Source organism: Syngnathoides biaculeatus, chromosome 18 (assembly GCF_019802595.1).
Source record: "Syngnathoides biaculeatus isolate LvHL_M chromosome 18, ASM1980259v1, whole genome shotgun sequence".
NCBI classification, from domain to species: domain Eukaryota; kingdom Metazoa; phylum Chordata; class Actinopteri; order Syngnathiformes; family Syngnathidae; genus Syngnathoides; species Syngnathoides biaculeatus.
In genome coordinates this window covers 4,113,725-4,233,725 of record NC_084657.1, presented here as the reverse complement: position 1 = coordinate 4,233,725, position 120,001 = coordinate 4,113,725, and the positions used below count along the sequence as shown (strand labels likewise).

General features: G+C 40.4%; 5 protein-coding genes and 1 pseudogene across 13 annotated transcripts; 1 reads left to right on the top strand and 5 right to left on the bottom strand.

Moving 5' to 3' along the window:
- Window positions 1-437: 437 nt before the first annotated feature.
- Window positions 438-23,783, bottom strand: LOC133491505 (carbohydrate-responsive element-binding protein). 4 transcript variants are annotated; one of them, XM_061802735.1, is made up of 17 exons: window positions 22,701-23,783; window positions 20,725-20,831; window positions 18,344-18,426; window positions 18,176-18,265; window positions 18,056-18,097; window positions 11,436-11,610; window positions 10,429-10,509; window positions 9,544-9,692; window positions 8,880-9,456; window positions 8,711-8,784; window positions 7,919-8,165; window positions 6,478-6,581; window positions 6,231-6,353; window positions 5,999-6,126; window positions 1,902-2,025; window positions 1,259-1,388; window positions 615-1,145 (listed from the first exon to the last, which is right to left on the bottom strand). In XM_061802735.1, exons 1-17 carry the CDS (start codon window positions 23,042-23,044, stop codon window positions 982-984), a joined length of 2,742 nt encoding a protein of 913 aa, XP_061658719.1. In that variant the 5' UTR covers window positions 23,045-23,783; the 3' UTR covers window positions 615-981. The 4 variants fall into 4 exon arrangements, with proteins under 4 accessions (XP_061658721.1, XP_061658720.1, XP_061658719.1 ...); XM_061802738.1 differs by lacking the exon at window positions 22,701-23,783 and adding an exon at window positions 21,128-21,293 and having other exon boundaries at window positions 644-1,145; XM_061802736.1 differs by lacking the exon at window positions 1,259-1,388 and having other exon boundaries at window positions 440-1,145; window positions 1,997-2,025.
- Window positions 23,784-23,921: 138 nt separating this feature from the next.
- On the bottom strand, window positions 23,922-27,592 carry c1qbp (complement component 1, q subcomponent binding protein). Its single transcript, XM_061802820.1, has 6 exons — window positions 27,140-27,592; window positions 25,066-25,216; window positions 24,902-24,989; window positions 24,711-24,806; window positions 24,488-24,610; window positions 23,922-24,267 (listed from the first exon to the last, which is right to left on the bottom strand). The coding sequence occupies exons 1-6, from the start codon at window positions 27,387-27,389 to the stop codon at window positions 24,118-24,120; spliced, it is 858 nt and encodes a 285-aa protein (XP_061658804.1). The 5' UTR covers window positions 27,390-27,592; the 3' UTR covers window positions 23,922-24,117.
- Window positions 27,593-28,122: 530 nt separating this feature from the next.
- On the bottom strand, window positions 28,123-36,826 carry dhx33 (DEAH (Asp-Glu-Ala-His) box polypeptide 33). Its single transcript, XM_061802747.1, has 12 exons — window positions 36,454-36,826; window positions 35,496-35,656; window positions 35,192-35,419; window positions 33,918-34,088; window positions 33,447-33,632; window positions 33,200-33,311; window positions 32,470-32,629; window positions 32,270-32,358; window positions 32,071-32,198; window positions 30,926-31,129; window positions 30,753-30,839; window positions 28,123-29,925 (listed from the first exon to the last, which is right to left on the bottom strand). The coding sequence occupies exons 1-12, from the start codon at window positions 36,662-36,664 to the stop codon at window positions 29,617-29,619; spliced, it is 2,046 nt and encodes a 681-aa protein (XP_061658731.1). The 5' UTR covers window positions 36,665-36,826; the 3' UTR covers window positions 28,123-29,616.
- A 3,651-nt stretch (window positions 36,827-40,477) lies between these two features.
- p2rx1 (purinergic receptor P2X, ligand-gated ion channel, 1) lies at window positions 40,478-57,679 on the top strand. Of its 4 annotated transcripts, none has more exons than XM_061802809.1 (13): window positions 40,478-40,783; window positions 45,341-45,485; window positions 49,711-49,782; window positions 50,482-50,539; window positions 51,545-51,632; window positions 51,723-51,803; window positions 51,908-52,049; window positions 52,331-52,476; window positions 52,843-52,933; window positions 54,011-54,076; window positions 54,167-54,262; window positions 54,780-54,824; window positions 56,184-57,679. In XM_061802809.1, exons 1-13 carry the CDS (start codon window positions 40,647-40,649, stop codon window positions 56,229-56,231), a joined length of 1,215 nt encoding a protein of 404 aa, XP_061658793.1. In that variant the 5' UTR covers window positions 40,478-40,646; the 3' UTR covers window positions 56,232-57,679. The 4 variants fall into 4 exon arrangements, 3 of the variants coding, with proteins under 3 accessions (XP_061658793.1, XP_061658792.1, XP_061658794.1); XM_061802808.1 differs by having other exon boundaries at window positions 50,482-50,551; XM_061802810.1 differs by having other exon boundaries at window positions 50,482-50,551; window positions 56,124-57,679.
- An 849-nt stretch (window positions 57,680-58,528) lies between these two features.
- Window positions 58,529-110,951, bottom strand: camkk1a (calcium/calmodulin-dependent protein kinase kinase 1, alpha a). 3 transcript variants are annotated; one of them, XM_061802772.1, is made up of 18 exons: window positions 110,786-110,951; window positions 110,357-110,599; window positions 89,606-90,050; window positions 87,386-87,433; window positions 86,566-86,619; window positions 81,890-81,941; window positions 81,257-81,390; window positions 78,307-78,343; window positions 77,973-77,994; window positions 75,572-75,660; window positions 73,811-74,010; window positions 72,838-72,891; window positions 72,202-72,275; window positions 69,343-69,430; window positions 66,569-66,697; window positions 65,241-65,344; window positions 64,004-64,051; window positions 58,529-61,394 (listed from the first exon to the last, which is right to left on the bottom strand). In XM_061802772.1, exons 3-18 carry the CDS (start codon window positions 89,918-89,920, stop codon window positions 61,322-61,324), a joined length of 1,521 nt encoding a protein of 506 aa, XP_061658756.1. In that variant the 5' UTR covers window positions 89,921-90,050; window positions 110,357-110,599; window positions 110,786-110,951; the 3' UTR covers window positions 58,529-61,321. The 3 variants fall into 3 exon arrangements, with proteins under 3 accessions (XP_061658756.1, XP_061658755.1, XP_061658757.1); XM_061802771.1 differs by lacking the exon at window positions 110,786-110,951 and having other exon boundaries at window positions 110,357-110,750; XM_061802773.1 differs by lacking the exons at window positions 64,004-64,051; window positions 110,786-110,951 and having other exon boundaries at window positions 110,357-110,749.
- Window positions 110,952-114,961: 4,010 nt separating this feature from the next.
- On the bottom strand, window positions 114,962-115,081 carry LOC133492335 (5S ribosomal RNA; annotated as a pseudogene).
- Window positions 115,082-120,001: the final 4,920 nt, after the last annotated feature.

Genomic DNA, 120,001 nt, shown 5'->3' with positions numbered 1-120,001 from the left:
AAAATCCTAAATAGGATTCAAGACAAGCAAGCAGAACACCACTACTTATTCAAAACAAAGAACTAACAAGGAATTAAATGTTACCTATACATTTTTCTACCACATAAATTGACACTGTAAAACATGATAATATTGTCTTAAATTATTATGATGGGCATGAACAGTTCCATACATTATATCTTAGTTTACATCACAAATTTGCAAATTAGGCAATGTTAGATGTAAAAGGGTTTTTAAAACATGCCCCCCTTGGGCAGCTTCCCTTAATGCTGTTTCCATGAGAATGTCACGTATTATAAACATTATTTTAGTCGCTTGTTACGCTTTACTTCCTTTTAATACATTTCATTTCTGAATGATTTGCACAGGTTATAAGTCACAATTAGGGTGGAACAACTTTAGAAAGTATTTATCTTGGCCTCAATTTTTTATATTGCAATAACCTGGCATGAGAGCAAGGGTGTTGACTTTTTCCACTGCACCCGTACTTCCTATTTTTTTTTCCAAAGGTTTTAATTTTTTCAACCTCTGCAGATGACGATGCAAGGTTAAAAAAAGTCGTGAGGATCTCTCTATTTTTAGAACAAATTTGGACATTCATCGAGCTACAAGTTTGTGTTTAGTATGAAATACTCATAACAGAACACTGTAAATAAACCATGCTGTTAATCAAGTCAGAGCGGGATAGGTAATAACAATGTAGTAAACCAACTTTTAATACTTAATTGGAGTTAGACACAAAAGGACACAGTCCAACTGTCTCACACACAAATGCAACACTGTTTTCCATGTATTGCTTTCTGAGAAATAATATACTCTAAGTTTGTAACACAAATTGTATCTTACACCGAACTGAGAAACAAAAATAGATAAAAGTTCATTTTTGGGGCAGACATTCGCATTCCGCAGCCAGTGAGTTGTAGTCACAACAAATGATGTGTGATTGTATTTCTTAGAACTGACTAGTTTTTTTTTTCCCAGTCACATGTTGCGTATATCTTCTTGAGCAGAGTACTGTATGGAGTGGTCCATTGGAGCAGAGGGGTCACCCTGGGTGACGGCAAAAGTGGCCTGCTGGGGCAGCAGTCTCGGCTCGGTTAGGATGGACGTATTGGTGCTCAGGCGACGAAGTGAATTCAAGACCACTAAAGGGGGAAACAATTGAGAATCAAACAACAACAAACGGCAGGCAATCTTAATGAACAACCCAAGACATAAATAAGAATATTCTGATTGAAATTGAATGTGAGAAACTGACTAGTTCTTAGAGAAGGCAGTGAGCAGTATCGGTCCAGCCAGGACAAAGTGGTGTGGCACAGTTCTTCCACACTGGCAGTGGACACCATTGCGTTATAGGACTCAAACAGCGGCTCGATGATGATGCTGAACTGACACCAAGTTAAGGAAATAAAAGGCATCCCTACAAAGTTATTTTAGCATCTCAAATGCTAGATTGTGAGTAAAATTCTAACGTTATGGTTTGGTTTTATTTCATGGGTGATGTCTCAGATTTGATAGTGTACTCAGTCACACGAGTCACTATTCATCGTACAGACTAAAATATCAATACTATAGAGTATGTTAACGATGAGAGAGCATAGCAGACCAGATACTAGTACTGTATGTTTGCTTCAGAGTTCTGAAGATTGGCCAATCCTGAGGGGAGTTTTGTATTCTTTTGGTGCTTTTGTGGGGGTTCTCCAGGTGTTCGAGCTCCCTGCCACATTCGCCTCAGGCGAAATGAGATCCTTAAACCTTTTGGATATGAAGGAGATGCGTTCAACCACTACTTCCTCATGCTTCCAACAAATATTTTTTTCCTTGTTGTACATTATGCTTGATTTCTTTTTACATCATTAGTTTCATCCCTGCCTCTCGTACAGATTGACAGTTTGGGATACGATCCAGAACTTCCAGTTTTGCAGAGTCCGTGCCCGGACGTACTCTCTGAACTTTTGCCTCATGTGGTCAATTCGCTGCTGTGTGATGGGCATACCTGTGGCCGGCAGCTGCTGTTGGCAAGCACTGCAAAAGAAACCACAAAACGTTGGCGGAAAGACAGTATATACTAGGACTGTTCAAGTACAGCACGTTATCTGAATTGCAGACGACTGTGTTTTGTCCATCCAGTGTAGTATTGTTGGGCAGAAGGTATCGAACTCACTTTTGTTGCAGGCCACATTGTAGTTACAGTTTCCCTCAGAGGGGTGTTATGAATGTGAAACCATGAAAATCTTTCACCCCATCATATTTACAAATGAAATTTATGAGCTAGTTTTGCAATCACAAATCAATGGTAATGGGTTTTTGAATGATTGCTGTTGTCTGGGCACAGGATATTGCTTGCAATATCTCAATGTTATCATTATTAAGACAATTTGAAACTTTACTCCATATTTTTTTTTTTAATCATGGAAGTTGATACTCATAATTTGCCTTTGTGGGCCACATAAAATCATGCGGCAGGCCAGATTTGGCCCTCGGGCCTTAAGTTTGACACCTGTGGTCTAGTGGTACACTCGCCTGACTTTGGTGCCGGCAGTGTGGGTTTAGTTCTCACTCTGTGATGGTGTGAATGTGAGTGTGAATGATTGTCTGTTTCTATGTTTGATGTGTGACTGACAAGAAACCATTTCGGGGTTTAGTCCACTTTTCACCCAAAGTCAGCCATGACCCTAACATAAGCAGTGTTTAAAATGGACTGATATACAGTGCCCTTGCTTTGTAGTGTTCTAACCAATTGGGGTTGAGTTTCCTCCTGGATATTTTTTGCTCCTATCGGAAAACAGAGTGCACAGCACTTTGCCGGGAATGTCCACTTTTGTATGTGTTCGGTTAGACACGTTGATACCGTTTTCGGTCCGATCTGCACGGTTACACTTTTTTCAAGCCATGCCCGTCTGAAACAGTTTTTGATTCCAGCATTCTTGTCAATTGCCCTTGCTACATCTTCATCCTTTTTTCCTAACACTTTCGCCATCGTAAAACTTTGAACACACCGTCGCTCAGTTCGCGCTATCTAAGTCCCACGCGCCATTAATAGGCTAACTAACAAGTTACACTGCGATTTCTGAGAACCGAGAACACATGTACATGGCAATGGTGAAACTCGATTAACCACCAACACGATTGGATCGTTATACTGTATAACTCTGTTGTCCAATCAAGTAATTTGCCGCAAACAAGTTTTAATGTTTATGCCGCAAAATGCAAATATTTACACTACCAAGCAAGTTAGAACGGCATATGATAGTCGTGCTTGTGCTAGCACTAAGCTGAACTTGCAGCTCGGAGCCCACCACCGAGAGGCAGGCGCACGATACCGGTCATTGGTCTGAAAAAGTCGGAAATCTGCCGATCAACGGAAAATTCTCATCCCTGCAATATACAGACCCTTTCCAAAAAAAAAAGTGAACTTTCATTGATTAGAGATTCAGGGCCTCTCCTGGAAGCTGTCACCTTATTGTGGTGGAGGGGGTTTGTGTGTCCCAATGATCCAACGAGCTAAATTGCCTGGGAATTTATGCCGCTGGTAGGGTCACCTATGGCAGGCTGGACGCTGGTCACCGAAGCCCCCCTATCTGGAGCGAGGCCTTGAGGTGGGGCTCGAAGGTAGCCTCATGAGGCGAGCCTTGCAACAATGGGGCCCCTCTGGGAACAGCCCGAAAGGGAAACATGGATCCCCTTCCCCTGGATTAACCACCTGTGGGAGGGGCCATATAGAGCTTGTGCACCTACGTCATCAAATCACGTCACTGGCCGGAAGTGTCGGTCAAACAAACCATTCTTCAGTGGTAAGTCGGTTGGAGAGCACGACGCCCAGAGTTTTGTCCGATACCGTTAAACATTTAGGTGATAATAAACAAGGGTACGGGGAAAAATGAGAGACACTTGGCACAGAGGACCCATATTTAATGCCGAAGTCGATGTTTTCGCCGATAAGAAATTGGACTATTAACCCGCTTCCGCTTGTCGTGGACCACTGGATCTACACATGTATCTGGTGAGTAGGTCATCAAGATTTACACGGAAGAGTTTGAAAGCGTAGAAAAATCAGGACGCATACAAATACTTAGTTGCTGGATCTGTTCTCAATCAAGAATAAATCCCACATAGTGATGGAGCCACTCAGGTTTTTTTCAATACAAATACCAATATTTAAATAAACGACCCCTGGTTTTACACAAACTCGCATTCATTAACTATGATTGAAAAAAAAAAAAAAAAAAAAAAAAGACGGAGTTGGCTCCTCCATACCCGAAACGTGTTGCGGCCACACATTGAACTTTGGTAAACTTCTCCGTGACAGACGTTTTATTTTTTTAATATGCATTGTTCTCAAATGAGTCCAATGTATTTTTTTAAAAAAGAAAATAAACCGCTGGGATAAGCTTCAGTGCACGGAAGCACGTTGCGGCCACACGAACTTCGGTAAACCTCTGTGTGACAGACGGTTTACTTTCTTTCTTTAAATACACACTGAACTCATTTGAGAACCATGCATATTATAAAAGATAAAGAAAAAGTCTGTCGGGGAGAGGTTTACCGAAGATTAACATGCAACACGCGTCGCGTACATTGAAGCCGACTTCCTGTGGTTTTTTTGTTTTTTTTTAACACATTGTTCTCAATTGAGCCAACTGGGCATTATAAATACTTCTTGGGAATTTGAGAATAAGAATAATTCTTACCTGAAATGAAGTGATCACTACACAGTCGTGTGTATTTGGTTGGGGACCATCCATCACGTCTAATTGCCGAAATCCATCGATCTTTTCTCGTCTTTTCAGCTGGTATTCTATAGAATGACCTCTTTGAATATCTGTTTTGTCTGTTGTAACAACCAACAGCACAACAAGTCTCGGGCATTGTGAATATTCTACTCCGGTTCAATGTCCCCCACACTGTCGAACAGCTCTTTTTGACCGGCAATATGGCGCCATGAAAATGGTGACATCACGTGCACGAGCTCTACAGGTTGGGTGCAGTATGAACTGGGCGGTAGCCGAAGGCAGAGATCACACTTTAAAAATTTAAAGATTTTGTTTTATTTTTTTCAATTTGGGTCTTCCAGCTCATAAAAGTCTCACAAAATTAGAAATGCAAAAAATTAGAACACCCCAAAGAAATCCCCATTAAATTATCAGTATTTGTCAAAAAAAAAATCAAGGTAATCTAAAAATCAATGTAAATATGGTACTTTCAAAACAAAATGCTAATCTTCACGACTTCATTGGGAATCCATCCATCTATTTTCATAGCCGCTTATCCTCACAAGGGTCATGGGGAGTGCTGGAGCCTATCCCAGCTGTCAACGGGCAGGAGACAGGGTACACCCTGAACTGGTTGCCAGCCAATCGCAGGGCACATCGAGCCAAATTTAGAGTGTCCAATTAATGTTGCATGTTTTTGGAATGTGGGAGGAAACCAGAGTCCCCGGAGAAAACCCACGCAGTCACGGGAAAAACATGCAAACTCCACACAGGCAGGTCCGGGATTGAACCCAGGACTTCAGAACTATGAGGCCAACGCTTTACCAGCTGATCCAATGTGCCGCCAATTGGGAATCCCTTTGCTTTAAAACTGCCTTGATAAACTGCAGTATTGTGCTAATAAGGCTGTGTGATGAATCTATAGTTCATGAAAATTTAACTTTTTGAATGGGTATGATGGAAATAAATAAACTCGTCTGTGATATTCTATGTTTTTGGAAAGGGTCTGTCCAATTTTAACTTTTGACTTTGGTGTTTAGGCGTGCAGCGACATAATGTTATCTTAATGAGGATGAACAGTATTAAAAACAAAAAATAGATGACTTATTATAGGTGCCGTGGTTTGCTCTCATGTAGAGCAGCTGTGCATAATTTTAATGAGTTACTCATATACTGTATAAAGCTGTGTGGCAGGGGTGAAAATAAAATATCAAACAGACTCGCACAACCAGACAAAATTCCACGTCTAAACAGCACACAGAGTACAACCAACCTAAAGGACTCACTTGATGGCTGAGTTCAGGAGCTGGACCTCATTTCGGAGTCTCTGCACCTCGTCGTGCAGTACTGCTCTCTCCTGCTGGATCTTACTGATGTACTCGGTCGTCTTCTGCAATGTGGTGGCTTTGCTGCTCTGAGGCAACAAGCAGACAGAATGTTGCATGTCAGCCATACACAGTGATTTTTTTTTTTTTTTTTTATAATGTTCTAAAGATTGTATGTCTGCTTTCACCTAACCTTTATACTTGGCTGAGAGTTGAGCGTTGTCACAAGGTTTTGTAAAGTGTCAAACCCCATGTTGATGTTAAAACGCCTCTTATGTTCAGCTGAGATGTGAGTTAGACTCCTGGCCTCTGTTGGCTGCAGAACACATTGTACTGTACATCACATTGTGCATACTTTCCATCCTGGAATATCGCTACGAAATAAAATCTGCACTGGTTTTACTGTTTCAGAAAAAAATAGATTTATTGTACGTCTTTACCTTAATCGGTTCCATCATCCTATAGCTGGGCAAACCTGATTGTGGAGATTGTGGATTGCAGGATTTCTCTACCATGTTACTGGGTGATGTTTGGCCAGGATACCCTGGACAATCAAATTGAACAAAATCAAATAACAACAATGACTAAAAATAGGTGTATTACTTTCCATTTTCCTAATATTTGAAAAATGTAACATCATGCGGCACAAAATATTGGCATGTTCAAATTACTGTATGTGAGTGGTTAGAGCATTGGTTTGGTAAGCCAGGGGACGTGAGTTTGTTTCTCACTGGGGATTCCACTCCCCAAATATGGGTTCCGGCAGGAAGGGCATCTAGCGTAAAAACTGTGCCAAACAAATCTGAGCATTCATCTGAGATGGCGCGCTGAGGCGACCCCGAACGGGACAAGCCGAAAGAAAGTTTTCAAATTACTGTATGCAGCCTGGTATTCTGAATACAGCATGCCGTTAGATATCCATTTTCTTTTTTGTTGATCTCATTGGGGCCCACAGGCTAGCTGGAGCCAATTCTAGCTTACTTTGGGGCGAAAGGCAGGGTACCACACCAAACAGTTGCAGTGAACGTACTGTGCACACCAACAACCATGCACACTTAGATTCACACCAATGAACAATTTAGAGCCTTTGGGAATGTGGAAGGAAGAACGAGTACCCAGAGGAAAAACCATGCAAGGACGCGGAGAAAATGCAAAGTCCACAAACGAAGGCCTGAGCATAGATTTGAATCCAGAACCTGAGAACTGTGAGTCAGAACTACTATACCACCATGCCGTTAACATGAAATTATATAAAATGATTCTTTTCAAATCTCTTTATTGGACATAAACTGTAGCAGTTTGGGCAGTGTGAATTTAAAGATAAAGTGTGATTTGTAAAGGATTATTGAGGCTTTAATTTGGGAGAACTTAAGTCTAATTTTGATGATTTATGATCTCTTGTCGCTATAGTAATGCATATTTCTGTTTAAAGAAAAGCAATCAGAGGCAGATTTGCAGAAATTCAAGTTTGAATTTACAAGCACGGATCTAAAAATATCATACATTTAATGCGAGTTAGTATCTTCAAATGGGGCAAAATATCAGCATGGTGCTATAGTGGTTATCATGCCTCCCTTCCACTAAGGAGATCCGGGATTGAACCTTTTCCATTTCTCCCCATACTTGTTTTATTTTTCAGATACAATACTGTCTAACATATTACAAAAACATACTTATGTTTATTAAAGACTCTATAGATACCTATATGTTGAATTTTAATGAATAGTTTTTTTATATATTAACTGGAAACCTTTTATTCCTTAACTTCCCACGACCATATTGAGGACAAGCGACACAGAAAATGGAGGGGACATATATTACAAAAATATTTCAGTGGAATATACATTCCTTATCACTTCAGTGTATTGCTAAGCTTCATACCTGTTAAGCGGCTCCTGTCCCTGCCATAAAGCTGAGCAGGCGACAGTTTCTCAGTCTTGGGGATGAGAAGAGCCGCGCTTGAGTGTGCTGTGTCATCCGGTTGCAGGGGAGACTCGGCTGAGGCCGTAGAGGTTTGCCTGTGACCCTGGGCCGAACTCTGATTATGCAACTCTGGTAACGCCACATGCCAGTTGGCTCCATGCTGTACTTGGGACGAAGCTCCAGCAACATGCCCACTAGAAGAAACCTGATGCAGAACATGTTTCTTTGTTTTTTTATACTAAGGAAGTACATCTCCGATGTGTAGTTTTAGTTCAAATCTGAAAAATTTAAAAAAACACTTTTATACAGTATCATTCAATCTTTTATTTTATACTTAAAATTTCTCACGAACAACATAAGATAAGAGAAGAGAATATTGTTTTCCATTGTTACTAGCATAAAATGTCCATCCATTTCCTGTGGTGCTCTGGGGTCAGAGGTGAGCCAAAGCCTACTGCAGCTTACTTTAGATGAGAGGTGGTGTACAATCAATCAATTTCAGAAAAAATACAGCCAGAGTCCAGCTCACCCATGACCCCAATGAGGAAACACACAAAAGAAAATGAAACGGGTGAATATTGGGCATCTATTGCTGGACTATAACTTTTAGAGTAGACTTTACAGGCCAAATCAAAGAAAACAACTTAAGGAGTGAGATGATGGTGTATTTATACTTCAAATTCGGTGAGTTAATTGATACATACAGTAGATAAGTAACACCTAGCACATTACTCCTAAAGGCATGCTCACCAGAGAGCTGGGAGATGAGGACTTCTGACCTTTGACTGTCAAATGAGTCACTTCAAACTGCACTGAAGGTTTCCCTGAAAGTACAAACCAGCACAAGTTAGTAAAGTTTGTGCTTTTTTTTCCCAAGCTAAATCAGGAGCAAAAAAATATGTGTCAAGCTCCAGGGCACCTGTGGAGAGCAGCTTAGCAAGGCAACTGGTGGGGGCGGTGGATGTAGTGTAAGACAGACCAGGAGGTGGATCAGATGTCCTCGCTCCTCCTCTCTTTTGCTTGCGCTTCCCTCTCACTTCTGTGGTACACACTTGTTCAGGAACCGCAAAGCAGTGTGATCTGCCTCCAGGCGTCTGGGCTGTTTGACCCGGCGCAGACGTGATCGTCGGGTGGCTGAGAGCGTGGTAAGAAGTTTGGAGGTAGGTGTTGCCTAGATGAGGGTAGCTGGGAGCCTGTTGCCCACTCCCCACGGTGGAGGCGGTGTGCGTGATGACAGTTGGGGTCACGCTGGCGGCTGTGGGTGAGTGGTAGTTGATTTTGTGACATGGGGCTGGGTAAGAAAAGGGGACAGCTGCAGACAAGCCATGCTCAACATTGGCCGGAAACAGTGTAGAAACACCAGGATCAGCGTATGACTGTGGTCCAAATGGTAAAGGGGTCAAGTTGTATTGATCACAATCCTGGTTTAGTGTGGCGCTCAGTGTTTGAGAATTCGATGATGAGGCCTGAGGACAATTTTCAGCTGTCAAACCAGCCTGCAGGTAAAAAAAAAAAAAAAAAGTAATTGTTTTATTTGCCCGATTACAGTACAGTATTTATACTGTAACGACTTCCCCAAGTACCTGAGAGAGCTGGCTGTCAATGAGTAGTTGAGTTGCTGTGTGAACAGGAGCATTAGAGGAAAGGGCAACGTTGGGGGAATTTTCAAAATAGCCCGAGTGTGCTAAACCTGTCTGGTCACATGGCTGGAACCCCAAGTTCAAACAGATATCTGTAAAAATAAAACACAGGGGGCCAAAATAAAGAGAAAACAATTTTCATGGTGACTGGACTGCTTAACCCATAATTTGTCCATAATGCAGATAAAACATTACTATTTTGACTCTTGCTAATGTAGAATTACACTGGAAGTTTGGTTTTGATTTATCGGCATTATTATTGTTGTAGTCAGAAACCGACCTCTGTGTTCATGTATTGGATATGTACAAATGAGTCAGTCAATTTAGGGTCAATGAGAGGGCACATCAATAATAACTGCACAAAGATGAATGAAAATTAACATTTCCCAAGCGCAGCCACACCGTAATTGCTAGTCTGACCTATTATGAATTAGAATGCATGAGAAAATATATAAATTCTCAGAGAAATAAATACTGAGGGCACCATGTAATTTTGTTACCAAATTTATTTAAAGTGTTAAAAATATTAGACAAACCCTGTCTTTGTCCTCTGAATATTTAATGTTGCTCTTGTGCTGGCTTTTATTAGAATGTGCAAGTAACTTTGACGCAAATGGTAGAGTCCCAGAGTGAAAATCCCTACAATACTACAAGTGCTGTACTGGTAAACTAGATTTACACTGATGAGGACTTCCAACAGCATGCACCAAACATGTACTTATTCATTACTTCATTTTAGAGTGATTTTATTCCCCATACCCGATTCAAAAATATCCTGCAAGTACTTTTTTTAAGAGCAAAAAGGAAAGGAATGTGCATAGAGAGTACCTGGTATATCCATGAACTCATCCAAGCTAGGCTGCAGAGGAGTTAGGGCTGGCTGAATCATATCAGCATTTGTCGTGTACGCTGAGGTGGAAAACAACATTGAATGTTTACGGTACATCGGTGAGAGAATACAATCACTTCCACATTTCTGAGACAGTCAGCTTTTTTGGATGAATGATTTTAATTTGGATGCAATACCAGTAACTCACACATCAATTTGAATCCTGTCCTTAGTAGAAAAACAAATTTTAGTATCTTACCGGTTTAAAAATACTATCCACAGAGAGAGTTTTATTAATTTCAAATCAAAATAAGCCACCTTAGCCTGAATAACTAATGTACGCACTTATAACAATATCACCAGGAAGAAATGCAAGGAAATTTGCTAGATTTTCTACAACTACAGTACCATTTTAAAATGCCACTGCAATGAATTTTAGGTACCCATAATGCTTCTTGCTGAGAAACTGTACATTACCAGGACCGTGAGTGTGGAGTGGTGATGCGAAATAATGGTATATTGTATAATTAACGCAATAAATCACTTGTATATGCTATGTCTTAGTGGACGTGATGTTCATGTCATTCAAAATTTTCAAGAGGCATGCAGTTATGTTGTGTGTGAATGGTGACCTCAAGTGGAGAAGTAAAATACATGCATTCCTGCACCTCTAGCTAGCCCAAATGCATTTACTTTGTTCAGTGCTACAGAAGAGGAGAGTTTTATGACAGAAGAAGGAAGGACTTTCCCCATGACAATGGGCCGAAGCAGCTGACAGTTCCTGGGAGAGAAGACATTGCAGTGCTGGAGACACAGACCTGGCTCTGTAGGATTTTTTCCTTTAGCCAATCAAGGAGACTCATCAAGGGGACCCATTTTTAAGATAGGGATAACATCAAGATGGTTGCCACACAAATACATAATACAAACGTGGGAAAAAACAATGCTGTCTAGTGGGACACTAATGGAAGTTCTTGAGTAATAGTATGAGAATATTACTACTTACCGTTGTGCCGCTCACTGCTCCAGGGGCACGGCTTCTGTGTCATGGTGAACAGGGTGTCGGAGATGTCACATAGAAGGTAGTCCAGGTCAAAAATATGAGCATCCTCTGTTGTTGCCTCAGGCTCTGCATACATCTGACTGGACCATTTCTCTAGCTTCACCTGGCAGATTTGACCCTTCGGTACACCAGATAGATGAAATAGATTGTCAGTCCCCGATCTGGTCATTCAAGGGGTTTTTGAGATAACAGCAAAGCTTATGAAGTCAAGAGACACGATACTGGGATTTTGATTGTGACAAGTTCTTGTGATTCAACAAGTCCACCATTTGGTGAGCCATGTAAACAGTTAAAATTGCAGTTGTTCCTGACAACACTACACACATCAATATGAGACACTGGAAGCATTGCGTTTAAATACTCTGACCACCACACATTACATACAGTCCATGCATAAACTACTCAGCTGCTGTATTACCTATTTTGCCTTATTGTTGTTATTAGCCTTTGGTATAGAATTCCACTGCACCAGTCTGAACGCTGTTTCTGTGCACTGCTGCACTAACATCTTTTCTTGTACAACTCCTTGACCGAATACCATTACATGTGGCTGACGATAGAAGACTTTATGGGACAATACACAAAACAAAATACTGGATCAATACAAAGTCCTCAGTACCAACCTCTCATTCAAAGCCAGACCTGAATCCACATAAAGGTCCATACACAGCTTTTTTCCGTCTGCCCAAGATGTGTCGCTTCATTCTGATCATCCACATCTGAGATCACATTTATAGGAAAACCTGGACTGGACGACGGCCTGTTTTGATTACGTCTAAGCATACGACTGTTCCTCCTGTAATTTGTTTTTGCCTCTTGATTAGCTGTCATTGAAAGACAGTATGCATGTGCAAGTAGAAAAGAGCAAAGATTACTCTGTGTGTGTGTGTGTGTGTGTGTGTGTGTGGTGCATGATGAAAAATACATAGTGGAAATACTGTTCAAAAGCAAGGGCCCCTTACAGGTAATCATTATGCTGGGTTTGTTCATTTATTTTGACGTCTCACCATTTCAATAAGAAGGGCGGTCTTTTGTCCCTGACCTAATTCTAGTACAGTAGTCATCCTCACGTGCGGGATGAACAGGACTTGAGGCCCCCATCAACACAAATGACCAAAAAAAAAAAAAAAAAAAAAAAATGCATGGTTTGCAATTTCCTACTTCCAGCAATTGCCTTTTTAAGGATTTCCTCTATACACTTCACACTTCATTCATATTTTTTTTTTTAGGTTTGAGTTCAGGAAGACTGGGCGGGAAAGATGTATGTAGATAAAAGGAAAGGTTATTTTAACAACGAATTTTCATGCTCACTGACTATAGTCCAGTCCCAATCACACCACTGAAATCAATCTTTTTGTCAAATAAACCGAATATTTTACTGGAATTCCTCTATGGATAAAGCAATAAATTAAAATCGGATGTATTAATCTAATTTATTATTACATTCAATCCAATTAGTCCAAGGAGGGTGTGTTCCAACTACAGGGGCATCACACTCCTCAGCCTTCCTGGTAATGTCTATTCAGTAATGTTGGAGGAGGGTCTGTCAGGAAGTCGTATCTCAGATTCAGGAGGAGCAATGTAGTTTTCATCCTGGCTGTGGATCAGTGGACCAGCTCTACACCGTTGGCAGGGTCCTCGAGGGTGGATGGGAGTTTGCCCAACCAGTGTACATGTGTTTTTCGTGGACTTGGAGAAGGAGTTCAACGGTGTCCCTCGGGTAGTCCTGTGGGGGATGCTTTGGGAGTATGGAAGAAGCCCCTAATATGGGCTGTTCAGTCCCTGTACAAACGGTACCAGAGTTTGGTCCGCATTGCCGACAGTAAATCGGATTTGTTTCTGGTGAACTTGGACTCCGTCAAGGCTGCCCTTTGTCACCAATTCCTCTCGAAAAGTTTGTGGACAGTCTTTCTTGGTGCAGTCAAGGTGAAGAAGTGGTCCAGCTTTGGTGGCCTCGGTATTGAATCTCTGCTTTTGCAGATGATGTGGTTTTGCTGGTATCATCAAGCCATGATCTTCAATTCTCTGGTTCGCAGCTGAGTGTGAAGCGGCTGGGATGAGAATCTCAGAGTAGAGCACCTGCTCCTATGCATTGAGAGGAGCCACATGAGCTGGCTGGGTCATCTGATTCGGATTCCTTCTGGACGCCTCCCTGGCGAGGTGTTCTGGGAACACCCAGAGGATGACCTAGAACACCCCCCCGGAAGAGCTGGATGAAGTGGCTGGGGAAAGGGAAGTCTGGGCGTCCCTGTTGAGGCTATTGCTTTTCCGACCCAACCTTGGATAAGCGGTAGAAGATGAATGGTCAAAATATTGTATTGCCTATTTTAAATCTGTTAGATTTTTAGTAAAGTAAAACAAGAATTAGTTTTCATTTTTCTTTGCTTTTTAATTTTCAAGCACATAGAGTAAAAGTATTGTAGCTTCAAACTACTGAAAGAGCATTTTCCAAACATTTTGACAACATAACATTTACAGTACCTAAAATATTCAGCTGTGCGTCAGGCAGAAGAGTGGTGAGCATGTGCGCTTCAGTTCTGGGACTTAAGGTTTGAATCTTAGCTACAACCTTCCTGATTGGCATTTTCTCTCTGTGATTTCATCTAAAGGAACGTATTTGCAAAACAAGAAAAAGTAACTCTACAGCAGACTTCCAGTATAACCATAACCATGATCACCATGTATCAGAGTGATTGGGAAGAGAAACCCTATGGCAAAGAAAATGTACAGGTCATGATATAGAGCAGTTTGTTTTCAAACCTTTGACTTCAACTACCACCTAAAAAGACACTTGGCTCTTGAAGAACCACAATCATAGCCCTTCCAAATCATTCAACTGAAAAGTGAGCTCTGGCAGAGATTATTTTACATACCACAAGAGGTATTAGTACAACACTGAGAATGACAATTGCATGTGCCAGACAACAATCAAACAGATGACTGAAAAAAGTAACAAGATGAATTGTGACGAGTACTTGATGATACTATATTTAAATTGAGAGCAATGGAATAGTTTTTGAAGGCAAAGAAGTTAAATATTATCTAATGGCAAAGTCAATGGAATGATCTAACACCAAAATATCATACTTTTCACACACTGTAGACAAAACTAAAGACCTACAGATAAGACAAGAAAAGCATCTCCACAGAGGCCATTGACCATTTTTGGGAAATTTAAAATTTACCTTTTCCAAATACTTTTGAGCCTGAGAAAATCTCAATCACATCTTCAGTGAAGTGTGATGGTTTTATACATAACCTCAACGAGTCTCCTTCTCTTCCTTCAGCGTGTCATCCTTTTCCATATCAATATCTCCCCCATCCACCTCTCTAACACCAACTCCCTTCATGTCTTCCCTCACTACATCCATCAACCCCTTTGTTTTTGGTGTTCCTGGCGCTCTCTTCCCTGGCAGCTCCATCCTCATTACCCTTCTCCCAATATACTTGTTCTCTCCCCTTTGGATGCGTCCAAACCATCCAAGTCTGCTCTCTCCAAGATCTAGCCTTGGCTGTCTCTCTGATGAGCTAGTTTTTAAAATCCTACTCCTCTCTACTACCTCCAGCTATGCTTCTTTTTGTCTCTTTAAATGCAAACGTCTGGAATCCATACTCACCACTCTTATAAACGTTGCCCTTCATCCCAGCAGAGAGTCTTCTGCCACATAACGCAGCCGACACCTTCCTCCACCAGTTCCAATCTGTTGGGACCCGTTTCTTCACTTCCTTATACCACACTCATATTGCTCTGGACTATGAACCCAAGTATTCAAAGTCATCCAGTGACCTCCACCCTCGCTATCGCTTCTCATTGGAGCCCCGCTCTTCCCCCTCCACACCTGTCATCCACGCACATATATTCTGTTTTACTTCGGCCAATCTTCATTCCTCGCCTTTCCAGTGCATGCCTCCATCTTTCTAATTGTTCCTACACCTGCTCGCTACTTTCACTGCAGATCACAATGTCATCTGCAAACATCATGGTCCAAGGGGATTCCAGTCTAACCTCATCTGTCAGCCTATCCATTACTACTGCAAACAGGAAGGGGCTTAGGTCTGATCCCTGATGCAGTCCCACCACATTAAATTCCTCAGTCACACCTACAGCACACTTTTCCACTGTTCTGCTCATCAAGTTTATTCCTCTATAGTTCCCACAACTCTGCACATCACCCTTGTTCTGTCGAAAATTTAGATACTTTGAGAAAGGAGAAGAACAACAGTATTAGAATTTCCAGGGCTGCTTTTCCAGTCCCAGAGTAAAAAGCTAGATAATATCAGCTCTTAGTAAGACATAGCACACAAATCACCTGAGTGGTCCTTGACCTATGAAACGTTATCCTTTGGTTCTGGTTTGCAAGTTTACATTTAGATGATCTATGCATTTGCTGACAAAAAAAGAGAGGGTGGCAGCAGTGAAAAGCAATAAATAGTGAAGTGGCTCCGTTTATCAATGGACTGCATTTTGAGAAGGCACGTGTCGTCACTCGAGTACTATTGTCGATGAAGTGCTTCCCTATGGTGTCTGTCCTCATTGCCTTTCTCTGGCTATTTCCTTTCACTATCTTTTGATTGTTTATGAATGTGACGCCGCTGTTCAACGTGTAGCTTGTTTTTTTGTTTGTTTGTGTGTTTATTTTCATTCAGCAGGCGTTTCATGAACTAGGTCAGATTTGATTAAATTCTACAGACCCCCTCACATAAAATAAAAACGAATCCTCAAGATGTGCTCGGGTATTGTCACTGCTAGCAGTGAACATGCGTCAATTGACCACACATGTTGGATCATGACGCAAGTTCTGTTGTTCACATCGTTATCTCAGGCTACCATGTTTCTTTCTCGTTAACTGACTAAGGCAAACCCCAAGAGGTAAAAACAATATTGTATGGGTGATTATACAGTATGTAGGTCTCCAACTGCATTCAGAAGTAAACAATAATTGAAGCCACAAAAAAGGTTAATGTCTATGTCAAATTAACCCTTTAAGGGTCAAACTCCATATTTGTGTTGCTACGTATCCTCACAAATCACAACATAAGGTAGAATAAGAACTGTATATGCTGATTTTGTCCATTTTCCTAAATATTCTCTGGAATCAATTCACAATGTACATTGTTTTACTTAAGCCACAATTTCTGTATACAGTACCAGCTTCTATACATTTTGTAAAGTCATTGAGCAAAACCACCATGATGGCACCATCTTTTTTTTCTGCAAAAATACTCATAATACAGCATTCCAAATTACAACCATGCTCAATTTTTAAAAATTTAACTGGTTGTAAAGAATTCAAAACAAAATAGATTTTTTTATTTTCCAAGTTTGTTGAACTAATCATCTTTGTCAATCAGGCCTGATGTCAACATGGGAGCCTATCTTTACTATTCTTCTTCTTCTCCTTTCGGCTTGTCCCATTAGTGGTCGCCACAGCGTGTCATCTCAGATGAATGCATATTTGTTTGGCACAGTTGTACGCCGGATGCCCTTCCTGACGCAACCCCTCTACCTTAAAAAATATCTTTAAGTTGGATCGTACGATAAATTCATTGGAGAATGCCCATGTCCCTTGACTTTTTTTTAAGGATGCCCTACAGGTCTCATTAGGGTTTAGTTTTTAGTTTTGTTTTTTTTTTTAAATTCTTGTTTATACACGTAGCAGCCACAGCTTCAAGGGTTTTGTTTCCCTGCATTGCATCCTTGTAGTTCCTCCCACCGTAGCTACTATTAAAGTCTTCAGCATTGAATGTTTGTGTTCGAGAAACAAATAACCTCTGTTAATCAGGAACTCTCATTTAATTCATAAAGTGTAGCAATTCTCAGATGATGAAACTCAAATTAAGATAAACGGTTCGTTATTCCCTTTTCCAAGATATTCTACATTTAAAAAAAGGACATGCGCCCTTTTCGAGACAAAGTTAGTTTGATTTATAATGCAGTATTTTCATACTTCAGTGAGCTGGAAGTAACGCAGTGTTGCCTCCATCTCCCTCGTTCCTCCTAATTTAATTACATTTTCATTCAACCTACATGTGCTTCACCTGGTCCTTTTCCAACTAAAGATGATGGTCTTATATTAGAGATACTGATTTTCACCCCAACCGCTTTACGCTGCGCACCACTCCAGTTAGAGTTGGAGATCACAGCTTTCTGAGGCTACCACATTATCTGCAAAAAACCTGAGATGCAATAGTGAGGCCACCAAACTGGACCAGCTTCTGGAGCCAGCGATCGGATTACCATGGTCCCTGCCTTTGGTCACCACCTACTTTTGAGCTGTGCTTTGTCTGGTCCCTCAGGTAGGACTTGCTTCTAATGGGTGACCCAGCTAGTGGCAGAAATCCCCAGACAACTTAGCTACTAGGATCATAGGGACACATAAACCCCTCCACGACGATAAGATGACACCTTAGGGAGTGGTTTTTAGTCCAAATAAACATTTTTAATCTTTTAAAAGATGCAATTTCTACTACACTTCTTCTGTTGAATGTATAGACATTGTAGATACATTGTAATTAGCTTTTAAATTTAAAATGAAAAAAAAAAACAGTAGGACTTGTCATACCTCTTGTAGCATGGATATAATTCCATCCTTCTTTTTCTGAAACTGCAAAGGAACAAGATAGCAAGTGAATAAGGAATTGAAGATAAAATAAATGAATAAAAGGAAAAGAGGAATGCTTACTCTCTTTTTATAATATATCCTCCACTTGTGATACTCCTTAATGACCACCTCAATCCGTCGCTTCCAGTAGCTGCCCTCTAATACAATCGCCTGCTCAGATGAAATAACTTTTGTACAGAAGGCATTGTGGGCGTCAAAAGTAGTGAACAAAAATCAAAAGTCACTAACTTCAGGCTTTCTGTGAGCATCTGCCTCAGATCCCTCCAATGGGGTGACAAAGCCACATACAGGGTTTTTCCTCTTCTCCAAATCTAAACACAGTATTTAATATTCAACACTAAAAATCCTGAACTTGTGACATTATTACAGTAAGGACTAGCGCCTTTTATGCTCAAGCAATAGGTCTTGGCTCTTTGTGCTAAGCGACAATCGGGGCATATTCCACGACTTGCTGTGTGCTTAGAAACATGTCGTTGTTCTTGACAATGGTGAATAAATAATTCTGTACATGAATAGATGCAAGTGACAATCCGCATCTTAATTCATGCGCCAGTCAAATAAAACATCGTAGCGTGTTGGCTCCTACGACATGAAGACGTCACGTATGGATCACTCCAGGTCATTGTGGCACATTCCACTTGCTACAAATACAATCATGCAAAACAAAGTGGAACCACGGCGTTTGAAAGATTCATACGTCGTCGGACTTTGACCAAAAAAAAAAAAAAAATTTAAAATCTGCTTCAAAAAATACTTTGGTGTTCTCGGAGTCCTAACACCTGAGCAAAGATGAACCCATGTTGAACGCATTGCCAAGTTAAGCCGAGCGATGCCAAATGCACATGAGCCGGTGCCGAGGCAAGCCACTGCCCACTTTGAGACAAGCAGCGCGTGAAGTGTGACATATTTGTGAGTGCTTCTCAAGACTTTGTTTTAAATTTTTCCAACGCTTTCTTTGTCACGGGCCCAAAGAAAGTCACCGGTACTACCAGCAGCTGTCTTGTGTCAACCATTGAGACATTTAAGTTGCTGGGAATTACTATGTCTCAGTACCTGAAGCGGGAGACAAGCAACTCTATTCTCAAAAAAAAAGCCCAGTAGAGGATCTACTTCTTGGGGCTCCTTAAAGACTTACAGCCTGCTACGAGAGCTGTTGAGACTGTTCTGCACGAACAATGCAAACTAAAACTAGCAGACATTCCAACAGCTTCTTCTCTCTTGCAGTTAACTTCAAGAGCTAACTTACAATTCGACTGCAACATGCAGCCAATTTTTTTCTCGAGTTTATTGTAACAGGGGCAATTAGTATTATATATTATACAGTAAATCACGCGTGCACTCACTGTAGTAGTCTCAACGCTGCATTATGTTCACCCGTAGTTGACCAATACTAGCCTCTCGTACCTGAGTAGCATCTGCTCCACTTCCACAATCGACTGAGGTATACCTGCAACATTTGCACAATCGACACTGTCCCAGATTATCACATGACGACACACTTTAAATGGCCACTGCACTGGATTATTGCTCTATTAGGCATTCTAACAACTCTAAGTGCTAGAGGACTCTGAAGGGGAAAAAAAAAAAAAAGACTACCATCAATTACCAGATTACTAGCAAATTCTATGGCTCTGTGACTCTTACTGCAATGTCCCGATGACTGAAAAGAATTCTCTGTCAATTGACAGTCTATCGGCGACGTGGTGGTTCAGCTGGTAAAGCGTTGACCTCACAGTTCTGAGGTCCCGGGTTCAATTCCGGACCCTCCCGTGTGGAGTTTGCATGCTCTCCTCGTGCCTGCGTGGGTTTCCTCTGGGGACTCCGGTTTCCTCCGGCGTTCCAAAAACATGGAACATTAAATGGACACTGAAAATTGTCACTAGGTGTGATTATGAGTGCAGCTGTTTGTCTCTATGTGCCCTGCGATTGGCTGGCAACCAGTTCAGGGTGTACCCCCCCCTCCTGCCCGTTGAAAGCTGGGATGGCTCCAGCACTCCGCGCGACGCTAATGAGGATAAGCGGCGAAGAAAATGGCTGGATGGATGAACGGATGACTGTCTGTCTGTTGTTGAACTCAAGATTTATGTCATACGAGAGCAGCTACAGCTACTGGAGACAAATTAATTGTGTTTTTGACATACTTGTCAAAATAAAGATGATCTGATTGTGAAATACGATACTTCAGCCGTGGGTCATATCACTGGCTCAAACTTGAATTGATCTTAGACTAAAACCAAAGAGACTTTATAGACTATGCTAACTTCAAGGTAAAAATAAAAATCAATTTAAACATTCAATCAGAGTAAAAATAAAAAATAAGAAATAGTATCACCATATGGGCCAACAGGAGGTATTTTGAATGATTGTAGTCACACAGTGTATTGACCATTCCAAAAAAAAAAAAAAAAAACAAGACATTTCTAAGCACATAGGACTTCGTGGAATGAGCAGAAAGTCGAATATGCCGCGATGTGGCGTGTGAGCGATCGTGAGCCAGAAATGACTCGTGTCATACTTCGAAGAGTCAAGACCTGATGCTGGGGCCACAAAATGCGCCAGCCCTTTGTTCATTACTTAACTTGGAGTGTTTTAAAGTGCGGTGGACTTACACTGGATGAACCATGCTCTCCAAATTGCATTGTTTAGACGGATCTTATCCCGCCACAGCAGCCGTAGTCCCTTGAAAGTCTTCCATTTTGGGGAGACAATCTTGTTGCTAAAAGGGTGGGTGGGAAGACACGAGATAAATTTGTTTCTGCTTTTCTTTTAAAACATTAACGAACATCTATTCAAATGACTGAAGGGTCACTTTTTGTCTTATGTGTTAAAATGTGTCAGAATGACCACTGGGCGTGAATAATGCGCATATATGCTATTGAGGGGTGTGGCCTAGGTCACGTTTAATGGCGGGAGGGAATAGTAAAGTGACGCTACGTTAAAATATTTCTAGCAGTTTTAACACAGCGAACGTCCACTCCACGGTATTTGTCCCAGAAATATAATCAAATATACGGGAAGCGATGACAGTGGTGCATGTCTCCGTTGAGAAGCTGTCGTGATCTCGACTAATGGCTCGACCCTGGCTGGATCTCTCTCATTCCGGTTTTCCAGACTCCACTTTGACAGGGCTGATGGTGCTTCCTAATGTGAGACACTCACAGAGTTGCTAGGAAGCCTAGCTGAAGAGCACATTTCAATATGCTTCTAATGAAGGGACATCAGGGGTTCTCACACTCTCACAAAACAGCAGAGACATCAATTTACTGCAAGGAGGAAAAACAGTTTACTCTAGTCTGGTTAATGACAAATATATGCGACAGAGCACATAATGGACAAAGGTAACACAGCACTTAAGCTCGAAACAATTCACTATATAAAGTAACATTATGACTGTGGAGCAGTTTTTTTTTTAATACATATTACATTTTCACATACTAAAGAATGAAAAAAAAAAGGTTCCTTTGACTAAGCCTACACTCGTAAACCCCAATAATAAAGCTCCATTAAAAAAAAAAAACAAAAAAAGGTTGAGAAACATAAAACTGTCAAAATGCAACAGCATTGCAACTGCAACTCTGCATTACCACAGTTCCACTCAAATCTAGTGCTGCCAAGTACAATCAAAGTCCAGTTTGTAGTTTCCAAGCTGTTGCACAAGAGTTCCTCACACACACACACACACACAAACTCAGCTTTAAAAAGTCTTGAACTATATTGACCCTCTGTCCTCACAGGTAAGACAAACCAGCACGCATGTACATTGTATATTGATTTTTGCACACTAATATTACAACTTGGGCATACTAGTAGAGAACGATGTCACTCATGAGTCCAAATTTGGCACTAGGTAATGGACATCTTCATGCTACTAATACTTCTTGGGAGCCAGTAGATTTAAAGAACTGTAGCTGCAGTGTAATTTTGAATGGATTCATGATGATTCAGATACTGGTTTCGTCCTCGAGGTGTCAGAAATTAAGCAAAATTGTTGATCGTTGTTTTCTAAAGCAGCAGCGGAGGTTTGGAAATGTCACTCTACTGTGCTGAGTCGTCTTATTGTGAAGGACAAAAAGCACACGCCATAACAGGGGCGTCCCTATGTTGTGTGTATTAGAGGGCTTAGCCCCCAGCTGTGTCAAAACTTAAATGTTTTGTTGTTTAGGGAAGGAGGAGCTGATTGAAAATTTCCATCCTTAAAAAAACACTTGTGCGCGCACCAGCTGGGTGGATGGGGGGGGGGTGCAAAACACCATAGGTGCAGAATGGCAACCACGTTTCTGACAGACTTCACCTGGGCAGTTGTGGCTACACAAGTAGTCTACCATCACCAAGAGTGAATGAATAAAGTAAAACCAAATAATTTAGGGGGCTTTAGAACACTTTTAGGAAGGCAAAGCCCCCCCCCAAAATTGGCTTTCATTTTAGCTGAGGAGTTGAAGATTTTGCTGAGAGCCTGAGCCACACCACATCAAGGATGTGGAATAAATGCTCAAATGACTTATCATAGGAATTTTAAATTTCAAAATGGTTCAAATGTACAAATGAGGTTTCTTCAACTGCTCTTGACGTGGAATTAACAACCCACCTGTAGGCCAGCGAGATGCACTCAAACAGGCGCGTGAGCGTGGGGTCGATGCTCAGGCTCCCGGAGCTTCGCGGCCCGTAGCGGTACGTCTGGCACCAGTTCCGGTTCACCGTGTCAAAGTCGTACCTCGGACGCCCTTTACCTTTCGCGCCGCCCGGCGAAGCGTCGCTGTGGGGCGACGACACCATGAAGTGGCCGCTGTGGATGACCTGCGTGTAGGTGAAAGGCGCGCGAGGTGGCCCGCCGGCAGCTGTCCTAGCGTGTTCCCCTTCGGGTTCGGATTCGGAGGAATCGCGGAGGTCGCTACCAGCGACTGCTGAACCAACTCTCCCTTTTGTCGCCATGGCTGCGTTTTCAGCTTGCGTTCGCACTGAGCAAAGTGCGGCTTTGGGGACGTGCCCCCCCCCCCCCCCCCCGCTTCCCCGCAGCTGTACAGTGGGCGACTGGGACAGGAGATTTGGGGCTTTTCACTGACAGCTGTCTCTTCACCAAGCTCCACAATTTCTTCCTCTGAGTGAACGATTGTGCAAAGGCTTTCTATCCGCTTCGATGGTGTTAAAGTCCTGAAGGGAAGCCTGAGGTGGTAATTATTAATAGACTTTTTTTCCTTTTTTTTTAACGGTTCCAGACAGTACTTCTGCTGTAAGGCAATAGGTTATTTTTGCCATCTGTCGTTTAGTGGAAGAGCATTTCATTGTTATTACGCCTTTCACATTAAGTTGCTGCCATAGCTAAATGAATATACAAACTACATTATGACGCAATGAATAAATGTAACAAGAATGCACCGCCATATGTACTTATTCCCCCATTTTATTTACTGCCAGTTTTTCATACAAATGTTTACTCCGTGACATTTGAGGTGCACAAACTAGCGCAATCTCAACAGGTTGCTCAAAAACAAGAGTGGCACTGAGGGCAAAAATCGACATTTTGTTCGGTATACTTTAAAAAACTAGTGGCCAAGAGCAGTGGAAGGATAATTTTAGTATTTTGAATCAAAAACAAAACCAAAGGTTTTTAGAATAATTTTTGAGTGTACTGTAGTCTGATGAATTTCGCAAGGTCTTCTGAGCTGCGGTATACTGAATGAGACAAAGTTTAAGATAGATGGCAGAAAAAAAAATTGGAGAGAATATTTGGATGAAGAGAATTGATTTCAGTGGTCGCAGGACTTGCAACATATGGAACTGATAAAGACTACAGAGAAGATATGATAACTAGAGCTTTCAAATAGTTTAATTGCACTGTGACCTACAAAAAACAATTAGCCTCTGGAACATGTAATCTCAAAATCCAACAACTGCTAACATGGATCATCTAATTTAAGTCTTGAGCTTTAAGTGCAACAAACATTTGCGGTAGTTGCAAATGGATGAGGACTGGACAAAATGAACACTTGGAGTCTATAAATAGATTATGTACATTTCACAAAGGTTTTGAGTTCTTCCAGAAACTTGATGTACTGTTGATGCTCAATGGCAGTGCTGAGCTCTATCAGTTCATCTGCAAATGTGTTGTCGACACCCCGGTCGGCCAGAAAGTCCATCATGTGGTCATAGAGGGACTGGCGGGGGAGGGAAAAAAAAAAAAAAAAAAAAAAAGACAATTTGGTTATTAGTTGTAATTTGTTTCTTAAAGCTTGTGCAGCATAATCTTGCCTGAGTCAAAAGATTTTACATTACAATGCATCACTGAGCATTCAATGCTGAGCTAGCCATGAAACTATTGTTTCAAAGAAGTGAAATTGTTGTGTGCTGGCCTTTGTCCACCAAGTAGAAACTCACATCATTCAGAGAATCCTTTGTGAGCGTGTAGCTGGTCTCTTTCCACTCTGAATCCCCCTCTGGCTGAAAGCTAACCTCAAAGACGCCAAAGATGTCACTCTCATCCTCTTCGCCGTGTCCCATCTAGAAAGCGCAAAACAAGATCACGTTTACCTAACACAGTAAGCTGAGATAGGACACGCACACTGCTACTTTTGTTCAAAATTGCGCTGGATGAATCTACCTCATCTTGAAGGAATTGGCAGTCAATCACCAACGTATGTTTTGCACCCTGTTTTGTAACTTCAACAACAAAGTTTGGTGTTGACAAAATTTCATCCTGCAACAACATACAGAAAGCTTATAAGTGAAATACTGGCTATTAAAGTACTGATGACTTCTTGGTTTCTCTAATAAACAAGCACATCTCATCACCTCCTCTCCTGATTTTTGCTCTCCTTGTTCTGCCTCATCCGCAAAGTTAGGAAGAATGCTGTTATTGATGTTGAACGTGACAGTGATTCTGAAAAAGGAGAAGGAACAAAAGACAATGAATACAGAGAAACAATGACAAAAATCACTGAGAACAAGCAACTTACTTTTCTCCAGCAACGTGTTTTGTGAGCAGAGCCTCTGTCCCATCCATCGACAGTTCCCATCCACCAGATATCTTGGGTAAAGTCCCGCTTTTCTGAATCTTTTTCTCCTCTTTTATTTCATCAAATAGAAACTCCCCAAATGCCTTGTCACCTGTATTTGGGGAGGATACGTGTGATGCATAGGTGTAATTATGAAACTGGACTTTTCAAAATTAGTGCAGTTTGAGATGAGTTACAGAGAGGATTCCCGGCCTCGGTACGCGACAACCTAGCCATTCATTGTACCGCGCGATGGATCTGCCTGTGCTTGTATGAGAAACTATCTGCAGTACGGTGTGAGTCACTATTTTGCGTGTACAAGGCTTGTTTATTATAGCACCAAAACACACAGAAGCTGATAACGTAGTCCACATTTCAGTCTACAACCTCTATTTTGTATTTTTAAAATCGCTAAAGAAGAAGTTGTAGTCGTTTTCATGAAAAAAAAATTTCTCCATTTAAAACCTCAATCAAAACATGTCACTAAGTATATATTTTTTTCCAAAGTACTTCATTTACGTTTTATATGTACTTTGATGCATGAGTGAAATATGAAGGTGATATGACCGCTCACAATGTTTTTTAACGCTCGCAAAAATATTGGTTGCATTGCAAAAATCGGTAAAAAAATTAACCCATTCATGGTCAGGGTGGCAATTTTTTGCCTTATTGCAATAAAAGTCTCCTAACAGGTCACAATCAAGGAAATAACACTTCTTTTTCATTTATGGTTAAGTTATACGATAACTTTACTAATTTATAATCTCATCCCAAAAATGGGATGCTGCCTGCGTTAGGGTACTTGGGTTTTCCTCATGGATCGTCCCAAAAAAACTGAATCAGAATAAAACTCTTAAATATTTTGATATATTGAAGGATATAATGTGTGAAAATCATGATGTCCCAAAAATGGGACGCTCCCCACAAAAGGGTTAATGGATTTGTTGCTTTGTATGCAATTATATGCAATTGTCATGAAAGTAAGTGCAAATGGTAATGCTTTAGTCAAGCTATCATCACTGAAACGTCATGCAAATCCGTTGAGAAACAAAAAGGTTATGACACTTTGAAGATCCTAATTAACCAGGAAGGTCACAACTTTTTGTTCTTTTCTATTACCACAATAAGCCCATATTCCCAATCTTTAGATCAGGGCTCAGCAACCTTTTTGAGGCTGAGGGAGGGCTACTTCGTGAGCAACGATCGTATGAAGGGCTACACGACCCGTTTGCGGCAAATTTCAGACACAGTTCATTACGCGTACATAAAATATATTTTTTTAATTTATTGTAGTAAATGACATTACAGGTATTTTAAAATTTAAATTCACGTAAGCAAATCAGATTCAGAATTTAAAGCACAAATAACAGTAACAATTTGTTGCCTATGGTATTTTAAGAACATACATCGCGGGCACCTTATGTGGTCCTCATGGGCTACCATTCACCCGTGGGCACCACGTTGGTTACCCCTCCTTTAGATGGTCATAACTTTGTTATTTTAACTATTGAGAAAATTTAAGTAATAGTTTAAAAGGGTTTTCAAAGCTCTTTCCAATGATAGCAGTGTTCCATGAGTTTTAATTTTTTTTGTAACATTATTTTTGTGGGCAGTTTCTAACTTCCCAGCTTATTTATTTTTTTGTACAACAATGTATCTGTACTCATCTAACTATACCAATGGCATATAATGACACGACACTAATCTCATCCATCCATCCCTCTGAGAACATTTATGTTTGAAACCTCACAATGGCGAGGTACTGATGACCATGTTTCGTGTCATTTATTTGGTCATGTGCCATGAGATTTTCCCTAACATATGTACCGTCACGCAAAAAAGGTTGGGAAACACTGTCCTGTACACTACTGTTAAAAAAATAAAAATTAAAAAATAGCAACCACTGGTAAACCGCATAGCTTCAAGCTGAGTGCTGACAATTAAGCTACATCGTGCTACGGCTAGCTTGTCTTCATCGATTCAACCCCGTTTGGAGACTCATAAATTAAGTTAGCAACTACCAAATAACAATTACCCTCTGTGTGTATTGCACCGCATCCACACGACGCCGAAGGATTCAACACTTTGGAAGTGAACAACTTCGGTCTGTACCCAGACGCTCCTTTGCCGTTCATCATCCAGAGGGAGCGGGTGAAGGCTCTGGCGGTGGCCGCGTTCTGCGAGCATAGTGTCGGGCAGCTAGTCGGCAGAGCCCGTGCCGTGGATGTGGAGACGGTGGGAAGACGCAGAGCGGCACCCGCAACACGGACGATTGACTTCAGCATGTTCAAGGGATATTCTAGCCTCTAGTAAAAGTATTTGAGAAACTACGAACCCTACTGACTCGCCTGCTTGCCGAGGAGAAGAACGCAGCACACGTGCGTCGAAGGACACGTTGACCTGTCGTAAACTCCCAACTATGCGATTTGCACCGGAAGTAATGTCTGACGCACAGGGAATGTGGGCAAAATCATAGATTCCTCGCTGAGTTCTGAATAAGACGTCGACTTTATTGCCATATTGGATGTGGCATCCTGAAAGGACTCGTCAAAGAAATGCTTCGTTTCTGCTCGCAAATGTCATCTGCTGGGTGAATGGAGTTACTAGTTTAAATGCAAAAACGGCCACTGACTTTTGCAAATGTCTTATACCAATTTGAATCACTCAAAGTTAATCTTACACTATACGATATATTTTGTGTTGCACGCCATACAGAGAACTAGATCACAAACATGCAGGCATGCAACTACCTGGAGTTGTCATTTTCTTTTTTATGTCTTTATGACAAACCACATTAATGCGAATTGAAAACATATATTCAATGTCTTTAGTTTTGTCTTGATTTTGCTGCTGTCTACAGAGAGGTCGCCACTCTAAATGAGACAATTTTCTCAAATTGCTCTACTTGTTACAGTTTGAAATAATAATAATAATTAAAAAAACAGCAAGATACTATGCTTACAAGTTTTGAAATATTTGGTTTTGTTTGTATTTGAACAGCTCATATGATTGATGACAATTTGTTGATCACTATACATCACATGGAGAAATAACACATTAGTGTAATGTAAATATAAAATTGTACACAATCAGATTTTCATCCATCCTCTGTTCACAACTCATAGTCAGCAATTGTATGTTTTCACGTGATCTAAGGTTTACTTTCAGGCATTATTTCAACAAAATAAAAAACCAAAAAGCCAAATTACCGCTTCAAAAGCAATACTTTTAATAAATCAGGACATGCGGTTGTTCTTACATGGTCGCCATACTGTAAAAATATTTAACTTATTGTACAATCCTGAGTCAAAGTGTACAAAATCACTAAAGAAGCTTCCATATCTCCTACAATCTGTGATTTACATTCTACAAAGCGCGAAAGACCCGAGTGATCAGGTCATTTCTTCAAACCCTCCATGCATAGCATACATCTTCTGAGCTGAATGCAGACAATATCAAAAGGTAGAATCTGGAAATGCTTTCATGCGTCTTCCCCTGATGGGCCAGTACAGGATTTGGAAAATGTGTCAAAACAGCATGCGTAAGAGGGTGCTCATATTACAAAAAGGAGCTCAAGACACTTTGACATTCCACAACGTTTTGTCAAAATGTGACTTTTCAAATGCATTGACTGAATCAAATCTACAGCCATTGCACGTGTAAAACCTCTTCAAGACCGCTTTGTATAAATTCAGTACAAGATACTGTATGGCCTAATTTAGTCAACATGAAAAACCTTTGGATGATTGGCATCTTTTTGTCAGTATTTGGTTTCCAAATATTTCTATTCTAAATATTCGGAGATTCTTGGCAAAGAATCCATGTACTTTCAATAAACTGTCATTGGGTTCTAGGTGAGAATATCCTTTTTTTTTTTTTTTTTTTTTTTTAATGCAAGCAAATGAGAAGAAATTCTAACATCTCAGAACAAATGCCTGTTTAGCTGTTGATTTTTTTTTTTCTCCCACATTTGGCCAAATGGGATTATCAAGGCAATTGATATAATTGAGTTGATCATGAGGCCTCAGTGTCATGCTACAGTGATACTGTGAACTAAGAGGGAGGTAGTGCAATCCATTAGTAAATATTCCAAAGTATGCTTTCTTGAGCAGTATTATGACTTAAGGTCTCCACACGATGCTGATAGTCCTGCATTGAGGGGGCCCTCGATTTACGACAGTCTTCCATCTCTATTACATTGATGCAACCCAATTTTAGAAAATATTTACTGGAGGTTATGTCACCTCTATTACTAACTTTTTATAATGCTGCAGTAAACTAATGATAACAGCTAATATTTGTATGGAAAAAAAAATGAATATAAAAAAATGAAATGCAAACAGTACCAAAAAAAAAAAATGATCATTCTTAACCGTCTGGCTAATGGCGGGCTTTCACACTGGAAGTGGCGCAATTTAACTGCACACTGTTATTACTATAAAACATTGTAGCCAGAGACTGTCATATAACCGAGGACCCCCTGTATTAGTGAGGTGCACGAAACACAACCGGCTAGCTCTTAGTAGGGCGCAGTTTGCGGCCAAAGTATTCCGGTGCAGCATTAAGCAGCCAATCAGCATCTACCAGACACAAGTCCCTCATGTAGCAGCGTGAGGTGTGCAGCAGCTCATTGAAAACCACGTACGCCGGCTTGGCCTGGAAAAGGACCGACGAAGGATGAATGGCCACCGATTGGTGGGTGTCCAGAGCCAAGTAGCTACCATCGGGTTGAAGCTCTGCAGCATTGATGAACATCCCGTGGGCAAGGCATTGGCGAACCTTTCCTGTGTCTGCTCCACACGACTCCAGCTTCAAGTTCAGCTGAACACAGCAGCAATAGTTTGTTATTATAATTTTTCTGTCAACACTAAAAAAATGGCTTGTACTGGGTAGTATTTACACTGTTCACTGTTAAATGGTGTTTCCTGCGTATACAGTATCACAATTAATTGTTTGCGACTTCACTATATCAATTTTAAGCCATTGTTTTTTTGTTTTTATGGGCTACTTACTTAATACAAACAAGTCGAAATTTGAAGTTAGAAACTTTCAGTGGAGTACCACGGTGTGGTTGGACATGCCCATCGGCACTCAACTTGACTGGAAGAGTTGCAGCGTAATTATGAAGCAAGAAGATGACAAAAGGAACTCCCAAGCTCCAGTAATAGTTGCTCCCGCAGAGAAGAGGCTATACTCCCGTGAGTCATGTTGCATGCAAAAATGTGATGCCTCAATAAACATTGCAAGATAATACAAACTTAATATTATTTAATATTAATATTTTTTGCACAAGGATACAAAGTTAGTGTAAGATAAGGCCAAGGGTTTTTTTTCCCATCTGTGTCACTTTAGAGCTTCACACTATCAATGTTAGCAAGGAATATTTTTAAAATGCTGATTAATAAGTTTAAGAGTATATTTACGTTTTAATGTGTTTAAAGTCTGTAGGATGAGTAATTTTTTTAAAAATAGTGTTTTCATATCGTGCCTTAATAGGGCATTTTTTTCACCTATTGTGGATGTGATTTTGAATGTATCCCTCACAATTAACGGGGAGTTAACTGCACTTGTAGTTAATTAGAATGGTTTGTTCCAAAAAATGTGGCTTATAATTGATGTCATTTAAACTGTCCACTGTAAAACTGTACCTTGAGGCAGATTTCTCTGAGTTGACCTTGGACGTCTTTCACTAGACCCATGTTCCTGCTGTTGACAAAGTTTTCCCGACACCAGTCCTTAATAAAAAAAACAAATATCAGCATTTATTTGTTAAGTGCCACAATGGATTCTGGTCACTTTTGTATGAACATGCAATACTCGCCTTATTCCCATTAACTTTCTTGAATGCTCTGTAGATGCTGAGGAGCGTCATGTGATCTCCTTCGCTGGACATGAACTTCTTGCGCACAGCAAGAATCTCTTCTCGCCGTGCTGGAGGATTGTACAGCACGGTGTCCACCGACAGAATAGACACAATGCTCAAAATCTCCTCGGAGCAGGAGTAGTCGGGGGACAGCAGGATGGTCTGCAAAGAGGAAAAGTGTCAAATTATGTTTGATTTAGCGTACCTTGACAGTAGAGTTTCTCCATTATTCAAGGGGGTTAGGTTACTTCCTCTCCACCCCCGCGAATAAATGATGCAGTTTTAAAACGCCTATGGATATGGACTGTATTTTCGCAACCATAAGCCACACTTAAAAGTCTTACATTTTCTTCAAAATGAAGTCGGGGGGCTTATAATATGGTGCGTATTGTGTGTATGTGTGCACCAAGTTCCAGAATCTGTAAATGTTTTTGTGTGACTACTTCAATAAACTACAACCAAACATGCTGGTTACATAGATAGCATGTGTTAGCCTCCATGTATTGTACCACAAACTATGAGGTCAAAGTCTGCGAGTATGCAGGACTGTGAATGGTGAAGCGCGAATAGGCAAGGGCATACTGTAGTCTGCAAGCAGACTAGTATCACTCCAGCAACTACAATTGCAATTTTCTACATTTTTGTCCAAAGCGGAATTTGAATAATTTTGTCCAAGTCCATACAGATGAACGACTGCCACCACAAAACATTGAGTCTTCAATCAACCGAAAGTTTATTGTTTTTGGAAAGAAGGAAGAACCCTGGCTACCCAGAGGAAAACCACAAAAGATTTGTATTGGTTCTATCATTCATTATATTATTCATTAAATGTATCCATTGGGTCGGCACGGTGGTTCAGATGGAAAGCCTTGGGCTCACAGTTCTGAGGTTCCGGGTTCAATCCCGGACCCACCTGTGTGGAGTTTGCATGTTCTCCCCTACACAGAGAAGCCACTTCCCAATATTCTAGATTTAAGAGTCTTGAACAACTCTTTGGTCTTGCATAAAACGCACACAAAACGAAACCACTGAGCTCATGAAATTGTTGATCAATTCCAGAAATTCCACAACAATTTTCATCCAAGCTTTTCAAGCAGTACTACCTTGGCATATCTTGGCTCCAAGGGGAAGCTGGACATCTTCTTCCCCAAGGCAGTGAGGACAACCTTCCCACTGTTCCTCTCCACAGCCCCCAGTAGCTCCAGATGCTCCACAGCCGAGGAAATAGCCTCTGTGGAGTGACGTTGAAGGTTACTGAGTGGCCAGTTAGTACTTTACAATTCATAATCTGTTGTAGTTTACCTGGAGAGGGCTTGGATATGAAATCAAAATTCATAACATCTTGAACCCCAAGAGCCATGAGCTGCAGCATCACACTGGCTAAATTACACCTGTAAAACAACAGACAACTCCATTACTTTGATATAAATACTGTACATTAAGTGGCCATGAGTATGTCCTGGGCATACAGTACTGATTAAAACCTTAAAAAGAAAGATTACCTCTGAATCTCAGGCACAGTCATAGGGATGAGATTATCAAACTCCTGCTCTGTGTAGAGACGGTAACAAATTCCCGAGTCTTCCCTGCCGGCCCGGCCCGCTCGCTGCCACGCCTGTGCTTTAGAAATACGCTGCACTGCCAGGACCTCCAAACCACTGTCTGAAAGCCAATCAACAACAAACACACACCGAATAAGGCAACAAAAAATGAATTGGATTTTGCTGCTAGGGATTACAACAGGTGGTTATCTTGTGTTTTTAGATAGGTCTTCACAAAGCGAAGTCACCACTCAGCTTAGTGTCATCGGCAGGTTACAACAGAGATACAGAGAGAATGAAAGAGTCACAGAAAGGCATAGAAGCTGAAGTGCTTGAAAATTTGATTCATAGATCAAACATTTGCAAATTTTGCCATTCGGAACAGAAAGTTGTGGAAAAAGCACTGAAGCAAAGAGATGGAATTGTATCCAAATGTGATGAGAATTAATACTCAAATTCAGTTTACCTGTAGACATACAACATTTTTAGGTTCATCCTGGAAAGTCAGCCAAAAGATGAATTCTCCTAATTTTTTGTATGTGGTGTATGTTGCAAGATTCTGTTGAAATTCCATAAAGCCTTGAGAAGTTGTGAGCCTGCTTAACTTTTACAACAATCAATGTTAAGGATAGGGAGGTGGGGCATTGTCAGTGAATGACAATCACAAGAACGTTCGACTATGTCATCTCACCAGGATTGAAACGTTTGGCTTTCACCATCCCCGTGTCTATGACATATACGATGCCAGATATTGTGACTGATGTCTCTGCAATGTTGGTTGACAAGATAACCTTCCTGGAACCCTGGAACAACGAAATAAAAACAAATGTTATTCATTAAAATCATGTAACGTTTTGCAATACAGCACAAAATAGTTTTAACAATCACTGTCACTGGGTACCACTCTAGACTCCTCTCCGAATTACTCGTGACTTCACCTTTGGAGCTGCCTGAAAAACCCTGAGCTGTTGCGTCGGAGGCAGTGACGCATACAGAGGGACGACTACCATAGGTCCGCAGTTGTCAGGCAGATGCCTGGCAATGTCCCGGCATGTCCTTGCTAGAGCCTCGATCTCTTCCTGGCCCGTCATGAAGACCAATATATCGTGTGATGGAGGTGCTTCCTGTGCATAGACGAGACTGTTGCAATCTCACTCGGCAGACTCACAAAATACCAAGGTTTACTGTTAGGTTAGATGTACAGCTGTGGTTTCCAGAGAAGTACTATTAAATGGAATGCTATGATATTCAAATGTTTGTTTTGTTTACATGTTTTGTAGTTTTTTTAATTGTTAAGAATAGTAATTATAATACTTACTATAGTAATCATTGCACCTTATTTAAAAAAAAAAAGTAATTCCTACAAGGACACTTATTATGTCATTGATTATTTACAGATTGTAGCCTACCTGGTGTATCTGGAACACGGTGACAAGAGCAGCTTGCAGATAGTCAGACTGAGCCTGCTTGGTGTAGAAGATCTGAATGGGATGTTGTCTCCCCTCCAGGTATAATACAGGGGAGTTGTTGAAATATTCTGAGAACAGGTCCACATCCATTGTAGCTGACATCACTATGATCTGAACAGTGCAAAAACAGAAGACGACGGCAAAAAAAAACAAGACAAAAGGGTCAAGTTTGATAAGAAATGAGCTTAAATAGGACAATTTACTTTTTAATTGCTTCTAAACATATTTTGGTCTCTGGAGTGTTTGCCCACCCATCAAATATGAAATCTTTTGGGTTTTTTTTTTTTTTTTTTTGCTAATTTCTGAAAATATCTCTGGAATTCCTCATAATAACGTAACCTCCACCGACACACTGAGTTTCTCCGCCCATGACGGGCAAAGATCCAAAGCCACTTTCAAGCAACAGGCATAGTCCATCTTTCAAACACTATCACAAACCCATATACCCATAAGGTGTGATGGCCTTGCTATCATGTACAACGAAAGAAATTAGCAGACCTGAACTGAGTTTTGCAAACACAGACATGAGAATCATCAGGTCAAAGGAACAGCAGGAACAGGAATACACTGGCAACACGGAGACAGAATGGTGACATTGCACAGATCTGGCCAAGGTTACAAAAATAATTCTGCTGCACTTTTGCAGTTAGGGGAGAAGAGCCTTGGTGAGACGGAGAAAAAAAGGACCCAAACATCACTATGGCTGAGCTCCTTCACACGATGTCTCCTTTAAAACACACATTGGTCATTCAATGAGAAGGTGAACGAATTTTCATAATTTCCGGCCTATAAGCCGCGACTTTTTTCACACGCTTACAACCGTGCGGTTTATGGGGTGATGCGGCTAATTTGTGCATTTTTTCTAAACAGCTGCAAGGGGGCACTCAGTGGAATATATGTGCCGAGGAAGTAACTTCTACCGGTCCTGCCGTGTTCGTGCTGCGCTCACGTATTACTGCCGTGTCTCACTGATTTTTACCGGTATGTTTTTTTTAACCAGCCCTGTTAGTGTGACGCTAGCGCGGCATTAGCAAGCTCTCTGTGTACTGTCTTTTTTTGTAAATAGCTCGTGTTTCAACGTGGGCACTTGCAGCTATTAAACAGCTGAGGAGTATGTATGTACCAAATAGTATTTCCATTACAAATGTACTGGGTAATCCTTATAACCAGGTGCGCTCTGTAGGCCGGGAATTACAGTATGTAATAATTCTCACCTTCAGGGAAATCTTGCCAAGTTCTTTGCGTCTGCGCTGAGCCGTCTTGACAACTCCAAAGAGCACATCCGTGTGCACCGTGCGCTCATGAGCTTCATCCAGGATGACCACAGTGTAGCGCAGCAGTAAGGGGTCGCCGATGGCCTCGCGGAGTAGCATGCCATCAGTCATAAATTTCAGCTTCGTCTCTGACGACGTGACGTCCTCAAAACGCACGGTGTACCCCACCTGAAAATTGTTGTAGTACCAAGTTGTAGTAGTAATTATTCATAAAAATCAATATTTCTGAGGTCTTTGGACATACCAGCTTGCCAAGCTGCGTCCTCTTCTCCTCTGCCACCCTCCCTGCCAGTGAGATCGCAGCCACTCGGCGGGGCTGAGTGATGGCAACGAGGCCCTGGCGTCCAATCCCAGCTTCATAAAGATACTGCGGGATCTGGGTGGTCTTCCCCGAGCCAGTCTCGCCTGAAAACACATATTGGGTCTTGAAAAAACAAGTCATGTGAGATCATACAGACATGTTCCATGTTAATTTATTTTGAAAGATGTCACATTAATGTGTGCTGGACGTCAATCCAAATCTTCTTCTTCTTGTTTTCTTTCGGCTTGTCCCATTAGGGGTCGCCACAGTGTGTCATCTTTTTCCATCTAAGCCTATCTCGTGTATCTTCCTCTCTAAAAATGATATTATTAAACTAAAAAGCAGAAGGCTCAAACTATGTCGTAACAGCTGTGTGCACTTCGAACTTAAAAGATGGCAAGAGTACGTGGATTCTGTATTCAAATAAAAGTACATGTATAGAAAAAAAGACTAAATTGAAAGGGCAGACTCTGAAATGCATTTTTTATTGTGAATTATATCCAATATCTTTTTTGATAACTTGCCAGAACGAAAAAAAAAAAAAAACTAGTTATCTGCTCACAAAATAGTTGCCCTTTGTTAAGTTCCATACTGGAAAGAAAATAATGTTACATGTTCAGAATTTGCCCGGTATCCACATTGTTCACATCGCTTTTTTTAATTCATGTGAATAGGGCGACAAAAAATATTTTAAAATTTGCTCATAATAATAACACAGAAACAACAAATGCGTGGTTTTTTTTTTTTTTTGTTTTTTTGCCAGACTAAAAGAATTTCTGAACGGATAAGGTGGTGGATATTAGGTTGGTATAACTTGAGATAGCGACGAAGAAACAAAATGTTTTTACTGAGTTTCTGTCGAACTGCATTATACAACAATTTGCGCCAGGTGACAACTTACCTATTAGAATGGCATTTTGGAGCTGCCTCAGTTGGCTCAAAAGTTGGACCCTCGCTTGGTAAATAGGAAGCTGCTTCCTTTGGACATCAAGCGGCGGGGTGGCTTTTGCCCTGCCTGGCAGCAACATGCCAGATTTCTGCTTGTCCAGACGGAAAAAAACAGACCCCGGCTTGAATTTTTTAGCCGGAGGATGGTCGGGATCGTAGGGCATGATCTAGAGAACAAGAATTCCTGAGAGCATTCGCTGATTCAACAACAACCGAGAAGGGAAACGAGTTTCATCATCTTGACGCGGTCCACGCAGACGGTACTGAGCTTGTTTTGCCAACAGTCGCCGTCGCAGACATTTGACGTATTCAGCCATGTCGTCACTTCACTTGTGTGAAATTAAACTTTAAGCAATTTCCCCAACCGTTTCGTGACATTTTTAAAGAAACGAACTCAAATTTTGAACTAATGATGACCAAATGAATCCTAAAGAAAAATAAGACTTTTCATTTAGTTGATTTAAAAAGAGACTCATTCGTCGAGTCTTCGCATGCGCGCACACAAACACGCACACACAAACACTCCAAGTGGTCAAAACATTGATTGATTTATGTGTGTGTACGCGTTTTTTTTCATGTTTTTGCAGTCTTCTAGTAGTGTCTGCAGGAGAAGAATAAAAAAAAAAAAAACCCACAATTTATGGGGTTCATTCGTGTAATCCGCTATGGTGCAGTCATTCAAAATTTAAAAAATTTGCCATAATGTAATCAGATGAAATTATATTACTTAGAGGATGCAATTACATTTTCGACAGGCTGACCTGTTAATTGTAATCAACTGCTTTTCAAAAGTAATCTTCCCAAGACAAGAATGATGTAATGCGTCTCACGAGTTATGTTTTTCAATAAATTACTTTCTTTAATTCTCGACAGATGCTGCAAAGGCTCCCACAAATACTTTGAACCCCCGTTGCTTTTTAACTCGTTTAATAATTTTCACTCTTGACACTTACAAAGGTTGATAATGAATACATTGGGGAAAATGTAATTTAAGGTACAGATGTGGTTTACAACTTTTCTTGCAGAGGAGTTAAAATTTTGCGTGTCACCCTTAATGTGGACTGTCAGGTTCAGTCATGAACACACACTAAACTGCTGTTTTTGCAAGTATAGTTTTGTTTAATATTGGTTGATACTGTCATATTCATATGAGCATAACTTTGCATTAATTCTTCTATTAAGCTCTATGTTGCCAGAGTTGAAGTACAACTGTAAATTCTTAGATGAAGTAACAGTTGACAAACTATATCAAGAATATTTGCTCGAATACATATTCCAAATATGTATTATTGTAGTATTGTATTGTATTATAGTATTATTTTTTTCAGGATTAAAACCAATTTCAACTGCAAATTTAACATTGCTCATAATTACCAAACTCAAGTGGACACATGCTGCTTTGTTTTTTTCCTCCTTTACTTTATGAACCTGAACTAAGAACCTCGACAGAGAATGAAAGCATTGGAAATATGTTTTGTAGGTTATACTTGGAAACAAGTGCTTTGTTGAAAAAAAATACCTTATGATATCAAGCTGTTTTGAAAGCATCTGAAGTTATTATTGCCCAACTCTCATGCTAAGGTTAATGTTGAGGATTAAACCAACATTTGTATATGGAGGCAGGCTTTGCTGGAATCGCTCAGTGAATAACCTTCTCTTGTTTTTAGTGGAAATACTTTCCCGTCTGGCTGTGACTCAGTTGCATTCGTCTCCCCCTGACTGCGATGTTCCTGTAGTCTTTCTATTGTCATTTGATATTCAAACCATTAACTTGAGTAACAGCTATACTTTACTTGGTATGGCCTCGATATCATTCTTTCCTCTTTTTTTTTTTTTTTATTATTGGAATGATAGCCTGAGTTTGTCTGATGCTGGACCACACAAATCTAAACTTAAACAACCACACAGCGAATTTCCAGTAAATTGTAAGCAGGAAAATGTGATTTGGAATAGATTAGTCGTCATGTTCACTTTGGGTGACACTTGTGATCCATCAGAACATCAGAAATAATAATAACAACCCAAAAAAATAAATAGTTTCCCAAAATATTTTTTTGAAACATCTGTGGTATTTTGATGCCAAGGAACTGTTGAAGTGATTAAGCCAAAACACACTCCCATGTTATAAACATGATCAAGACCACAGCAGGTGAGTTTGATAAAAATGACAGGAGTCAAAGTTCAGCAGCTTTTTCTGACAAAGGTCAACAACGAGGCAGCAATTGGTAAGATGCTCATCATGCTTTTTATTTATTTATTTTTAGATGATGGTTTTGGGAAAGGATCAGAACCTCTTTGTGATTGTCTGAGTCCATGTTGGTCAGTTTGGTACGATCCGGACCTCAGCCAGTGGACTCAATAGCACGACAGACGGCAGAAGATGATTCAATAAGTTTTACAAGGTCAATCCACACGAGTTCAAATCGAATAAACAAATCTAAAGGTCAAGCAAAGGAGAAGGTGCACACATGAGAAATCCTTTTGAATATGCCTTGTATTTTTACCAATGTGGTAAAAATGAATTGACGCAGGGAAGAGCGAGCGAATGAAGTGCAGGTATAACACATTAAGGTGGGGCTGGCCACCAAAAGGGGAGGGATGGGAGACCACATGAGAACCAGAAACCTCTCAATGGCAAGAAATGCAAACACACACACACACACACACACACACAAATAGAATGACTGTAATAGAAATGGTCAAGAAAGGACATGGGACTTATCAGGCGCAAATAAAATAAATATGACAGTCATATTATATAACAGAAACAACAAAATATATCTCAACATCCTTTCAAAAAAACTCCACATGGAAAAAGTCTTTGGTACTCCCTTGTAAAAGAAATACAGTAAGACCCCACAATGGTCACAGAAATAACATAATAATGAAAAGTAGGCATTGCTTAATTATTGTGGTCCAACAGAATAACTTAACACACAAACAAAACTCATGGAACTGGCTTGGACGCTGACAAATAATGCCCTGTAATATTTTGTTGCACAACTTTTCGGCAGTTTTAGTGACTCTCAACACAACGACATAAATTCTGTACGATTCGTTGTGCGCTCGTTGCCCCTTCGGTCTGCAACCAGAAAACACAACTTTACAGTACGCTATCGATGTACATTGGAAGAGTCTAACATAATTTGCATTTGGATGTTAGGAATGAAAGTCACAGACAACATTAGACAAGCCGCAATTTAAAAACATCAAAGAAATGTGTTACTAATTATTGCAATTGATTGGTGTTGCATAACGTAATCAAAAAAGTGTAATTCGGGGTAGTAAAATAAATACTGAAGTTAAAATTGAGCTACTCTGAAGACATCACTCAAAATTGTTCCCGATGACATTTGGAGATGAAGATACACTTCAAACAAATGAAAAACATGTTCTCAAGTAATATATTTGAGTGTTTTTTTTTCATTATTATTTTCACTTATGTCTCTTTTTTCCCAATTTCTGTGTGCTAAGATTTGAAACGCAAAGCACCTCGCAGAAGGTACGAGCACAACTTGTTGTCTGTCAGTATGCCAAACAAAATGATGTCAGCCCATAAGAAGGCTTAATGTCTGCAAATAGGGACATGAGGATGTGCAAACAGGCTGTGTATTTGTCTTGAGTTTGTGGCATCTATCTCCGCCTCGCATGCAGGAAGAGGGTGTCAAGAGGATAATGATAAGGTTTGATTGCTAAAAGAGAGCATGGTCTCTTTTGCAGGCATGCGTGTGTGTGTGTGTGTGTGGTGTGTGTGTGTGTGTGTGTGTGTGTGTGAGAGGAATGGCACGACCTCTGTTAACTACATGGGGTAAAGAGTGAATCCCTGCCCCCCCCCCCAAAAAAAAAAAATTTACATAATGGGAATGTGAAACTGAGCCATTACGACAAATACAGCAGTGAATGAATGCAAAGATCTACAAGCTGGAGGGCCAAGAGAGGCAGGGAGGGAGGGGGGGAGAAAGAGAGCAAGAGAGAGAGAAACCCAAGACTTCTCGTCAAGTACAGCCGACATTATTTGTGAGAGGAGAGGAAGCAGAAGACCTTCTCCACTGGGGAGAAGAAGGACCCCACGGGGAGAGGAAGACTTTGGGTGCTTCAGTGAGGTGAAAAGAACCCCCTCCTCTCGGTTGGGTCAGCCACCTTAAAATGAAGAGCCAAATCACCAACGCCCTCTCCGACTTCTTCTTCGAGTATGAGACCCCGCGGCAGGTGCTGGTCAGGAACAGGAGAGTAGGGGTGGTGTGCCGCCTCATCCAGCTGGGGGTCTTGGCTTACATCATCGGGTAAGACTTGAAATGTCTTCAATACGGAAGTTGGCATTGTCCTGCAAGTAGCTGCTTGTTTGTTGTGGCCTCTCAGAGTGACCTCTGGAATTCCTCATCCCAAATGCTCTCATTCTGAGCAAAAGGATGCACATATTCAATCGAACATGATAAAGGATTTGTGTTTGAAGTGTTACTGACAGTGCTACTAATGAGAAAGCAACGATGAGTCATGTCATCAGCTCTTTTTCAAGTTGAGACAAACGTACAAGATGCTTGTTAAGTGACGCACTGACCAACTTATTGCATCCATGCCCACTTACATTGACGTGTGTGACGATGCCACTGAACGTCCCCTCCATGGTCTGCTTTCTTTTGGGCCACTTAACAGCATTGACTGTTGCTTTGTGTTATTGTTGTTTAAGCTACTTCCAAATGATTGTGTGTGTGCGTGCGTGCTTGCACCTCTAACCCAGGACCTGAGGAAATTTGTCTGATGAACATGCTGGGACATATGCTTGCATAGATAACAATCAAGCGCTGCCCAATAGCGGAGAGAAGTGTTCCCTTCAACGGGTTCTTTTTGTGCATGCGCTAGTGACATGACCACCAATTCTGAGTTAAAGTCTGTTTGAAATCGGGTATATTTTAGCTGTTGCTTTTGTGTTCATATTAATTGATTCATTATTTGATTAATTTGATGAATCCATTTTCAATATTTGTTTTTCCTCCAAATTATTTCAAAAAATTATTCCATTGAGACATACATTTGATTACAATTCCCATCATCTAGTCAGTGCTGTCCTAATTATGCTCTAAAGACCTCTCGTATGTCATTGAAAGCTGTGACCTTTTGCAGGTTTTGAAAAGAGCGATAATGTATAAACAATTTCCAATTGCTCAAAAGATTAGCTTTAATATGTTTAATAAATTAATGTTGAAGAATGTCAACGTGGGCTCTCACGTCCCTCAATTTCTCTGTATGCGACCCTGGGAGGAAAAAGTCTGTACAACCCTGCTCAAAGTAATAAAATAAAAATTACCTTTATACAGAAAAACAGATTCTAACTACAATTGCAACTATATTCACAAATGTCTTCTACTGATGTCTGTTGCAGCACCCCTACTCTAGCTCCTTGAGCCTACCCAGTGCCTCCTCTATTTGTTGCTGCAGAGGTGCCAAAGTAGCTCTCTTGTCCTTTGCTCTGCCTCTGAGTGCATTGGCCTCGGTGATAAACCTCAGATTCCTCTTTTCTCCTGCCTCCTCACACAGCCTGTCAGCCTTCTCAATAAGTGTAGATATGTCAGTCTCTATTCTGGCTTTGAGGCAGTAGAGATGAAAAGTGGGCAGCAATGCCAAATGTAGCCAGGTACGAAGTCTTCTTTTCCCCACAGTGCTAGTTTTTAGCAATGTCACTGTGTGGGAACATGACTGCAAACACTTTCGAATTATTTTCACAAGATTTGTAACTTTAATGGCTGCAGATCACTTTTAAAGTCCACACGATCTCTGTCTTTAACGAGTCCGCCTTCGTGTATTGAACTACGTTCATAGAGCCTGAGTTCTGGCTGGTTGAAGTCGATGGCTGGACAACTGTAGGTGCGCATGCACTGCTAGTACCACTGCCTGAAGTTGATGCTACACTATCTTTATATTTTAGAAACAGATTCATACCAACGGAAGATGAGAGAGTCTTCGCCAAATCAGCGTGTCTCTTTTTTTTCCGGTGCGACTCCAGCGCTTTGACGCCCATCTTTCCTAGCTGGTAGCTCTGCTTGCACAGATGGCAGTAAAACATGTGCCGATCTTTTGCATCTCGACGAACCCAGCTTCCAAACTCCTTACTTTCAACCCAAGCATCTTGAAAAATGCACTTCCCCATGATACAAGTTGGATCGATGAAAGACGTAACGAAGACGAAGTGAAATGCCGACTCACGGAAACGAACAATGGAATATCGATGACAAGATGGCGACTCGTTGTCAACACAGTGACTTCCGTTGACAATTTCCGGCTGTTTTAGACGCCAGACGGATCGCTATTTTTTTTTTTAAATAAAAGAAAAGAATTTTGGAGGTAGAGGTCCTCCCTTTGATTTTTTTATAATTTAAGGCCTTTTTAGGGGCTTGACCGGTTTTTGCGGATTTTAAGGACTTTTAGGAGCCCCTAAATGCACCTTCAAAAATTTAGGGCTTTTTAGGGACTTTTAGGGACGCGTGTGAACCCTGTTAAATATAAATTTACATCATTTGATTTAAGGAAGAGAACTGTTTGGCTGTTTAGCATACACCATACTTCAATTCATTTTTTTGTAAGATTATTTTGTTATTGTACGACTGCACTGCTGTATAGTCACAAAAAATTGTACTGATGACTTATCAGATATTCAAGGAACATTATCTTTATAAACTTCAAAAGCCATTTTTAAGACCCAAGCAATGTGTTGTTTCCATATGAATTCATGCAAAATTCTTGTGAGAGGAGGCTGGCTGTGTGACTAAATGATTACAAGATGAGATTTAATATCTACTGGATGCCGCCCTCCGGATGGAGGTCAGTGGCAACCCCCACCCCCAGTCTCAGTCGTCCACTTTAGACGGCACTGTAATGTGATTACTGGAAGAAGGAAATACATTATTTGTGGTGTCTGTTGTTATAGCCTGTTTACTTTGGGATACAGTGAAGAAAATAAGTATTTGAACACCCTGCTATATTGTAAGAGCTCCCAAATAGAAATCATGGAGGGGTCTGAAATTTTCATCGTAGGTGCGTGTCTATTGTGAGAGAGATAATCTAAAAAGAAAAATCCAGAAATGACAATGTATGATTTTTTAACGATTTGTGTGATACAACTGCAAATAAGTATTTGAACACCTGAGAAAACCAATGTTAATATTTGGTACAGTAGCCTTTATTTGCAATTACAGAGGTCAAATGTTTCAAATGTAGTTGTTCACCAGGTTTGCACACACTGCAGGAGGGATTTTGGCCCACTCCTCCACACAGATCTTCTCTAGATCAGACAGGTTTCTGGGCTGTTGCTTAGAAACATCAAGTTTCAGCTCCCTCCAAAGATTTTCCATTGGGTTTAATTGTGGAAACTGGATAGGCCACGCCAGAACCTTGATATGCTTCTTACGGAGCCACTCCTTTGGTTTTCCTGTGCTTCGGGTCATTATCATGTTGAAAGACCCAGCCTCGACCCACAGTAGGGATGGTGTTCTTGGGATGGAAATCATCATTCAGGCTCCTCCAAACATGGTTAGTGGAATTATGACCAAAAAGTTCCATTTTGGTCTCATCTGACCATAAAACGTTCTCCCATGACTCCTCTGTATCATCCAAATGGTCATTGGCAAACTAAAGACAGGCCTTGACATGTGCTGGTTTAAGCAGGGGAACCTTCCGTGCCATGCATGATTTCAAACCATGAGGTCTTAGTGTATTACCAACAGTCACCCTGGAAACAGTGATCCCAGCTCATTTAAGGTCATTGACCAAGTCCTGCTGTGTAGTCCTGGGCTGATTCCTCACCTTTCTAAGGATCATTGAGACCCCACGAGGTGATATCTTGCATGGGGACCGTCATGTTTAGCTTCTTCCATTTTCTAATGATTGCTCCAACAGTGGACCTTTTTTTCAGCAAGCTGCCTGGCCATTTCTCCGTAGCCCCTTCCAGCCATGTGAAGTTGTACAATTTTGTCTCTGGTGTCTTTGGACAGCTCTTTGGTCTTGGCCATGTTACAGGTTTGAGTCTTAATGATTATATGGGGTGAACAGGTGTCTTTATGCAGCTAAAGACCTCACACAGGTGCATCTGATTCAGGATAATACATGGAGTGGAGGTGGACTTTTAAAGGTGGACTAACAGGTGATTGAGGGTCAGAATTCTAGCTGATCGACAGGTGTTCAAATACTTATTTGCAGCTGTATCACACAAATAGTTAAAAAAAAAATCATACATTGTGATTTCTGGATTTTTTTTAAATTATCCCTCTCCCAGTGGACATGCACTTATGATGACAATTTCAGACCCTTCCATGATTTCTAAGTGGGAGAACTGGGGATATAACGGTGTTCATGTACTTATTTTCTCCACTCTAAATCTTACAAAACTACATAAATTACCCTGTGAAGGCTTACAAATGTAATCTTCTTCAATGGTCAGACAGGCCCGTGGCCTGATCTCAACCTAATCTAGAATGCTTGTAACTTTCTGAGGACAAAAGTAAAGGCAGTGAGATGCACAAAAGCTATTGAAATGATCTCCAATGCAGAAACTGTTATTGTTGGAGCTTTTCTGGACCTACATGGAATAGTATGAAGTTGCTGTTCATATGTCATATGGACACACAAATAATGCATTTCTCTATTGCGACATTTAAAGTAAAAGTTCATGACATTGTGTAACTAAAATGAATCACGTGTGGAAGGTGTGCTGTGTGACAGTGGTGCATGTCTATATCAACAAAATACAGTACATGTCCTTACCTGTGGGCTCAGATGCTTGACAAGGGTGTAGCTGGAGTCTTAAAGCGATGACAACCATGACCAAATGTATTCTCTGGCCTCTATAGGTGGGTGTTTATCTACGAGAAAGGCTACCAGTCCACAGACACAGCCGTCAGCTCCGTCTTCACTAAAATGAAAGGAGTGGGCTACACCAATGTGAATGGAGAGGAGAGAGTATGGGATGTGGCCGACTATGTCTTCCCGCCACAGGTTGGTCACTGGATGGCTGGAGGTGATTCATACACGCGATATAAATCTTAAAGACCTCCTGGTCACTGCAGGCTATTGTTTGAATCACAGCCAATCTGTGTCAGCTTCTTAAGTCGCCAATTTCCTTGACACCATAAATCAACCTGTCAGGGTTTATAAGCATCAGGTTGAGTCGGTCTTAAAACATCTGAACGATCTTCTCCCAGAAGAAAGCGACCAGATGGTGACAGAGTTGAAGGCTGACAACAGGTTTTTATCACATCACTGTTGGCTTGACTTCATGCCAGATGTAATCGAGAGGGACACATACAACGAGGCGAGCACAGATTCAGGTTCACGCCAAGGTGTCTTTGTGCTCTCTGCATGCGTCCTATAAAACCAAGAGCAAAAACCCAATGAGCAGACAACGGTCAAATATATTTCGTTGTTTATCTAAAACGTTCCTGGGTCCTGTTAACTTAGAGAATGAAATAACAAAGGCTCAGTTATTGTCTTGGGTGTGGACGGTTTTGCAATTCATGACAGGCCTATATAAAACCCCCAGCCACCACGTGATAGAAATAAAGTAAACTTTTAATCTTTAGGATCGTGCTTGGATTGATTTAACCGCTCTCTTTCAGATTTAATTTCAGAGCCTTCACAAAACTATAGAACTTCCGATTGTATATACTGTCATAAAAGTCGCCATTTTATGTAGATTGCCTACATTTTCAGGGGCTCAATGGTTTTTGGACCATTGATGAATTAATCAGATTGTATGAGAGTGATGGGAAATAGAAGAGTATGAAGGAGAATAGGAACATCTCACGAACCACAGCATTCATATTTTTATACTGTATGTTTGTTTGAAATGGACAGTGCATATTAATGGTTGTATGAAGCGCTGCCGTAAATGAAATACACAATATTAAGTCCAATGCTTATTTCCATCAGTAGTTACATGCAGGAAAACAAAGACACACTGTAACATAGACAGGTACATCATATAAATAAGTTGATGAAAACAATAGACAAAGAGGCAATAGACAAAACCATACAAAGAAACTTGCAATACAGTTACAGTAAAACAAGATGTAAAATGCATCAGGTAAGACCTGGGAAGTGCTAGTTTTATTAGGCTAGCTGTAAAGTGCTTGTTTTTCAAAGTACTTAGCCCAAAGTAGCTGTGATATGGCACTTTTTATAAAGTGCCGTGTAAAGGGGTTTTGAGTGTTCACAGTGACTGATCAGCCATGTTTTCAGTTGTCTCTTAATAGTAGAGGTGAAGCAATCTCTTCATATTAAGCCCTCGGCAGAATGTTTCAGCATGTGCAACCTTTAAACAGATAAAACATTCTGTGCAAAAGTTTGATTTTCTGAATTCTACCTCACAAACTCCCCTGAAGGCTGGACTAGCGCTAGTTTTACAACCCTTTGAAAGATTCCCCTACAGGTGCTTGATTTATATAGCAGAAAGGCAATTTTCAGATAACTCTAAAATTCTCCAAACTTATCAATGTATATGTCTCTAAAATAGCCCAGTGGACCAATAGATGGAATGATGGCTTCCTCCCAAAAACCTTGATGACTTTTTTTGAAAGATGTTCAAAATGTTTTAACAGTATATTGTATCGTTTCAAACTACGGTGGCAGTGTTTTAGCATGGTTATGTCTTTAGAGCAGGCCCACTGGTGAATGCATCTTGACCCTAAATACTCTTGACTTTCGTGGTGAAGTCACTCACATGATTGCAACGCAGAACATTAAGGTACTCTAAATTACTAAATTTCTCAATGGGAAAGGGTATATTTTTGTGAAACCAAGGCAAAATTGCAAAAACAACATCCTGTGAAAATGTTAACTATTAATTTACCGTATACCGTGTCACAAAAATGTTTTTAACGATGAAGGCATACATATGTTACGGTCTATTATTTCTGAAAACAAATATCAAAATGATTCCAAATTGGCATTTATTATCATTTTCATCATCATGGCAACATTGATAGTTGATTTTTTTGCTTGTTTGTTTTTAACCGAAAGTATTGCAATGTTGATTGGCAAACAACCAATTCAAGGTGTACGCCGCCTCCTGCCCGATGATACCTAGGATAGGCTCCAGCACTTGGGCGATGCTTGTGAGGATAAGCAGCTCAGAAAATGGATGGATGGATATCGCAATGTTTGTCTTTGTATATGATATGAATCAGGAGATTAACAGTTCAGATGATCATCATTGCTGATCTGACAATTGTTACACAGGTGACAGCAAAATGAACTCTGAAGTGTACATCAAACATTGCATCTGCCCAAATAAGTTCATCAGGGCAAGAAGTAGAAAGTTTACATTCTGTAAATAATGTCTACACTGAAATCGTACGGTTATTTCTTTTAGCACATACTTGTCAGAGATCCAAGAATTCTGTCAACAATTATGAAAAGGTGTATATTAGTGATTTTCACTACTCTTCAGGTATAGCAATGTAAATGAACAAAACTGTTCAGTATCAATTCATCAATTTTTAGGTCTCATGACATGTGTTGTCATCAGTGACGGGCAGAATTAGCATATGACAGTCCCATTCACTGCTGCTTCCTTGGCAATGTGAGGCACAGCCATATAGTGCCACACATAACAGAGAGAGGACATGGAGAGTTAGCTGACGCATACAAACATTCATCAACCCATCTTCTACTGCTCATCCGAGGTTGGGTCACGGGGGCAGTAGCTTTGAGAGGGCTCTTCCGGGGGGGATCCTTAGGTAGTCTCCCCGGGGTCTCGTTCCAGCGAGATGTGCCTGGAACACCTCACCACAGAGGCGCCCGGGAGGAATCCCAATCAGATACCCCAGCCACCTCATCTGGCTTCTCTAAATGCGGAGGAGCAGCAGCTTGACATTGAGCCCCTCCTGGATGACCAAGCTTCTTACCTTATATCTAAGGGAGAGCCCGGAGACTCTGTGGAGGAAACACATTTCAGCCACTTGCATCCAGGGTCAAATTCTTTTGGTCATGACCCACAGTTCGTAACCACAGGTGAGGGTAGAAATGTAGATTGACCGGTAAATTAAGAGCTTTGCCTTTCGACTTTGCTCCTTCTTTACCACAACAAAGCCTCAATCATTGCAAATGCTGCACTGATCCACCTGTCAAATCTCGGTGTTCTATCCTTACATCACTCATGAACAAGATCCCAAGATACTTGAACTCCTCCACTTGGGCAAGATCTCATCTCTGACTTGGAGAGGCCGTTTTTCCGACTGAGGATCAAGGTCTCAGATTTGCAGGTGCTGGTTTTCATCCCAGCCGCTTCACACTCAGGTGAGAACCGCTCCAGTGAGAGTTGGAGATCACGAATTGATGAAGCCAGCAGAAGCACATCATCCCCAAAATGCACAGATGTAATACTGAGGCCACCAAAATGGACCCACAATAAGCCCCGGCTGCGCCTAGAATGTCTGTCCATTGCCAGAGTCCGACCCTCACCGGAAATGAGGCCGACTTAGTGGCAACAACGTGCACCAAACTCTGACACCGGTCGTACAGGGACTGAGCAGACAATATCTGGGGAATCGGTACCCCAATTTACTGAAGCACACTGCACGGGTCTCCCCAAAGGACACACTCGAACGCCTTCACCAAGTTCACTAATCCACATGTAGACTGGTTGAACGAACTCCCATGGGCCCTCGAGGACCGTGCCAACGATGTAGAACAAGGTCCACTTGGACTCATTGTACCCTTCATTGTCTGGCACGTGAGCAAAGTTCTTTCAGAGGTGGGAGTTAAAACTCAATTTTGACAGAGGATTCTGCCAGACGTTCCCAGCAGACCCTCACAATACTTTTAGGCCTGCCACGTTGGACCGAAATCCACCACAATGGGAGCCAACTCGCCACCATCATGATGATCAATTTACAGCTCCACCTTTGACCTGAATGTCTAACACATGTGGTTGCAAGTCTGATGACAGAACCACAAAGTCGACACACAAACCCATCCACCATGGTAAGGTGATGGCTCAAGGAGTAGACATACAGAAAACACTCTCTAAAAACTGCACAATATCGATTCCATTATGAGTTTACTTTTACACCTTAATTATTAACACCTTTGGGTACGTTCTGCATTGAATGAAAATATATATGCAAAAACATAAAAACATGCACGATCTGCTGAATCTAATACGCAACTGACACTACATGCTGTTAATTATTATTTTTTTTTTTTTAAATGCAAACTACAGGGTGATGCATCATTTGTGGTGATGACCAACTACATTATAACTGAAGGTCAAAAGATGGGAAAGTGTCCTGAGGTATGTAAGCCCATCTTCATCTCTCCACTCAGACATACAGTGGTTACATTTCCATAAATATTAAACTAAAACAGAAAGAGTACACATAATTCCAATTCTAATTGTATGATTCTGACCAAATATGTTACATTTACCTTGGTCCTTAAATGATTAATTTCTTTTACATTTAATGTGCATACTTGAGTGAAAACACCAAAGTTGAATGTCCCAACCATGCTACAATGTGGAACTAAACCAACCTTTTTGGAGTGAAATAACCCTAAAAAAATCATGTTTCACCGATCGCTGCAGATGATGCAACGTGAAACATGAGCCAATCTTTCTGTGCCGTCTACAAACCCATTCATTCATGGGCGCTGCGAGAGCGCAAGAACGGAATGGGGTGTTGCGCTACGACGCCTAGGATGCCGGTCTCGAATTTAACATTTTTCAATAACGTCACAGCAACAGACAATAATGAAGGATAGAGTCCCCCAAAATTTGATTTGCAAAGGCTCACAGTTTTACATAATCACTTACTGTATATAAACAAACTCTTTTCCAAGCAAACGGTTATGTCAAAAGCATGAAGCCCAAAGACAACCATGTTAACGACAAGTGAAATGAGCTTAAAAACAAACTTTGGAGGTTCCACCGTATTTTGGCTTCCTGGTGCCGACTTCTATAATAAAACTGACCCTAGTTCATTATTTTCAACAGCTCCCAGGCAAGCACAACTGCAGCTCAGACGCCGACTGTGAAGGAGGGAGTTTCAAACGTACGGGACATGGTAAATCTTGACGGCCCCACAGTGTGTGACCGCGTCCGTCCTCACTGAATAACCGTCTGCCTTTTTGTGGAGAAACCAAGATCACGCAGATTTTTCCAATCATATTTGACTTGGTCTCAGACTTAAAGCCTTCTTCAAACTTCTCAAAGCCTTTTCAAGAGATGATGATAGTGACATGGCAGATGAGATAAAGAGCTCACCGGTGTTATGTTTGCAAAATGGGCTGTGGCTCATAGAACTACTATAAGATATACTTGAAAGAAAATGACTCATCGTTGGCAAACATTTGATTCTCCTTCTTTAGTTCTTCCCAAGACTAGTGTACAGTATGCTTCTCAGTATTGTATGTTAGTCTATGCTCTTTTAATATTGCTTCTCATTCGAGCATGCATTAAATAATTGCCTTAAGTGATTAAACACATACAGTAAATCCACATACAATGGCACAAAGGCCCACAGTGTAAATGTTGGTGCACTGTATGAGCTGACATTGAGGCAGTAAAACAAACTAAAATTTCTTTACGCTCATTTATTGTCCTCCATCTTTCAATACTTAATTGTTCATGTCCTCTGCACGAACCCACATCAAAAAGAAGAGTTACACACTGCTTGATGTGTGCGCCAGTCAAGTGTACCTCGAGGCGTCACTGGGAGCATTACAAATGTCACTACAACTAGTCAGATACGGGTTGTCATGGAATAGGCTTGTGTTGAAAATGCCTTCGAGGAAACTGTCTGTGAACTCATCCATGGTAACGGCTAGAGAAATCACATCAGAGAGAGATAAGGGAAACGGCAAATTCAGCATCTGCTTTGCGTCACATCTTGCTTGCTTGCTGTTGATGTTAATTAAAGATGAGTAGATCACAAGTGCAAGCAGAAAATGTTAGGAGTGGCGTGTTTTCTTTGCTTCCTTACACCCTTGCTCCAAATAAAATGTGTCTGGTTAGCGCTGTAGTGACGACGTATTCTATACTGTATTTATCTTTCAAGGACATATGACTGGCACGTGTGATAATGCCACAAAGACCTGTGAGGTTCTGGCTTGGTGCCCTATTGAGAATGACCACAACATACCAGAGTAAGTTAAAGCCCTGAAACAAATGAGCCATTTTTCTAAATTTTTTTCCCAAAAGAAATTGAATTTGCACAATTCTTTGTTTCCATGCAGTCCTCCCCTGCTGATGTCTGCAGAGAACTACACACTGTTCATCAAGAACTCTGTAACATTCCCGATATTTGACGTGACCAGGTATGTCTTCGGAGTACACTTTGTGTACATACCGTAAAGAGTAATACATTTCCCACTGTATTAAATACGCCTCACATCAGATATTCACATTTTTGCATTTGCAGGAGTAACCTAGTGGAGGGCATTGATGCAACGTACATTAAAAAATGTCTTCACAATCCAAGGGATGCTCCACTGTGTCCTATATTCAGACTAGGAGATATCGTCAAGGAGTCTGGCTTTAATTTTGAAAACATTGCTAAATTGGTAAGTTTGATTAACACAAATATGCGATTGCAATTAGTTTGTTAGTTAATGTGATTAGGCATCAACAACAGAGTTCCATGAGTTCCTTTGTGGAGGGTGGCATGTGTGAAGAAGCAAAAAAAAAAAAAAAAAGATAAAAATGTAGATACAGGAAATTATTTTCTCGAAATCCTTTCCTATGAATGCCTATTATGTAACATAGAGATGCACAGCAAATGCATGGCAGCCCTTCCTTGCAACTTTTGTTCACTGCTATGATTGATTATGTGCTGCATTGAAAGGGAGGGGCCATTGGCATCGTGGTTGACTGGACCTGCAACTTTGACGTGGATGTAAAACACTGCAAACCCGCATACAACTTCCATGGACTGTACGGAAACCCAGAAGAGATGGACAAGGCCAGAGCGTCAGTCGGTTACAACTTCAGGTGTGTACATAACAGCGATGCAATGATGAGCTATTTTCAATTAAAATGCTCTCTGGTGTTTGTCATTGAGAATTCAAAGTGTACGGCTGCAAAATATTTCTCTACTCTTCCATGCTGATGAATATATTTTCAGTATTTACTGTGAATACTTTATTACTGGGATGGATGGAACTGGCCATGTTATTGCTTTGCTTAATGGCTTTTCATCTAGCAGTCAATTCATTCCCTATCATTTAGTTTTACAGTGTTTACTTTCTTTCTTTAAAAATTAAATATCCAATTGCTCAAGAGACCTGACTAAAAAAAAAAAAAAAGAAGAAGATGGAGAACAGTGTAGCTATGTTATCATTTACATGACTGTTTCAGGTGTGCCAAACATTATATGGAGGGCACTGTACAGAAAAGAACCCTGCTCAAAGTGTTTGGCATCAGGATAGATATCATCGTGCAATCATTGGTAAGTCACATGATAAATGTGGAACTATAAACAGCAACGTTCATGAGATTCCGGAGGAATAAGAAAAAAAAGCCCTACCGAAAATATTTATATCCATCCATTTTCTTAGTCCCTTATCCTCACAAGGGTCGCGTCAGTGCTGGAGCCTATCCCAGCTGTCAACGGGCAGGAGGTGGGGCACACCCTGAACTGGTTGCTAGCCAGTCGCAGGGCACATAGAAACAAATAAAACAGTCGCACTCATAATCACACTAATTAATGTTGCATGTTTTGGGGATGTGGGAGGAAACCGGAGTGCCCGGAGAAAACCCACGCAGGCACGGGGAGAACATGCAAACTCCACACAGGGAGTGCCGGGATTGAACCCGGGTCCTCAGAACTGTGAGGCCAACGCTTTATATACACACATATACATATATATATATACACATATATATATATATACATATATATAATATACATATACATATACATATATACATATATATATATACATATACATATATATACATATACATATATATATACACATACATATATATATACACATACATATATATATATACATATATATATACACACATATATATACACATACATATATATATACACATATATATATACATATACATATATATACATATACATATACATATACAACATATATATACATATACATACATATATATACATATATATACATACATATATATACATATACATACATACATATACATACATACATATATATACATATACATACATACATATATATACATATACATACATATATATACATATACATACATATACATACATATATATACATATACATACATATATATACATATACATACATATATATACATATACATACATATATATACATATACATACATATATATACATATACATACATATATATACATATACATACATATATATACATATACATACATATATATACATATATATACATATATATACATATATATACATATATATATACACACCTACCACTGTGTAATGTGTACAGTGATTCCTTAAATTTGAAACATTGTTACTCTCCATCGACAGGCCAGAAAATTTGATATCATCCCAACATTAACAGCAATAGGCTCCGGAGTTGGCATTTTTGGAGTGGTATGTTGTTGGAGACTTTTTTTTTTTTTTTAAGGCTTTTTCAATTATAAAAAAAAAAAATAAAAATCTAAAACTGTTATATTTTTTCAGGCTACTGTTGTCTGCGATTTGGTGCTGCTGTATTTGCTGCCGAAAAGGCAATTTTACAAGAATATGAAATTCAAATACACAGAATCACACGGACAGGTAAGCGACGTGTGCTGGAAACAAGACGTCAATCTTTTCTTGTCGATTCGACTCGTATGCACGCAAGATGGCGGCAGAGATCACAGAGAAGTCCATGTAAAGATTTCCTGGGGTGTGACGGAGCGCCCATTGTATTTTACACATACAATACAGTACTTGCAACACAGCTCTGTGCTGCCATCTCATGAAGGCTTTCCCATAACAACCTTGACACAACACCCCCCCCCCCCCCCATGCCCTTTCTATCAGCCAGACATCTTGATCTCCATCACTGAACCAGACAATACATTTTGTACTGTATTTGCAAGATGACAGCGAGTCGTTCGGTTTAGACACGAGCGGCATCTTTTACAGCAATGAAGCAAAAATAAAGACTAGGCCTAGACACTCTTTGCTCAAATGTGAGTCAAGAGTAGATCGCTATCTCACGGACTGTCACGTTTTCACAAGTGCGCACACAAACACACACGCCTTTGAGTGGTTGTAACAGGTGATTTCTTGTGGTTCTGTCATGCAGGACCCTGATTCGGATGCAGGCAGTACAGAGACAGAGGTATCCAAAGTAAGGAATAGCTTTTTTTTTTTTTTTTTGCCTCCCCCACCCCTCGTCCCATACAGGTCAGATTTGGGGGCCCAAGACAAGTGTGGTTCTCCCCACATTCATGTACTCGACTTTGAAAACATTCCTGAACTAGGTAAAATCCTTAACATCCTTCTTGAGGATGATTATCAAACAGGTGAATACCTCAACACTTTTTACTGTAATTGATGACCACTGATCAACATTTCATATGCTTAACCCTTTCAACTGCTTTAATACTCTCATTTTCCTGATGACAAGTGTCACACTCATGTCGCTCTTCACTTCTCTACTGCCTCCTCCTCAGCTGACACTGACAGCAGTGCTACTGCAACTGGCAAGTGTGTTTGCCGCTTGTTGTTGTTGGTTATGCACACTTGGTGTCATCGTTAAAAAAGTTGAAACCTTTGTTAGTTTTGATCAAAAAGGAAAAAAAAAAGTGTTTTCCTCTCACCTTCTCCTCCTGTGGGAAATGGCTTCATTTTCCTCGCAGCGCCCCATTCTAGCTGAATCAATGCTGCACATGTCCAGTAAGGAGATGGAATAGTCCAATGCATGAGAAAGAGAGCACTCAAAACAATTGGGTTTGACTCAGCATTTTCAGAATCAGGTTTATCAGTAAACTTCATCTCTGTAAATCTTCTGTTCACCTAATAGTAAGTTCAAAAGTATATACAAGATACATTACAAACATTAACAATGACATGACTGTGATGCTAATTTTAAGTAGTGGCAAAAAAGTAAGTACTCAACTACACTTTTCAGGTTTTTGAGTATTTAAAATTTCCGGACAACATTTTAGATTAACTTCGTAAATTTGTAAACGGAAATCTGTTCTTTTCCTCCCAAGATAGCCTTTGGTCCCAATTCCAGCATCTGCGGAGGACGTGAAAAAGATCTAAAAAGACAAGAGTTCAAGTCAACCTTGGTAGAGATCTCGGAAGCACGAACATCAGGCCTGAGAAAGAGAGTCCTCTTTCATGTCCTTAATATAATTCTTTGACGTTGTCAGCTCCCAGAAAATGAATTATGCAAATGCGTTGTCTTTAAAAAAAAAAAATGCAGGCTGCTGTTCAAAAATTCCATCACCTCTGACAACATAAATAAATTAACAAACAGGAAAGTACTTAGTGTGCGAGATTTCAATTCATCAAAACTGATTTTGTTCTTATAGTAAGTACATTTCAAAATCTGTAGGTTTTTTTTACGTTTTAATTCCATGTTCCGGAGTATAGCACTTGAATCAGTATTTCTACTACATCTGTTCATATTCCGGTACAGAAGTGACGGCAGACTGGGAGGAAATTCACAAAAATGGCTCTGCTGTTTTATGTGCTGCAGTGGACCCTTCAAAAGGGCACAAGTCTACACACCCTCTCCATGGACTGAAAAGAACGACGCCTTTTCCCTCACCATGCTACATCTGGTTCTGAAACCGATTGATTACATTGTCGTCTGCAGTACGCAGGCCCTCCTCAAAGACCGCACAGCGTGAAGTCAGCTCACACGAGCATCGTTTGCAGCGGTATTAACAGCACACAACAATCATCTTACAAGAAGCTAAATGAGGTCGCATTCGAAGTGCCACTGCAAACAACTCGTGACTGAATCTCGATGAATGCTCAAATACAGACTGCTGTGAATTCTAAGCAGAATGGGGAACAATTTTGTTGTGTTGAGTTAGATTTTGACACTGACTAAAATGAAAACTGGCATGCTGATTTCAAAATTGCAGTCCGATTTTTTTTTCTAGAATGTCAAGTTTACCTTCCAGGTCAGCAAAATTCCACTGATTAGTATCAAGACTTGCCAGTCGATCACTATTAAACTCATCTACAGCTGCAAAACAGCTCGACTGTGTCAATATCTGCAAACAGAACGCTAGTATAGTAGGATCTTTACTGGATTTTCAATCAACCCTGTAATCACAGGCATAAAGATCTATTTCGTTTAATGCAGTGGGGTTTTTTTTTTTTCCCAAAGCTTGTAATATTTTCCTCTGTTTCATTTGCATAAATACAGTTTTCAGATTTTGTAAATAAAGAGGGATTCTATTTTAAAAAGTGATTCTATTTTAAAAATTCACACAGAGAGAAGAACCGAAAACCGTTTTTGGATTTCACACCCAAAAATGAATTAAAAACAGCTGCCAGACCTCAGTCAACAAAAATTGTGTTCTTCAGTGTCATTATACTGCCGTTTCTTTTGCATAGGCTTTCCAAAATGCCATTCAGTTCAATACACCTGAACAATTCAGAGTACAGAGAGAAAAGATTTATGAATTACTCTCCCTTGAAAAGGACAATGTCGAGTCTTGAATAACGCTGTCGGTGAGGCATTGTTATTACAACATTTATTATCGCTGTAATAACACGCCAACAAATGCAACGGAGCGTTGTTGTTGTTTTTTTTCTTTGTGTGTCTGTCCCACGGAGTGCTGACAAATTACAAAAGAAAAATGGTTAACCGCAAAATCTCAGTTAATAGAGCATATGATGAAAAGCCTAGCGTACTAAGACAAATCCTAACCTTTGACCCAAACGACGACATAACCGTTTAACACATTGATTTTGATAAGCAAAATGAAAAAAACAAAAATATCACACATTTAATGATGAGAAAATAATAATAATTGTATAGATCTACCTAATAAAGTGAGTTTATAAGGGTGGCGGGAAGGGATAATCCCATATCAGTTGTCTTGTGCATAGTACAATTAACTACCTGTCGCTATCACTGTCAAAGCAAGAAGTACAGTCGTGTGAATGTCCTGCGTTCTAGTGATTTATCCCCGTGTGAACTTTATGAGCAAAATGAATTTCAATAAAACATGTGACTTGGGGATAACTTCTTTCAGATTGAGTTTCATTTTTTATTGGCTGTCAAATCAAGATGTACAAAAGGCATGCAAAAATAGCTTAGTTTACATTTATATACGTATATATACATACACACACATATGTAATAAAATACATATTTACAATGTGGCCGTATGAATGCAACATCCAAGCAACATACATAGAGTGCGTAACAAATACAATTTGAACGTTTGAACAGAATATTTTAGTGGCTGATCTTTTTGCTTATTTCATTTCTGACTTCTCACAGAAGTCCAGCGGGCCGGACCCAATTTGTGCATAAACAACAAATCTGGTTTCCATTAAATTTTCTACAGTGCACAGCAAAAATTCAAAATCTTGCCAAGCATACTTCTTATTTCTAGTTCAAACTAATTGGATTAAACTTAAAATATGACTCGTACTATAAAAGTAATTTTTTGTTGACAATTTTCACTTTTTTCAAGTTAATTTTCACTTGAAATTAGTACAACAAAAAAGCGAGGTGTATGAAAAAAAACTACAATTATTTCATTACTCAATGTTTAAAAAAACATTTGCATTTTCAGTGATGAGCATTATTTTAAGTTTTATTTTATCAAATCAGTGCCGAGTACAAATTAAAAAAATATTTACACCAATTCAATTCATGATGCTGTTTGACCTCATTTTTTTTTTTTTTTTTTTGTCAGACGGGCTAAATAAATGTGTTAAGCACTATACATGTAGAAATATTACAAAATGCAACATAGAACCACAGACCAACATATATTAAGACAAAAATACACAGCAACAAGCTCATAGTACTCCTTCAATTAGTTTATGCTAAATAATTTCCAGTGCATCAACTACCATACCCAGGTTTTATTTTATTTCTCTTTCAACAGCACCGCAATCCATGTCATTCGACATCTTCCATGTAAGACTACATTAAGTATGCGTAAAATACTGCCAGGTAAAAATCTCAAACAACATGCATAAGACGAGCATCCACGCAAGTGTCACAACTTCCATTAAAAATGTGCAGAAAAAGCAAACATGCAGGTTACTTATTTATCTGGAGCGGAAGAATACCGCAAGGGTTTAAATAACGTGATTGCACATTGACCTTTTTTTAGGGCCTCTTCTTGCACATATTGAAATAAGACGCATGCTTCACACAAGAATGAAAAGCTTGTAGCTTATGCACATCAGGTAAGTGAACAAAAGCATATCCGTAGTTTGACTGTACAAAGCTGTGAATTAGCTGGTTTAGAAACTGAAAATGTTTGAATGATATTTAAGTGCAAATACATAACCAGGAATAAAGCATCTGTTGTCTTTTGAAGGCGATGCACAATATCAGTATGGCAGGTCTGTCATATAAAAGTCATGTATTTACAGTAAATTGAACAATGTAAAGTGCAAGCAGCGGGTTAACTTTCAAGGGCGATGAGCAAAGCACAGATCACGTGATGAACGGCCTGAGTGTTCCGACAAAAAGTCAAAAGCTAAAAAAAAAAAAAAAAAAAAAAGCCCTTCATTGAGTTCCCATCCTCGGAGCCCTAAGATACAAGAACGTGAAACCACACAAAATGGAATCTTTTCAACTATGCAATACAGAGACATTTTTGAGAATTGAACCGTAAAGATATGATTAGGAAGTCACCCACTTGCCAACACTTTTAAAATGGAAGTAACATTCTGCCTTGATATAATGGCGGCCAGGGCTGTCGGCAGGATTGGTGAAATTTGGATTTTCCAATGTCCATTGCGGCAATGTGCCCTCGTCATCTTGTACTGGAGGACACTGAAGGTGAGACCAAATTGAGGGCATGCAAAAGTACAGCCACTAATCAGCCACGTACAGGGAAAAAAAAATGCCATTCCAATTGAATTCAACATCAGAATACAACTGACTATCCTACATGCGATTTAGATGCGATGATTCACATCAATTCCAGACATTTTGTGCAAAGTACTTCAATTTTCAAGGGCTCAATTGTTCCAGTGAGGACGCAGGATTTTGAGGTATACTGTACCATGTTCTCCCAGGTCTGAACAGTAAAAAAAATTGAGTAAATGAAGCTCCACTTAAAAAGGTTTACAACTACCTATGGGTGCATCAAGCTGTTGGTAAAGCTGTTCTACTCACTTCAACATACCTCTTAAGCTTCAAAATGGCGCCACAACACTAAATGAAATTCTTCAACTCACTTCAACATAATTCCTTGACATCAAGATGGCGCCAGAGCACTACACGGAGCTCTTCAGCTGACAACAACATAGTTCTCTGGAACCAAGATGTCGCAAGATGGAATTAACGCACTACATGAAGCTCTTCAAGTCATTTCAACATTGTTCCTTAGCACAAATATGCCACAAAATGGCACAAAAGTAATACTTTGTAGGTGAAGCCATGAAGTGAACCACAATTTTTTTTCCTCTGCTGAGATTCAGACAAATGCTATAAATTATTAGAACAAAAGTTGCATAGTATAGGATCCAAAACATTTTAAACTCAAGACATTTTGAAGGCAAATGGAGTATTTCCCCCCCCCCCAAATGGTCTACTCAGGCATGCTGTTCACTTACTCAAGACAGCAAAACCCACAAACGACCATCAAGATAAGTCCTGGGCTCCGGATCTCAATGACTGTAAATGATTTTCATTCAAGTAGTATAACGCAAACTGAGATACTCTGCATAAATAGTCGGTAATTCGTCAATGGCCAATCCGATATTTCTTTCTTCACTTCAGTTGACTTCATTTTGATTGTGTCATTATAAATCAGTGATGATGTATGTTGCCAAAATTATGCAGAACCTTTTGTCATTGTCCACATACTTAGTCTCAAGTATGTTATACAAGTACTTTAGAAGACTCTTGCCATGAAAGGAAGGGCTTGTTGTTCTGTGAAGTTTTGCTTTTTTTTTTTTTTTTTTTTAGTTAATTACTTTCAAAAGTCTGATGTCGCAACTTTCTGAAGAACCCTCGTAGGTTAAAGGGCAGTGAAGGCAGTATAGAAATGCCCAAAATATCATAGGAGGATGGTGGGAATCACTCCAATAAGACCTTCAGACATCTCGGCACAGTAATAAAAGAACAAATCATTGGTCAGAAATTAAAAAGCCCTGTAGTCCACTTTAAGACCAATATCCAGCTCTGGAAAAAAAATGATAAGAAACAAAAAAAGAACACTCGGAGCTAGTTTGCATTTCCTTCAAATAAATGCCATAAATGTTGTTTCCAGAAATTGGGGCTGAAATCATCAGTAATTTATAGAATAAAACCCCAAAATACACACATATTTAGCAAAACCACAGGAACTGATACATTTGGACTAGTCATTTTTTTCCTAGAGCAGTCGACAGCACTTGCTGGATTTAAAAAACTAACTAAAAGCTCCAGTCCAACATGGTGCACGACAAGAAGTCTTGGTCCAATCTTTGACTTTTCCCCAGAATAGACCAGAATACAAAGAGGAAATGGGTGGGATCGTCTTACTCTGAGGCCAACGTGAAGTGCAAACAAAATCAAGTCTGATTATAAAATGCAAAAATTCAATTCCCATGCCTCTGCTGTGTAGAACGTGAAGTGACAAGCGCACCGCTGTTGAAGCCAAGGAAGGGGAAATGAAGTAAAACAAGCATCCTTAAGACTCAAGAGGAGGGTTCATCTTCATGCAGGTCCTCGAGTTCTCCTTCCCTGGGTCCGTCACCTGTGCTGCCCTTTCTGTAAGAACCAATCCAGAGAGGGGAGACAATTCAAATGACTGTCAACGTACAGGCATATACAGCTCGCCCCAAATGTAACCAGGGAAAGGCTTCCCTTTCAGGATGAGCGGTGTATACACAAAGACTACATTGAGCAGCAAAAAATGACAGCAGCAGCAGGAAGATGACAAAGTCGGAGGTGGGAAAAAAAAGAGCAGCTGAATCACCTCGAGAACGAGGGAAGCGGACGCCGGTGCGGTGGGTGTCGGACAGACGACATTCACCGGCCACAACATTAGGTACACCTGCACAATCTAATGAGCTCAAAAATGTAGCATTTTCAAATATCACAAATGCACCCAGAGAGGGAGGACCTCTGTCAAGGCTAAAGCTAAAAGTTGACACACATGATTCGCCTTCGCGGGCCACATAAAATCGTGTGGCGGGCCAGATCTGGCCCCGGGGCCTTGAGTTTGACACCTGTATACAGTATCTAATACAGTATATAATAAGGCAGAATTTATTTAAGTCTGAATTTCACTTCAAATTGTGAGACTCACTCAGATTTTACATTACGAAAGTACAATCAGATGACCAATTCCAACCTAATTCTCACCTCTTTTTGTAATATTAAATTTCTTGAAAAACAGGCTTTTATTTAGTGCTAAGTACAATCACAGATGCTTTCTATGCTTAATGTATTGTTTGACACTCGGAGAGGTGGTGCTGCATAATGATCCGTTTCTGTCATATTCCTGTTTCACGTTACGTTTTGATTGGATTGCTGGCTAGTTGATTTATTATGTGAGCAAAATGAATACAGAATCAAAATGGCAACATACAGTGAAGAAAATAAGTATTTGAACACCCTGCTAGTTTGTAAGTTCTCCCACTTAGAAATCATGGAGGGGTCTGAAATTTTCATCGTTGGTGCATGTCCACTGTGGAAGAGATAATCTAAAAAGAAAAATCCAGAAATCACAATGTATGATTTTTTTTTTTAACTATTTGTGTGATACAGCTGCAAATAAGTATTTGAACACCTGTCTATCAGCTAGAATTCTGACCCTCAAAGACCTGTTAGTCCGCCTTTAAAAGTCCACCTCCACTCCATGTATTTTCCTGAATCAGATACACCTGTGTAAGGTCGTTAGCTGCATAAAGACACCTGTCCACCCCAGCCAATCAGTAAGACTCCAAACTTGTAACATGGCCGAGACCAAAGAGCTGTCCAAAGACACGAGAGACAAAATTGTAAAACTCCACACGGCTGGAAAGGGCTACGGAGAAATTGCCAAGCAGTTTGGTGAAAAAAGGTCCACTTTTGGAGCAATCATTAGAAAATGGAAGAAGCTAAACATGACGGTCAATTTCAATCAGAGTGGAGCCCCGTGGAAGATATCACCTCGTGGGGTCTCAATGATCCTTAGAAAGGTGAGAAATCAGCCCAGGACTACACAACAGGACATGGTCAAAGACCTCAAAAGAGCTGGGACCATTGTTTCCAAGAAGTTGGTAATACACTAAGAGGTCATGGTTTGAAATTATGCATGGCACGGAAGGTTCCCCTGCTTAAACGAGCACATGTCAAGGCTCGTCTTAAGTTTGCCAATGACCATTTGGAGGATACAGAGAAGTCATGGGAGAAAGTTTTGTGGTCAGATGAGACCAAAATGGAACTTCTTGGTCATAATTCCACGAACCGTGTTTGGAGGAAGATGAATGACCAGTTCCATCCCTACTTTGAAGCATGGGAGTGTTAGCATCATGCTTTGGGGGTGTTTTTCTGGACTTGGGACAGGACGACTGCACTATAATAAGGAGAGGATGACCGCGGCCATGTATTGTGAGATTTTGGGGAACATCTTCTTTCCCTCAGCCAGAGCATTGAAGATGTGTCGTGGCTGGGTCTTTCAACATGACAATGGCCCGAAGCACACAGCCAGGAAAACCAAGGAGTGGCTCTGTAAGAAGCATATGAAGGTTCTGGCGTGGCCTAGGCAGTCTCCAGACCTAAACCCAATAGAAAATCTTTGGAGGGAGTTGAAACTCCATGTTTCTCAGCGACAGCCCAGAAACCTGTCTGATCTAGATAAGATCTGTGTGGAGGAGTGGGCCAAAATCCCTCCTGCAGTTTCTGCAAACCAGGTGAAGAACTACAGGAAACGTTTGACCTCTGTAATTGGAAACAATGGCTACTGTATCAAATATTAACATTGGTTTTCTCAGGTCTTCAAATACTTATTTGCAGCTATATCACACCAATAAATTGTTTAAAAACAAATCATACATTGTGATTTCTGGATTGTTCTTTTTATATTATCTTTTTCACAGTGCACATGCACCTACGATGAAAATTTCAGATCCCTCCATTATTTCTAAGTGGAAGAACTTGCAATATAGCAGGGAGTTCAAATACTTATTTTCTTCACTGTACATTCAGAACATCTTATAGGAGATGGACAACTTTTTTTTTTTTTTAAAGGATTTTGGATGTTTGTGGACTCCCACTACTCCAGTTGTCAACATTCAACAGATTACACAATCCAGCTCTTCTTCTGGACCTCTTCAGGATTTTTGCAGGTGTACCCGATAACGTGTCTGGTGAGTATACATGCCACGTGTTACCTGAGTGAAGGGTGCAGTTTTAAAGATGGCCGGAAAGGCCAAGAGTCCCTGCAGCAAAGTGGGAGAAAAGATGGAAAAGCCATTTATGTACAGAAAACCTCAGGAGCTGAGAAAAAAAAAAATGGTGGCTGTGATGACGCTACTATGTGATTGTTTTGAATTATTTATCGTTCAATATTATTTAATTAGTTTGCTATTTAAGCACGTCGCAAAGTGATAAATTGTCAATTAAGCTGCATGGGTTTTACATAATTGAATGCAGATAATCATATTTGCTGAAGGGCATATTTAAATGCTCACCACCATTTAATTCATTTTTCTTTCAGCTGGGAGATGTCAATTCTCAGGATTCACAAGGAATTTCTGTGGCAACTGCAAGTCCTACACATTGTTAGTGCAGACGTGGTGAATGGACCAAAGTTGCTTCGGTTTCATGTTGTTGTTGTTTTCACATAATTCCATTGGCTAGAAAGCCATCTGAGAAAGTGGTTAGTCTATAAAAGCACTCGTAGACTTTGAAAAGCTTCTCAATGTGTCACCTCTTGCAGATAAAAGCACAAAGTTCCAAGTTAAGGCAGTCAAGTCTGGCAACATAACGAAGAAATACAAGTTTCCAAAACAATCCAATTGCTCTTGAAGGTTAAAGTTACAGTATTTCATGCCCAGCAGCCATTACTGCAAACACATTAGGAGCAGATAACCAGATTCGTCCACCGTTACTGTGACAGAGGGAGATTAGAATCTACACCACAACAATAGTGCTTCATGAAAGTGTGTGGGTCATATAACAACTTAACAGATGCAGGTGCCTTCAGAAGAGCTATAGGTGCCCCCGCTACAGCCATTTACTGCTGTTTAAAAGGTGTGCAAGGATGTGATGCAACGTGCTCGGTGGGCCTGTAATTCTCTTATCATGGTGATATACTCCCAATCCTTCTCTGTCAATGATTTCTGACACCAGCACACAAAGAAGCCTTAAAAAAGCTGTAAAGCCCCACTGCATACAAATATAGGATGAATTATGGTTCTATGGTGACAAGACAAAGCACTTAGAGCTGCAGCAGGGATGCTAGCTCGCCGAAGAGATTAGCAAGAGGAGACAGGAGGGAAGTAGCGACAACAGCCTGAACGCCGAGAAACCTTAGATATTGGACGAACAATGGACTTTTGTACGAGTCACAAACAAAATAGTTATGTGTATTGGAGAGATCTGGACAAGAATGTTGTCTGAACTTACATGAGCAGGCTGCTGGGCGCAGACATAGACCTCTCTTCCCTCCGACTTGGGCATTCAAACGGATTACTGAAGGAACGTTTCCTCAACATGGCTTTTACCAAGATCTGAAACAGGCGCGCGCGCACGCACACAGGCACACAGGCACACACGCACACACACCACACACACACACACACACACACACACACACACACACACACATATGAACGTGTCAAACTTTTCCAATCGCTTTTGCATTGCGGGTTTGGCAGCAGGAACAGCACAGGACTAAAACAAGTGCGTACGCTTGCTACAAGACTTTGTGACAGATTTATTGAAAGTTTGCTTGCTTCACAAAAAGATATGTAAGTTGATCTAGTGAAAGGCAAACTTGCCATGCAGTTCATCTTGTGTGTTATGGCAGGATAAGATGAAAACTCAACACGTGCAATGTGAATGATTAAACCTGAAACCTGCTGTTGCGAGTGCGTCTTGAAGGCAGGTGCACACTATGCATAATAATGACTGGGGTGGGGAGGACGCACAGGAAAAATGTGAGGCAGCAGGGAAAAAGGATCCTTTTCGCATGCTAGTAATGCTAGTAACAAAAATTATCACAACTTATTGTTTAATCTTCAGCAACCTATATTTTAGGGGCTGACTTCAAGCCAGTCAGACACCCATAGGAAAACTCCTTTCAAATCCGATTTTCCTTGGATCTTGCTTTAAATGCAGTTAATCAGGCTGGGAAGATAATTCAAGATTTCAGGCTATCGAGCTGAGTTAAATAAAAAAAAAAAAAAAAAAGATGGCTTTCATGCAGATGTTGGCTTCCCCCAAAATTATTGAAGTGACTTTTTTTTCTGTAGCTCAATACTGTATGTTAGACTTCTTCTTCCACAAACACCTTCCAATTTTTTAAGTTTAAACTTCATTTTGTGCTTTCATTGCTCGTGCATATTTTCCAGTGAAAACCTTCAAAGCTACATGAAGTGCAAAAACCTCTCGAATATGGTATTCTCCCCCACTTTTACACCAGTTGCCAATAATCGCACACAATCTGTTAAAGTGTCTGAACACACAATTTAGCACTTACCGTTTTGAGTCGTCCTCCAAAGACTATTGTATCCAGTACATAAAGTGAAGTCCATTTTATATATTATATCCCTTTTGAGTTGTACTGGAGGTAAAAGACAGTATTTCACAACCACTACAAAAATTATCATGACTATAACAGAAATGTGCACAGTTTTCTGAATTAAAAGCATCTATTTTCATGTTATAGTAAATTTCCACAATATAAGCCCTGGTCAAAATTACTGTGCACTCACGTAACATGCGTTGCTTACCACAGCAGAGAGGCTTGGAACAAACTTGACTGAGTTCTTGATGTCTTCTTCTGTCACCTCCACGGCAGAGCAGTGCTCCTCCTCCAGAGGCAGGCCGTCAGTGCCCCCCTGAGTCACCCACTGGTCCACCTTAAACAAAGACATGCATCATGCATTTCACTGCAGTAACCTATGCTGCAATCATTCAACAAAAAGGAATGTGACGTCCAATGGCTTAATTACCAAGCCGTGCTTGGCAAGCACAAAGCACACATTGCAATGATGGTCCCCCAAAAATAAACGGCCACATTTAAGGAAAATGTGTAGAAGGTGGTATGTGCCCCAAGCAGGAAACTACTGAATTTAGGTGAGAATCGGGATTGACGTACCTCTTAATCACTCAAACAGCACATATTCACACCACTCGCTGTAAATATTTGTTCTCACTGGCCACATCATCTGGGTGCCCTCACATACCCAGGGGCTCCTGAGGGACTGGTACGAGGTTGCGAGGGTGCGGGTGTTGGACCGGGTATCAGTACGTCAATGGTGTTTCTCGGTCCAGGTGCCTGGCCACTCTGCTAAATCCCCCCGAAGAATTTAATCCATCACAGAAACTCATCTCCCATTTCTTTTAATGCAAGACATACACTCATCTCTGGGGGGCAGTCGGTGTTGAGTGGGGGGGATTTGAATGTTAGGGAGCATTGCCTGGGTGACTGCTTGGCGTTGGGGCCACTTTCTCTTGCGCTATGGCTGGTTCTTGGGTTATCCCCCTAATTATCTTGTCAAGGACCACCTTCCACTCCTTTTCAAAAAAAATAAGGGACACGGTCACACCCTCAGGCCTCATTGTGCTGCATTGTTGGCGGGGTGCATGGGGCGGTGAATGGCTGGGTGGGTGGCATTGGGTCCTTGCAGCTTTCTTCGGGTGGCCAGTTGTTACGGGGCCTAAATGGGGTCGGCAGATCTGCCCTGGGTCGCTTCGGTGTGGGATGTGTCCCGTCGACCAGGGTCCTCTCGAGTGGACTCCTGGACCATTGAATGGGTGGGGTCCTCAGCCACCGTGGTGCAGGCACAGCAATTACACGATGCTTCTGTCATTTTTTTGTGCATGTAAAACGGTGTCAATTCCCTTGCATGTGTCCGTAGGAACACACCCCTGGGACTCTTTTACTGGGTGGGGGGCCACCCACTTAAAACGATGAATAACTCTTGAATAAGCGAATTGCTTTGCTATCCCCTCACCCACATGCTCATCTTTATAGACGTTTATAATTTACGTAGCTACACTCGCCACACTTCTGTTACGTTCTTTCCTATATTGTCCTGTCCTTCCCTCATAGGGTGTCGCATTCCAATCTCACGCAACATCCATATTTAATCTGTCATTGTTCCACCTATGTAGTTTTACTTTTCTTATCTTGTTTGCAGTTAGTACTTTGTCTTTTGTCTTCTTTTCTCATGGGAAACTTTGTTCTGCTTGATTGATCGATTCTGATGCGCAATAAATATCCATTATAATACCAAAACAACAAAACGCCACTATGACACAGTAAAGATAATCTGGAATAAAAGGGATATAGATCCTCCATTCTGCTGGACGTAGCATCCGAACAGGACAAAAAAAAAAAAAGATGGATGGATAGATGAATGCAAATTTTTCAACAAAAGGCTATGCTTTTAAATTAAAGTCTTAGTTAACCAATAACCATAGTACATGAACGACAACAACAAACAGAAGAGTGAGATTTTTAACCAAGTGCAATTATAGGAATAAAAAGACATAAGAATGTTAACAACAAAGCAAACCATTTTTCATCAGGACAGATTTCAAGTCTGCTCAGGCACAATTTCCCATGTTTCCACAACTTTCCCCCGATTATGCTTAAAGAAAAAAAATCTGTGATATACAAGTATAGATATAAGGCATGTACAAAGTAAGTCAGAGAATCTATTCTGGATTCTACAGTCTATACACATAATATAAATTGACTTTCAAAATGTAGGCCTGGTCTGAATCATTGTCTCAAGACAGAAAATTTGTCAGTTCGGGACTGTATACAACAAGCTCCATAACAATTGTCACAAAGACGGATGAAGAATATTATATACTCATAATGGTTGCATATTTCTGTAGATGTCACAGTACAGACAGGGATTCTCTGCATCTTGTACTGGATTTTTTTTGTGAGTATACATCATTATTCTAGCAGTGTTTACAAAGTATTAAGATTAGTGAACATTGAACAAATTAAAACTGTAGAACCATATAATTGCAGTGTAACGTAATGGTTTTCCTAAATTTCACCTTACCTAACATGTACATGTACAGAAGCTTAATTTCAACCTAAAAAGTACTTTAAGAGGTTCAGAGCCATCAAGCTCGAACTTGAATTTTGTGTCCTTAACAACAGCAAACAACTAATCAAAATAAATGCATGTACCAACAATGTACGTGTCTGCATTCTGTCAGCCAAATGAGCTCTTGTTCCACAAGTACAAGAACTAGCTCTCATGGGACGATGACTCTAGGTGACTCATTGACAAATGGTTTAATTACATCTGGGAGACAGTAAGGAAAGGGAATGCCACCCTCCTGATACCGGATATCCCTCCTTTTCATACCATGGTACTTGTTTGTACCTAGACCTCCACTGGGACAAACAAGTTCCATCATGTCTGGCAAGCATATTGAGCAAATCTAGTTGAAGTGTGCCACATTCCACCCTGGCAGCATGTGACTAACCCCCATGGAGTCCATTTAGCATTTGCCGTTTTCTCCTCTGTGCTACCTTGATCTCAGAGATGGTGATTCGGGTGTCTGGGTTCTTGTCCAACATTCGCAAGATCAGAGTCCGCAACTCCTCATTAATTTGTGGTCTGAAAGGAAACACAGGATCATGACGCTAGAGGCAGCTTTTGGAAAGATGGATGTGATCAGGACACAGTCCTCAATCTCCTATTTAGTCCACCATGTTGTTTCACACTGTAATGGAACATGTACAAACTTTTATGGTCATACAGCGTGTGGAATGAACTAGTTTGTGCCCCTTCATGCATGTAAGACAACTGCGAGTGTTAAGGTAAGGGAATGTTCTCAGTTTTGGTTTCCTTTTTTTCCCAATATATATACTGTATTTCAGAGGCACTTTAAGTAATGGCAGATATGTGCTGACTCCCAATTACACGAGTTTGAACATGACTGGTAATCCTGAAGAAAGCCACATCCCAGATACGAGAGGGCGTAACCACAGTATTTCAGATTATTTTTACATTCCCTCTAAAAAAGATCAGGAAAAAAACCGACTTGTGCAGGTTATGGTACATATTAATGATCGGAAAGGTTATTTATCTTAGTCTACCATTTTTTAATGTCAGTACACTTTTTATATAGACTAAGTCACTCGAAGTTAAGTACAGAAGCGAGAACTTTCCGGCTCATTTTCAACAAAACTCTGTTTTGACGCAACATGTAAGCGCACGCTTGACTGACCAATGAATTAAATGAACGGGAATAAACGGAAGGACATCGTGAATTGTGGATCGTGGCAAACGTTTACATTTCCCACGTAACTCCCAAAGACAAATGTTATTGGTAAAAGTAAGAAGAGTGAAAAGGAAGCACAATGGTGTCGCAAAAGTTTTGAGAAAGCTGAGCTTTGTAATCATCTTTGACTGCAATCCTTTGTTTTTTGTTTGTTTGTTTAAATGAGAAAATACAGCACTTTCTTTATCTGTAAAAACAATAAATAACATTATTCTCAATGCAATGTGATTTTTTTTGGGGGGGGGGGGGGTGATAACATCCTTATTGTTACATTAATTGTTATTCCTGTGCATTTTAACATCGGTGCTTGGAATGTATACCTTAATTAATGTTGGTTTTTCAGTACTTCGGTCCAATTCGCAAAAACGACTCATTTCGGGCGTGGAGCCTCGTACGTCACTACAGGTGAACCTGCTATTATGTGACTGGTACTGTCTGGTTATGGCATCAGTTTACTACGTGAAATTATATTTATGGTGAAGCAAGATATCACCAGCTATTGCATTTGTCACGAATGTCGTTCATTAAAATCCTTATTTGTGATTAGACTCTCTATCATCTTCTGTTTGTTTTGGTGCGATAATAAACGAGCCTTGTACACGTAAATTAGTGACTCACATCGTACTGCTAATAGTTTCTCATACAAACGTAGGCAGATCCATCGCGCTGTACAATGAGCAGCCGGGTGGTCGCGTATCTATTTACTATATACACGGCGTTTGCATAATTTTAAAAGAATGAAAATTTCGTATATACATTCAGGATATCGAAGCCTTTCTATTTATCAGTTTATGACGAATAAACCAAACAAGAACTTCACAAATGCTTACCAGTCTTTGTTTCCAACACGAAGCATATCCTGCTCCATGCGTCTGACTGCTTGCTCGGCACTTTCTTCTGCATTCAAACGTGTGTGCTGTCTAACTGGCTCAAATTGATAACCTTTAATGCCTTTATAAAGCTCGTATTCTTCACCGTCTTCGTGGGACCCTTCAGAATAGTGTTCATTGCTCGAAGTATCTTAAAATTCATCATTCATGTATTCCAATGGTCGCCATTGTAGACACCGGCTATGCTGTCGGGTTCATACTCGGCTGTTTCCGCTTCGATTTCGTCTTTTTTTTTTTTTTTCGGCGAATCCAGCAATGTGCGATCATTTTTTGCAGATAATCGAAAAACACAAATGTTTCCTTCATAACGGAATTCAGATTTGAATTCTACAAAAAAAAAATGTATATTAGCAAAAAGGTTCAGTGAGGACATTCCATACACTTTAACCATACTATCAAGTCGAGTGTGAAGTCATAAAACTCATGACTGTAGTCTGATTGGAGTCTAAGTCATGTGACTCGAGACTACAGTCTTGCAAAGTAAGCTGCAGAATTTCTTCTCCAGCCTGTTCTAATCTTTCACATGGTGAAATGCTGATTTGAACGGACAATGTGGAATGCTGCTGTCATCGTAAGAACAATCCATCAAATCAGTGGATTTTTAAAAGCTGAGCTGACTGTGAGGAAGGGACCAGAGTCAGAAAAGCTTTCGTTTTGTCCTTCTCAAATATTTTAGTGATCAGCTCAATTCAATGATGCCAGTGTTCAGAGACACTTGAAACCAGCACAATGACAGAATTGTAATTCCTTATGAAAGGATGTTTGCATGTTGCTACGCAATAGGCAGCCTCGTTTGCTGTAACACGCCAATTAATTCTGACTACTGTGATCCCTCCATTAATCACCATGAGGTAGTGTTAACTCGTTTGGGAAAAGGTTTAATATGAAGTTACTTAATCAGTTTGCCCCTTCAACCTGTCTATATAAGACTCCCATGTCTTGTCACATGTGTTTTCATTAAAAAGGCAAAAGGAAGAAAGGTTTGTGTATTCCTAATTTGTTGATGTCCCCGTTTGCCTTTTCAGTGGTTGTTTTGATCACATGCAGGTGACATTTAGTGCATGCTGGCAGTGCACTGACGTGTTTGTGTCTGGGATACAGACAAAATGAGTGGCAAATGGGGGAGATAATGACCACATCCGTGAACCGGAGGTGGCTGGATCTGGCTCTTTTTAATGGAGTGGCGGTGCGGAGGCGCAATGCGGGGAACTTACATTTCTGGGAAATCCACAGGTTTCGTCCTTATCTTATTGTGCAAGGCCAATATGTACTCGTCTATAAATGGGCACTGTAGGCACGGCACAGAAAACAATGGTTCAACAACAATGGTATATTCAATTACTCTCCTGCTAGAGGGAAAAAAATTGTAGTGATGTTTGAAACTTGATCAAATCAATGTCTAGCTGTGCATTTCTTTTCAACAGATGGAGTTTGGTTCCTACAGCGGCAACAATAACCCAAATCTGTTCGTTGGAAAATGCCAACGCCCAGCACTCACCTAGCAGTTGCATTGCATCATCATAAATCGTGACTACCCAATTCTGAGCACAGGGGGATCACATTTGAGAATAATTTTGTCTATAAGAACACGCTTCTGGGCCATAGATCTAAAACAATACGTTGAAAAACAAACTACAGCAGTAACCGAGTATTCTTCGTGACCAGAATCAGAATCTCATATGGTATGTAAGGACTGTGGTAAACCATAGATAATGTACACTGAATGCTCCTTTTTAAGGACCTGTCATGACCTCTCTAAATCTGTGGAGTCAATATACATTCAGCCAAAACACTTTATTTTGAAGTAAGTCATGCAAATGCTGAAACAAAGAACAAAAATGAAAACTTGCCTTTCCAAAGACGAAACAGTAGAGAGTGACTCCCATGGCCCAAATATCCAGTGCCTTAGAAAGTTAAAGACAGAAACTAATGTGTAAAAAAAAAAAAAAACAAGTTGAAAATACACTGGCCCAGAAAAGCAATTTACTGAGTAGTTGAGTTAAATTATAAAATTGATGCCTATATAGAGAATGCTGGGACAATTTCGGAATATTGCGGTAAAACATCGAGATGATATCGGATGAGACTAAAGGAATTATGTAGCTCAGCCTTTGATATGAAATGCACATTCAATGTCCAATGCCACATTAGACGGTGCTGTGAGACTGACTTGATCTCATGCTTTGATGCATCAAAGCACTGAGTAATAAAAAAGAAAGTGGGGGATATGATATGAGATTCCACTGTTGGACACGCAAAAAAAAAAAAACAGAAAAAAAAAACCATACTCGTAAGATGTATACTTAAAAGGGAACAAAACCCAACATTTTCCTTAATTTTATGTGCCAGGACTAGTGAAAACACAGTACTCTTGCAAATCAGAATGGTTTATAAATCCATCTAAACAAATTCCTCAAGTAGCGAGCACTTTGAAATGATCATTATCATTAAATATTTATTATTGCGGTGGTAGATAGCAGTCGTTCTGAACTGAATCAGACTGTCAGAATATCTGCGCGGCTTTTTCTTGGATCAGACTAGATAGTATTGATGTACTGTATGTGTAAATGAATTTAAAGGTGATGGCTTATCTTTAACAAACATGTTTGATCATTGCAGCCGAAAAAGGAGAGATGATAAATAACCTTTGATTTTAGATCCCTTCATCAACCCAGAGACTATTTAAACAACGAATAAGGAATGGTTGTGTGTGTTTTTCTCCGGGTACTGTGGCTTCTTCCCACATTGCAAAACAAAAAACATATACATGTGTACTGTATATATTTTGCACACGAGCATCCATCCACGATGACGTCAACTCACTTTTCCGCTGAAGCTCTTGCGTTTGTCTGACAAGGTCTCAGGCGCCATGAATGCAGGAGTGCCAGCTGTGCCGGACAGCAGAGCGTCTTTGCCCTCAAACTGGTTGCTCACTCCGAAATCTGCGATCTTTACATGGCCGTCGTCCCCCAGTAACAAATTTGATGGTTTGATGTCCCGGTGTACAATTTTCTGGTAGTGCACTGTGGGGATAGACACAAGTTGATGGTCTCAATATCAAACAGCCAAAACAATTTTTTGGCTTTAATAATCATTTAATGCCGACTCACGAGATGGAGTCAGGTTATCTTCGTTGGATGAATATTCACTTAGAGCTGGGTTAGAAATAATGTAAACTTTGTATATTAACTAACTGTCAAAGCAGTCAGTTGGGTCTTCTGGCAATAAAATTGCAAATCATTTGGGGTTTGTCTTGAAAAACTCATTAGATTATGTAAAATGTACTTATGAAAAATTTCTTCTTCTTTCTTCTCCCTTTATTCAGACTTCATCACAATCACTCAAAATGTGCCTACGATTAATCCATTTTGAATTTTGCCATCCAGTCTGGCTAATTTACTTATGACTTAGCATCGAGCCACGGTGAAGATCAGAGACAATTTTCAAGTCATGCGACAGTTGGAGTATATGTAAAAACACTATCATGTCAAAGCCAAAATGAGCTGCAGGGTTGAATAAATAGCATCAATCAGTGCTAGCCAACATTATTCTGGGCTGTTTTGGGTGATTTAGCTAACATGGTGATCTGGTGATGATGTGCTGCCTCCACAAGTGAGATTCTGTGGGACAATCAGAAACTGGCTAATTTGCACAAACACTGATGTCATTTTCTATGGGTACAATATGTTTTCAAGCTCACAGCTCAGACCCTCCAAATCAAGACCTAGTCCTGACTTCCCGTGCAGGGATTTTCTTACAAATACCATTTACCCAATAAGTCTGAGCCCACTTCACTTAATGCGTAAGTGGTACTTCCAAGTCTGATGAGATCTTATCAAACAAGGCTTATTAAAGAAGCTACGGTGCACAAAAAAAAAAAAAAAAAACTCATCAGAAGTAGCATCCTCCATCCAGCCAATTATGATTTGTACTGCTTATAAATCCAAATTACAACATAAAAGAAGGGTTTACCCTGAGAAACAAGAGATCCTACAAATTCATTCTGACTGCTATTTGCATGAGAGATGAGAACAGGTTGATTTGAAGATGTATCCAAATGGAGAATTCAATCGAATCGGACATTTGGAAGGGGTGAAGCGTTGACCACAAAATATAGTACTTAAAAGGTTTTTAATCAAAGGAACCTGGTTCAGATAGCTTGCTGAAGAATCTTTCAACGTGTCATTTTTTTCTCGGAGTCACTGCAAACTCCTCCGAAAAGCTGCAATAGTAAGACAGTATTGATTGGTAATCATTAGGACAGAAGCCTTGTGAAACCAATCTTTTGCAGCAAATGAGGGCATGTCTAAAGAAAACATTTGTTTGAGGCATACATTGTAGGTCTAGTATTGATCTCGTTGAAAGCAGACAACCTGCTTGAGAAAAGGATCCTAAACACTCTGGCCTATAAGGTAGAGTACACGCTCAATCAGTTGGAAAATGAAATATACTTTGGTAAAAAAATCCTATGAGGTAGAGCGAAGACAGTGAAGCACTATAAAATGTAGGACTAGTTTTCTTACATTTACGTTCATATTAAACTCACTGGCCCCCTTACGAAGCCTCCATGTGAGTGATACTTACAGTACTCTATACCAAGGATGACATCACGGAAGTATAACCTTGCCTGCTCCCCTGACAAAGGATTGTCTGTGGGGACTTCCATCACTGGGCTGCAAATCAGAATCAGAATCAGCTTTATTGGCCAAGTGGGTAACAACACACAAGGAACATGCTAATTAGCAAAATGAAATTGCCCAGACAGTCCTCAGAAGTCGGGTATCATAGTCCAAGCTAAACACCACAAATGCTGTATTTGTACCGCAGGCCTCAGTGCCCAGTTTCAAATTCGGGTTTTTCGCTGAAGGTGATTTCCCACGAGTGTGTTGTTTAAAACGGCATTGATCGGCACACTGTGATAACGTCCAGATCACAATTACAGGATATAGCTGATCTAAATGTCTGTCTACAGTGCTATTAAATGAGGATATTGCCATTTTTGTTCATTTTTATACATGTATGATAAAGGCCATGGATCTTGAGTAGGGTGTCTCTGATTGTATCCATTTAATTTTTTTCAGTTACTTTGTTACCACATTTATTCATACTGGCCCACATGGGAGGAAAAAACGTTTCGGTAGATGCCAGAGGGAGACATTTATTTTTTGATAGATTAAACTTTTGTGATCCCCCTGATGACATTCATTTCACACTTTGTCATGCCCGAGCCGCTGGGCTCAGTTTTATACCAAAATGTTATCACCAATGTATGGAAACAAGTAGACACAAACATTGAACATAGGATGGCAAAATATAAAAGGTGTACCTAATGTCTTCCACTGCTGACATTACAGGGTTATAACATTTGAATTCATTTAGCACAGGGGCTTCAACAAGGACGAGTGGCTTGTTCCTACTTGGTATCTGGTAGAAGGCAAAGGGTAAAAGGGATACAGATGCAGCTCTGCACATCTTGCTTGTGTGAAAATGTTTCAATTTGTGCGCAAAGGAGATCTGCATTGATTTTGTGGTGATGTTGCCATCAAAGGGAAAGAAATATTGCTGAAACATGGTCTTAATCTTATCCTGTCCTTCCCTACAGCGCCATGCAACACTCATATTTAATGTTTCCGTTCAACTGATTGATGCCGTTTCTCTAACTTTTAATTATTATACTAAGAAACTAAAGAGCAAGCTTAAAGGGGAATCACGGTCGAAGAAGAAATGGCAGTACAGGTGGGATATATGGGTGTTGGCTTGATGAATGGCGTGTCCCGCGCATCGGCCTCCGAATAGTCAGACTCCGCGTCATTTCCGTCCGAAGAGCCATCCGAAAATTCTACATTATTTACAGCCTCAGGTTAGAATCTGTATGGAAGTATTCCTCCGTCTTCCCGATCAACGATACTGCTATTTCTTCATCAGATGAGGGTAAATCCGAGAAAATCAGCGCTGGGCATAATTGTGTCCCAACGTAAGCGAGCCTATGTTGGGGCACGTAATACGTCACACCTGTGCACGTCGGTCATGCGACCCACCAAAATTTGTAAATGCCGATAAAAATCTTCTCAAAACACTATTAAATTATATCGGATTGACCTCAAATTTTCAAGGTACAGTACAAATGACATGAACTATCGGATACATTGTTAACCCAAACAACCAGACTTCCCCTTAACAAACTGCACTATGACACAATAAAACTGTTCCAGCATAAAAGGGATACAAAGACTCCATTCTGCTTGACCTAAAAGTCTTAACAGGACAAAAAAATAAAAATAAATAAAAAATATATACATTTGCAGTACCTGTATAATTTCCCGCTGTACTTGACAGATCATCACAGAATTATTGGCGAACAGTGTTAGCGTTCAACTTTTGTATAAAAAGTGTGTTTTCCTTCCATTTGGATGCTATAAAATACTGACTTCTCTAAGGTGATGTTAAAATGTATTTCCTTCTTAGCAAAAATCACAAAATCAACAAAAAACTCTGGTTAAACCAATTTTGAAAACGTCAAAAGCCATCAGATGAACATGTTTAGGTGCCAACATCTGATCGGAAACGAAAGTCGCAAACAACACACAATGTATTTTAATGAGCTTGTGGACCAAGTTCAAAAGATCAAGTAGCAAAATCATATACATGTGCTGTATGTAATATACAACCACTTTCCCTCGCGCTTCTTATATAATAACAACAATAGCTCATTTGATCACATTTTTAGCGTTCTGGGGGTGGCAGCTCATGCAGGCAGCATCTGACTTCTGCTGGTAATAAGCGTGAACTTATTACAAATCCCTTTGAAATGGCGCAAAGACCGGCACAGTGAGCCCTGGAGAAGAACACTAAAAAGGTTGAGACTGGGGCTGGGGGCGGATGGATGGATGGATGGATGGATGGATGGATGAAATGAAGAAATGAGCAAGAGGAGGAAGGGAAACCATGGGGATGAATACTAACAAAGGACACAATCTCCACTCACCCTTTACGCATCAGCTCGAATACTGTCAGAAAAAGAGAAGGCAGAGCAAATATTAATGGAAAAAACAAAATAATTCATGCAAACATTACATTGAGTACTGCCACTGATGCTGCCTCTGGGTAGCGAGCCAGCAGCAAATGTATTGCATTGAATTATCTAAATGTGCCACATTAAGCATGTGAGGAGTTTGACATTCTTACTGTGACCTGGCACCACCCGGAGCAAAGCCAAGCCACGGACAAACTGAATTAGTTATACCAACACTAGGTAGTAACATGCATGTGAATAGTAGGGTAAAAAGCAGAGGAAAAAAAGAAAATATGATGTGCATTACCCATGTGAAGGTTATCCTCCGTAGGATCATCCAGCACCTGTTACATGGACACCACAGTGAATGACAGGATGAGATGACAAATACTGTAGATATTTTTTGTAATCACTCAGAAAGATTCTTTTTTAGGGTTAGTCTGTGCATAATGCATATGTGGACTCTGTCCTGACGTAAAAACGAAGGAATCCTCCTGACAGCTGCAGAGTTGTTTTGAGCTACATTGTTTTAATTATTTGACCTTTTCTGCAGACGCTCACAAAAGCAGATTACAGTTCAGCAACAGACAGAAGAGCAGAGCTTTCATTTAAAAATATTGAAAAAAAAATCCCCCTCCCACCAAATGGCTTGCTTCAGTCCCACTGATGGTCTGTTTAATAAACAAAGACGTCATCACTGTACTGATGTTTGTGTCAGGCAACTCGGCACAACATCCTGGTGGCTTTAAATGACAAGAAGGAAGATAAGGCTGTCAAAACAATGCCTCCTTAAACACACCAGTCCATCTGTGAATCTTCCCTTATAATCTAGTTTCTTAAATAATAATAATAAGAAGAAGAAACAATAACAAAAGGATCCTTCTTACAGTGGTGAGGTGTACAATCTAATGCCTGTCATATTGGATAATGCAAATCTTAACATTTAAAAATTGTCATAGAATTGCAAAAAGATGTTGACTGCTGCAACAAATGTAAATAAAACAATATCGATTTGTTTTCTGTTGGTCAAATTTCTATGCATTGCTGCTTTAAACAAACACTGTCAGTGAAAGAGGCAAAAAATGCAGATAAGGTGAATAGAAGATCTTTGCGAATGCAAAATTATTAAGATGTAGGGGCGGGAGAGGCTCATTGATTCTTTAATGGTTCGTGATGCAGATGTAAATGATGCTGAACAGAGTAATACAGTTCATTAAATGATCATTTAAAACGAAAATGTGAGCAGAAAGAAAACAAAGGAAACATGTGGAATAGTTATTATGGTGCATAATGAGATCATCACAAATTTGACTTGTGATCTCACGCGCGTGCTCGCACAAGTCAAGACGCAAACTCGTGTAATTCTTGTGGGGCTGGTGTCAAATGATTTGTGTGTGATTGAGACCAAGACAAATACTGTATTTATCCCAATAAGCTTTCATTACAAACATTGTTACATTATTGTTTTTCGTTTGGAAATTTTAGCTTTTTATAATGCCATTTTCCGCAAATAGTGACGGATTTCCAGCCCTTGGTGCTTGTTCACGAATGTAGTGGGTGACTAAGATGCATTAAAAGAATAACTAAATTCACAGGCATGTTACAAAAACTCAGATCATTGATTTGAAAGAAAATACAAGTTTTATTCTGTATGACTCAGCATGGATAATATTACTTCTTCCATCTGTGACAAATGAACACATCACATTCATTGCTTTTAATCCATTCTCCGCTTTGTGCGTGGGCTTCAATATTCAAAACGAGAGAAAAGAGGAACTGGAATGCAATCACAGCCAGCCCATAATGAATGTGCTTTTGACTCACGCGGAACTCACGAAAATTGGGTGTAATGTGATTTGGCAAATCAATTCCCTTCCAAGAGTAGTGGGAAAAGAGAGATGAATTCCTTACTTTCGCTGGACAATAAGAACACTTGGGCTTCCTCCAAAAAAAAAAAAAAATGAATGAGGTTGATTGGGAGATTCTTCCCTTTAAAGTAAGATAATGACTCAAACTCAAATGTCAAAGAAATTCATCAGTGAAAGGTTTTAGTTTGTCCAAGTCAGTCTCCAGAGAATATAATTAACCTGTTCAAGAGAAGAGTGAAGACGGGCGAAAACCCCACAAAAAAAAGACAACAATAATTGAAAAAGGGTACCTTGAAATCCTGAAAAGCATCACAAAAGTAGAACCAAAAAGTACGTGGACTACGTGTCAGTGGAGCACAGGCCTTGATGCGGTTACTGCAAGCAAGGATTTGCAACTAAATAAGTTTCGTTCACTTCAGTCGATTGAGTAAATGGATTTAATTTGTTTTTCTTCCCGAAAATTCTGTGTTTGATCTTGTAAAATGATTCAGATTTGAACCCAGGACATGAAGGTTTATCTCATCCTCCGCTTTTTTTTTTTCTTTATTCAAATGTTTATACATACATATTAATTTATCGTAACAGGCCAGTAAAGTATCATTACTCATTGCTTTCAGAGCAGTTTAGTCACGTATTTGGCCTAACAGCATACATTATTGTTACAAAAAGCATTATATCGGTACGTCATAAAGCAATAGAAGACAAACTGCTAATTTATATTGTCACATTCCAGTTGAGGTTTCCCCCGCACCCTTTGCTATTCAGCCTGAACCGGCAGCCACTGTCCGCCAGTCAGCTTTGTTATGTTCCCAGTTGGTGTTGCTGTTCATTTAGTTTAACAGTCTTTGGGTTCCCTCGCCGATCATTGGTGGGCCGAGCCGGCTGAGGCGCACTTGCAAGCTATTGCAATTTGTAGAGTTGAAAATCCAGCAGCGCCAGAAAGGTGATCGCAGATTAATGATTCTGCCTACTGCCTTCGCCCTTTTTGTATTTCTAGTATTCACAGTACGCTGTCCAGAGTTCAGTGGTACAGTTGTCCTGTGTTATTTTCACCGGTACAATTTTTTTTCCGTTGTAGTCTGCTCATTTCCTCATAAGATTGATAATCGTCAATTCCACCCAACTGACCTTGTTTGTACGATGAGTGTATTCAATTCTCCTGTCTTCCTATCCTGTCAAAACAGAGCTGTTGATGTTCACGCTAGAAGAATCTTTGCAGAGTGATTCCAAAAAAAACCCCCATTCCCAATCCAGATAAAAAGGGAGCAAACGTTTTCTAATATCAATGTGATTCCCTCATCTGTGTCCAATTCTGGTTGAAACATGAATGCAAAATGTTTAGATTTTCTGTCTGGCAAAAAAAAAAAAAAAAATAGGGGGTTAACTCACCTCCACGAGTTTAACAATGTTGACATGATCGAGCTTTTTGAGGATGGCGATCTCTTGGTAGACTCTTTCCAGGGGTCCCAAGAATTTGGGCTGTTCTCCTTGGAATGCCTTTGGCCCTCTCGGTGGTGGACGACCTGCAGAATCCAAAAAAGGTATGGGTACACACAACACACACACGCACACACAGCAGTAGCATTTGCAACCCAAGGCAAACTGATGGAGCGAATGGGCGATAATTACTTTGCCATGGTGAAAAAGTGATTACCATTTAGCATATTGGCATTCTCTTCACGTAATAAAAAAATATTGTTAACGACTTCATGAAAACACACACAGTCCAGCATTGGCCAGAATCTTCCAGTTCTTACCAAAAGCCAGTCTGTGGTAAATCGGTGCCAATCTGCCCCAAAACAGATCAACAAAGATGTCTTCTTTTATGCTTTCATAAATTTAAATAAATGCGTAGGTAACGATCATTTTTTTTTTTTTATGCTTTTGCGATGTGAGTTAAAAAACTTGGTCTATTGAGTTACTTGAAGTTGTGCGGGGCATGTCACAAAAAAGCTCGAGTACCACTGTGTCATACTGTACAAACGTGTACTTCAGCACAACATAGAATAATCCATAACTTACGTGGAAAACCGCACTGCTTCATTAACTTCTTCTTGGATACCACTTTCATGGCCTGCAAAGCAGAGAGTCATTTTTGTGCAGTTACCTTAAACATTTTAGAGCAACTAAAGCAAGCCATTGCTGAAGAACGTATTTCATTTGTCCAAAACAGAAATGTAGTGGCAGCAAAGTGTGTGCATGCCAAAACACAGCATTAAAATGAGAGCACACATTCTGAGTGAATACTATACTTCTGCTACACCTAAAATAACCCATTACATTAAGACATTTAAATGTGATGCATTAAATAAAGCGATTGCTGATAGAAAAATTAACTGTGAAAATAAATGTATTTGAGAAGTGGTGAGAACCCATCTGGACGATTTAAATACTTTACAGGCACCATGGTGGGCCTCGGGCTGAGAAAATCTGGCTCACAGTTTGGAGTTTCAGGATTCATATTTCAGTTTTGTGGCATAGATTTTTTTTACCCCCCAAAAGGTACTCCAACGTTTTCCCATTCCAAATAAATAGATGTTAAGATAATTTGAAAAAAATGGATGCCTACAGCTCCCCTGAGGTTGGGTAGCAAGCAGTCCAGTGTTTCCCCTTATTTTTGCCCAAAGTCACCTGGTACAACTTGAATTAAACATCAATTGACAAAAAATATTGAAAGGATGGTTAAATAGATGACGTACTTGCCATCTGTATCATCTTTGAAGGCAAAAGCTCCAAAATTGTCTTTGCCAATGAATTTGCACAAAAAGGAATTTGAAAAATGCTGCAAAAGTTCCACAAAATCTCAGAGGGTAAACTGTGAAAATGTTTGGAAATACAGAATGCATGTTACATGAAAGTTAAGTGATCAAAGAAAGGATTATATTAGATTTACAGTCTTTCCACACGGTTGTGGTGTTTTTACTGTGTGTGTGTGGAATGTGATCTAACCCTATCACAGATCATGTTGGCCTCTGCCTGGCAGCTAATTACAACATGAGCAGTACAATTATCCATCCATTTTCTTAGCTGCTTATCCTCGCAAGGGTCACGGGAGGGCTGGTGCCTATCTCAGCCATCATCGGGAAGGAGGCTGGCTACACCCTGAACTGGTAGCCAGCCAATCACAGGGCACAGTACAATTAATCACAATTATTAAAAACACTTGCATAGACAATTTGACCATGCAGATGCTAGCTAACTGAAAATAGCGTCACGCTAAGAATGCTTTTATTGCCTTTAATTGGAACTCGCTTATTTTTCTCATTTATTTGAGATAGGACCATCACTTTAATATCAGCTGAATTTCAGTAAGACATCATATTCAACACACAGGCAAAAAAAATCCAATGATGAATCCCAGTAAATACTATTATTTGACCTAACCAAGAAATTAGTATTTTTCAGTTTTTTGTTAATCCAATTGCAAAATATCCAAATCAGAACATTTTTTAGCATTATATATAATTAACTTCCTAGATACTGGCAACATTTTCAGGGTGAATTAGGGCAGCTGTGGCATCAACCTGACATTGGGTGCCATTGAAACGAATTTGTTCTACACATTGTACATCACTCCTCAGCAGTTACTGATGAAATTAGCAGCAGCGACGTTACCGCTACACGTCTATTTTAATCCGCCAGGGCCGCATTGTTCTGCGCACGTGCGTTCGGGTATGTATGTTAACATTATTAAATCGGTAAAATGTGTGGCACAGGCAGCAGATGGGAAAGCTTGCATGAAAAAAAACCTCTCAAATTACCAAGAAACACAATCAACAATCTATGTCTGTCATTACTCATGTGCTCCGCTCATCATTCCCGTCACTGTTATTTAGGATTATATTCACGTCACCGGAGACAAGCTGCAATAACCCCCAATTTTTCCAAGAGGGCCACAATTTCTGTCACACTCAACAATCAGTGTCACCAGAGATGGCTTCGAAACACGAGAATGTAGACATTTTTTTTTAAAGTACTTGAATCTTGACAATAAAACCGGAGCCTTGTGGAAACATCTCTATGGCTGTACAGTATATGTCATCAGATGGTCTAATACTCCAACATTTGTACTGGAAACCATGTTTCACAGCATGGGTCAGCAACCATTTTGAAACAGACCTCATCAGTGGGTACCAATTTATGCAAAAAAGCTACCAGTTTGATCCACACTTCTGGGTACCTGTGGTCCTTGGGGGAAGTATGGGGGGGAAATTGCAACTCCAGACATAAAAGTCAGACCTGAGACTCAAACCTACAATTTATGACTGAGGCAGACGTGTTGCTATGTGTTAGAAGTACAATCTTCAATATAAATATTACTGGTCACTTGGTCTACAATGCATACTTAATTAGAATGATCAAATAACGAATGCAATGCAAACAGATTGAAAACACACCGGCAGGTCAATTTTTTAGTATCTTGAAAATTGCGTTTTGAAATGGTCTACTCAAAGTCTGGACTTGGAATTCCAATAAAATGGGAAAGGATGACCTTAAAAAAAGCTATTCATGCTTGAAAACCCTATAGTATTTGTATTTTTTTGTGAAAATCTTCCAGGAAGAATGCGCCAAAATATCTCCACATAGATGTGAAAGATTAATTGCCAGAAAATGCTTGATTGGAGCTGTTGCTGCTGAGCAGTGGTATTAATTTTTCACACAGGGTGAGGTAGATTCGAGTAGATCGATTGTTTGTGTTGAATGTTCTTCCCTTAGTAAATAATGGCACCATTTAACAACTGTTTACATATGTTAATTTTGTTTGATAATTATATTTGTTTGATGATCTTAAACAAAGTATGGAAAAATAATTTGACAGGGGGGGGGTCAATACTTTTCACTGGACTATGTGCTGGTAATCAGAAGCTGACGCTGATAATGTTAGTGAACGTTAATCTGTCAGACAGCGCAGGGAGGAACTCTCCATAGATTCACCAAGTCAATCAATCAATAAATATTTGAGAAGCACTTTTGAAGAACATATCTAGAGGGAAGCCTTGCATGTTTCGAGCAGACCAGGAGAAGTTCATCCACGCTTTTAAATCTTAAGTAGACTTGACTATTGTAATGCTCTTCTGACTGGACTCCCCCAAAAAGAGCATGAAACAGCTGCAGCCCATTTAGAATGCTGCAGGTCGGGTTCTAACAACAACAAAATTAGCAAATCACTCCAATTCTAAAGTCTTTACACTGGCTTCCACTCAGCTTTATAATATATTTCAAAATTCTGACACTGATGTATAAATCACTGAGTGGTTTAGGTCCTGAATACATGAAAGAAATGCTAATGGAATACAAACCTAGTAGAGCTCTGAGATCGAAACACAAATAGTGCAGCGCAGAGTCCGAAGCAAACATGGTGAAGCAGCATTTATCCATTATGCTGCACACAAATGGAATAAGTAGCCAACAGAAGTAAAGTTAGCCCTGACTGTGAAAGTTTTATTTTATTTTTTTCCACTGTTTTAAACGTTCATTTCTTTGTTTTTAAAACCTTTTAATCATGTAAAGCACTGAATTCCCTTGTGTGTGAAATGCGCTGGATAAATTTTGCTTCGCTGGTGAGATGACTGAACAAACCCAACGAGAGTTCAGTTTATGTATTTTGGTCAGGAACAGAACAAACCTTCAGAGAATCATGTGAAAATGTTTAAACTTATCGTACTGTTGGGCTGATGCATGTAACGCATCATTGCAAACGTATATGCTAAAAAGGGACTTTCAATATCCTCAACGGCCTGAATCCAAACTTTAACTTTAACTTTAACCAAGTGGTATTATTCTTTTGTATTTGACATAGTATGACGTCTCTTTATACCTTTCTGGCATCAAAACAAATCCCCTTAATGCGTGGGGAAAGGTTTTTCTTTTTTTAAACGTTCCATTTTTTTCTTTTTCCATTTATATCAATGTTTATGAAACTATTTGCTCAGGGGTCAGATAACTTTTTGAAACTGGGAGCAACTTTTCAGGTAATTTATAAGAAGGTCTACCATTGTGGTACATACTTTTAAAATAATATTCAAATTACTAATATCTTATCAATATTTATCTATATAAAAACAATGAACACATGAGTACAAGTTTTCACTTTTTCAAATGCTTCTATAACATTCCTTGAAAATGACAGCGTTCCATCACTGGTGAGCTATTTTTACAAGTCTGCAGGCTGCTCCAAGAGTCTTTGGGGGCGACCTGGGTCCTATGCATACCATATTATGACCTCTACATTGGCTGTACTACATCTAAATCCATGCAGAACCGGCACGAATATTAGTGATGTACAGTCTTAGAGACAATTTTATGTTAAAAAAAAAAAAATTTTTTTTCAACTTAAAAACAAAATTCCATGGGCTAGTGATGCATAGTAAAAAAAAAAAAATTAAAAAAAATTTAAAAAATTCTGGCCAAAGTTTCTTTGTAAATACAATGTTCAAACATCTGCTTGATGCACAATAACACAACGTCGATAATGAAAGCATGGATGCACTGGAAGTGGTGCTTGTTTGCAAGGGAGTGAGAGAAAATCAAAGAGGCAGAAAGCCAGTGAGGTGGAAGAAAGGGGGGAAAAAAAAAAAAAAAAAAAAAGAGGACATTTCTGGAGCTCCTCCTGACTACACAATCGAGGCAGGGGAGCTCGTGACTGTAGCTGCTGTATGTTGCAGTCTTAAAGCGGTTAAATGAGTTTGCGGGCTTACATAATGTTTGTCATCATCCTCATTGTATGCAAGTTTGACCACACCATAGGAACCCTGCAAAATAACAATAAAAAAAAAGAAATATTTTGAATATGCGTGAGAAGCTACTTTGTTGTTCATGAATAAAACAAACAAAATCATCCATCTGAGTTGGCTGCATTCAATCCATTGAAAAACATTTTTGGTCTGAACACCTTCCCACACACTCTGCTACAGGATCTTTGGTGACCACTTCTGCTTGGGTAGTCTGCTTCGAGCATTTCTGTCACCTTTCTGCTTTTGTAGGTTGCATGACTTGTGTGTAATATTAAGTGATGCAGAAATTATTTGTGCATACAACAATAACCTAAAATCTCTAAACCACAAGTTAAGCATTCTCTACTACAATGCATCTCTTTTCACATTCATGACAGAAATATGCTCATCCTTTTATCAAATATTTATTTTTACATAAGATATATATATATATATATATATGACACCATAGTAAATAAAACAGATATGTAGTTGTGCAGTTGTATAAGCAGTGACTATATTTCAAACACTATTAAAACTTATGATCTAAATATTCAGATGTATGCAGACAACATCTGCAATAAACACTCATACTTGCCTGTCCTATAAACAAAGGGTTCTGCATTTTACTTGTACAGCATGTTTTTGTTTTTGTTTTTTTTTGGGGGGGGGGGCAGTCACATTAGTTGACACATCAGAGAATAAATCTAATTTGTTTTCCCATTAAACTTACAAAACATGCTGTAGAAACGACAAATTCACAGTAAAACAGAGAGAAGTGGCATAAACAAGCCCAGAAACTCACCTTTCCAATTTCACTCTTCAACTTATACTGGTTCAACTGGATACAATCCTGTGAGGTGTAGAAAAGAGGAGAGGAAAGCAGGAGAAAAGGAAACTGAATTATCAATCATTGCTGACACTCATTGGCCAAGAAAAAAAAAACTGTCGAAGCGACATGTGGCTTGTGTGTGTCGAAAGTTGATTTCTGATGGTGGAGTCAGTACGGTACTTTCTGTTTACTGTCTGCAAGTCCATTAGAGTGCGACTGCTTAGAAAGGCTGCTTGGCAGTTCCATAGCAACCAGCGCCACTACAAATCAGTGTCTGCCAGCCAGTAGAGGAGAGCAAACCACAGCACAATCAGAGGCTTTGGATAGTGTAGGGACACACACACAAGTTGGCGAGTGCATAAATAGTATGATCAAGAGATGGATCCATAGTGAAAATGAATTGAAATCATCTTTAATGAGAGTTGGTAGGTGGTGGTAGCTTGAGCCAGAACAGTGCCCGAGGCTCGTGTTTCCAGGCTGAGTGGGGGAAGAATATTTTGTTGATGGTGCAAAACAGACGAGAATAGCATGACAAAAAGATACAGTAGCAGCTCATGTTGCAAGGCCACCAGGCGAAGTGTTTAAAAAAAAAAAATGAAGCAGGTTATATAATGTTCTGCTTGCAGGGCTAACAATCGTATTAAAAAAAATAAATAAAAATCACAGCTGGGACAAGGATTTTGTGTTGGAGGCTGCTGACTGGTGTGAGGCAGTGTGGGCAGGGTTGAGAATAAGCGCCTGAAAGGAGATTAGTCTGGACAAGTACATTCAGAAGGCCAACTTGAAACGGATTGCTTTAATTTTGCGTTAGGGGCATATTTTTTTTTTTTTTTTTTTTAAATACCACTGTTTCATCATCATGGTGGTTTTCTTTAATATCTTAATATAGAAGCTAATAAAATTGCTGATAAGGGATAATTACTTACAGTAAATCGGATAGACTAGGAAAATAAAAATGCTTAATTTAAAAAAAAAAGTTTAATGCGTGTTCTGTAATCTCTATGTGATTGATAGATTATTTCATTTGGAATACATATTTACATTTTAAAAAAAGACAGGAGGGGAGACTGCAGTAATACTCCAATTAAAGTGAAGTGGTTACCTCACAATTTTTAGACAGCCAGCACTGCTTTGATTGTTTCGTGCAAGATAAATCCTTATGGAACAGAAGCCTATCAAACCGAAAATTTTGGGGTCGCCAGCAACCATAAAATAAAGCCATTTAGTGTTTGAGTTAACCTGTCCAAAGTGCCCATCCTGTGAAACACTTTTGGCCAGCACACTCAAAAAAAGTGCTTTAAGGCCATCACCAGACAAGTGACACACCGCGCTGAAATGACACAGAGGGAATTATTTAATTTAGGGTTGAATGGAGTTTTGACACAAGTGACCAGCTCCACTTCAGCCCTTGTTAATTCACAATTAACAATACTACATTCCTGACAATAGTTTGTGACTTATTTTTTTTTTATTTGTTTGTGTCATTTGAAAAATGTTTGCGAGTAAACAAGATCAGTTGTCTAAATCGTCTCTCATTTTGCCTGTGCTTCTTTGTCATGGTTACATACAGTGTTGTTGTGAGCTACTCTTTCAGACTCTTTAAAGACTTAAAATGGGCAATCTCAAATGGTTTCAAGTTTGATAAATCACATTATCGTAATTCCCGGCCTGCAGAGCGCACCTGGTTATAAGTCTCGGTATACCTAGAGCCGCATCGCCGCATAAACCACCGGGTTGAAAGGGTGTGACAAAAAGTCGCGGCTTGTGGGCCAAAAATTACGGTATGTATGTTAAACTCATCATGTTTGCAGATACTTCCATCAGAATGTAGAAAATGAATTGCACAGCAATTTTCCGTACTTGGCATACCATGAGTAGATGAGCTTCAACATCTGTATTTTATGAGCAATAATCATTATTTGCATGTACAATCCTTAAGAAGATGAGGCAGGTAATAACAAAATGAGTTATCGACCGAAGAAAATTTCATTTATCTTGATCAAGCAATGACAAGACACGTATACAGCCAGGTGACATATGACTAGCTCCTGTAATTCAGCCAATTTTGGCCAGATATCCTTTAAAATTATTTTTTTATGAAAATGCGTCTGGAAAGCAGCCACATAAACATTTAATTCATATGAAATATTGACATCTCGCCTCAAAAAGTCCTTTAGTTGTAAGAATCCTCACCTGAGAATCTGATATGGATACACGTTTTGACTCCACTGTGGGCCTGCGAGCCACCCTGGGGGAGATGTGCGTGTAGCCCCCTCCAGAGGAGAGGTAAGTGCCTCTTTCCTGCAGAGAGAACTTCCTCCCAGACAAATGAGGACGTGATGGTTGAGTCCTTTTGGACTGATCCCTGTCCAGCTGAGCACGTCCGTTCCTCACAGAACCACCCAGATCTTCTGTTGACATGGCGGCCAGGATGTCTGTGAGACTGGTGCTCTGTTCCTCAGAACTGGACTCCAACCTCTCGATGCCAGGCTCACTGCTCCTCGCCATGGCAGAAGGAGAGGTGGACTTGGCACAGGTGGAGTTGGCGGGAAGAGGATAACTGAGCCTCCACCAGCATCAATATGAAATCGATCAGCTGGCGTTCACTGTGTTCTGGATGTTACAGGAACTGGAAATCCTGGCAAAAAAGAAAAATGGCCCATTAGCAAATGATTTTGCATTTCTCAAAAGACAGTATCGTGGGTATTGTATCATGAAAATAAAAAGATGTACTCAGACCATTTAATCCCAACACATCCTTCTACAATATTTCATGACAGGGTTGAAAGACTTGAGATGTTTTATGTAGTCAACGCTAAATTGATGATAGTCAATTGCAGAACCAAACACACTAGTTCACTCACACACTCTCCATGCCATCCTCCGTGCCTAGTTGCACAGGCCCCACCCCCTCCAACTTGTTCATCCAGTCACATTCCGATACCTTAAATGTAAAGTCAGAATTTCTACAACTCTATGACCACATTATGCAACATAACAACAGGGAAGGTACTTGCCATAGTATATAATTAGCCCTGTCACTAAGGGCGGGCATTGTTTGAATTTGAACAACTCTGGTCCTTCATTTCGATTCTGGTTCCAAACGGTTCTCCATTCAGATTGTTTTAGGGGTGCTGGGTCAGCAATATTTGCATGGTTTAAAAAAAAGGGATCTCCAAATTATTACTAGCTGCTAGATGGTGGCGGGAAAATTCACAATATGCCGCCACCCTCAATATCAGTTGGTGGCAGTAATGTGCCATTAAGCTAGTTTGACAACCGCCTACAGATCCAACAGAATAAGAACAAGGTCAGGAAAATACATCATGTTTTCAAGTAATGTGGAAAGAAAATGTTTTGCTATGTTACAAAAATTAATTCTATATCGAAACTATATTCAAATGATGTGCACACATACGTTATCTTTCTCACAAATTTGTGGAATGTTGGAAAAATGGGTTTGAAACCCTTGCATTAGACATTATTTGAAAGACAACAAAAATGGCATTTACTATTAAGTACACACCTTTGTTGCTTCAACTCACTTGTAACCATGACATAATACTGAGAAAATCTACACAATAAAAGAAGTAAATGAGAACAGAATGAAAAACATTATTATAAATCACTTGAGCAAAGGAGTGGCATTTGGAGAAAATTAAAGAACTCAAAAGACTTGACCCAATTCAACACGCAGATGGGTGGAATGACAAATGAAAAATTTTGTAATTTCCCACGATATTTCCCTTGACAACCTACTTTGCCTCGCTTCTCGGAACCTATAAAAGAGCCCGTCATTGAAATAAAGCTGTATTCACGAATGCAAGATAAAATATAGTAAATATTATGTATCAAGGGGTAGCACGGTGAATCAGCTGGTAAAGCGTTGGCCTCACGGTTCTGAGGTCCCATTGTTCAATCCCAGACCCGCCTGTGTGGAGTTTGCACGTTCTCCCCGTGCCTGCGTGGGTTTTTTTTCCCGGGCACTCCGGTTTCCTCCCACATCCCAAAAACATGCAATGTTAATTGGACACTCTAAATTGCCCCAAGGTGTGATTGTGAGTGTGGCTGTTTGTCTCTATGTGCCCTGCGATCGGCTGGAAACCAGTTCAGGGTGTACCTGGCCTCTTGCCTGTTCACAGCTGGGATAGGCTCCAGCACTCCCTGAGACCCTCGTGAGGATACGCGGTGAAGAAAATGGATAGATAGATTATGTATCAATACTTAACACAACTTTAATGTTCTTCCTCAGATATACCCATTGAACAAGTAATAATTCATCCATCCATCCATCCATTTTCTTCAATGCTTATGCTTATCCTTGAACCCGGGACCTCAGAACTGTGAGGCCAACGCTTTATTAGCTGATCCTCCGTGCCGCCAGTAATGATTCACTGTAACTTAAAATTAGACCATAGTATGAGTCATTTTGGGCAGAAATGCATATGAAGGTGTTTGATTCTGTGCCGAGCTAAATTAAAACTTGTCTACTCTCCAGTTTGAACTCTATGGAAGATGCGTTGTTAAAATGTAATTGTCTGACCCAGTACAATATAGTATGTACAGTATATTCTTTCAAAATATTGCACAGGCATGATGATTCATGTTATCTTTTATTCAAATTGCAAATGCACACATCCAAAGAACTAATAAAGAGGGTGTACCGATTTGACCACTTTGGATTTGATCTTACTATTGTTCAAAAGAGAATAAGAAAGGCTGTTAACAGTGAAGGGAAATGCATTGTTGAACTCCTGACTCATCCTGTGGAATAACAAAGAAATGCACCAGTAATACTTTGCCCAGTCAAATCCCAAGAAGTGACAATAAGTTTTCAACGCGTTCCTCTCTAGTGTTGCGCCAAGGAGTGCAATTGTGAATTTGTAAGCAGTATCTGGCTGCAAGGCAGGTAGCAGCAGTAGTGTAGCAATTATGACATTTCCCTTAAAAGCTACCACACCATTGTCTTGTGCTTTACTAATACAGTACACGTGATTTGAATATTAAAATAAATTAAGAAATAAAATGGGCGGCACAGTGGATCAGCTGGAAAGTGTTTGCCTCACGGTTCTGAGGTCCCGGGTTTGATCCCGGACCCGCCTGTGTGGAGTCTGCACGTTCTCCTCGTGCATGCGTGGCTTTTCTCCGGGCACTCCGGTTTCCTCCCACATTTCGACAACTTGCAGCATTAATTGGACACTCTAAATTGACCCTAGGTGTGATTGTGAGTGTGGCTGTTTGTCTCTATATGCTATGCAATTGGCTGGCAACCAGTTCAGGGTGTGCCCCGCCTCCTGCCCGTTGACAGCTGGGATAGGCTCCAGCACTCCCCGCGACCCTCGTGAGGATAAGCAGCAAAGAAAATGCTTGGATGGATAAGAAATAAAACAACCAAGATGCTGCATAACTATAGATTTTACATTCATTTACATCGGAGTGTTAACAGTGATTTCCAATAAAGGGTGTCGGCAAAAGGAATTAATAATTGACAACCGAATGGACAAAAATGCTCGTTCTATTTTAGAATTTTCATTTAAAAAAAAAAAAAAACTTTTAACTGCAACGATGTCACACAACAATTTGACCATATCAATAATGAGATTCAATTGCATGATTTTGCATCAAGATAAAAGAACATCCATCCATTTGTCCCACTTCAACCAACTTGAAAATGACTCGCTGTAACTAAAACTGCAGGAATTGATCCTTGAAAACCAATGAAAACCTTGAGAGCCACAGTTGAATATCAAGTGCTTTCAACAGCGACCATCTCTGTTCAAGTATAGCTGCATAGAGGCCGTAACGGTAGAAGGACCAAAGTGGTTTGTTGGACAAATGACTCCATTAGTGAACCACTTTCACTCTTTCCTGGCTTCGATCAGTCTGTGCCATCCTTCAGTTGCATACAGATTGGAAACAATAACAAGGAATGAACATTTCATCTCCATACATACCGCTATATATATATATATATATATATATATATATATACACATACATTTTTTGTTTTTCCAGAGAGAAAAGAGCAAGCACTGGATTACCATTGTAAACGTAGATGAATCCCCCAATTCAAGTATTCATCCTTGCAAGCCTGCATAGGTTTATTTATCTTTTTTCACTTCTATTCAGTCTTTATTTCACAGTGGGAAATGGTAAGGGCAGAGGTCATGGGTGCCTGTTAGAAATGTGCGCTGACGAGACAGTCATTTGGTTCACCCACACAATCTAGCAAAATCCAGTAAAAGAGAGCTGCTTTAAAACATTGGTTTACCAAAGAACATTTTCATTTTGAGAGGTATGAGCAAAATCTTTCTTTCAACGGTCTCAAATGGCAATTTTTCATATTGACAAGTGTTTAAAATATTCATAAAGATTTACAACCTGTGCACGGTGGTGGGGATCTTGAGCCAATCCCAGTTGACTTTGGGGTCATTAACAACCCCACTTTGGCCGATATAGCCAGCTCTATCTTACCCTCTACATGTTGCAAAGTGTTAATAAAATATTGTGTCAGCCAAACTACTATCCAAACTATGGCAAACTATGGACCATACACGGCCAACTTTCCTTTATTTTTATTGGCCCGCTATATCTACTGAAAATAGGATTCTACATGGCTCATATTGTAATATTAAAAAGAAAAAACGGCAATAACAATTAGGTATTTCAATACTAATATAAATGACAGATACAAGTTGTTTTTTTTTTAAGAGCTTTTCTACTTCTGCAAATAAAATATTCACAACCAACACACATACAAACAAACACCTCACTCTCACTTTTTTATGTGTGAGACAGGATTAATTGAGACATTACATCCTACCACACAAAAACAATAACGACCAAATAGAAAAGCTTGTCTTCAACTTCCAAGTTGTGCTTGAAAAAGGTTGGGAGTGATTATGCCTCATGTGACATTTTTTTAGTGATCTCTTCTTCCTATGGAGAACGGTGCACCACATCTCAAAGGCTTCTGGAGAGACGGAGTGTGCATAAAAATGTGCTATTAACTCCAGTAATGGGAAAAGAAAAACTGATTATAAACAATTGGTGTAAGAAATTATTCGCACAGGCAAGAATTGTCAGGGGTGATAGTATTTTAAATGAAAATTGACACATTGTCTACTGAGGGGATTAAAACCCAACCAACGGTGCATTATGGGACTAGAGATAGTGTTTGACATCATCACAGAATATCAAAACACAGAAAAAAACATTTTGTTAATTACCAGCATTCCACAAGAACAGCACAATAATATACATACAGTTGTTCTATTTAGCTGTTCATTGTATTAATTTTTTTCACAAGCACAAAAACCTAATAAAGTACCTTTAGTTAGGCATACACATACGAAACGTGACGCATAAATAAGTGTTTATATGTTATATAATTAAACGGACCACGACAATTTCTTTCTGAAACCAGGGCGTGCTTCTCTCCCATGGACTAAATTTATTATGAACGTCTCTCCTCGGTGTCCTGTCGAAATTACCAGATTAAACAAAAATATAATTAATTTGGAATAGAGTACTGCCTACCACTGCACTCCTTTATTTTCATACGCAAAATAATGTGAAAATGATTCCACTGAAGTCTGCTCCCTTTGGTTGCAGCAGCCTTTCAAAATACATCGCAGTATTGTTTTTCGCTTTTTGATTAGACCAGAAAAGTCACAGAATTTGGGGACGTACGCAAGAGCTCAAAAGACAATCACTTTAACCTTTGTCGGGAGCAAATAAGACAAGATACTGTGCACAGGACTCACCATCACGTTACCAAAAAACATGCTTTCCTCGCAACCGTCGCATCAACAACCTTACCAAGCAATCAAGTGTGTGCCACTTATCAAGAGCTAATCTTGTTGGCTAACGCTAATCTGCGCATCCAAACAAAACTTAACATAGCTCTACTGAATTTCAATAAGTCCTCTTTAAATTCATTGGTGGCCAGTCTCTTGATTGCTTGTTTTTTGAAGATATTGATGCAAAAATGGAGTGCTGTAAACAACATGGCTGCAACAAGAAAAAGCCCTGTCGATTCAGTCCTAAAAAGGTTTGTGGCCTAAAAAGAACAAAAGGGAGCATTAACCTGCTCAATATAACACTGGCATGAAAATGGGAGTTCAGAACATTCATCATGAGCAATTCTTTCTTCTCTCAACTGAAACCTTCCATGGAGATCCAAAGAAAATAGGGTGTGTTAAAGTTAGCCATTTTAACAAACAGGAATGTTAGCATGTCAGTCTATCAGTATAATAGATTTGCTGGTCGCACGCGAGTTGGACTCTATAGAGGCCCCGTAGCTCAGTGGTTAGAGCACTGGTTTGGTAAACCAGGGGTTGTGGGTTCGTATCCCATTGGGGCCTCCACTCCCTGAGAAGGGTTGCGTCAGGAAGGGCATCCGGCGTAAAAATTGTGCCAAACATATATATATGCATTCATCTGAGATGATACGCTGTGGCGACCCTGAAAGGGACAGGCCGAAAGGAAAACAACAACAACGCGAGTTGGACTCTATGCCATGGACTTGTCGCGAGTCAATCGCCGGGCTCACACACACACATGCGCACGTGCACACCCATGCACACACAAATGCACACGTGCACACACAAACACACGCAGACTTTTTTTTTTTTTTTTTCCCACAAATTTGCAGTCATCACTGAAATTAACAAGCATGTTTCTGAAATGTGGAAGGAAGCTCTCCTAGCTGATCGGGCCAGGCCCACAATTGTCTAGTTTCTTTCTTCACACACGAGGTAGATTTGTATAAATCACAATGAACATATTTCCCAGACTTGACACATTCACATCTGATTCAGGGTCCTCTGGGGGGCTCGCAACAATGCATGATGGGTCAGGCACTGGGGTGGGTCCTGGCACATTTTTGCTGCTCTCTGGTCTGGTCGACACCCTTCTCCGCCCTGGCAGTGCCCTAATTCTAATGTATCATACACCCATCAGAGGCGGGAGGGTTAGTCTGGCTGGGGAGGACGCTTGGCCTGGTGTTCTGGCACTCCGGCTAGCCACTCTACCCCCTTTTTTAATCTATCATTTCTATATATTTCCACATCCTTCGAGGACCTGAGTGCGGGGCACTATTAGGGATCTTCATTGCCCAATGACAGTCTCTCCTCACCCCCACCAATGACGGCAGTTTTAATGAATGACACCCCACCACACACGATCACGGTACAGGAGTAATGGTTGCGACTCGGAAACCTGGTAACCATAGTAATGGGGTGGGTGGAGGGTCTTCACATTTCTATTGGCTTGTCTCCTTTTCCGTCTTCACCTGTCTGTCCTATTGGATAGCTGTTGCACGTCCTCACCAGTTGTCCACCCCCCATCCACAAATTAGAAGACAATAACACTGTTGCAACATTACTTGTGGTAAAATATCGAGACTTATTATTCGACTGTGATTCACACCCCTATTCCCCTTTTCCAATCTGTCCCTCTGACTATCTTTTAAAACCCTTACCTGTCCAAGTAAGTTTTCAAAAAACAGCAGAATGATTTAAGAAAAAATAAAAAACTAAGATGGGGAGTATTTCAAACTCCCCTTTTCTAAAGCAAAACTGTTACAGCACAAAAGGCATAGAGAGCCACCATTCTGCATGGCCATGCAGCTGAACAGGACAGGTTAAAAAAAAAAAAAAAAAAAAAAAAAAGAATGTGGGAGGAAGCCGCAGTACCCAGTGGAAAAAAAAAAAAAAAAAGCCCACGCACATGGATGGAGAACATGAAAACCAGAGCAGGGATACAAACCTCACAACTGTACGGTCGACTTGCTAACTACAATTCACTGTGGTACCTGGAGGTATTTTTAAAGATGTATAGTTGGGTCTCAAGTTTCCTCTGCAATAAAAATAAAAAACAATCTTTGTGCAAAACACTTCATTTACTCTTGAAAAACAACATTTTCCTTAGTATATTTTTCCATGTAAAATATGTTGCATAATAATTTTCTAGCAATTTTACCCTAAATTGATCAAGAAACCTCAAATGCCCAACCCTACTCCAAAGGACGTCACATTATACCTGCAGTGTTTTCACTTCACACTTTCTAATGTGTTCATCTGACACAGACTAATCCCTGGAACTCCTTGAATTAATCCAGAGGATTAGCAGGCATTTGTACCAGACACCACTCTGTAAATCTATTAAACACCTCAGCTAGACACAATGTCAAAAACACAAAATATACTGTAAATAAAAAGGGGTCGATGATTTAGGAATAAGGGTGGCACGGTGCATCAGCTGGAAAAGCGTTTGCCTCACACTTCTGAGGTCCCGGGTTCGATCCCGGACCCGCCTGTGTGGAGTCTGCATGTTCTCCCCGTGCCTGCGTGGCTTTTCTCCGGGCACTCCGGTTTCCTCCCACATTTCAACAACTTGCAGCATTAATTGGACACTCTAAATTGACCGTAGGTGTGATTGTGAGTGTGGCTGTTTGTTTCCATGTGCCCTGCGATTGGCTGGCAACCAGTTCAGGGTGTACCCCGCTTCCTGCCCCTTAACAGCAGGGATAGGCTCCAGCACTCCCCGCAACCCTTGTGAGGAAAAGCGGATAAGAAAAGGGATGGATGGATTTAGGAAAACATCTGTTTTAGCAGACATTTACTGAACCTTGGCTGCCATATCCAAGAATGTCAATAATGTCTCCTGGAATATACAGCATATGTAATATAACACACTCTAATTTGACATGTTGGATGATCTCATTATTTCTTCCCTCCTCACACTGACTGAGAATGCAGCTTCCAGAATGGAAGACCCTTATTGGAATCCTTGAGATGGTGCTACACTAACAAGGACAGACTTTAACCTCTCTCTTTCAGGTAAATACATGGAAGAAGAAGAAGAAGAAGAAGAAGAAAAAAAGAGAGAAAGTCACATCTTTGCTGAAATGTCTCATAATAATTGGAAAAACAATCACTTCATTCTTTTGTCCACTAGCTGGACCCACTGTTTATTTGTTGTTGGTGGTTATTTTTATAAGGTTGCTACTCTGGCTCTTAGGAGCTAAGGTAATCACACACAGCCATGGGGTTTGAGAGCAAAGCGCTCAATATCGCAACGCCGGAAACCTGCAACGATGCGGACCGACAAGGGAATTATGATGTTGCTGCAGAAAATGGGAAAGGACACTCCCCTTCAGCATGCACCTCGGTGCCCCTATAAATCCTTTGAGAACATCCCACTGATCCCCAGCTCTCTTCAATGTGCAAAAGCTGTGACCAGGTGACTAAATGCTCACACTTTTTGACCTGCTTCTGGCTGACATTTATTATCTCCTAAATGACCAAATCAATATGCAATGAGATGTGGCTGTAGTCAGAAGACAGGTCAAGCTATCATCACACATTAAAGACCATGCTCTCCAAGCCAAGCATGCACGTGGGAGTTGTTATTCATACTCTTCGGTAAAAGGTTAGCAAAGGCAAATAAAACCCTGACAAAAACAAATGTAACATCCATGAATGACACAATTACACACATCCATATTGCATTTATATAGTTCTTATTTTCATCAGTAAGGTGCACAGAGTTGTATTTTTCTCATGCATTCCCTGAGTTGTCTTACAGCTCAATGCCTAGGCAAGACATTTTCTGACCGGTACTGAACTTAGTTTCCAGAATAGTTTTATTATAGACACCTTGTGCAGTCATCAAGCATGGTTGAAACATCGTACAAATGAGTATTGCGCTTTGTGACCTCAATATCTTTTTCCCAAAGTCTCAGCGAAAACACTAGTTTCTGCTTGAGAGCTGTGGAGCCTAATTCCCCACGAAAGTTTCCTTTTAAACCTTAGGGACATGGAGATGATTACTCAAGATAACATATTTATATCACTTTTTCTGGCAAAATTTTTTTAGTGAGGGAAATAATATTAGCATCCTGATTTAGCATACTAGTGGAAACATCACTGCGAGTTTGCGGACTTTGTGTGATTACAAGCATGCTTATTTTGTTGAAAAAAAACATTCTGAGGCATATTAAAAGTATGTTTTACAGACATTCATGTAACCATTTGTTTATATGACAATTCCTCTGGTAGATATTGCTATGTGTAGCCGAGGCGATGTTCCAAACCGCCCCCTATCCACTATATAATGCAAGAATCACAATAGTGATTTTTGCCATTTTGTACTGTTGTTCAAATGTGAAGTAAGCACAAATTATCCATCCCATAGTGGCCTAATGTATCCCAGAAGTGATCCTGAAAAGCACCGAGCAACCTGGATCGTCAATATGCATTGCAACTCGTGTCCGGAGGAAAGCTGGATGATGACAAACTGACTTTTTGACTCCTTTTTGTGCCCTTTATGTAGTTTATTCCTAGTAAAGTTTACTTATTGAATGATTGCCAATAAACAGTGTCTTTTTTTTAGTACTCCAATTTAGCTTCCTAGACCAAGCATTTTTGAAAGCCCAACCTGAGAGTATACTCGTATTATTTTCTGCACCAACTGCACAATACAAAAGCATCACTTGGCGTTACACTCCCACCGCAATAAATGGTGGCCAATATGAACTGTGAAGAGGTATAAACTCCAAGAAACAGCTCAAGGTTGGTGTCTCTAGATGATATGTACAGTGTGACAGCATTCTGTGCAACATTTGATGATTAATCCGAAAACATTGTGTCATCAGCGTGTTGCAATTTAGCTGCAGCAGGTGGAGCTCCTTTATAACCAATTCTAAAAACAGACATCTGAGGGTTCATCATATGATTCATCAGAGAGCAAATATAGGTTCTGAACCTGCTTAACCAACCTAATCAGTTGTCAAATATTGGATTTTCTTTCTCAAATGTTGGGTCTTAATAGATCATTGTTTGAGAAATGATCTATTTCGATTAGTTTTACAGATGAGAGTGGACATATTACTTCCTGGAGGAGATCAGCGCAACAGATGGATTGGCTGCTTTGGCTTTACAATGCATGTTTATGGTAAGACTGCGAGATGCACAATTACTGTCGCACAGTACGTACTCAAGCAGACAAGGTTAAAAAGAAAGGTGACACGTTTAACCAATTTAAGAACAAGTGTAATGTGTCCCACAACATTGATTCCATTAGTATTACAGTACATACCATGATGGACCTTGTTTTGTACCCCAACACAGAGCTATGTTGGCCTTCTTCAAACTGTTCCCCAAAATTTCCAAGTGGAGCATTTGTGCGATTTATCTTGCCAAGATGAAAGATTAAGATTCAACTAAGGGGTCCAGCCAAGACTGACTGACAATTCAAAACAACACCATCAGTAGTGTCAAATTGCACTTGTTGGGTTTTGTATGTGCTAATCATTTCCTTTCTGCAAACTGAAGACAGATGTCAGAGAGGAAGTTCCTTTCACTGAGGGGATAGTTCCCTTTAAGATTGGAGGAGTACTTTTAGTACAGCAACCAAAATACTCGGGAAAGGACGAGAAATTATAAGCATTCATTGGTGGCTTTGATGGCTAACATTGTGGTTAGGAGCAAAGACCTTAAAGAAACGAGGACTTTTCCTGCCTTGGGTTTCACCTCTACGGCTGCCTCGTTTTACCTTGCCTTATTGGATCTTTTAGGCCTTTGGCATGCTTCACGACATGCAGATAGCACACAGTCGTGATGTACCGTTACGATTCTATGATGATTTGGACTCAGAATTGAATGTCAGAGACAAAAGTCTTTGAACTGAACTTTGTTAAGGAATACACACATGCACATATACAAATTAATTACCCAATAAAATAGACTGAAGCACCCATGATCCCTTCAAAAATCCAAGTTATTATTATGATCATCATCATCATCATCATCATTATTATTACAAATGTGATTTTCTAATGCCGTGTAAGTGTGCCGGATAAGACAAAAGAGGGCCGGAATTTGGTTGAAACCCTGCGGGGGGAAAAAAAAAAAAGAAGCTCTGAGTACGGGCTACACTGAAAAATGGATTTGAAAACACTGAAATAATTCATCAGAGGAAAGCAAAGGCAGGGGTAAAGGGAATAAAATACGAAGTGATGATGGCCATGAAATGAATTACATTGAGAAACAGTAAATAACAGAATAAATAATTGATTAAACTTATTAATATTGATAACAGGTTAAACAAGGATATGTCGTCATTTAGTGACCCATCTGTAATCCAAAGTAAAATAGAATTGAGTCATTCACTGCATGCACTGGTCTTCTAGGTCCTGGCGGTGAGCGATGATTTAGAGAGGAGGTGGGGGTCTGATGATCCTGGAACGTGACTAATGATACATTGTTTATAACCTCTGACTGCGAATAATGATCAAATGAATACAGTCGTTAGTAATCACACAATGTGGTGTGGCCTTGACCGCGATTGCTCCTTCACTCTTAAACAACATATATTGTGAGCTTTTATTCAACTGATTTAATATTCAGGATAACAGTTTATTGTGAAGGTATGAGGCTCAGATTCATCCTGCTTGGAAAAATAAATAAGCGTTGGGGAGGAATTGACCCCCCTTTTCGAAAGATACTCTAAGGAGAGGAAGCCCCGATTGGGCGATTCCCCTTGATTGGATTTAGGAGCTCACATCAAAAAAAGTGGATGGATTTCTCCAAAAGCAGAATGATGGCATTAGGTAGTGCTCAAACAGCTCCTACCTTCAATGGCAACAAGATTTGACCCAAAAAGCAGCACTGCTTTCATTCACTTCCTTCAGTGGGAACACAAAAGGGTTCAGTAAGCACTGTGGTCATGTAATTCAACTTAAAGGGCAAATATCATGGAAAATTCCATTTTAATAGTATCGTATAATTTTAATGAACACAGTCAAAATGGATATGATATTTGGGTCCTTGAAGTGCCTGCCCACTCATCAAGTGTGGAATTAAAACAAAGTCAATCTTTTGTCTGTCTATTCTTTACATAATAACCTCCACGCATGACATCGGCAGCTATTCTGGCAACGGACAGACTGTCCACCGGACTGCAGTGTATGACGAAACGCTCCCATGCAGGGGCCCACTCATGCAGTTAATGCCATTTTCCCTATTAGTGTAACACCCAAAGGCAAACGGTAAAAAGAGCTGCATTGAAGTTTGCTGACCGTGTAGATTAGCATGAGCTAAAAACCTTAGCTCCGTATTAGCAACACATACCCGATTTCTCCATGAAGGTGTTGATGGGTTGATTTTTTTTTTTTTTTTTATGTGTCCATACAGTTCATTTTCACACAAAACATGCACTTTAAATGCTGCTTACATCCTCCCTCCCAGCATACTTTGCGGCACTCAGGACCTCCATAGTGACGCGCAAAGCATGTTGGGAGCACGTCCAGCACTCCCACAACCCTTGTGAGGATAAGCACCTCAGAAAAAATGTAATAAATATATATATATATATATATATATATATATATATATATATATATATACACACACACACACACACACACACACACACAGCTGCACTAAAAAAATATTTTTTCATTGCCACCAACAAGTTCATAAATGAACGTAAATGTAATTGCATCCACATCGAGAACACAAAAAATGCACTTGTCTATCATCATATTTCCACACTATGGTTTGATCAAGCACTATTGTTTTTCAGATTCACTAAATAAACCAAGAATGCAAATGTAATGTAACATTTTTAAATTGTTACATTTCTTCACAATTAAATGTACACAAAGATGAAGCAAGTGAGGCAGTACTGAAAACAGATGTTGGTGGATAACTTCTGTATAAAATTTCCAGCTCCATATTTTGCCCCACTCTCACATCTTTGACAACTAATTCGCCCAGCTCGTGTGAAATATTCTTTTTAAAGCAAACATTATTAATAGTTTAAAACCCACTTATCTAGCACATATCATTACCCTTGCTGTTGAAAGAAATGAAAAGTCCCTTTCAAAAAATGACATGACATTACACGGTCAAACATGACAGCCAGTCAAGCAAACCACCAATGAAAAATATAAAAGGATGCAAGTTCCCAGTTGGGGTCTTCTTCCTGGTGGTGTCTTTTATACAAGATCTAATGAGAACAGGGGGAGAAGTGCAAATGGGGTGAAGTGCAGTTTCTCACTTAGTCACACTTAATGGGAAAGATCTGAGAACCCCCAGAGTCCTTCCTCGACATGCTTTGAATAATGAATTCTAACATGCGGATGAGGCAAACTAATGAGGCTTGTAATTGTCTTCGTGGATTAAAGCAATACAACACTGTTGTCAACAAAGTAACATTAATTGTGATGATTATGTTACATGTGGTGTCAGGTTTACAAATGGTAACGGTAAAACATTGTTCAGCGTTTTAAGTGTTGTGACCAGAAGAGCACTTTACCTATACTTTCTAACGTGAGAGGCTTTCAGAGGGTTACAATCTTGAGTGGTCGGCAGCCAATCACAGGGTACACATCCCAGTAAGGACTGGAAGATTCCATCCAAAATAACCACGATTATTTTGAGCAATATTGTAATCAGGATTATTAATCACAATGATTCCTCATGTTGGGACAAAAATCTTTTTATTGCACTAGTTTTTACCAAGGCAGCACGCCTACGCAACTGGTCAGAGCGTCGACCTCATAGTTCTGAGGACAAGGGTTCAAATCCTGGCCGCACCTGTGTGGAGTTTACATGTTCTCTCCATAGTTCTGTGGGCTTTCTCCTGTTACTCTGGTTTCCTCCCACATCCCAAAAACATGCATTAATTGGAGACTCTAAATTCCCTCTAGGTGTGATTGCGAGTGCGACTTATCTGTCTCTACGTGCCCTGCGATTGGCTGGCAACCAGCTCAGGGTATACCCTGCCTACTGCCCGATGACAATTGAGATAGGCTCCAGAATTCCTGGGACTTTTGTGAGGATAAGCGCCTCAAAAAATTGATGGTTTTTCCACAAACATCAGTATTCAGTTCAAAATACATCTTTAAATAAGAATACATGATAGATAATAACCCAAAAACTTTCTTCTTTAGCGAGTGCTAACTGAGTAAATGTGCTATTACAAAGTGCAATCACAAATTGCGACTTAATGTAATCAAACACAGTTAATTTATAGAAGAAGGTAATAACATGGATAACTGCAAGCACTGAATTTTCTTTTGAAAATCCCCGTCACCAATATAATGAATTGTCAAGGATGGTACGTCTCCATTACTCTGTTTCACTAGTGGTCACAAACCGCAAAGAACCAAAGAGTTTTTCATCTCCATATACTCGCAGCCTTTCCCCTCCCCCCATCGAGGTCAGCCCAGCCAAAAAGTTGAAGCAACCGCTACAGCGATTGTCAATCGTGTCTTACCGTGACATATGGCTTCTCAGCCAACGTGCTGAGAGGACCAACTTCAAAATAAATGCTTCATATTACTACATTGGACATCTATGCCATTTTAAGCTTTTATTTGGAAGTTGGCACCAGAGGGCAGTGGGTGACGAGGTTGCAGCCACTGTTGCAAGTTAAGCCCTTTTCATTTGCGGCAGTGCCCACGTTTTAAATGCAACAAAATTGTTGACAATTATATATATTTTTTTTAATATTGTAATCCTGCTAATGCCTCGGTTTTACAGCAGAGTTGAGTAATCACGTCATAGATCAAAATAAAATCTCAGGTCCAAGATGGAGGCCAGTGACAGTCCTTGGCAGGAATCTGATCTATTGCGCAAGCGCGGATCATGCAGTGTAGATTGGGGGGGGGGGGGGGGACATTTTTTGCTATTAAGTAATGGTGGAGTGCCATTTATGCAAAGTATGTGTCCAAAACAGAGCCATCTCTATGTGAAGTAACCCAGGTTAGTATCAAGGTAATTAATTATTGCTATACCGCCTGTTTGAATATGTTTGTACAGCAGTTGCGTTACAATAGTCATGATTTTAAGAAATACGGTTTAAGTGCGGTGATGTCGATGCTAATTTTTCTTAGCTTATCAATGTTGTTTTTCATTCTTTGTGTGTTAGCTTTGAGCTAGCGATTGTGAACAAAAACGAAAAAACTAAGTCTGGGATGTATTTGTAAATTCAGTAAGTGCAATTGTTTTACGTCATGTCTCTTTAGTTTTACAGTGAACTTCAACAAGAGGGTCAATAAGTGACTTTAAACCACAGAGGGTTTTTTTGTGGGAAAGACTCGCTTTGAGGGCTACGCACTGCAACACACAGAACTGTGACGCTTTCTTGCAACTATAATTCAAGAGCTTTTCAGATATGAAATGCATTTTTATGTTGGATTAAACAACCCTCAATATCAGAAAACGTCATACTTGAAAAGACACTTCAGGCACACATTACAGTACAAGGTTGAGTCTAACCTCAGAGGAAAACTATTTCATCTGAGCTTCCATGCTCTTGTACTGCAAACCCTTCCCCCCAAAAAAAGAAGGTTGTGTACATGGTTGATGTCACTTCATTTGTTAAAACGAACGGCTGTGCCTTTAACAAAATATCAGAAACTTACAGTCACTCTCGCCATGAACTGTTGCTCCAGTTCCTGCAATGATTATTTCATGTATATACACGCTGTATTCACTCAAAATAAGTCATAAATAACATAGGATACCACAGCATCTGGTATTTGTTATATCAATGACAACCCAAAGTACAAGCAGCAGGACAATTTTTCTCTTTCTCCATCCAGCAGTCGTGTTCTCTATTCTGACTCACAGACTAGATTTACGAATGAAAAGATGTCCACTAGGTTGGATTGAGGACATGAAACACAAACCTGTGCGAATTCGCTCTCAAACAGTCGTGCAAAGGCACACACACACACACACAAATTTCTGTCCCCTCGCCTTAATCAAGTGATTTCCCAGAGGCACTGTGAGGCTATGAAATTTTGACATGGCCTCTTTTTCCAATTGTTGGGCTGCAATTCTGCATGATGGTCAAAGTGAGGGAGTGGTTATAGCACAGCGCCGTGAAAGCAGCATCACAGTGACACGTGAAATGGAGGTGAAAGCACATTTGGTCATCTGAATAACATGAAAACATCCAATAGAAAATGTTCATGGAACGTTTTATTTTCTCTCGCGTTGGAACTCAAAAGCAAAAACACCATTTTTGCGGCTAATGTCAGTAGCCACACATACGGAATATGGCAAGCAGGTCACAGCATCCCTGTGCTTCTCATTGTAGAATCCTCAGTCTACGTAATGTGCATCAAAGGACATCCATGTAATGAACACTCGAGAGGGAAGTACAGCTGCTCCGCAACGCTGCTACGAAACACATTCATTTAATAATTATTATCATACACATACTGGGCAGGGTTACATGTGAAACCGGAGGTCCTTATTTGTCACACATGACGGGATAAGTTTCCGACTGCAACAAGTCTTTTTGGGTTATCCATCTCCAGGAAATTCACAGTAAACAATCAGGGCAACCTCTGGTGAATGAGGCATAAACAACTCAGTACTGTGGCTGTGCCAAGCAGTGCTTGAGGCAAATATGCATGCATTGTATTTATTACACAAGTGAAAATGTAAGCGAAGAGTACAGGGGTAATTTTGTGTCTCTCTTTTTAGTGTGTTATTTTTCTTTTGGATGGTTATAGCATAGATCATTTCACAACGGAAACTATGAAAGTCCCAGGATACACACACTTGGAAACAATGAGTGCCTGCAACATACAGTATTATCATGGAATACAGATACACTAATCCCCCGCTGTCCTTCTTTCGCTGTCCAACTATAATGTAATTTTTATTATTTTTTAGGGTAATATATTTTCCTCAAAACTATCACCACAAACATCAGGATAAATGTTTGATCATTTTACTGATGGGAGTAAAGTCACACAAGTATGCATTTTGTAAGAACAATTACCTCAAAGAATCTCTTAGATAAATAAAAAATTGAAATAAAACACTCCACCGCTGTTCACAAAAATAGCACTTCAACAATTGGCACAGATTAACATATTACACAGATCAATTCTTTGACAGGCAAATATACTGCCAGTTTTCTAATTAATTAATTTCCAATTAAGAAAAAAAAAAAAAGCACAGCAACATTAATAAGAGCACAACAAGTTGATCAACGCAACCTTCAAGCGTTGCTTTGTCAACATGCTCAATGGCTACATCTCTAACAATAGCGATTATGCTATACTACATATAGGGGCGTTTGTATTTGCATCGTTAGGGCAAAAAGTTCTATAATTGATAGCTGACGCAAAACGAGAAACGTTCCACCGTGTTTTTGCTCCCAGCTGAAGAAATTAGATGGGACGGTTCCGTTAAAAATGTATTTTTCACTTTGAGTTTTTCAATTTTATTGTCTTTGTTGTGACCCAATTCATTTTCGACATATCAGCTCATTGATTCATCTGGCAGGAATCCAAAATTTTCCAACATAGCCGGGGTTGCATCGGGCTTTGGAAGTAATTCAATTAATGCACTTGTACAACTACCAGCTGCTCCTCCTCCTCCTCAATCAGAGATTCGACTTCCCCGTGGACCCTCTTCTCCAGGACTCTTAAATAGACCTTATAAAAAGGAGGCTGCGGAGTGAGATTCTCCTTTAGTTTGAACACACTCCAGTCCCCCAATTCTTAAAAAGGTAGACTACCACACCGGTCTAGCAATCGAGAAGTCCTGTCCCTAATGTCCACACGATGTTGTGGAGGAATGTCAACCACAACAACCCCACAAGATTCATAGCCTTCATGAACCCCGGATGGATCATATCAACCCCCAGGGCCCTGCCACGGAGGAGGATAGCCAAACCGATCAATGCGCAAGACATTTACTCCACCATCCCCATTGTGTACAATATATTTGGATCCAAAAGGTAGTTCATTTTTAATCTTGTCGTGTGTCATTTGATGTAGTACTGTGTATCTGGCAACCAATAGAGTTATTTGGAAAAAATGCTCATAGTGTGGAACAGAGAACATGTTGGAGACAGACAAAATAACGCGTGAATCAGACTCGAAGAGGTCTTTCACGATACCACTCGGTCAGACTACTGCAATAAATGACTGTATTCCGATACCAACATATCCGTGTGCATTATAAGAACAAAACACGGTGCTGGTTGCCAGTGCCCTGGACAGGATTTTCATTCGAGGCTTGCTTGAGGTATGTAGCTTTAATAAAATATGGCTCGCAGGCAGGGAACAAAACGTTACGTAGCGTAATGCTAGCGCTAACTAACGGTTGTATGTAAACATGCCAGCCTTCTGTCAAATCGTGTTCTAAAATTTTGGTGTTCATACATCCATTTTCCTTCACCTATCCGAGGTCAGGTCACGAGCCTAGCAGCCTCAGCGGGGGAATCTCAGACTTCCCTCTCCCCAGCCATGGCTTAATGAGGGCGACAGAACCACATCACCTGCAAATGCAGAGATGCAGCACTGAGGACACCAAACCAGACCCTGTGGAAATTCTGAACAGAATCGGTGACAAAAGGGCAGGCTTGGCGGAGTCCAATCCGGACCGGAAACAAGTCTGACTTACCCTCTGCAATGCGGAACAAACTCTGACACTGGTAGTAGAGGAACCAAATAGCCTGGATCAGGAGGTTCAGTACCCCATAGTACCAAAGCAACTCCTACAGGATTCCACGAGGGAGACGGTCAAACACCTTCTCCAAGCCCACAAACGCATAAGTTTGGGCGAACTCCAATGCACCCTTGAGGACCCTCCTAAGAGTCTAGAGATGGTTCACTGTTCCACGGAGGGGACAAAAAACACACTGCTCCATCTGAATCTGAGGTTCAACTTAGTTTCCAACAACCCTAAATAGAACTTACTAGGGAGGCTGAGGAGTGTGATCCTCTTATTGTTGGAATACAACCTCCAGTCCCCCTTCTTAAAATTTAGAGGCACTGTCCCCAGTGATCACATGATGTCGCAGGCGTGTGGCAACCAGAACAGTCCAACAACATCCAGAGCCTTTAGGAACTCTGAACAAATCGTATCCACGCCCAGGGCCTTGCATCCATGGAGCATTTTAACCACCTCAGTGGTTAAAACTACCCCAGAGATCGGAGGTCGTGTCTCAGAGATACCAGACTCTGCTTCCTCATGGGAAGACATACTAGAAGAATTGAGAAGGTCTAGTATTTTCTCCACAGATTCATAACATCCAGAGCCGAGGTAAGCAATGCCCAATGCCCACTATACACAGTGCTAATAATGCACTGCTTCCCGCTCCTGAGACGTCAGATGGTGGACCAGAATTTCCTCAAGCCCATATGGAAAATGTTTTCTATGGCCTCACCCAACTCCTCGAGTTTTTGCCTCAGCAACCACGAAGCTTGGTTCCACTTGGCCAGTCAGTACCGATCAGCTGCCCCGGGACTCCCGCAGGTCAAAAAGGACAGATAGGACGCCTCCTTCAGCTTGACACCAAAATATGATAGACACTCAAAATTGTGAGGGATACGAATATGGGAATCAAAAGAAAAACTGGATTGAATCTGCAAGGGAATCGCAATATGGCAATGGAACGTTATAATTTTCTCGCTATAGATCCAAATAAAGTGAATGGTGAGAAGAAGCCTTGATTCTCATTGAATTGAAATCATAGAATGAGTGATGTGACCGTATTGTTAACTTGGTGAAGCATTCAAAGATATGTGGTACTTCTTTGGCAAGTACTGCAGTGACTCAACCAGAATCAAACAATTGAGGAAAATGTGTTGTACACGGAAGTGCTGATGAATGTGTTTACCTTACTGTACTATTTTTCTTGTCTCCTGGAACGGATTCATGGCATTGTCATTTGTTTCAATGGGGAATGTTGATTCAAAATGCGAGTGACTACAGTGACGCGCTTCCTCGTGGAACGAGTTAGACTCGTATGTCAAGGCACGGCTGGGCTCAAATCAAGGTTGTGAAACACGTGCCGCTGTCATGTATTTTCTCGTTCCACTTCCCCATATTTTGGCCTGTCAGCGCCACCAAACACACTCGCGGGAACATGAAGGCGAAATGGAAAAGTTTCACTCACCCGAAAGAGCGCTGGGGCTCCTCTTGTCAACGGGTCGGACGTGGAGGACGCCGAACAAACCAAGGCGCACGCGTCCGTCCAGTCTCGCTTTCCCGGGTATCCGTGAGCCAGGACCGCCGGCTGCTGACCTCACACGCGTCCCATATTTTCACGACCCTGCCTGCGTCTCTTTGGCGGAACCGACGGCGAGCAAACCGGCTGCTCGTGCCCCACGCGTGACAGCACTCGCCGCTTTGTCTCACGCTGCCTGCTGCACACGGAAAACCATAACTTTAGTTATTCGCCTTCCCTTGCATCCACGGGTCCTACAATCCGCCGACTTCCCGCAGCGTCACGCATGCGCCTCTGTGTCATATTTACTACAGCCCATTAGTATAACACTCACGCGCTCTGTATTTATGTAATCTCGCACGCACTCACAGAATATACTTGCCGTTCTATGTAATTTGGGACAATCTGTCCATTTGTGTGGAGTGGTGGAGAGATGGCGCCGCTTTGGGCATATTTTTGCCTCCGCTGGCTTTCCGAAATGGCACCGATTGAAATGGATTCGTTCAGCTCAACCGTCAACGGACCATTACAAGTGTCTACACATAATTGATTTGTCCTATCAATTATTTTGCTCTTTGCCACGACCCCGTTACAGATCAGCCAATGAAAATTAATTCAGAGTCCTACTGAAGAAAAAAAAAAAAAAAAAAACATTTGCGATTAAAGACATTTTATTTGAATACCAGTCCAGTGTTAGTGTTACTCTGATTACAGTTACATGGTTGCAAATAACAAGGTTGGAAATCGATGCTGAAGAGTACAATATATATTAGCTGTTAATTGGACAAAGGTATCCACAATATATAATATCCATCCATCCTTCCATCCATTTTCTTCACCGCTTATCCTCACGAGGGTCGCAGTGAGTGCTCCAGCCTATCCCCGCTGTCAACCGGGCAGTAGGTGGGGTACACCCTGAACTGGTTGCCAGCCAATCGCAAGGCACATTAAATTGTTAATTACGGACTCTAAAGGGTGAATGTGAGTGTGAATGGTTGTTAGTTTCTATGTGCCTTGCGATTGGCTGACAAGCAGTTTAGTGTGTAACCCAACACTTGCCCGAAGCTGGGCACAAGCATACCCAAGACACTAGCGAGGGTAAGCAGTACACAAAATGAATGAATGAATGAACAATGCTGGTGTGGCACAACTTATTTGTAATGCAGTACACAACTCCAGGCTCGTGTCCTGGGTTGTCCCTGGGCTCTCATCTTGGTCGGGTGTGCCTAGAATACCTCACTATAGGGAGGAATCCAGGCCTCATACTCTGTGTAGTTACATACCTACTGTAAATTAAAATGGTCACTTATACTACAAGTGAAAAGTTTGATTGTTTTTTTTTTGTTTTTGTTTTTTTGTTTTTTTTTTTAAATTCCCTTATCAAATGTGAATAGCACCATAAATTGAGCCACACAACTTATTGCTTCCAACCAGGCAGGCTTTACCTCTATTAAAAGATCACTGACTCCTGTGTAGCATATTTAATGCAAATTTCAATCTAAGCTAATTTTAGCATTATTTTTCGACTGTCCACTCCAGTGGATCCCCCCCACAAATGAGATAGAACTGCATGTAAAGGATGGAGCTAGACGGTCTACTTTTCGCTGACTCATTTCTTCCCCATAAAAAAAAGGAATGGAAAGCAATCAACTTTTTCAGTTTAACAGCCATGTACCAAGAAAGAAAAAAGTAAATCATGTTCTCTAGTAGCATCTGCTGCAGAGACGTTGTCCAGCAAACAGTGGCTGCTTGTTGAGTCATGTTGTGCAGCTCAGTCACAACACAGCCTTATATGTAAATGTTGGGCGCTTGGTTGAATGAAGCCAGATGAGCCTCCAGCTTTTGTGTTCCACTTCATCATAGTTGAACAATAATTATGTATATGAAGATAATTGCATAAGGCATCACCAAGAGGTGCTTCTTAAATGAGACATGCATTTTCTGACAACAATATTTAATTCTAGATGCCCAAGAATTATAGAATGCTTTATACTAGTATACATTATATTACTCTTTTTATTTTCTGTCATAGCTGAAATCAAGATTTAGCTTTTAGATTTTTTTTAGGGGTCAGCCTTGCCTTATGCAAGTGAGCCAGTCCTCATCCCACCCCACACGGCCGATGGCAAGTATGATTGTTGTTCCAATGAAGACTAAGGACGGAGCTAAGGGTGGCTCCATTTTATAGTGCCAGGAACCCAAACACCGACTGTGCTTGAGTGAACTCCAATTGCTCAGCAGGCTAAAGAACACAGAACAGATCTTGCCTGACTGGTCTGATTAAGACATCATTGCATTGTTTTCCACTATTAGTGCAACAGGTAGAAATTAAGGTCATAACGTTACGACTGGAACACTATTATTACTGGAATGGGGGGAAAAAAAGGGAAAATAAATTCCGCAATAGATTTCTTGAAAAGAAAATGCCCGTCTACATCTTCATTCAGAGTTGCACGAGGGTTATATTTTTTGGAACTAATAATGTAACTTCGCCATCCAGCCTATAAGAACCTGGTAGAAAGTTCATCAGTGGCTCTCTTATTTGTAGCCCTTCCACCCAGAAAATCATCTGTGAGAACACAGGTTGTTAATGTTTGATCTTGGGTAGCCCTAACCCTTGAAATATTAAAAGGACTTTCCCAATCTACAGCATTTCCACAAAGTCAGCAGAGAAATTCTCAAAAGGTTTTACTGACATGAATTAAGCTATAAGGAGAACTTACCGCCAATGCCAACCTTGAGCTGGTGCCAACTCCATCTGACTTTTGGCAAGAGACGGGGTCCATCCACCCTGGGCTCCTTCCCAGTCAATCACTTCCATACAGACAGACAATCATTTGCACTGACTTTTACACTTATGGACAATTTAGATTCATCAATGAACCTAACATGCATGTTTGGGAATGTGGGAGGAAGAAAACCCATGCAAACATGCCAAGAGCACGAAAACTCCACACAGGAGGGCCTGAGCTAAATAAGATTAACATCTAGATTTTTTTTCCCCGATTGTGAGGCAGATACATTAAACTAAACTTGATTTACGGGGCTTTTTTTGGATTGATTATCTGATTAAGAGGTGTGTCTCGATGCCTTTGATTTGGTTCAGATGCTGGAAGAGCTTGAAAAGATCACAGGAATGGGAACCAGAGGGAAAGTTAACAGTGGAAACGATGGCACGTGGATTCGTCACTGTTTTAAGTGTCTGTCTTTTTACTACTGAGCCAGCACTTTCAACCTCCCACACCGCTCCCTGCTCCATTGGAGCAAAGCCCGACGCAAAACTCCCTCTCTACTAGCCTAGATGCCATGTCAGGTCTGACAGATAGGGTGAAGGCTATTGTCAATGCTGGAGTCCAGCATACACCACGCCAAGATTTTCCCTGAGCCCTTCGTTCTATAAACTGTGAGACAAATTAGTCACCCCCAACTATTTTTTTAAATAGCTCTCTACACATCTACCTGTCACTTGGAACTCTCAAAGCTCTTGTCCTTTGCAACTGTGCAATAGATTTTTCATGACGAACTGGGTCTTTTGGAAACATGTGAAGAGTGAATCCATCCTCCAGAGCAGTGATTCCCAAACAGTGTGCTGGGGTACATTAGTGTGCCGTGAGTGCTCTTCAGGTGTGGCGTGGGAAGTTATCCATTTTTATGTAATTGCTAAAAAAAAAAAAAAAACATTTATTCCAAGAAATAATGTATCTTTATTCATCTATTTATGCCAGTGAGGCACAATGACAGACATAACAAAAAAATCCTCTTCTATTAGATTGGAGGAAGTACATACAGAAATTAATCGATCCATTTTTGGTGACATGTACTTTTGTTTGTGTGCCGTGGGATTTTTCAATTGTAAAATATGTGCCTTGCCTCTATAAAGGTTGGAAATCACTGCTCTAGAGTGTTCGAGCAAAATCCAGCAATAGAACGAGCTGGCATTTTGGCTAACATGCATAAAAAAACAACTAATTTCTCGCCGGTACAACAGGTATAAACACTCGACCCAACCACTGTAGGCATTTCCAAAAAAACGTCACTGCCTGGTTCCTGTTCAACACAAAAGCCTTGAGAGACTTTTCGTGGCGGGAGATTGAAAAAAAAAAAAAAAAAACAATATACGGGCAACATTCTGACATGCTGTGAACAAACAGAGGAGTCCGTTCCGGCTGATTTTTTTTGGTTAACAACATACTAAATTTTATGTTTTAGGTGCCAGTGACACTTTAAAGTAGCTTTTTAGAGAGCTGGTCGCTTCCATGTTAGCAAGCTATAGATCCATCTCAAATCTTCCTTTCATATGCAACATTGGTGAGAAAGTAATTGTTAACCAATTCAGGAAACGTTTTTACTTAAATTGACTTTCTGACAAATTTCAATCAGTTTCCGCACTCCTCACAGCATAGAATCTGGTCTTATCTTCTTCTTTTCCTTTGGGCTTTTCCCATCAGGGGTCGCCACGGTGCGTCATCTTTTGATGCAGGCATATTTCTTTGGCACAGTTTTATGCCGGATGCCCTTCCTGACGCAACCCCTCTGTATTTACCCGGGGAGAGAAGCTTACAGCACCTGGCATTCCCAGGCGGTCTCCCATCCAACTAGTAACCGGGGCCAAATCCACTTAGCTTCCGAGATCTGACAAGATCGGGCGTTCTCAGGGTAGCAATGGCCGTAAGCAAGAATCTGCTCATATTAAAGTGGCAAATGATACAAGGTTGAATACTGACTCAGGAAAGGTGTCAATTTTGGTCTCGTTGGATCTCAGTGCGGCTTTTGATATGGTGGATCATAATATACTGCTGAGCAGATTGGAAAAAACGGTAGGACTAAATGGAACGGTTTTTAAATGGTTCAGGTCACACCTGGAGGAAAGGATTTTATTTTGTAACCAATGGATGGGCTGAGTCTCAACAAACAGCAGTGCTCTATGGGGTACCTCAAAGGTCAGTTCTTGGACCCCTCCTGTTCAGCATGTATAGTCTACTCTCGAATCAAATTCTTCAGAACTATAATTGTGACTCTTGTTTTTATGCAGATGACATACAGTTACATTTAGCAGTGTCTCCAGATGACTACATTTCAACAGAGGTGTTGTGTCATGGCCTCAAGCAGATAAAGAAGTGGATGATCCAAAATATTTTTCAACTAAACCACAACAAAACCGAGATAACTGTCTTTGGCAATAAAGACAAGAGGATTGCTGTTAGTAAATATCTGGAGTCACTATCTTTAAAAACCAAAGACCTGGTCCAAAGCCTCTGATAGATCTGACTTTCAACAGTTATATCAAATCAACGAGTAAATTTTCCTTTTACCATCTGAAGAGCATATAAAGAGTGAAGGATTGCATGTGTCAAGCAGACCAGGAGAAAAGCTCATCCATGCTTTTACCTCAAGTAGACTTGACTATTGTAATAGTCTTCTGATTGGACACCGAGCATATCCCTCCACTTCTATAGTCTTTACATTGGCTTACTGTCAGCTTCAGAAGAGACTTTAAAATTCTGCTACTGGTCTAAAAAATACAGAATGCTTTGCTTTGCTTACTCTTTCAGCTGCACACTTATTAAAAAAAAATATTTGCATATTTTTGCAGCATCATTGCAGTATTGACTTTAACACAGTGTCCTGTGTAATGGCTTATCATGAAAGCGTGCAGAAGCAGAAGCTGCATTTCATTGCCTTTCAAGTGCGTTTATATGTGCATGTATTTGTGTGTCTGTGACCTTTTCATTTGTTTATTGTTGCGTGAAGATTCAGTATTTGCAATCTCTCGCTGTTTTGTATGTGTGTGCCTGTGGAACTAGAATCAATCATTCACTGACTCAGAGTCAGAGGCAGTTCTAGACCAGTTTTATTGGGATGGGGGCCCACAATGATTTTGGCAGATGTCACTTTGTCACTTCAGTTATCACCATTAGGACAGTCATTAATGGGGGTTGGGAAGGTTGCGGGTGAACTTGGGTGGTGTTTGTTCAAGCATAGTGTTAGCGGGGCACTGGCCCCGTCCCTGCTTTCCCTCTACCACTATCGCTCAGAGTGGCCAGTTCAAATGGACCCTCTCCTTTCTGTTACGGTTTTCTACGTATGGAAGACGTGCTGTTCCAACCAAGATAGTCCTGCCAACTACTCGGAAATTCAAGCTTTGGTTGAGAAGCATCGCTTCCTTATTTTGAGAAATGGAGCTTCTCTGGTCTTCATTCCAAAATATCCATCCAACCATTTTCTGAGCCGCTTATCCTCACAAAGGGATCCTGGCAGTGCTGAGAACTATCCCAGGTGTCTTCGGGCAGGAGACGGGGTACACCCTAAACTGGTTGCCAGCCAATCGCAGGGCACATGGAGACAGACAACAGTTGCACTCACAACCACACTTAAGGGCAATTTAGAGTGTCCAGTTAATGTTGCATGTTTTTGGGATGTGGGAGGAATGCGGAGTGCCCAGAGAAAACCCACGCAGGAACGGGGAGAACATGTAAACTCCATACAGGCGGGGCCCGTACCCCTGCAGAACCTGAGGCCTCAGAACTGTGAGGCCAACCCTATCACCAATTGTCCCACTCATTCCAAAACAAACATCTTATAATACTGTCAACATGAGTAGCTCCGTGGGTTATGAAATAATTAAGAGGTGGTATAATACTGGCTCCTGCTGGCTTTCATGGTCAATTGCATGTTTGTGTTTCAAAATTGGTCCAGTAGAGTAAATGAGCAGATAACAAAGCAGTTACTATTTCATCCTCTGAACTCATATTTGATCTGGATCACTGAAAGAAGTGAGAAACTAATAAAGCATAACATTCAGCTGTGAAAACAAATTTTCAAATAATATCATTTGAGAACTCAGTTAATGACCTATTTTATGTTTTTTCCCAGATGTTTTTTTTTTGTAAAATTATTTTTATTTGAAAATGCACACATTTAAAGAGATTCCTCATAGTCATATGTCAATAATAATTAAAAAAAATTCCAAGCTAACAGCTACAAACAACAACTAGCTACCATCCATCCATCCATCCATCCATCCATCTTCTTAGTCACTTATCAGCACAAGGATCGTGGGGAGGGCTGGAGCCCATCCCAGCTGTAAACAGGCAGGAGGTACACCCTGAACTGGTTGCCAGCCAATCGCAGGGCACATCGAGACAAACAGCCGCATTCACAATCACACTGAGGGGCAATTTCGAGTGTCCAATTAATGTTGCTTGTTTTTGGGATGTGGGAGGAAACCAGAGTGCCCGGAGGAAACATGTAAACTCCACACACGTGGGTCCGGGATTGAACCTGGGACCTCAGAACTGTGAGGCCAACGCTTTCCAGCTGATCCACCGTGCTCCCCTACGACTACCTACCAATGCAGTTAATTTAGTGATGCAGTGGTTGTGCACTGGTGGAAAAATATATTTGCTGAAGCAGTGTATGTTTTCACGATTTGATAAAATGTTACCATCTTTTAGTTTGATTTTATTTAATCCTAGCACGCCGATGATGGCTGATTTTCACCCACACAATACTCCAATGTCATTTTTATGGATCCTTAGGTAGCTTCCTGCTGCTCACTGATGTTATTAATAGTGTGTTTTGTTTCCCTCCTATGAGCTTCAGTTCGGGAAAAGAAGTGAAGATGTTGATCACGTGGAAGCAGAAGTGATGTATGACATTGATACACAAGGAGAATGCTATGAAGAGATGTGACACATGAATGGAGACAGGGCAGTATATGCAGGCTTTGACAAACGCACTCAATAAGCAGAGGCGCCACTCTTCAAGTCTGTCATGTCAGCTCAGAATCCTCATCTGGAGTGTGTGCCACATCCCTACACCTGGCACTCCAGCAGGCGAGGGCCCCCGAGTGAGGTGTGCTGACTCCCCCACAGGGTCAGACAAGAAAACACAGGTGTCATGTCTGCCGTTGTGCAGTGCGTTCTTGCCATTACTAGCCTGCCTGTACAGACTGCATATAAGGCATTAGGTAAATTAGAGTTGTCCCAGAATTTACATGTGATCCTGAATTAGTGAAATGCTAAAGAACAAACATCACTTTATGGTAATAACCAAGAAAATACATACAGCAAAAAAAAATGTAATTTTTTTTTTTGTCTTTCCCGCCTTGTCAGTGATGCAGGAAGAATATGCCTTGACAAGACAAGGCTTCACATGTCCCAGGAACAGGTGGACCAAAGAACAATTTCCCAGTTCCATTTTCAAAATAATTTTTCAATAATCTCATGTTGTATATTGAGAAATTAAAGAACAGTATGACAATTTTATTTGTACAAACACCAATTCCAATGCAATTCAACGCAGAGCAAACGCAAAATAAGTATTTGAACACACATCTATCAGCTAGAATTCCGCCGTTAGTCCGCCTTTAAAAGTCCACCTCCACTCCATGTATTATCTTGAATCAGATGCACCTGTGTGGGGTCGTTAGCTGCATAAAGACACCTGTCCACCCCATCCAATCAGTAAGACTCAAAACTTGTAACATGACCAAGCCCAAAGAGCTGTCCAAAGACACCAGAGACAAAATTGTACAACTCCACACTGCTGGAAAGGGCTACGAAGAAATTGCCAAGCATCTTGGTGAAAAAAAAGGTCCACTGTTGGAGCAATCATTAAAAAACACAGTTGAAGCTAAACATGATGGTCAATCTCAATTGGGGTGGGGCCCCATGCAAGATATCACCTCGTGGGGTCTCAATGATCCATAGAAAGGTGAGGAATCAGCCCAGGACTACACGACAGGACTTGGTCAATGACCTGAAAAGAGCTGGGCCACCGTTTCCGAGTCTGGTAATACAGCCCTAACCCTAAGACGTCATGGTTTGAAAGCATGCATGACACAGAGCAAAGCAGCACATGTCAAGACCCATCTTAAGTTTGCCAATGACCATTTGGATGACACAGATTCATGGGAGAAAGTTTTGTGGTTAGATGAGACCAAAATTGAACTTTTTGGTCAAAATTCCACTCACCATGTTTGGAGGAAGACGAATGATCCATCGCAAGAACTCCATCCTTAGTGTGAAGCATGGAGTTGGTAGCATCATGCTTTGGGGGTGTTTTTCTCCACATGGGTCAGGACGACTGCACTGTATTAAGGAGAGGATGAATGCGGCCAGGATTTGTGAGACTTTGGGGAACGTCGTCTTTCCCTCAGTCAGAACATTGAAGATGGGTCGTGGCTGGGTCTTTCAACATGACAATGACCCGATTCACACATCCAGGAAAATCAAGGAGTGGCTCCGAAAGAAGCATGTCAAGATTCTGGCATGGCCGAGCCCGTCTCCAGACCAAAACCCAATAGAAAATCTTTGGAACGAACTGAATCTCTGTTTCTCAGCGACAGCCCAGAAACCATTTTGATCTAGAGAAGATCTGCGTGCAAACCAGGTGAACAACTACAGGAAACGTTTGACCTCTGTAATTCCAAACAAAGGCTACTGTTCCAAACATTAATATTGGTTTTCTCAGGGGTTCAAATACTTATTTGCAGCTGTATCACATAAATAAATCATACATTGTGATTTCTGGATTTTTCTTTTTAGATTATCTCTCTCACAGTGGACATGCACCTACGATGAAAATTTCAGA

Bases quoted from the DNA above. Each gene is read 5' to 3' on its own strand.
- LOC133491505 (XM_061802735.1), bottom strand. From the start codon at position 23,044: ATGGCGACAAAAGGGAGAGTTGGTTCAGCAGTCGCTGGTAGCGACCTC. The intron at 20,832-22,700 runs GTGGGTTGTTAA...CCACCCTTTTAG, and splicing joins TGCATCTCGCTGGCCTACAG to CAACAAGATTGTCTCCCCAA. The intron at 1,146-1,258 runs GTCAGTTTCTCA...TTCCCCCTTTAG, and splicing joins ACTGCCTTCTCTAAGAACTA to TGGTCTTGAATTCACTTCGT.
- c1qbp (XM_061802820.1), bottom strand. From the start codon at position 27,389: ATGCTGAAGTCAATCGTCCGTGTTGCGGGTGCCGCTCTGCGTCTTCCC. The intron at 24,611-24,710 runs GTAGATTCATCC...TGCGCTTTCTAG, and splicing joins GCCAATTCCTTCAAGATGAG to ATGGGACACGGCGAAGAGGA. The intron at 24,268-24,487 runs GTGAGTTTCTAC...CTCCCCCGCCAG, and splicing joins CAAAGGATTCTCTGAATGAT to TCCCTCTATGACCACATGAT.
- dhx33 (XM_061802747.1), bottom strand. From the start codon at position 36,664: ATGCCCTACGATCCCGACCATCCTCCGGCTAAAAAATTCAAGCCGGGG. The intron at 31,130-32,070 runs GTAGTACTGCTT...TCCTCTTTGCAG, and splicing joins TGGAGCCAAGATATGCCAAG to ACCATCCTGCTGTCCCCCGA. The intron at 29,926-30,752 runs GTACAGTTTTAC...TGCTGTGTTCAG, and splicing joins TCAGAGAAATCTGCCTCAAG to CTGAACTTGAAGCTGGAGTC.
- p2rx1 (XM_061802808.1), top strand. From the start codon at position 40,647: ATGAAGAGCCAAATCACCAACGCCCTCTCCGACTTCTTCTTCGAGTAT. The intron at 52,477-52,842 runs GTGTGTACATAA...TGACTGTTTCAG, and splicing joins TCAGTCGGTTACAACTTCAG to GTGTGCCAAACATTATATGG. The intron at 54,077-54,166 runs GTATGTTGTTGG...ATATTTTTTCAG, and splicing joins GAGTTGGCATTTTTGGAGTG to GCTACTGTTGTCTGCGATTT.
- camkk1a (XM_061802772.1), bottom strand. From the start codon at position 89,920: ATGGCGAGGAGCAGTGAGCCTGGCATCGAGAGGTTGGAGTCCAGTTCT. The intron at 81,391-81,889 runs GTAAGTTATGGA...TGGATTCTGCAG, and splicing joins GAAGCAGTGCGGTTTTCCAC to GTCGTCCACCACCGAGAGGG. The intron at 74,011-75,571 runs GTAAGTATCACT...CTATCCCCACAG, and splicing joins CATCCTTGGTATAGAGTACT to TGCACTACCAGAAAATTGTA.